Below are 143,884 nucleotides of genomic sequence, written 5' to 3'. Positions count from 1 at the left end.
GAGGGTTTTCCTTGGCAATTTCCTGGAAAATTTCCCAGGGGTTTCATGTCCTTGTCAAAATCCCTGGCAAATGGGCATTATTCTTGTAGTGGTCAACCCTTTGACAATTCTTCAGTAAGCTACAGCGTAGGCAAAAAACAGAAAAAAATTCATTTTCAAGCTAACAATTAGTATTAAAGGATGCATGAACTAGATGCAGTCACATTAATAGAAGAAATTAGTACAAAGGATAAAGTATAAACAATGCAAAGAATGATTAAGCGCCAATAATTACTGGGAAACAAATCATTACTACAATTAAGGTTAAAAATACAAAACCAATGACAAATAAATCCGCTCTTACCACCTGATTCAAACAAAACATAATTACTGCGCACATATATGATATGAAAACAAATCAAATGGTATAATAACAACTCTAGAATAAGAAACACATATAAACACCAAAAGCATTAGAAGAAAATTGAAACCAATATCATCAAGACACTATGAAGCACAGACTCAAACACAAACACCAGATATGTCGTAGACACGGATACATCGACACCAATAATAATTTAAAAAAAAAAAAAGACACAATTCAATTTAATCATATGTGTCGGTGTCAGACACGATACATGTCCGACACCGGGACACGTCTAATCCGAGGAGATGCGGTTTTAGACAGATAAAGAGAATGCTCCTACCGGAACACGCATAAACACAGACATTTATAGAAATGCTTTGTAGAAAAGATTAAAACGAAACCACTCAGGCGCGTTTGCTCTTACCTCCTAGAACGAAGGAGACGGTGGTTTTAGAGAGATAAAGAGAATGCAGTTGTGAGAATGAACGAGACGGTGGTTTTAGAGAGAGAAAGTGAGAGAAAGGTTGTTTCATACTAGTTTATGCTTAATTCTCTCTCTAGATTCTGAATTTAAACCCAGTTTTGTTTTCATTTGTTTTTGGAGAGTGAGTGATTATTATAATTAATTAAAGAAAGGTGATTATTATTAATAATTAATTAATGACTACGTGTATGAATGGATAGTTAGTCGTTAATCAGACCAAAATTGTATGACAGAGAAAGACAGGGTAAAGTATTGTTGAACGAACGATCAAGTTCATAATGAGTTTGATAACATAGGGTTTTTATGATTTAAACTTGGTAGTGTAATGCTCACTCCATGCAATGTTGTTTATGAGTGTGTGATGAGCAATTCGGCGATGAATTATATTGCATTCATGTAAACAGCATTCTCTGTCTAGAATGTTTTGTCCAAACACCAAAAGCAGCCTAGAAGAAAGTGATTCCACATGCATAAAATTGATTGACACATCATTATCAAAAAGGAAAGTAGTTATATACATAGCCAACATAGACTGGGTTCAACATAACAATCTATTAGAAGGAAAAACATAAAAAATTCATCCGACTCCTAATCATTTTTTCTTAATATCTTCTCAACTCAATTAATTTTGCATCAAGATTCTAACTTCCTATCAAAATAATGCCCTAATATTAAGATACATTTCACCTAGCTGCTGGTATGCCACATTGGAAGCTATACTGTCCATTTCGTTTATCTGCGTTATTGCCACTTCCCTATCCATGGGCTCCATTTCCTCTAGCTGCTCCCTTGCCATTTTGCAATCCATATCCATCAAGCGAAGATAGTGGATCAACTTGTGATATTCATCAAGATTGGTGTGGGAGACACCAAAATCCTTCATCTGAGTCAATAACTCGAGAGCACCATCAAATTTCTCTAGCTTGCAATATCCAACAATGAGTGTATGGTACAGCAAAGTAATGATTAACTTACAATCCTGCTTTTTGGCTTTTTCCAAGATCTTCTTGATATGTAGCATACCTTTTGAACGTGGGAAACCAAACATAAGAGGATTACAAATGTAAAAACCCATACTTTCCAATAGCATCACCATCTCCAAAACCTGTCCGATTTCCCCAGCTTTAACATAGGCAGTAATAATTATACTGATATCATATATTGAAGGATGTAGACTGTCTGCAATCATTTTAAGGATCAACTGCTTGGCTGTTTCGAAATCTTTAAACCCACACAAGGCTCCGAAAACATGTGTAAAGAGCATGAGTTTAAACAATTTTTCCCGGTCGTCCACCTCCTCGGGGATATCATTCAACATCTTGAAAGCCAAATGTACAGTTTCTTTTTTTAAACATAGCATTTGGATCATATTAAGTGGTAACAACATTCTTAACTTCAGCGGCCAGTTTGGGTTTGTTTTGCGTCTCTCATTTGCAGCCAGAAAGAGAGCATAGGCTTCTTTAATCATATTTCTTTTAAAAAAGCAATACAACACGTCCCCAAGTATCTCGCCGTCATCAGGAAGGATGGTTTCTGGATGAAGCAGCATCTTTTGACACATAGAAGCGGCTTGGTGGATCATATCAGTGGTACACTTTGTGGTCAAAAAAGCTTGCAGCGTATGGATATATGTATCTTGATTCGGCACGCATTGAAATGCCTCAAATTTATGAAAAACTTCGAGTCCGGTCTTTCCTTGGCACAACATCAATCCAAAGGAGTGTAGGAGTTGATTGAGAATCCTGGTGCTAAGAAGGTCAGTCTGATAGTGGCCAATATGCTTAAGCAATTCCCACAGAAAAAATATGTCGTTCTTCCTTAGATGAATATTATCATCGGTGGAACCACGACATATTTCTGAAACAAGGGATTCCAGAACAGGGGTAGTGATGAGATCTTGATAAGTGTTCCTCCTCATCCAAGCCCACTTTATAAAGTGGATAAGATTATGAGGCGAAACCTTTGGGGTTTCAATTAATTTAGTTTGTGAGGAGGTTTCAATAACTTTGAGTACAAAATGGTGCAGTTGCTGACGCATAGTGTTAAAGTCCGTCAAATTAACATTTGCGCACACACAACCATAGTAATGCGGACGAGGAATACCACCAAGAAATGTAAGCTGAGTCTGGAAATCTTTGGGTGAGGTGAAATCGTCGTCTATGTCTTCATCAGGACTAGGAGTAAGAAGGTGGGTGTAGTTCTGACAGATAGAAGCTGCTTCATCGTGATGATGAGGGAGGAACAGAAGCATCTTCTGACAGATAGAAGCTGCTTGATGGATCATATGAGTACTACAGGTCGTGGTCAAAAGAGCTTGCAGAGTAAAGTAATATGTATCGTGATTTGGCACACACTGAAAGGCCTCAAACATATGAAAAACTTCAAGTGCAGATTTACCTTCTCGCCCCATAATTGAGAAGGATTGTATGAGTGAATTGAGAATACGGGCATTAAGAACGCCGCCGGTATGGTGATGATGGCGGCCAATACGCTTAAGCAAGTCCCACAGAAAAAGTATGTCGTTCTTTCTAGGTGGTGTAGGAACAGTAGAGCATATTGATGAAACAAGGGATTCCAGAACAGGGGTAGTGATGAGGTCCTTGTTATTCTTCCAAACCAACTTTATAAAGTTGATAAGATTATGAGGTTGAACCTTTGGGGCTTCAACAAATTTAGTTTGACAAGAGGTTTCAATAACTTTAAGTGCAAAGTGTTGTTGTTGATGTTGTAGAGTAGTGAATTGAATTGAATTAAGATCTGAATAAATTTGGTGGCCACGCTCGTTAGGAGCAGCGTTACTAAGAAGACTCATCACTTTCTGGAAATCATCTTCGGAATTCGAATTACAATAAGTGGATGAAGATAATTGACCTATTCGCAAGTTAGATAAGTTAGAGAAAAAAACCTTTATTCCTGAGGAAGAAGAAGAAGATCTAATCATGCAATTCCTGCCATGTCTTGCAAACGCCATCATAAAGTGGTGAGTGAGAGAGAATCGAATGGGGACAAGCGGCTAGGTTTTGTTTTTGTTTGATGTTTGGCTTTCACATTCACAGTTACACTATCACCACTTTAGTAGTACTTGATCAGTTCGCTGGGGATGTTTGAGTCACGTGTAAAATCCAACTAAATCTCTAGTAGGTGGATTTGATTGGTTTTTTTATTTTTTATTTTTTAAATAAAAAATATATATATAAATTTTTAAGTTTGAGGGAATTTTTCATATAATTGCAAAACTTTAAGGGGTATTTGCAAAACGTGACTAACAGAAAAAATTTGACGGATGAGTTAAATTGATTAACGTTGTGCAATTTCAGGGGTAATTGAAGTTTTGTTAATGTCAGGGGGGTAATTGACGAAACTTACAATTTCAGGGATATTTGCCTATTTACTCAATATATTTATTATAACAATTTTAATTTATTTAAAAGTATTTTTTTGTCTTTAAAATGATAAATGTGATATATGAATTTAATTGAGATTATATTTTAATAAATTATTGGCTTACTCCCGATAATTGTTCATGTATCTGGTCTCCCCTTGAGATAATTATATGTACCTTTAGTCTGCTTAATGTTGCTGTGTAGTGTTGTTATCTCTTGTCTTGCTGTTGCATTTTGAAATTCTTGTTACTGAAATTCTTAATATTTAGCGATTGAGATTAATTATGCGAAAGTTTTGATTTCTCATTTAAAAATTGTGAATTGCATAAGCCTATGCTTTTAGAATTCTTTGGTATATGGTTAGTTTGCTTGACAGGCTGATGAGAATTGATGCCAATATAAAAACTTGCTCTTTAATTCTCATTTTCTATTCAACTGCAGAACTATCAAATATGAAGTTCATGGCAGGGTACTGTCAAGATAATGTATCGTTTATTTATTTTGTCCATAGTACTAATAAAATAGTACATTGCGTGTGAAGCAACATGCCTAAGAATAAGCCAAAATAAAGGAGATTTAAAAGAGGGGTTATCTTTCGAGATAAGACGGGAAATCCCCTTTAATATTAAGACGGGAAAAGTAATACTCTAACAAAATATAAGTCAAAAAACTCATCAGAAGAACACGGTGCTTCATCTGACACCCTTAAGTTATAAGTTTAACAACGGGGAAATAAATGAAAAGGCAGCATGTGGTGCTTCACTCAAACATAAACTTATCTACTTGATACTATGAATGTATTGCACAACCAAATAAGTTTAGTTCTCGATTTGATTACAAAAATATTAACAAACCTGAACCAACACAATCACATTATCTGCGTATTACAAATATCAACGGCCAGATGGATAAAATAAGACATAAAGCTACCTATGCAACCACAGACATTCAATGGAAAGCTGAAAGTTAGCACCATGTTAACCATCTTCCTTTGCATTGCTTCTTGGCCAATCTCTCTAAGCAGAGAACACAGATGTCTAGGTTAGATGCATACCAATTACTTGAATTCTTTTCTCGCCCTCAATCCATGACCAATATCAATAACCATTGTTGCCAGAACCTCGGTTACAATCTTGTAATCAATTGGAGAAAAAACGACATTGGTAATCTTGTAATCAATATGAAAGTTCACTCCTTATGCCTCTGCAATAGACTTATTATCACTGGGTGCTGCGTGTTAATCCTCCCCTTGACATATTTCTGAGAAAATGTAAGATTCCCCATCAGTCGAGTTGTTGGAAAAGCGGAAACGTGAAAAGTTAGAGAAAATAATCAAAAAGCAGTAACATATTTGAAATTTACTTTCTTCTTCTTCTTGATTGTGATATTCTCCTAATTGATCTTTTCTTTTTCCTCACTCCACCATATTCCATTTCTCTGAATTTCTCTTCATCCCCTTCATTTATCCGGTATTTTAACACAGGAACTACCATTCAAAGTAAAAAAAACAAGGCAATACATGCCTCTTGCAGAGCAAGGAGCTAGAATGGCCTCTATAGGAGGCATGTCATCATCCTTTTGAGCAGCATGGACCCTTCGAAGAGTAGCTTCAGCTGCAAATTGAGCTGCCATCAACACTTTCTTTTCATCATTGATTTTCTTTATTTCAAGATTCGGTGAGAAATACTCGGTTAAGTAAACGCATCACAACATTAAAGAGAAAAAAAATACTCATCCCTAAGGTTGATAGAGCCTCCAAGAAATACTTCGATTTCTAGAAGATTTTCTGTGAACTTCAGCTTTCCGTCAACCCTTTGACAATTCTTCAGTAAGCTATAGCGTAGGCAAAAAACAGAAAAAATTCATTTTCAAGCTAACAATTAGTATTAAAGGATGCATGAACTAGATGCAGTCACATTAATAGAAGAAATTAGTACAAAGGATAAAGTATAAACAATGCAAAGAATGATTAAGCGCCAATAATTACTGGGAAACAAATCATTACTACAATTAAGGTTAAAAATACAAAACCAATGACAAATAAATCCGCTCTTACCACCTGATTCAAACAAAACATAATTACTGCGCACATATATGATATGAAAACAAATCAAATGGTATAATAACAACTCTAGAATAAGAAACACATATAAACACCAAAAGCATTAGAAGAAAATTGAAACCAATATCATCAAGACACTATGAAGCACAGACTCAAACACAAACACCAGATATGTCGTAGACACGGATACATCGACACCAATAATAATTTAAAAAAAAAAAAAAAGACACAATTCAATTTAATCATATGTGTCGGTGTCAGACACGATACATGTCCGACACCGGGACACGTCTAATCCGAGGAGATGCGGTTTTAGACAGATAAAGAGAATGCTCCTACCGGAACACGCATAAACACAGACATTTATAGAAATGCTTTGTAGAAAAGATTAAAACGAAACCACTCAGGCGCGTTTGCTCTTACCTCCTAGAACGAAGGAGACGGTGGTTTTAGAGAGATAAAGAGAATGCAGTTGTGAGAATGAACGAGACGGTGGTTTTAGAGAGAGAAAGTGAGAGAAAGGTTGTTTCATACTAGTTTATGCTTAATTCTCTCTCTAGATTCTGAATTTAAACCCAGTTTTGTTTTCATTTGTTTTTGGAGAGTGAGTGATTATTATAATTAATTAAAGAAAGGTGATTATTATTAATAATTAATTAATGACTACGTGTATGAATGGATAGTTAGTCGTTAATCAGACCAAAATTGTATGACAGAGAAAGACAGGGTAAAGTATTGTTGAACGAACGATCAAGTTCATAATGAGTTTGATAACATAGGGTTTTTATGATTTAAACTTGGTAGTGTAATGCTCACTCCATGCAATGTTGTTTATGAGTGTGTGATGAGCAATTCGGCGATGAATTATATTGCATTCATGTAAACAGCATTCTCTGTCTAGAATGTTTTGTCCAAACACCAAAAGCAGCCTAGAAGAAAGTGATTCCACATGCATAAAATTGATTGACACATCATTATCAAAAAGGAAAGTAGTTATATACATAGCCAACATAGACTGGGTTCAACATAACAATCTATTAGAAGGAAAAACATAAAAAATTCATCCGACTCCTAATCATTTTTTCTTAATATCTTCTCAACTCAATTAATTTTGCATCAAGATTCTAACTTCCTATCAAAATAATGCCCTAATATTAAGATACATTTCACCTAGCTGCTGGTATGCCACATTGGAAGCTATACTGTCCATTTCGTTTATCTGCGTTATTGCCACTTCCCTATCCATGGGCTCCATTTCCTCTAGCTGCTCCCTTGCCATTTTGCAATCCATATCCATCAAGCGAAGATAGTGGATCAACTTGTGATATTCATCAAGATTGGTGTGGGAGACACCAAAATCCTTCATCTGAGTCAATAACTCGAGAGCACCATCAAATTTCTCTAGCTTGCAATATCCAACAATGAGTGTATGGTACAGCAAAGTAATGATTAACTTACAATCCTGCTTTTTGGCTTTTTCCAAGATCTTCTTGATATGTAGCATACCTTTTGAACGTGGGAAACCAAACATAAGAGGATTACAAATGTAAAAACCCATACTTTCCAATAGCATCACCATCTCCAAAACCTGTCCGATTTCCCCAGCTTTAACATAGGCAGTAATAATTATACTGATATCATATATTGAAGGATGTAGACTGTCTGCAATCATTTTAAGGATCAACTGCTTGGCTGTTTCGAAATCTTTAAACCCACACAAGGCTCCGAAAACATGTGTAAAGAGCATGAGTTTAAACAATTTTTCCCGGTCGTCCACCTCCTCGGGGATATCATTCAACATCTTGAAAGCCAAATGTACAGTTTCTTTTTTTAAACATAGCATTTGGATCATATTAAGTGGTAACAACATTCTTAACTTCAGCGGCCAGTTTGGGTTTGTTTTGCGTCTCTCATTTGCAGCCAGAAAGAGAGCATAGGCTTCTTTAATCATATTTCTTTTAAAAAAGCAATACAACACGTCCCCAAGTATCTCGCCGTCATCAGGAAGGATGGTTTCTGGATGAAGCAGCATCTTTTGACACATAGAAGCGGCTTGGTGGATCATATCAGTGGTACACTTTGTGGTCAAAAAAGCTTGCAGCGTATGGATATATGTATCTTGATTCGGCACGCATTGAAATGCCTCAAATTTATGAAAAACTTCGAGTCCGGTCTTTCCTTGGCACAACATCAATCCAAAGGAGTGTAGGAGTTGATTGAGAATCCTGGTGCTAAGAAGGTCAGTCTGATAGTGGCCAATATGCTTAAGCAATTCCCACAGAAAAAATATGTCGTTCTTCCTTAGATGAATATTATCATCGGTGGAACCACGACATATTTCTGAAACAAGGGATTCCAGAACAGGGGTAGTGATGAGATCTTGATAAGTGTTCCTCCTCATCCAAGCCCACTTTATAAAGTGGATAAGATTATGAGGCGAAACCTTTGGGGTTTCAATTAATTTAGTTTGTGAGGAGGTTTCAATAACTTTGAGTACAAAATGGTGCAGTTGCTGACGCATAGTGTTAAAGTCCGTCAAATTAACATTTGCGCACACACAACCATAGTAATGCGGACGAGGAATACCACCAAGAAATGTAAGCTGAGTCTGGAAATCTTTGGGTGAGGTGAAATCGTCGTCTATGTCTTCATCAGGACTAGGAGTAAGAAGGTGGGTGTAGTTCTGACAGATAGAAGCTGCTTCATCGTGATGATGAGGGAGGAACAGAAGCATCTTCTGACAGATAGAAGCTGCTTGATGGATCATATGAGTACTACAGGTCGTGGTCAAAAGAGCTTGCAGAGTAAAGTAATATGTATCGTGATTTGGCACACACTGAAAGGCCTCAAACATATGAAAAACTTCAAGTGCAGATTTACCTTCTCGCCCCATAATTGAGAAGGATTGTATGAGTGAATTGAGAATACGGGCATTAAGAACGCCGCCGGTATGGTGATGATGGCGGCCAATACGCTTAAGCAAGTCCCACAGAAAAAGTATGTCGTTCTTTCTAGGTGGTGTAGGAACAGTAGAGCATATTGATGAAACAAGGGATTCCAGAACAGGGGTAGTGATGAGGTCCTTGTTATTCTTCCAAACCAACTTTATAAAGTTGATAAGATTATGAGGTTGAACCTTTGGGGCTTCAACAAATTTAGTTTGACAAGAGGTTTCAATAACTTTAAGTGCAAAGTGTTGTTGTTGATGTTGTAGAGTAGTGAATTGAATTGAATTAAGATCTGAATAAATTTGGTGGCCACGCTCGTTAGGAGCAGCGTTACTAAGAAGACTCATCACTTTCTGGAAATCATCTTCGGAATTCGAATTACAATAAGTGGATGAAGATAATTGACCTATTCGCAAGTTAGATAAGTTAGAGAAAAAAACCTTTATTCCTGAGGAAGAAGAAGAAGATCTAATCATGCAATTCCTGCCATGTCTTGCAAACGCCATCATAAAGTGGTGAGTGAGAGAGAATCGAATGGGGACAAGCGGCTAGGTTTTGTTTTTGTTTGATGTTTGGCTTTCACATTCACAGTTACACTATCACCACTTTAGTAGTACTTGATCAGTTCGCTGGGGATGTTTGAGTCACGTGTAAAATCCAACTAAATCTCTAGTAGGTGGATTTGATTGGTTTTTTTATTTTTTATTTTTTAAATAAAAAATATATATATAAATTTTTAAGTTTGAGGGAATTTTTCATATAATTGCAAAACTTTAAGGGGTATTTGCAAAACGTGACTAACAGAAAAAATTTGACGGATGAGTTAAATTGATTAACGTTGTGCAATTTCAGGGGTAATTGAAGTTTTGTTAATGTCAGGGGGGTAATTGACGAAACTTACAATTTCAGGGATATTTGCCTATTTACTCAATATATTTATTATAACAATTTTAATTTATTTAAAAGTATTTTTTTGTCTTTAAAATGATAAATGTGATATATGAATTTAATTGAGATTATATTTTAATAAATTATTGGCTTACTCCCGATAATTGTTCATGTATCTGGTCTCCCCTTGAGATAATTATATGTACCTTTAGTCTGCTTAATGTTGCTGTGTAGTGTTGTTATCTCTTGTCTTGCTGTTGCATTTTGAAATTCTTGTTACTGAAATTCTTAATATTTAGCGATTGAGATTAATTATGCGAAAGTTTTGATTTCTCATTTAAAAATTGTGAATTGCATAAGCCTATGCTTTTAGAATTCTTTGGTATATGGTTAGTTTGCTTGACAGGCTGATGAGAATTGATGCCAATATAAAAACTTGCTCTTTAATTCTCATTTTCTATTCAACTGCAGAACTATCAAATATGAAGTTCATGGCAGGGTACTGTCAAGATAATGTATCGTTTATTTATTTTGTCCATAGTACTAATAAAATAGTACATTGCGTGTGAAGCAACATGCCTAAGAATAAGCCAAAATAAAGGAGATTTAAAAGAGGGGTTATCTTTCGAGATAAGACGGGAAATCCCCTTTAATATTAAGACGGGAAAAGTAATACTCTAACAAAATATAAGTCAAAAAACTCATCAGAAGAACACGGTGCTTCATCTGACACCCTTAAGTTATAAGTTTAACAACGGGGAAATAAATGAAAAGGCAGCATGTGGTGCTTCACTCAAACATAAACTTATCTACTTGATACTATGAATGTATTGCACAACCAAATAAGTTTAGTTCTCGATTTGATTACAAAAATATTAACAAACCTGAACCAACACAATCACATTATCTGCGTATTACAAATATCAACGGCCAGATGGATAAAATAAGACATAAAGCTACCTATGCAACCACAGACATTCAATGGAAAGCTGAAAGTTAGCACCATGTTAACCATCTTCCTTTGCATTGCTTCTTGGCCAATCTCTCTAAGCAGAGAACACAGATGTCTAGGTTAGATGCATACCAATTACTTGAATTCTTTTCTCGCCCTCAATCCATGACCAATATCAATAACCATTGTTGCCAGAACCTCGGTTACAATCTTGTAATCAATTGGAGAAAAAACGACATTGGTAATCTTGTAATCAATATGAAAGTTCACTCCTTATGCCTCTGCAATAGACTTATTATCACTGGGTGCTGCGTGTTAATCCTCCCCTTGACATATTTCTGAGAAAATGTAAGATTCCCCATCAGTCGAGTTGTTGGAAAAGCGGAAACGTGAAAAGCTAGAGAAAATAATCAAAAAGCAGTAACATATTTGAAATTTAAATATTAAGTCGGCAAAAAGGCTTAAAATAAATATATTTCACATCCTCAGTTTTTTTTATAGTTGTTTCATATATCTTAGTTGGACCTTGTATAACTGGTTAAGAAAAAGAAAACATAACCAATAGCAATAACAAACCTTAAAGGCAAATAGTAATACTAGGTTAAACTATCGGTTTGAAATCGGGATACAACAACATCCAAACCTTATCCCACTAAGTGGGGCCAGCTACATGGATAACTCAGATAAATAAAGATTACACAATAATGCATTATATGGGTTGTGCTGATAGGCTAATATAACAAAAATTATAGGGAAATGCCAATATGTAGGCTCTTTAGAAGATAAGAGGAAATCATGAGGGATAATTTGACTTGACCCAGAGGACCCATTGTTGCAACAATCAGATTCCAAGAGAACAAATCATATTGTTTAGTCCATAGTCGATAATAATAATAATAATAATTTCCCTTCAGCATATAATGTTCTACCACATTTTATGTACTAGTGTCTTGACGTGCACACCTACTCGTGTGCATGTTATTATGTTAACACACTTTTTAAAAGATAGTAGTATTTGCTTAATTGTATAATGTTGTTATTATTTAGTATAATATAAAAAGAAAACGGAAGCTTTGAAGTTTAAAATAACTATCCATTAAAAATACTATTTAAATAAAGAAAAGAGAAATGTAATATACTGTTTTGAAATAACTATCAACTACCTATAATATCCTATTGTTAAGGTCAGGATTTATCTGTTCTGAAGACACTAGAACACCCGTTTGAAACTTGGAACATATCCAGCAGGTTGAAGAATTATTGACAAAGCACCTAAAACTAAATCGTAAGCCTAATGGAATATAGAGACTTTGAATTAGATACAAATCTAGTTTGCGATAAATGATAAGAATGAACTAGATATGAAGGCAGATCAAAATCATACTACATTTGAAGGAAAAGATTCTCATCAAAGCGGACACCATAGAAATAAAAATCATAGTGTAGTAAATCATAACATCTAATTGATAACTTTCGTAAACAATACATGCAGTTGAATTACGGCTAAGTTAAGCTGTGTAAAAAAATGTAGCATAGATGCAAAGACTAGGCCTACAATCATACAAATTGCAACTCCTGTAATTTTATCTTACAAATACAAATTCATAGAATTGCAATTACTATAAACTAAATTCAGGAAATTGACATAGTTTATATCCTTCTACACAAACACGTATCAAATAATTTCTTGAAAGAAACGTTGGAATAAGGAAGAGAATGAATTTTTAAGTTAGTCAAAGCTCCTAGTCTCAGTCTCAGAAAACAAAAGCAAGCTATAGTACTTCATTGAATAAAAAGCACAACAAAGTGACCAAAAAAGAGAAATAGAAGTACCTCCCAGAAACAAGCTGTTGCTGAGCACTGTTCATAGGGCTCTTCACATTGCTGAAACGCTTGGCTTTTGTCTCTTGTTCTTTGTCCACGCGCATTGCAGCTACCTCTTTCTCCATGACAGCTACCTCCCTTCGCATCTTCTTTGCCTCAACTTCCATAGCTTTGGTCAATGTATCCACTTTCTTTGCTAGCATCTGGCAGATAATGACCATTGCAACAATTAGCTAAGATTGCAATGGTAAATAAGAAATGAAGATTAAAATCCAAACAAGTTTAAAAATATTACTCACCTCAATGGCATCGTCTTTATCTTTTAGGCTTTGATCTTTTTCATGACCAGCTTTTCTCAACCCTAGGACCTCTTTCTGCAGCAAATCATACAAAACTCCTGGAACATTATCCTTTGTATCTACTAATGGCAAGTCATTTGGCTTATCATCCAAACTTCCTTTCCAATTATTGTTTTCCTCTTTGTCTTTAGTTCTTTCAGAAGACTGGTTAAACGAGGAACTCGGAGGCTTTCCATTTAGAAGAATTTTACTCCTTTCTAGTGACCTAGAGCCACCGTCAAAAGACTTAGATGCACCTTTAGCATTCTTTAAAATTGAGCTGGAGGACACGGAGGACCTTATTTGAAAGGATGATGTTCTCTTAGTCAGAAACCCATTAGAGTTGGGTTTGGATATATTATCAGCTCCACCCAGGGATTGTCGTCGGGAAGGCCCATTGCTAACACATTTTCCCTCTGAAGTGCCGCGATTAATACTGTTAGAAGTTTCTCTCAAACTCTCTTGTAGCACTTTAAGCCGTAATTGATATTTTTCCTGAAAATTGTAAAAGGTTTACCTTGAGTAATGGCAGAACTTATCTCCTAAGTTAATACATGCAGGTTGTAAAACCAGATTATTACTTTTAACTGTGCTTCGTACTTTGCAGTGCGGTCAGATATAGCAAGCTTATCCCGAAGTTGCTGCATCTCTCCCTGTAAGAATGTAGTTCAATAAAATATGGAAACTGTTAAAGGTGAATTTAAAGGTAAACTTAAAGAAAAAGCAATAAAGGATTAAATACAAGGACCAAAGAAATCAAAAAATACCCACCTGCAAGAATCGTCGCTCTTCAAGCCATTGTTTGACAGGCATCACTTTGTCATTAGCATCTTTCCATTCATTGGCCACAACTACAGCTACTCTGTTTGCCGTTACCTTGGCACGAGCCAACTCCCGATCCAGAGTTTTTCTTTCTTCCTAGAATGTAAAACAGCCCAAGCAAAAACTCTTAACTAGAAGCAAAAAAAGAATCAAGAGCAAAGCAACTGGAATGGCAAACTGTGTGTATTTAACAAATTACATTCATTTCTTGAAATTTTCGCTGATAATCTCTCACAGCATTCGCAGCAGCACCCCCTGCAAGGACCGCCTCCTCTAGTTCTCTCACTGTTTGGGTGAGCTTTTCAACCTCTGCTACCTTCAGTCTATGCATTCTGTCCAAAATTTTGTTTTCCTCCTGGGAGAGGTGATGGTGATACCAAGTACAAAAAAGTTTCATCATTATGGTAACAACTTACTGTGTATTTTGAAAGAGAAAAACATAAAAGATTGCAATTACCTGGCAAATCTCAATCTGTTTCATTAGCTCCTGATTTTTATTTTGGAGATCATCCACCATGGAGGCCTTAGCCAAGGCAACCTGAACACTCCTCTCAACTTCAAGAAGTGCTGCTTCTTTGGATTTCGTAAGACGATCCAAAGCTCTGTTATCATCTTGAAGTTTAGCTATCTGCAAGAAACACAAACCAGATAAAACAATGACATGGATCACATGTAACAAGCCAACCTCAGTGCCCTTTAACCAGTATTTTCACACAGAAACTACCATTCAAAATAGAAAAAATAAGGCAATAAATACCTCTTGCCGAGCAAGCTTGAGTTCAGCCTCTAAAGGAGCTAGAATGGCTTCTATAGGAGGCATGTCATCATCCTTCTGAGCAGCATGGACCCTTCGAAGAGTAGCTTCAGCTGCAAACTGAGCTGCCATCGATGCTTTCTTTTCATCGTTGATTTTCTTTATTTCGAGATTCTGCAAGAAATACTCGGTTCAGTAAACACATCACAACATGAAGAAAAAAAATGCACATCTCTAAGGTTGATAGAGGCTCCAGGAAATACTTTGCTTTCTAGAAGATTTTCTGTAAACTTCAGCTTTCCGTCAACCTTCGACAATTCTTCAGTAAGCTACACACAAACAAAAAATAGAAAAAAGTTAATTTTCAAGCTTAGAAATTAAAGGATGCAGTAACATGGTTAAAAAAATTATGACAAAGGATCAAGTTTTCAAGTAACCATCTGATCTATAAACAATGCAAAAAATGATTATGCACCAATAATTAGTGGAAAACAAATCAATACAACAATTAAGGTTAAAAAAATAAATAAATAAATCTGCTGCCACCCCGTAATTCAACCGAAACATAATTACTGCGTACATATATACGATATTAAAACAAATCAAATGGTATAAGGACTCTAGATTAAGAAACATATATAATAAACACCAAAAGCATTAGAAGTAAAAAAATATCAAATTAATATCACCTAGACATAACCTCAGACATGTAAACAATGCCTTGTAAAAAAGAATAAAAACATTTTCTCTTAAATAAGTAAATAAATTATAATCAATCATAACAAAATTAAAAACTAAAAAGACCTCCAAAATTCGCATAATCCTAACAGTAACGGCATGATAATTTTGGAAATTCAAAATCGCTTCAAATACAAGGAAACTGAAAATCAGAAGCAACCTCTTCAACAGCTTTTTCTCTAAGTCTTTCAGAGTGTTTCAACGCTTTGATCTCTGCTTGTGCTTCTGATAATTCTCTATCCTTATCTGCAAACACATAGAACACACTGAAATCAACAAAAACGAAACGATATCAATTGAGAAAATCTTCAGATCGAACTACATTTTCACACCTCTAACATCATTCTCAAGTCGATTAAGCTCCAATTTCACTGGATCGGAACCATGAAGCAAGTTCATGAACTCATCCGCATCCAAACTAGGCCTCACCGAATGCGTACGTCTTCGTGACGAGTTTCTCCCTTCCTTAAACGATCCGGAAACTGTCAACGGCACCGGCGTCACCACCGTCGGTTCCATTCCCACGTCACCGGAAAATTCCGCCATCGCCGATCTCACTGATGCCAAAACGAAACCACTCAGACCAACATCCAAATGCTACGAATACACAATGATGAAGTGCAAGAGAGAGAATGAGAATGAAGTTTTAGAGAGAGAGATTGTTTCATACTAGTTAATGGTTGTTTTTGTTTCTCTCTCTAGATTCTGAATTTAAACACAGTTTTCGTTTTCGTTTGTTTATGGAGAGTGAGTGATTATGATTAAAGAAAAGTGATTATTAATTAATGAGTTTGTGTATGAATGAATGGATAGTTAGTTGTTAAGCAGACCAAAACTGTGTGACAGAGAAAGACAGAGTAAGTAAAGTATTGAACGTTGATATTGATTATGAATTTGATAACATGGGGTTTTTATCATTTAAACTTGGTAGCGTAATGCGCACTCCATGCAATGTTCAGCGTAGGATAGCAAATGGGGCCCTTCTTGTAGAGGTGTTGTAAGAAGGTACTTAGCTGGTAAACATGTTTGTGATTTGGGAGACCCCTACCCTTTAACACTAATCAAATGAAAATGAAGTTATAATAGGACAAAGAAAGGTAGATTCATTTTAGGTGTAATTTCGATAAAATGATGATTTTTAAAATAAATTGAGAAATCGGTAGAGAGAATAGTAGATCAATGAAAGTTTAGAGGATTCAAATCTAATTATAATCGTAAACCAACTTGTATTAATGGATTTTGTAATTTAAACTTAAAAGTGATTTGATTTTGATTACAAGAGGTATTAACATTTAATGTTTGATTCGGTGTAAGTGTGATTTATCTTCTATATAGACAATTTATGTAAAACAAAAAAAAAACGGATTTAGAATCAAATGTATTTTGTGATTTCCAAAAATGAATACCATGAAATCTAATTTCTTAAATCAATAGTATCACAAAAAGCGATGAAGTTCTCCCTCAAAAATTTTGAAGTCACTACACTATCGATCATTTATTTGAACCCAAAACATTTGATTCAACTAAAGAGATTCGAAACATCGCATCCAATCACTCTTAATAGAAGATTTGTAATTTTCATATAGGAGGTGGAATAGAAAACAACCAAATTTTCACAAATAGCAAAATATATTTGCGTAAGAATGATGCTAGTCATGCATTTACGTCGTCCTTTCATTTTTTGAGTAGTTTTGTATTGGCATGTGTTGCTAACTATGAGTTATGACCCCATATGCAAATGTTGGAAAGAAGGTTCGCTTGATAATCATCCAAGAAGTTTTGAATCTTCGTATGATTTTCCATAATAGTACTTTTATTTTATATTTCTTTAGACACTTGGCAATTGATTAGCTGATTATTGATCATGTCTCATGATTTCATTAAAGTAGTAGATAAAGTACATACAATAATTGATTTAAAAATCAATAATTTCATATAAATATCGATCTACATGAATATCAAACTATCAAGTCGTTTAAATCACAAGAGTTGATTTTATTTTTATCAATTGTTGTAATAAAACACTTTAAACACACTACTTGACAAAAAAAAAAGAGCACTACTCACTTTTATAACATGAAGATGTTTTTCATTAACAAGACTGCGGATTTTAACAAAGAGCAATTTGAAAACAACCCTACCAAGGGCTTTGAAACAACCAATTGTAGTAAGTCTCCTCCTTTTTTTTTTGGGTACTTTCCTCCCTGTGTTTAATCTTTTTTAACTGAATCGTAAAACTGAACCACTCTCATCACTATGGTGGACGGTGTAAAGCTAATAAAACGGCATCACAAAAAGGAAAAATCCAATACAATTCTTATACCAAATTGTTGGATTATGAACTGACACTTGACACACATCCCTCACTTATTCATTCATCTAGGTATGATCCCCTCAAATTGATGTTTTTTTTTATCCACATACACTTGCATTGTTTGCATATCATCAACAAGACCATTGATCTGATACCATTTGTTAAATCATAAGGAGGGCCGAGAAATTATCCCTTCAACTTTAAACAATCCCACAAGTGAATTGAACACTATGTTTTAATCTAAAATTTTAATGCAATAAGTATTTTAATCTAAATTTTTTAATCTTTATGCAACAATTGTATAGATAGATACTCTCACTGATATATAATATATTAGTCTACATTCACTTTTTCATTCAACGCGGAACTTTTAACATACACTTGATAGACCATCGCAAAGTAGAACAATGTGAGACTAAATTAAAGGTGGAGTGGTTAGTCTTGAGACTCAATTGATAACTTATTTGAATTAAGCGACTGTACATAAGAGTTATATTTTATTTGATTGAAATGTGAATACATCCATCCCGTCGTAGTACTCCCCTTTTGTGTGGTGGTATGTCAGAGTAAGACAAGTTTATAACCATTGGTTATGTTATAAGTCAAGTGTTGGTGGTTACTAATGGCAAAAGGATAGTGATAATGACAGTTGTGAGTGGAGTTTCTGTTTGGCAAGATCTAAGATGCAAAAGACAGGTGTTTACATTCATTGTGGATGGAACTTTTTATTTTATATATAGATTAACAAATAAAAATGCCTCAAAGCATGGCTATGAACTCAACGATTGTACCATGTCATAACCCACTACATGCCTACACCATTGCCTTACTTTTATCCAAGGCTTCCCTCCCTTGCCCAACTGCTAAGGATGCTTTCGATTTTTTTCATATACACTTTCCTTTGGTTACACTCAAGAATCCACTGTAGACGTTTGTCTTAGAAGGTTTCTTTCATCCCATTTACCCAAAATTCCATTTTAACACTGAAAGTTGTAAAACAATCTTTGCAACTTATATGACGTACACTGATTATCTTCATTTAACAACAATAATGCAAAATTAACTGGTATATTTAAGCATATAACTTGGGAAGTAATAGTATAATAAAAATGTATTAGAATAATCTAGTATTCACGTAGATTCGTGGATGTGAAACTAGGGAATCGATTGATGAGCTAAATTTGGGAAGAGATACGTGTATCGTAAAGATGACTTGATTCATTCACATGTTGGGGGTTGCCCTACTAATTTATCACATGGAGGGACCTTCCTGCCATGTTTGAAGTAGCACCGCATTACCAAGAGGTCACTGCTTTTCATTTGCAAAGCAAACATACTTTACTTGCACAGCATTAACCTCAATCAATCAATCACACTAATTTTTCATAATATAGCATGTTATGATTCCGTGTGTAATGTATAAACCAGTTTTTCTCCCATTAAATTCTTAAAAGAGTAAAAGGGATATACTTGTAATTTAGTACCCCAAATAAAGATTCATAATGTAGACATCAGAAATAAAACAAGGAACATGAGCAGAGGATTCGTGGTGTGATAGAATTAAGTAACCATATTTTGCAGAGGATTCGGTGTACTAGAATAATCAGCAATATTATGCAAAGGCTGACATGATGGATTATTATGCCACCGTCTTAAATGGTCAAATTGGCTACCAAGGCCAAGTAAAGATTGTAACAAGAGCAATTGAAAAGAAAGAAAGAAAAAAACTGAATTTCAAAATTGTCAAACGAGTATTATATTTGAATGTTTGGATTCGTGGCTAAAAACACGCACCAGCAATTACAAAACCCACTATGATTCCAACCATGAAGATTGACATTTTATAAAAAGCAACAACACCCTTGCTTATCTCTAGATTATCACGAAACAGAAAAACATTGCTTTGGCAAGGTGAGGACAAGATTGAAAAATTTGCTATTCAAAACCAAAGTGATTTGCATGTTTGGATTCATGGCGTACTAGAATACACATGATCAACCATATTTCGCAAAGGCTATGATGATTACAAACACCAGCAATTTGTCAAAGGCAAGCACATTCTTTTCTCTGAATTATTATGCCTTCTGAAATTGCCAAATGCCAATTAAAGATGGTCGCAAGGATAAAATGAAAGGACGAGAAAAACTAGATATGATTAATTTCAAAATAATTTCTTAAGGATTATTATATTTGCATGTTTGGATTCATGGTACCAAAACCACCGCAAGCCACATAATTACAAAACCCACTATGATTCCAAACATGCAGATTGACATTTTATTAAAAGCAGAAACACCCACCCTTGCAAGGTGAGGATTCTCTGGACTATCACGAAGCTGAAACTACTGGTTTCTTTGGCTAGGTGGATAAGGAAGAAAAATTTAGTAATCAAAACTGAGATAAATATCCAAACAACAAAGTTGAAAAACAAAATGCAGGAAACTATAAATTGTCCTTCGGTATGGAAGGAAACAACAAACGCAGCAAAAGTTATAATTACTAGTTCCTAGGATGTTTAAAACACACCATGATCATCCAACAAAACTAAAACTTCAACTTCAAGCCTCCACCCTTTCTTCCTCAAGGATCAAAGCCTTTGCAGTTGGCTTGGCCAACAGATCGGTATACTCTTGGAATGGAGATTTGGAGAACCTTGTCTCCTTCCAGAATTCGGGTGTCAGAAAACCGTAGGTTTTCATCAAACAGTCAAAAGTGGCCTGTAAAATGAAATGTCACAGCACAAATAAATCATAAATCACAACACAGATCAATCCAAATGCGGTTACGGTAAATGAAATGTCATTGTAATATACCGAGTCAAATGTAGCCTACAAAAAAAAAAAAAAAAACTGCATTTCTTAACAGACGAAACTTATGTCCATTGTATGGTTCTTCAAATAAAATACTCATAACTTGCAAAGATTTCTCAAATCCACAATTTTGCCAACGTTTGTTACCACAAAAATTTAAATTTATGTGAAGAAACATACAAAATGCAATAAGTTTGTCCTTAAAAATCAATTCACATTCACACAACCAACAGGGATAACATGAATAAATATGCAAATTTGGATTGATATTGACTTGTGTTCATGGCACTGTATGAAACATGGACACAAACATGATATTAATATGAGAAAATGGCACAACACAATATAAGCATTCATGTCAACATTGTTTCATAGACCACGGAATCAACAGTACAGTCTTATCAAACACACAATAATTCAATAGAAATTTCATTTAACCAACAGCAATAAACTTTCAATTTAGCAAACAATCAGAAAACAACTAACTAGTAATTATAAATAGATAAGAGAAATGGATCAAAACCTTGACGAAATTTCCAAGGGTTTTGGTGGATCCCCTAGAGGAAGTGAAAACATCATCAATACCAGCAAACTGCAAAACCTTCTTAGGAACTCTAGCAGCAACAATACCAGAACCACGAGGAGCAGGAACCATACGAACAGTAACAGAACCACACTTTCCAGTAACCTTACAAGGAACAGTGTGTGGCTTTCCGATCTTGTTACCCCAATAACCTCTTCTCACTGGAATAACACTCAGCTTAGCCAAGATAATAGCACCACGAATTGCAGTAGCTACTTCTTTGCTACACTTCACACCAAGACCAACGTGACCATTGTTATCACCAACCACAACAAAAGCCTTGAACCGGGTTCTCTGACCAGCACGGGTTTGTTTCTGAACCGGCATGATCTTCATCACCTCATCCTTGAGAGTGGGACCCACGAGGGTATCAATGATTTGGTGCTCCTTGATTGGGAGAGAATGAAGATAGATCTGTTCAAGGCTTCGGATCTTACCTTCCTTCACGAGACGACCTAGCTTGGTCACTGGAACCCATTTCTCTTCTTCTTCGCGTCTTCCTCCAGCTCTACGACGACCACCACGACCTCTGTCACCACGTCCACCACGACCACCTCTGTCACCACCACGACCACCAAAACCACTGCCAAAACCACCACGATCTCCACCACGTTCAGCCATGTTGTTGATAAATGTCAACCGAATGAGTTTGGCTACAAGGAGTGTATGCTCTACTCTGCAATTAGGGTTTGTGAAATTTAGAGAATTTATAGTAGGGTTTTCATTTTGGGTTTGGGTTATTCAGAAAGCCCATATATCATTCAACCCAATGAAGATTGCTTTTCAGGCCCCCCCAATATCTCTTTAGGCCCCCTAAAAATACAAAAATAACCTTTATAAACATCCGGTAGTTACATACCGGTAGTGCATTTTAAATTTTCACATTTTACACCTTCGGTATGTACATACCGGAGGCACATTTACAAATTTTCACGTTTATCGCATTCGGTAGTTATGTTCTGGAGGAACATTCATTTTGCGATTTCTCAATTACACCTCCGGTATATATATACCGTACTCCACCCACGTTGTTCCATACCTTGCGTTTTTTAAGAGTTATTTTCTAAGCTTCAATATTGTTCCATACCTTGCGTTTTTTGGCCAATTTTTGTTGTGTTTTCATCACAATTAATAGAACAAATGACGTCAATCTTTACTCAATTGCAATCATTTAGAAGGTAAACCTTGCTTCTTCCTCTCTCGTATTGTTTCTGCATAATTTTTTTAGAGTTCTGTCATATTCAATGAAAAGTTTGATCCTTTTATTTCTGTAAATTTTATGTACCCTACCAAAAGTTTGTGAATTTTCCAACATAGCAGAACATGTACATTTAAATAACATAATGCGATAAACGCGAAAATTTGTAAATGTGCCTCTGGTATGTACATACCGAAGGTGTAAAATGTGAAAATTTAAAATGCACTACCGGTATGTAACTACCGGATGTATTATAAAGGTTATTTTTGTATTTTTAGGGGGCCTAAAGAGATATTGGGGGGGCCTAAAAAGCAATCTTCCAACCCAATAGCTTTTGGGTTTGGCCCAGGATCATTTTTTGGTTTCTTTTATCACAATTCTTGTATCACTTCTTGCATTTTTTTTTTAACGCAATAATAATAATTTTTTCTCGATAAAAAATAATCTTATTAATTTAAAATTACTTCAATTATTATTTTATTAATTATTCATTCATTCTTTTATTTAAACAAAATTATAACTTAAGACATTGTTTATATGAAGGTATTATGCACTTCTATTAAACGTGGTAAATTTTGGTGGATTTTTTTTTTTGTTACATAAATTTTGGTGGCTTGAATAACGAGTAAATAGTCAATTTCTCTCCTGAAATTGTAAGTTTTGTCAATTACCCCCTTGAAATTAACAAAACGTCAATTACCCCCTGAAATTGCACAACGTTAATCAATTTACCCACTCCGTCAAATACTTCTGTCAGTGAACATGAAGTTTTGCAAATGCTCCCCTGAAGTTTTACACTTATGTGCAAAATGTCCCCGCAAACTTAAAAATTTATATGTTTTTTTTCTTATCTTGATTCAAAAGATATTAAAGACAAACAATTAACAGTTAACTTTAATATTTAAGCTTAAAATAAGAATATATCCTCTAAGAATAACGCATAATTAATAACTTCATATTACTTTAGCAAAATGCATGTTTAGTTCAATTTTTAAGATAGAATAATTTTATTCAAACTTATCTTAAGAAACTGTTAGAATTAATTATTCATGAGGAATGAGTGTCTCTAGCTTACTTTGTTGTGAATTGACGTGTCTCTAGCTAAATAAGTCATAATTTATGGAGAATTGAACAACCAAATGGCATAACATAAACAAAATAAAATAACATACCCCTTTAAGAATGAAAGAACCATGTAAAGTATTAAAGTTAACTGTTAATTGCTTGTCTTTAATATCTTTGAGTTAAGGATAAGAAAAAAAATATATAAATTTTCAAATTCGGGGGGCATTTTGTACATAAGTGTAAAACTTCAGGGGAGGTATTTGCAAAACGTCGTGTTTACTAACAAAAAAATTTGACGGATGGGGTAAATTGATTAACGTTATGCAATTTCTGGGGGTAATTGACATTTTGTTAATTTTATGGAGGTAATTGACGAAACTTACAATTTCAGGGGGTAATTGACTATTTACTCCTTGAATAACACATCAAAAGGTTTTAAATTTTGTTGAAAAATTAAGAATTTTTTAGAATATTAAATTTATGGATCTAAAATGAATCATTCTGACAACTTATCATCAGTAATCAATAAGTGTGTTGTTGTTTTTTTTTTTTTGGTCAAACACTCTAGTGGCTAAAACTCACACAATTAATTGTGGAGAAGTGGGGTGTCCGGGGTTCGAACCCCAGCCCCTGCATATAATATGCAATATCCCTACCAACTGAGTATGTTGTTTCTAATGCCTTTGATGTGATTCTTGTCCTTCATTCCCTTGCTTTTGTATCATTGTCGCTTCTTGCTCTCCTGTCTCTCTCCAATATTTTTTTTTTACATGAAGATATTTAAATTCTAATGGAGAGAGAGAAAAAAATCCTTTGATTGTAACCGCACAAAGAAGCATGTCATCAAATGAACTATTCTTGGATCGATTTTCATGGTTTGGGAAAATTTTCAAGAATTGTACTGTGAGCACTTTCGCAAAACTCGTTGAAAATGAGATCGCTAGTGCTGTTCTTTAATAGCTCAAAATCTTATGAATCATGTTCATGAATGTTCAAGTCTAGTAAAACTCATGCATTATTTGTGCCAGAGAGGTTTTTCCATGCAATGGCAATGGGAAGTATACCATGGCTAAGAACTGAAGGTTAGATTAGAGGGTATATAAGAAAGGTGTGATGAACAAGGGTTAGGGTATAAGAACAATGGTGAAGAAAGATGCAATACATAAAATTGGATCCAATTAGAATTGATGGAAAACTTAAAAAGTAAAATGGAAAAGAAAAATAGAAAAGCAAAGATAAATCAATAAAGCTTCATAAAAAAAATTGAGAAAGAAATATTCGAAATAATTATCCCTACCACAATATTTTAAAAACCAACTCGACAAGGTAAATAGGTCCCTTTCTTTAAAAATAAAAATAAAAAGGTAAATGGGTTACAAGATCAAATGATCTAACCACTAGATCAATGATCTAACTATTAGATCATTGGTTGAACTACGTGGCTAAACCGAATTAAACTGGATCACCCAGATGCGCAACTCATTCTATAACAAGTTTGTATAGGATTTAATTAGAGAAAATCGAATGACTCGGTCTCTAAAATTTTATATAAAAACAGTAAAAAAAAAATATGGAGAATAAATAAAAGGGAATGAATCATCCAATTATTACCAAAGTAAGTGGGTGACCACCAACCAGTATCAAGCATTTCAATTTGTTTCGGGTAGAAAATCAACAAAGAACCCATAAAATGTAATATGAAATAAGAATAAAGTTGGAATGCTACAATTTCCATTATTTTCTCCCATGACCATGTGAACAAATTCTGAGGGATGAAATCAATACATTTTTCGAAATAAACACTATCTCTATGACAAACTTTCCCTCTTTGCTATTTCTTACAGAAGCAACTAAGCACAACATTGACAGCTAGATCGAGCAAATTGACAGAAGGTCTATTGTTTCTAAGTTTGATATTATCTACATATATGCACATCAACATTTGACACACTGATTCTGTCACATGATTAAAATTGGATTGATATTTATATCTTGGATTTTCTTTACTATTCAGTCACACCTGTTCATTTCCCTTTAGAATATTGAACTTGCAAAGAGGACAAGTTGCATTCATCTTTAACCATTTCACTATGCACGTGGAATGGAAATGGTGGTTACAAGGAAGAGCATGAAGTTCTGCTTCATCCTCGTAGGGAGAGATGCATATACAACATTCCTGAAAAGGAAACAGGGATAAAAAAATATGAGCTTTTTTTATAAATCATTAATATTCTAATCTAGAAATTAGATTCGGCAACTATTTTCCTTTGGTACAACCAGAATTTCAAGCACAATAGTATATAAGGGATTACACATTTACAATTACAATAAAAAATATTCATAACCAGTGATCAAGATAGAAAATTGATGAACCATTGAATGATTAACATCATAAGACTGAAAGAAATTAATTATGTGTATAGTAAAGCATACCGCATCTTCAGGTGAAAGTACTCGTTCATTTGCACCACTACTATTTTCAATTGGAACCATTGATCCACCTTTCGGACTAGGTGTTTCCTCATTGCCTGGCACTTGAAACCTGTATTTTGGAAGTGTACTGAGATCTGATTCAGATGCACCCTCCTAAACAGAAAGTGAGAATTTTTTTTTTAAAAAAAAACAAGGCTAGCCAAGTAATTGAAATTTTTCTATCAGAATAAAAAAAACATACCTGTCCCGCAACGGCATAGAGAATACCAATAATACATGGTAAACAGCAGCAGAGGGCAATGCCAATTAAGCATGCCAAAGCAACACAAAAGACAGCAAAGAAGACATCAAAAGCTAGGAAGACAACAGCCAACCTGTACAAATTACATGGAGAAAAAAATATAAGGATACAGTTTTTTAATATTAGGAGAATTGCATAATTCATCATACAATTCTCAGAAAGAAAAAAAAAAAAAAAATGCAATCTCATAAATATAATTATTCATAAAAAAATCCCTTCCGTTCTTTGTAATGAAAATTTTAATTTAAAGAAGAAAGATCATGGATTTTATACTATAAAAATAAAAATCAATTTGCATTCTCCTTTTAACACTTTAAAAGTGGCATGCACAATTGGTTTGGTCCTGAAAAGTAAGAAAAATAAAAGTAAAAAGGCTAAGATGTGGATAACATCTATCGTAGGTTCGTCAAAAATATCTATATGTAAATCGAAAAGTTAGTTTCTGACTTTCTGTCTGCTAACATCAATGTGAGGATTTGGCTCATTAAGTCTCAAATATGATGCCACATGTCCTCTATGTGGGTGTCACATCACCACATACTAAAATGACTGTTTTATCTGACTGTGTACTAAGTATTCTTGATCGTTCAATTTGGTCCCAAAAACCCTAAACCCACTTCGAACCATCTCCCCCATTTTTTGTCCGCTTAGGCGTATGTGTAAAGCACTGTTTTTAAGTCAAGTATTTTTTTCTTTCAAATAAAAAAAAGGTCTGGTATTTTTTATCAAGTGACATGATCTTTCTTATCTGTAGCCAATTCTGAATAATTTAGCAACTGTGACCTGTGAATTGAATAGTGAGAATTGTTTTCACCGAATGATTATCAAATGCATCACTCACTACATCTGCCTAATCAGATGATTTTGGACTCGTTCCTTTTTAATAAGGGACGGTTTTCTTTCTGATCATCACAGTGTTTATTCCCTAGCGATCCTTCAATTTTTTTATAATTTATGCATTAATTTCATTAAAAAATTATAAGACATGTTTATCAAGAATGCAAGGTTTACATTTTTGCAAGGTCAATTGTATGAAAGACAAGGGAAAAGAGAACGCCGCAGGGAATATGAAGTGAATCAGAAATACAGGGGAAGAGGTAGAAGGATGACATAGCTATCAGATTTGTGATCAATTGATCTGACAATTTATTTTTAGTCAAGTAAACCTTCTATAATTAATGCATGGTGTCTTTGAACTTCTCATCATTAAGTGGAAAACTTCCTTTGGTTAAATGATATTTTCAAGGACAATTCATCTGACAACTTTAAAAGATATGTAAAACTTACTATTAGGTTTTTATTTTGGGACTACCTCATCCTTACAAAACCGACTTGTAAGGTGAGGAGTGTCACTCTTTATAAAGAGCTTTATCCTGCGTGAGACTTGAGTTTTTCCCAATACATCCCCTCACGCCCAACACTGTTGGCCTTAGTGTGGATATAAATGTTGGGTGGCTGGATCAATAGTCTCTGGTACCATATTAGCATTTTATATTAGGCCTAACTCATCCTTCCAAAATCGGCTTGTAAGGTGAGGGGTGTCACTCTTTATAAAGAGATTTATTCTATGTGGGACTTGGTTTTTTTCCAATAAAACTCATCAAGGGCTTTTATAATTAACGCTAGCAGATCTTGAATTCAAGTGTCTTGTTAATGTTATTTCATGAAGATTCACCCAAAACAACTTTTCGAGCAACTTCGCTTTTGTGTCAGGATTTCTAACTAATTTTTTTTTCTAGAGAGAAGAACCTTAATGATCATTGAAATGGACATGTGTTCATATTATCATTCTATATATTTAACTTACGCTTCTTGTGATTTGTATTATTGAGAATCACATTGTGGTTACGGGGAAGAAGTACCCCAATGTCATATGACTGGGTGAAACCTTGTAATGGTTTATCTAACTAACTTGTATACTGTATAGCATGAGTGAGCCTAATATGGTAACCCAAAACTTCAAATGTTGGTAATGAATTTTGGTTTTTGTTTCTAACAAATGATGCAGTACCCACATGGAGACTAACTTTTGGATTAACATGGATGAGGGCTTGCTAAAAAATCGATATTACCAGCATAGAAATTATTCTCAGAACTCAATTTAAATGAAGGCTTACCAGTACAACCGTGGAGCATCTTGAATTAGAATATCACCACCATTGACAACCCAGTAAAATCCCACCATCCACCAAAGCAATGAAAGCATGGTATTCAATGATGAACATCGTTTTGCAAATCTGAATTGGAGGTAATCAAAATCAGTATCTACAATTGTCAGTATATATTCTTTTACAAGATTGAACAGAAACAATAATGGAATGGAGAGATTGAACGCACCCGGAGCTAGAAGAATTCAGAAATTCAACATCATCATCCTCTTCACTATCATTAACATCATCAAGAGATTCTTCATCCCTTTCCCTTCCACCACCAATCACGTTCCTCCTCCTATACTCTAATAACACCAACGCCACGTGTACCAAACACTGTACCGCGTATCCAAAGATCCACAACCGGATCGGCGTATTCGGATTCTCATCAACACTGCAACCTAACATAACCGCTGCAACCACCACAAAGACCGTGTTCCACGTCACGTCCAGTAATACCACCGGCTTAGAATAACCCCAATCGGCGCGGCGTTCCTCAAGCTCACGCGCCGCTGTTTCGCGGACTAAGACGGAAGGACCGCGGCGGCCGAGAAGGAGGGCGAGGACCGGCGTGCGACCCACGCGGCGGGGGCGAAGGAGTGGTGCGTGGGCGTAGTTGGGTGTTGACATGGTTGGGTAGAGAGAGAAATAGTGGTCCTAGAACATAATTGGAAGTACAACAAAGGGAAAACGATTCTTCATTTTATCTCATTCTTCTTCTTCTTGTTTATCGACTACTAGTACTACTGTTTCTTCTTGTTGTTATTCATGTGGAGATGGATAATAAAGATTGATTAATTAATACATACATACAAAGACACGTCTGAGAGTAACACAGACACGTGAAGTCTCGATATAGAGGAAAAGATATTATGATTTTACAACATATACATATACAGCTCATATTGTTAATTTGTTTCACCCAAAAATATAATTATTTGTTTGTTTATTTATAATATAAATTTGGTGTAGGTTAAATATGATTTTAATCGTCAACATTTTGTTTTAATCTTTTTAAAAATATTCTTCAACTTTCAGTCTTCTAAAAAAAATTCATCTTTACTTTTGATTCTTCTTTAAAGTAAACTCATTTGTATAATTCATATTTTTCGAATAAAATTTTGCAAAAATAAATAAAAATTGAGTAATTTTAATATTATCGAATATATTATTTTTGTTTATGTGACTGAATATCGTTCAATAATTTATTAGTCATACTATTATCCAAATCACGAAAGAATGGAGTAGCCACGCAGACAACGAAAATCAGGGTTTGAATAACTCAACTAACTTGAGTCAAAAGTTAAAGGAGTTTGACGTTATTGGTTTAAACCTGGACAGATGAGAAAAAGGCAACGACCAGCGTGCAGGAGCTGATTATGTTGCCTATGATACATTGTCGGTTTTTTAACCAAGCTTACACTACATCTGCTTCTACAATATTTTATTTTCACCTCTTTCTTTTTCTTCTTCTTTCACCCTAAAATCGAAATGAAGACCAATTCCAACAAGATAAGCAAATGGGATAATCATTGACTTTTTCTAAACCAATCCATCAAGATAACCAAGCCAGTCTCGTAAAACCATGGATAATGACCGATGAACATTTTGATTAAAAGTTTAGAAAAAAGACATCATTTGCCTCCTAAAATGAGATGTGTATTTTTTTTTAAATATCATAACTTTTGATAGCAAACCCCACCTTTTGTATGAAATTCATTATTTTCAATTGAACTCTTCCATCAAAAGCCTCACGAGTCACCACCAGAGGACAAGAGTACTTGTCAAGTCATCATTTACGATCTTCACTTTTTTCTCGCAATTTAAAATTTGCAGACCTATATGAATCTATATAAATTAACACCAATATTATGTAACATACCTAAAATTGTAGTAAGCAAGGGTCAAAATACCGATCAATGCGAAAATAGACGACGTACTTTTCTTCATAAATGGGCTCATCGCCAAATTCTTCATCAGAAGTTAGTAAGACACCTAATTAACTATAAATACATCATTGTATTGTTATGTAAATCATAATGAAATAACATAAGAATCTCATTGATTAAACTCTCTAAGATTCTTTCAAAACTTTCCTTCACTTTCCATGCTTTTAGTTTTATTTAATAAAATTTAAGCCTACTTATCTTCCAAATTTATTTACTTTTTACAAACTTAACTCACAAACTTGAATTACAAGAATGTAGATATATACATTTTTCTAAGATTTGAAATTCACAATTTTGAGAGCTTGAATTTGACCTTTTTTATTATCTCCCAAACTTGAATCACAAGAATGTGTTTAGCCTGAAATGCTAATTGAAACATGTTTCCCACAAACAAAACAAATTTATTACCAAATAAGTATATAGGACACTCTAACCAATATACAATATACATAAATAGAGTGCAATTTGACTTTGATTAAGATCACCTCCAGTCACACATAGAATTATGTTATTTTGAATATTCCACATAGTCAAATAGAGAGTCTTCTAAATCTTTTTTCAGACTTCGTCGCCAACAAGACTTTAAAATTTAATCGCATGATCTCATTTATGGTAGTCAGAGTGTTGGGCAGAGACGCGTTTATGAACTATTCCAATTAAATAACTTCGATTAATTGAAAGGAGATGAAATCAAACATCCGTATAAGGATTAATAAACTTGTATTCGAGTATCCTCAGTAAAGAAACTTCATTGAATGGTATTGTGATCAACATATAGATTGGTTAAAATTCACATACCATCAAATTTACATGAAACTCACATAATTGGTGGACACATATGATTTTTCACTAATGAAAAAGAGTATGTCAAAAAATAAGTGTTAAAATGCATATTGTTAACATTCTTTACTTTATTGAGATCATATTTTATATCTTATGTTTAAAGTGTAATGATGTCATAATTATATATTGTTTGCTAAAGTGTAGTGTCTCAATACCGTGTCCCAATGCACCTGCACTGTGAAGCCAACATACCCAGCTTATGTGTTGCCGTGATTTTCGCGACTTTGTCCAAATTGACGTCATTCCAAACATATATTAATTATATATTTTTTTAAGAGAACATTCCTTTTTAAGAGAACATAACGATTTTGCTCAATCAATTGCTTATAAAAAAAGTATTGATGCTCGTTTTATACCGTTTTTGTAACGCCCCGGATTTTGATTGAAGACATTATACCTGATTCATTTTCATTTTTCTAAAAATGCTACCATTTTTTTTTATCATCAATAATAAATTATTAGAAAAACTTATACAAAATTCTTAACATAATTTAATTAAGATTCTCAAACTAAATATCCTTCAAAATTTCTTCTAAAGTTACAATTCAATCAAAAACCCAATTTGTCCCCCATACGCACTTCAAGCAAAAACTTCAAAGCATAGACCATCTCTTCTTTGGTACCTAAAATGTTAGTGTAAGGGTCGATTTCCTTATCCAAATTGATTCATACTCAAAGCACCAGAAACAATGTCATAAATAGATAATATCAAAACTTATCAATCAAAAAGAATTAAAAAAAATACATTCAAGTCATATGCTCCAAAGTAAGGTTCACACACATCTTATTTGCAATAAAATAGTTCTAAGTTAATAATCAATCACATGTATACAACAGACTCAATGCAATTATGCGTAAGATGCATGCTCTTATAACTGTATGATCCGGATATAACCCGCCACACAGACACCACATAAAAATAACCCGCCACACAGGCACCACACAGAAATATCCCGCCACACAGGCACCACACAGATGCATATGCCAAGCATGATCATGAAAATAGAGACTAAAACCCACCACTAAGGCACCACACAGAATATAATTATAACCCGCAACTAAGGCACCACACAGAATATAATTATAACCCGCAACTAAGGCACCACACAGAATATAATTATAACCCGCAACTAAGACACCACACGGATATATAATATTAACGCATCATCAAACACACAGGCAAAAGTCAATCATTTCACAATCTCACGTTTTCATCTTTCTTTTTTCTTTAATTCTTCAAACATCTAACATGTCTTTCTCAGTATCACACAACGTATAAAACATAATAAAATAATTATACAATTCAACATCACACAATTATCATATAAAACGTTATTAAATAATCACATTTAGAAAAGATTAATTTTACTTTAAAAATACATTTTAATTATTTTTCTTTTTAAAAGACAAGAATTGCTACCACTATTTAATAACACATCCTTAGCACTTAGTATTGACGTATGGAAAAAGCCCTTACCTCAAAAGCTTTCCTAGCATATCTCTCAAGACCCACGCGAAAATAAGAACAAGAGAATGTTAGAGATTATGCTTGTGGCCTTTGGAATTATATCGTTTGGATTGTACCAGCAGGGAGGCATGTGAATATATATATATGGTATGGAAATATATAGACTAAATGAGAGGGGCGTGAGTTTGCTCATAGAGGAGAGCTCTTAATGACAACTAGGCAGGACAAATAACCTAAATATTGCTCTTGATTATAGAAAACCCTAATCCATGGTAATTGAAGGGATTCAATGACTGTCTTGAGGCAAAGCGAGAGAGACTGGTTTGCGAGAGTTATATATAGGATTTCACGCAAATAATAATGAAATAAAAGAAAGGGTGCTTGGAAAGGATAGAGGATATCATTCAAAATAGGTAGTTGTTATCCAATATACAAGGGTCAATAAGCCTTATTTGCAACTCAGGCTACTACGGTTAGAGGGATTGAGGAAGAACTATAATCTTAGTAAACCACTTGGACTTTGCCACTCTCCCCACAACTAATTTTTCCTCACTTTATTTTAAGGTGCCACTCATATCATAACTATCAGAAGTAAGTGAAACATGGAAGGTGAATTCCTTATATTCAGCAAGCAATACTAGGTCAACAAAAGTGAACATTTCTAATGAGGGTGATGTGTCCTTGACTTAGCAAACAAAAGGGAAACTCATGGTAAAAAATGTAGGAATAATATGAGCAAAAATAGGTATGGATTAAGCCAAAATAACCCACGTTCTAATGAGGGTGATGATCCTCTTTGAACATTTAAAATCTCCAACTCAGATATATCAGCTAAAGGAAAGTATGAGTAACAAAACTAAAAGAACAGCGTAAAAAAAATATGCATGGCTGCTAGTGTATCAAAATTATTTGGCAGCTAAAATCTCTATTAATTACAATAGTCAAACTAATCAGGTAGATAATTTGAAATAAATAAATGTTATATTAATTTAACTAAAAGAAGGATTTATAATTTCTTAAATTCTTTACTCATAATTAAAATTGTTGAATAAATCATCAATCAAGAATATTATTACGAAGGATATATATACAATATATATTAAACATCGGGATGTTACAATTTTCTTTCTTTGACCAACATATTTTCACCGTGTTAATAAAGTGGATCTGAATCCTCCTAGATGGTAGAATGATCCACCGCAAATATTAATCGTTCAAACACCATTGACGGTATATGACAGCACAAACAAGCAATTTAGTTCAACATATGTCATCAGACAGCATGACAATAAAAAAATAAAAGATGATAAATGTTTTGTTCCATATATTCATGCGTTTTCATTTTTCAATGTTCCTACGTTTCAATGTTTTCTTTGTATAATAGGTTTTTGATCTGTGCTCCGTACGAGTTTATTGTAAAGCGATTGACATACGAATAATAAAATGCAAAATATAATTGGTAACGGTGAAAAAATAACACGTGATAATTCATAAAAGTATGAAATCTGAAAATATTATAAAAAAAAATTCGGTAATCCTATCAATAATTCGGTAAAAGAAATGTGAAATTTTTAGTACATTGGGATGTAGTTTCATCACACATTGCGAAATACTTCTTCATATACGACGTTAGATGTTACATTGATATCTTCATCATCTTCATCAGTGATCAATATCTTTATCCTTCTTTGGATGTAACTCTTGAAATAACAACATACAACTGTCCGTGAGAAAGTACAAGTGTTGATAGATATACACCAACATGTTTAAGCGACTGCCCTTGACTTTTGTTAATTTTCATTGCAAATGATACAGTCAAAGGAAATTGTCTTCGTTAGGTTAAATTACCACTAACCTAATACAACAAATGAGAGGGAAAATATTAGGTTAAGTTGCTGCAGATCTAACAAAATTAATAAATAAGGATAAGTGTAGAAAATATTGTCAAAAAAAAAGAAGCAAGAGGATAGGAATGAAATTGGTGCGAAGCATTTTTCAAGATGAAATTTTGTTGGGTTAAATTACTGCTTACCTAATAAAGCAAATGGGAGGGAAAGTATTAGGTTAAGTTGTTGCAGACCTAACAAAATTAATAAATAAGGATAAATGTAGAAAATATTGTAAAAAAAAGGGCAAGATGATAGGAATGAAATTGGTGCGAAGCATTTTTAAAGATGGAATTTTGTTGGGTTAAATTAATGCTTACCTAATAAAGCAAATGGGAGGGAAAATATTACGTTAAGTTGTTGCAGACCTAACAAAATTAATAAATAAGGATAAGTGTAGAAAATATTGTAAAAGAAAGGGCAAGAGGATAGGAATGAAATTGGTGCGATGCATTTTTTTAGATGAAATTTGTTAGGTTAAATTACTGCTAACATAATACAGCAAATGGGAGGGAAAATATTAAGTGAAGTTGCTGCAGACCTAACAAAATTGATAAATAAGGATAATTGGTAACGGTGAATAAAATAACATGTGATAATCCATAATAGACAAAATAAAACACTTCATAAAAATATGAAATCTAAAAATATTATAAAAGAAATTTCGGTAATCCTATCAATAATTCGGTAAAAGAAATATGAAATTTTTAGTACATTGACATGTAGTTTCATCACACATTGCAAAATATTTCTTCATACACGACATTAGACGTTACCTTGGTATCTTCACCTCTCCATCAATGATTAATATCTTTAGTCTGTTTTGGATGTAACTCTTGAAACAACAACATACAATTGTGCGTGAGAAAATACATGTAACGCCTCAATTTTATTTAATTATTTTTAGTTGATTTAAAGTCTTTTATATGATTTTTAAATGATTTATGTTGATTTTGTGGTGTGGTGTATTTTATTAAATGGCTATTTTTATTATTTAATAGAATAAGTGAGAATTAGGAATTATTTTGGAGTTTGGGGTTAAATTAGAATTAATAGAATTAAGAGGAGTTAAGGAATATTAGGAGGTTATATTTATTAAAGAATTAGAAAATAGAAGTTAGAAGCAGTTTTCACGTACAACAGAGAAAAGGGAGAAGAGTCAAGAAAAGGGAAGAGGACCTAGAAGGTCTGCGATTTCGAATATCTAAGGTAAGGGTGAGTTTTACTTTCAATAGTATAGATTGTAATTCTGATTTTGATTTAACATGTTTCTGGTAGAAATTGGGAAATTTGAGATTAGGTTTTGATTATTGATTTTTGAATGAAAAAGTATAGAAACCATAGAATTGAATGGTGAAAAGAGTGGTTAATCAAGTAAGTTAGTGATGGGTTAACGTTTTAATGATAGTGTAATCATATGGTGATGATTATGGATGATTTTGGAGAGTTTAGGGTTAAGAAATGGAGCCAAGGAGGCTCCCATGGTAGAAAATCGCAGAAAAATATGTGATTTCAGCATGTCTGATGCTGTCGAAATCATGAGGCGATCCCAGTGATCGTGAGGCGATTTTGACAGAAAATCTGTAATTTCAATATGTCTGATGCATACCCTGTTTCATGTTCTTGCGTCTTTTTCACACGTTTCTGTTTTGAATTGACCTTTGGTGTAAACATGAAAGTTGTAGATAATTTTGTTAGCTTTCCAGTGGCTTTGGTTTGACTTGAAAATGATTTTTTGGTTTTTGAGTTATGATGGAAATACTCTAGGGAGGTCTTAGTGAAACCTTATGAAAATTCAGCACAACCATTTCTAAGTTAATCCAAAACTTATGGGATAATTCCAAAGCTCAAAACTAGAAGTACTATGAGTTCAATTAAGGTGTTTAAGAGTATTTAATCCATGTTGTGAGTTGAACTTTGGGATAGCAATGAAAGTTGTATAGGATATTAAGGATGATCTGTGAAGCTGATTGTGATGAATTGAGGTTATTTTTAATATGATATAATTGCATACGCATTACTTGGATTATGTGGGAATGTTAGATAGTGTTGAATTGCAAAGATATTGTTATATCACGCTGTCTGTATATTGTTTGTGTTGTTGTTGATTGAGTATGATTGTTGCTGATTGATGGTTTATGTTTAACTACATTCCATTAGAATACACAAGGTGTAGGTTCGAGTTGTAAAAGTTGCAAGTTGTCGTTCTAAATAACGGAGTCATATGTTGTTGATGTTGACCAAGTTGGGGAGTAAGTCATAGTTATTATGCACAATTGTTGTCGTTGTCGTAGTTGAGTTGTATGCTGATATACACAAAGTCGAGTTTATTACATAAACATAAAGCGGTGAGGGCTCATGCCTTGGAACGCCTTGTCGTTCAAATTGGTGAGGGCTTATGCCCTGGAATGCTTTGTCATTCAATCTGTTGAGGGCTCATGCCCTGGAATGTTAATCATTCAACCATTGAGGGCTTATGCCCTGTAACGCCTTGTCATTCAAAGCGGTGAGGGCTTATGCCCTGGAATGCTTTGTCATTCAATCTGTTGAGGGCTCATGCCCTGAAATGTTAATCATTCAACCGTTGAGGGCTTATGCCCTGGAATGCCTTGTCATTCAATCTGTTGAGGGCTCATGCCCTGGAATGATCATCATTCAAATTGTTGAGGGCTTATGCCCCGGAATGCTTAGTCATTCATCACGTTGAAAATGGTACCATATGCATATTGTAGTTGTCGTCGTTGTTGTTGTTGATTTGAGTTGTTGTTGTTGTGTTGTTGATTTTGTAATTATCGTTGTTGTCGAATCTTATGGTTGTCGTCGTTGTTGGTTGAATTAGTAAGTGTTACTAAAGTTGAAGAAGTATGAATATTAATGTTGAACATATGTTGTTAATTATATTATTTAATTAAGTTGTTAAATGCAGTTGATGATTATATATATATATATATATATATATATATATATATATATATATATTATTATTGTTTGTGAATCTCACCCCTTCTGCTTGGAAATGTTGCCCTTCGTTTGGGTAACTTGCAGGTAATGAAGATTAGTAGGAGTGGTGGCTCAAAGTGTCTATGGGCTCTGATACATGGGATGAGATTGTATCGTTTAATTTCTTTCCTATGTATCAAATTTTGAATATTGCTGTTGTAGTCCTATTGTTGTTGAACTTATGTTGATAAGGCTTTTATGCCAAGATTTAGTTACGGAGGTTTAAACAGTTGTTGTTGTTTGATGCAAATATTCCGCTGCAAAATTAATGATGATCTTGAAGGATGTTTATTAAATAGATTTTATATTCTATTTAAGAAATTTTGAAAATGTAGTGTGACATGCCGTTTGGGAATTACTCTGATGCATGTTTATTTTTTATTAAATTGATTTTGGGAAACGGGGTGTTATAATACAGGTGTTGATAGATATACACCAACATGTTTAAGCGACCGCCCTTGACTTTTGTTAATTTTCATTGCAAATGATACAGTCAAAGGAAATTGTCTTCGTTAGGTTAAATTATGCTAACCTAATACAACAGATGAAAGGGAAAATATTAGGTTAAGTTGCTGCACTTCTAAAAAAATTAATAAATAAGGATAAGTGAAGAAAATATTGTAAAAAAAAAAAAGAGGATAGGAATGAAATTGGTGCGAAGCATTTTTCAAGATGAAATTTTGTTGGGTTAAATTACTGCTTACCTGATAAAGCAAATGAGAGGGAAAATAGTAGGTTAAGTTGCTGCAGATCTAACAAAATTAATAAATAAGGATAAGTGTAGAAAATATTGTCAAAAAAAAAAAAGCAAGAGGATAGGAATGAAATTGGTGCGAAGCATTTTTCAAGATGAAATTTTGTTGGGTTAAATTACTGCTTACCTAATAAAGTAAATGGGAGGAAAAATATTAGGTTAAGTTGTTGCAGACCTAACAAAATTAATAAATAAGAATAAGTGTAGAAAATATTGTAAAAAAAATGGCAAGAGGGTAGGAATGAAATTGGTGCGAAGCATTTTTAAAGATGGAATTTTGTTGGGTTAAATTAATGCTTACCTAATAAAGCAAATGGGAGGGAAAATATTACGTTAAGTTGTTGCAGACCTAACAAAATTAATAAATAAGGATAAGTGTAGAAAATATTGTAAAAGAAAGGGCAAGAGGATATGAATGAAATTGGTGCGATGCATTTTTTTAGATGAAATTTGTTAGGTTAAATTACTGCTAACATAATACAACAAATGGGAGGGAAAATATTAAGTGAAGTTGCTGCAGACCTAACAAAATTGATAAATAAGGATAATTGGTAACGGTGAATAAAATAACACGTGATAATCCATAATAGACAAAATAAAACACTTCATAAAAATATGAAATCTAAAAATATTATAAAAGAAATTTCGGTAATCCTATCAATAATTCAGTAAAAGAAATATGAAATTTTTAGTACCTTGGCATGTAGTTTCATCACACATTGCGAAATACTTCTTCATACACGACATTAGACGTTACATTGGTATCTTCACCATCTTTATCAATGATCAATATCTTTAGTCTTTTTTGGATGTAACTCTTGAAACAACAACATACAATTGTGCGTGAGAAAATACAAGTGTTGATAGATATATACCAACATGTTTAAGCGACCGCCCTTGACTTTTGTTAATTTTCATTGCAAATGATACAGTCAAAGGAATTTGTCTTCGTTAGGTTAAATTATGCTAACCTAATACAACAAACGAGAGGGAAAATATTAGGTTAAGTTGCTGCATTTCTAAAAAAATTAATAAATAAGGATAAGTGTAGAAAATATTGTAAAAAAAAAGCAAGATGATAGGAATGAAATTGATGCGAAGCATTTTTCAAGATGAAATTTTGTTGGGTTAAATTACTGCTTACCTAATAAAGCAAATGAGAGGAAAAATATTAGGTTAAGTTGTTGCAGACCTAACAAAATTAATAAATAAGGATAAATGTAGAAAATATTGTCAAAAAAAAAAGGTAAGAGGATAAGAATGAAATTGGTGCGATGCATTTTTTAGATGGAATTTGTTAGGTTAAATTATTGCTTACCTAATAAAGCAAATGAGAGGGAAAATATTAGGTTAAGTTGTTGGAGACCTAACAAAATTAATAAATAAGGAAGGATAAGGATTATGGTTAAGAATATGAGGATCTGTTTATTTTGCGATCTATTTATCTGTTTTTTAAAATTAAGTAGAAAAATTAGGAGTGATTTATTTATTTTGATGGAGCGATTTGTTTATTCTTATTTTCATAACAATTAACATTTTGTTTTTCCTAAAAAAAAATTAACATTTTTTTAAAATTAAATAGAATTAATATAGTAAAATTAAGCAGAGAAATTAAGGTAAATCTAAGACAAAATATTACTTACGGGTTAACTTTAAGTAATAAGAGAAGGGGAGGTAAGAAAATAGGATAATTTGTTAAGCAACGATTGGATTAATAGGAGCGATATGTTTTTTTAAAAAAGATAGCAGCGATTCATGATATTTAGTTTGGAAATGATTTTGTATTGTTTTTTTAATAAAAGGAAATAATAGGAGTGATCAACTGTTTTGGATAAGAACATGAGGATTTGTTTATTTGTTTAGTAAAATTAAGGAGAAAAATTAGGAACAATTTATTTATTTTGATTAAATTAAATATGGTTAATTAAATATGGTTAATATAGTAAAATTAAGCAAAGAAGTTAGGTAATCTAGGACAAAATCTTGCATTCGGGTTGACTTTAAAGAATAAAGGATTAAGATGAGAAATACTTGCATATAAACGAACATAACACGTGGCATTTAGAAACATCCTATGAAAACATGACATGTCATAAAAGCTTTAATAATTATTAAAAAGAAAAAATTAAATAAAAACACGGTTTTATTTCTTCTCTTTCCTTAAACCAGAGGAACAACAGTAGCACTATCAGTCACACAAAACTCCTCTTGTTCATATTAATCAATCTTAGATCAATCAAAGCGATTTATTTTTTTTAATTACAATTTATTTGATTTAATTGTGAAGATGGTTATGTCTCATCCACTACTCATTGCAGCCCCACACAATGCTTAATTACTTGAACCAAATATTGTAGAGACTAGAGATTGCTTCTATCTAAACCAGGATGCATTGGATGTTGTCGCAAATCCATTCAAACATTATCAAATCAATAATTAGTTTTAATATTTTTATGGTTGCATCTGGAATCCCATTTTTCTTGAAAGGTTGCAATTTTCTCTTCCATGGGTTCTCGAATTGGCTCTGATAACTTATCACAGATGTGGTATCGTGGAATATGGTGGTTGGAGGTTTCAAAAGGTTGTTGAACATGGTTTCTAGATTTTATGAAACAATATTAAAGTAATACCGTAAAACAAGAACATGGATTCAACATACTGTACCATGATGCAAAGGGATGACGACAATTTCTATGTTCTTAAATGACATTCATGTTTTTATTGGATGTTTCTAAATGCCACGTGTTATGTTCGTTTGTATGCAAGTATTTCTCGATTAAGATTTGTTTTTAATTTTTTTCTTGTTTTTTTTTAAAGTATAAAAATTGAAATTGAATAAATTTAAAATAAAACTTCAACAATATTTTTTTCTTGAAAGAGAAAATAATAATAATTTAACAGTACATTAAATATATATTAATACTAAGAACATAATTTAATAATTTTATTAGAATTAAAAATGCCTTTTTACATTATTTTACATTTATCTGATATTTGAACCGGTAATTTTATCAAACAGCTATAAGTTATGAATTTATCTATCAATCATTAGTGATTGGTTACAAGCTATCAACCATCAGTTATAAAAACATTTGAGGATAAATTTTTTGCTGAAACTTTTTAAATGATTAAAAATGAAATTCAAGATATTTATAGGTTAAAAAAAATACTTTGTCACAAAAAAGGATTTTTTTTTTTTTAAACCCCGTGAATCTCTTTATGTTTTGATCTCACGCTATTATTTGAAACGTGAATTTGAACGAGGAGGATTTGCAATAAATATTAGTTTTTATTTTTATTTTTATGACCGGAAATTTTGCCCGCCACTCTGAAATTTACGAAACCCACCCCAAAACCCTACATCGCCGTTTATTCTCTCACTCTTAAAACACACACACTCTCTCTCTCTCTAACTGTTTCTCTCTCTAGTTTCACGAAAGAGGGTTTGAACTTGATTCCACCGCTCTCTCTCTCTCTCTCTCATCGGTGGTGGAATGTCGTGGGAAGACGAGATTGTGATTCGTGATGTCACCAACGCCGGTCTTGTCGTCAGTGATCGAATTGGCCGTGAAATTTCTTCTCAGCTCGACCTCGAAGAATCTCTAGAAGCTTCCCGATATGCCAGTCATCCTTATTCAACTCACCCTAGAGAGGTACCTTTCATTCTTCACTCTCTCCAATTCCTGTTTTTTAGATTCAATTCTATTTTCCATGTGATTTTACTTTTGATTTATTCAATGTTCATAAGACAAAGTTCAAATATCCAATTCAATTTTAAGTTTAATGAAATTGCTACATGTAATCTGGGTACATTACAGGTTATAGGGTTTAAGAGAGTGATACAATAATATTAGGTCATGTTTGGGTAAACAACTTAATTTGCAGCTTATAGCATAAGTGCTTATGAAAATAAGCTGTTTCTATTACAAAAGACAAAATAAAGTTAATCCGTTTTTGTATAAGCTGTTTTCATAAGCTATTGTGGACAGCTTACGAAAATAAGCTTAAAGGAACTTATGAACACGTCGTAAGCTGTTTTTATAAGTTCTTCCAAATTGTCTAAAAATGCATAGATAAATTCAAATAAACCAATTCAAACAGCTCCTTAGTGAGCTTGTGGTTCAGTTTTCCACGTTTTCTCTGATTGATTGCATTTTGTTGTTGTTTCAGTGGCCCCCTTTGGTTGAGGTAGCAAATACATGGGAGTTGCCTCCTGTTCTTATTGAAAGATACAATGCGGCTGGTGGGGAAGGAACTGCTTTTTGTGGAATATTTCCTGAAATACGTAGGGCATGGGCGTCAGTTGACAATTCTTTGTTCCTCTGGCGTTTTGATAAGTGGTAAGTATGGTGATGATGATGAGTCTAACTTCATTTAGTTTAGAGGCTGAGACTGGACACGTCCTATGTTTTGTTTAAGTTGCCTCCTATATTTTCTTGTTAGGCAGTTCAAGAAGCTTATGTTTTTTAGTGAACTCTTTTCCCCCTCTTTATTAATACCCCATTTGTTAAGTTTCCGTATGTTTCCTTTTACGTTATCAATGGTCTGCATTTGTGACAATAGAGAACCCCATAGACTGTTTCATAAATTCTTACTAGGGTGTTTCTAGCCGGTCCTCTGTAACAGTTTAAGCTATTAGTCTGAGTAATTGTTGTACCATTGTTGCAGGGGAATTTCTGACTAAGCATTTAAGCATTTGGTTTAGAAAAAAGATTTAACCCCCCATAAAAATTTCTAGATAAAATTAAAAATACTATTTCTTTGAGTTCTGTTTTTTTGATTGTATAACTTATATTTCTGTTATATAAGTACTCTGGCTATTTGATCATTAGTGTAAATAATTAGGTGAAGGAATGTTTTAGGTGACTAAAATTTGTTTCGACTGTTGTATACTACTTTTATTCTTGTTTAGTTGAACCAATATTTTAAACGTGATAATGTACTTCTAATCTAACATTGCTGCTTCCTTAGGGATGGTCAGTGTCCTGAATATAGTGGCGAGGAACAAGCTATTTGTGCTGTTGGTCTGGCAAAATCAAAGCATGGTGTTTTTGTTGAAGCTATCCAGTATCTTTTAATCTTAGCAACCCCTGTTGAGGTATTGGCCATCTATTTTTTAATTCACTTCCAACGAATTGTGTTCTAAAATATTGTGCTTCTGAAGTTGTTCATTGTGTTTCGACAAGGTAAATTGCTTATTTTTTACCCGAGCAACATCATTTGTGTTAGTTTGAATTAGGAACATTGAAAAAAGATAAGATCTGAAAAGAGTTTATAAAAAGTGGCACCCCTTACCTTACAAGCCGGTTTTGTAAGGACAATTTATTCTCGATATAGAAATCTAATATGGTATTAGATCATCATATTGATTAGGGCTGTCCACCATATTACCCTAATATCAAGCCCAATAGTGTTGGGCATGAGACGTGTATTGGGAAAAACCCAAGTCTCACATTGAAAATAGTTAAAGTCTGAAAATAATTTATAAACAGCTGTATCCCTCACATTACAAGCTGATTTTGTAAGGAAGAGTTAAACTCAATATAGAAACCTAATAGGTTGCCATTTCTACTAAACAATGATAATTCTTTTGAACTGAACACTGTTCCTTTCATTGGTTGAAGTGCTATATCTTCTTGATTCTCAAGTCTTATAATTGAATGCTATCTGGAGTGTTGTATGAAATTGAATTGTGAGTGGTATAAAAGTCAACGAGAAATTAAACTTACTGTCACAGAAAATGTTACAATGGATAAGTGGACAGTGGTTACGCAAGACAAAATAGAATTAGAAATACAACCATCAGTGAAAAATTTGGTGTACTCTCTTATCACGAAGATGGTAAAAATGTAGAAGTTCGTCTTAGGTGGCTTGGTCATGTATGAAGAAGACATGTAGAAACACTTGTAAGAAAAGTATACAGATGTAGAATAGTCCAATAATTAGAGGTAGAGAGAGCACAATGAAATTTATAGACCAATCCAGTAAGAGAGATTTAAAGGTAATTAGTCTTTTTTGGACCAAATGCATCATAGGATTTTATGAGGTCAATTGATTCATGTAGCTGACTCCCTCTAGTGATAAAGGACCTGGTTGTTATTGTCTGAACTCTTGATAGAGAATATATCAACCTGTTTTATGTGGTTTTCTTTCTGTGGTTGAATATTACCTTGGTTGGAATTGAGCAAAAGATAGTTACTTTCCCTAAAGTTCTCCAATAGCATTGATAAAGATCATAAGTTATTTGTTAGTCTTCTTTCTGACTTATTCATGCCCTCATTTTTGTACGAGTCCACGGTGTTGCGTTAAAGGGTTAGACTTCGAGTACATGAGACCGATATTTGGTTCCTTTTACAAGTTAATAGAATCAATAGTATAGGCACCAAGTACACTTTAGAAAGGGAGGGTGATTTAGCTAATGTTAAGGCTACTATTTTCTCTGCGGGATTATTCAAGCTTGGCGGCAGCATTTAAATGGTTAACCATGATTTCCTTTATAAATGAATAAATTTATTAAAAAATCAGGGTAAATAGAAGGAAATAATTAGGATTTTGGTAAATCCTCCAGAAGATAAATAGAGTAGAGAAACTAATATTATCAAATTAACAAGGTCTTTGAGTCTTGTTTATGTCCTTTAGAGAGAATCACCTGAAATAGAAAATCCAACTGCATATTGGTATTCTTCTGTAGTTTCTTTCCCAAGATTTTTAATACTTGTGTGGTGATTTTGTTAGTTATTCACTACATGCTGCTAAGTTTTCCACGAGAACATCTTACAAGATCCTTTTATCCACCAATTAAAGGGTTTTAGGTAGCAAGTTTTCTTTAAACCAGTGCAGTATGTTCTTTTCAGACCTCCATGTGAGGGAAGTACCGTTACTTACCCCATTCTTTTTATCAGTTAATTTTAGTTGGAGTGTGCTGCTCTGGAGGAGCAGATGGCTCAGATCCATTTGCAGAAGTTTCGTTACAGCCATTGCCAGATTATACAATACCATCCGATGGGGTTACGATGACAAGTGTGGCATGTACTGATAAGGGCCGCATTTTCCTTGCTGGTCGTGATGGCCACATATATGAGCTTATTTATTCAACTGGCTCAGGATGGCAAAAGCGCTGCAGAAAAGTATGCGTCACTGCTGGTCTAGGAAGTGTAATTTCAAGGTACTTCCTGCTTTTTTAATCTTTTGTGTTATATTATTACTAACTGCACTGCTCATTTTCATTTTTATCTTAGAATAGTATGTTTATTTTGCAAATGATATATAAGCGCGCTCACTCACACATACACATGCAGTCACCTCATTTTTGCAGGTAAATGTTTATTTGCCAATTCCTTAGTAACTTGTCTTAGCTGTTATTTGCAGATGGGTCATACCAAATGTATTCAATTTTGGAGCTGTTGACCCTGTTGTTGAAATGGTTTTTGACAATGAGAGACAGATATTGTATGCACGGACTGAAGAGATGAAGCTTCAGGTTTATGTTCTTGGACCAATTGGTGATGGGCCACTAAAGAAAATTGCTGAAGAAAGGAATCTTGTCAATCACAAAGATGCACATCATGGAGGTAGACAATCAAGTGGATCAAGAGTATCAAGTCGATCACCAAAGCCATCTATTGTTTGCATCTCACCCTTATCTACCCTTGAATCGAAATCGCTACATCTTGTTGCTGTTTTATCAGATGGTAGAAGGATGTACCTATCCACCTCTCCTTCTAGCGGAAGCCTGAATGGATTCAACACCAGCCATCACAAGCCTAGCTGTTTAAAGGTTGTCACAACACGGCCTTCTCCTCCTTGGGGTGTTAGTGGCGGTCTCACCTTTGGAACCATGGCTCTTGCTGGTAGACCTCAAAATGAGGATCTCTCGTTGAAAGTCGAGGCAGCCTATTATTCTGCTGGAACTCTTATCCTTTCTGATGCATCACCTCCAACTATGCCTTCACTCCTTGTTTTAAACAGGGATTCGAGCACTCAGTCCTCACCATCAGGAAATCTAGGAACAGGTACGAGGAGTTCCCGGGCATTACGGGAAACTGTATCTTCTTTACCAGTTGAAGGACGAATGCTTTCTGTGGCCGATGTTTTACCTCTACCAGACACTTCAGCTACTGTTCAGTCTCTATACTCAGAAATTGAGTTTGGTGGTTACGAGAGCTCAATGGAATCATGTGAAAGGGCGTCTGGCAAACTGTGGGCAAGAGGAGATCTCTCAACCCAACATATACTGCCAAGGAGGAGGATTGTCATCTTCAGCACCATGGGCATGATGGAAATTGTTTTTAACAGGCCATTAGACATTTTAAGGCGGCTATTAGAGTCCAGTTCTCCGAGATCAGTTTTAGAAGATTTCTTCAATCGTTTTGGAGCCGGAGAGGCTTCTGCGATGTGTTTAATGCTAGCTTCGAGGATAGTACATTCTGAAAACTTTATCAGCAATGTTATTGCAGAGAAGGCAGCTGAAGCTTTTGAGGATCCAAGACTTGTTGGCATGCCACAACTTGAAGGCAGTAATGCATTATCAAACACAAGAACAGCTGCTGGTGGATTTAGCATGGGCCAGGTTGTTCAGGAGGCTGAGCCTGTTTTTTCAGGTGCACATGAAGGGCTCTGTTTGTGTTCATCTAGATTACTCTTTCCTCTATGGGAACTACCTGTAATGGTTATAAAAGGAAGTTTAAGTGCTTCAGGCACTTCATTTGAAAATGGGGTAGTTGTATGTAGACTATCCATCGAGGCTATGCAAGTCCTTGAACACAAACTTCGATCTTTAGAAAAATTCTTAAGATCTAGAAGGAACCAGAGGAGAGGACTCTATGGTTGTGTAGCAGGATTAGGAGATGTAAGTGGTTCCATTCTATATGGTGGTGGTTCTGCATTGGGTGCTGGTGACCGAAGTATGGTAAGAACCTTGTTCGGTGCATATTCCAAAAATATGGAGTCTAATGGCGGTGGAGCCGCAAATAAAAGGCAAAGGTTGCCGTACAGTCCTGCAGAATTAGCTGCCATGGAGGTGGGCCTATATTGCTAAATGGTTGCACTGATGTTATTTTTAAAGCTATTAGTTTAGTTTCTCACTTCTGTTTGTTGTGCCACAGGTGAGGGCAATGGAGTGCATTAGGCAGTTGCTCCTTAGATCTGGTGAAGCTCTCTTTTTGCTTCAACTTCTCTCACAGCATCATGTCACTCGTCTGATTCAAGGATTTGATGCTAACCTTCAACAAGCCCTAGTTCAGTTAACATTTCATCAACTAGTTTGTTCTGAAGAGGGTGACCATCTTGCTACAAGGCTTATATCTGCTCTAATGGAGGTAGAACATTGTTTAGGCAATCCATGAAATAATTTTTATCTTCAAAAGTTTACACGTCAATGGAAGTTCTTCTCTTGAATTAGCTTTATGAACTTATATGATAATAAGTTTTCTTAACACATTACATTGCTTCAGTATTACACTGGTACAGATGGTAGGGGAACTGTAGATGACATTAGTAAGAGATTAAGAGAGGGTTGCCCGAGCTACTATAAGGAATCTGATTACAAATTCTTCTTAGCCGTGGAAGCCCTGGAGAGAGCTGCTGTGACTATAGATGATGAGGAAAAGGAGACTCTCGCGCGGGAGGCATTGAATGCCTTAAGCAAAGTTCCAGAGTCTGCAGACTTACGTACTGTTTGCAAACGTTTTGAGGATTTAAGGTATATATTTTTGTTACCTGGCTCTTCTCCATTTCTGTGAAAACTGAATATTATATTTCAGAGATAAATGATATACAACCACTAATGTGTTTATATAGGCTATTCTAACCTTATGGGCCTGACCAATGACTAATGGGCCAATTACAAATTACTAATAATAATAGTAAAACTTCACTATTTATAACAATTTCCATGTCATGTATCATCGTTAGTTTTTATGGCCTATGATTAGCATGCCATCAATCTGAACGTCAAACACACTCTCCTATTGCAGGTTTTATGAAGCTGTAGTTTGCTTACCTCTTCAGAAGGCACAGGCTATCGACCCTGCAGGCGATGCTTATAATGATGAAATTGATGCCACGGTCAGAGAACAAGCACTTGCTCAGCGTGAGCAGTGTTATGAAATAATCATCAGTGCGCTGCGGTCTCTTAAAGGTGACCCCTCACGGAAGGAATTTGGTTCTCCCATTGGATCTGCTTCACAATCTGCACTTGATCCAGCCTCTCGGAAAAAGTATATAAGCCAAATTGTTCAGCTGGGTGTCCAATCACCCGACAGAATTTTCCATGAGTATCTTTATCAGGCTATGATAGACTTAGGTCTTGAGAATGAATTGTTGGAGTATGGAGGCCCTGACCTATTGCCCTTCTTGAAAAGTGCTGGTCGTACACCCATACATGAGGTCGCTTATTATTCCTTTCTCTCTAATAATTTGTTAATGGACTAATGTTCACTTGGTCAAAAGCACAAATATTGTGTTTTTGAAATAGTTGTATACATTTTGCATGCAGAAACTACATACTATTCATGTTTTTCATTACATTTCTTTGAAAAATTTGTATCTTGCTAATTATCTTCGCAATCTTTTGTTTTCCCTATCTGCTAGGTTCGTGCTGTGACTGCAACAACTTCTCCAATGGGCCAATCGGGAGCACCTATGTCGTCCAATCAAGTCAAGTACTTTGAACTTTTGGCACGGTATTATGTGTTGAAGCGGCAACACATGCTTGCTGCTCATGCATTGCTAAGACTGGCCGGAAGGCCTTCTACTGATGGAGTTCCTACTCTTGAGCAGAGGTCAATTTCTCAATTTCCTTGTCATTTCTTCTGTTTCTCTTTGGAAGCTTCTGGATTTCTAAATAGTTTGTCGCTTAATTGCTTCAAATCTCATCAGGATAGATCACATTAGTGAATATTGTCATCATAGTTGGATCTCATCTTTTTAATGTATTCACAGTTTATGATGTCAAGCTGAACTTTTTGCCAAATAACGAACGACATCACGCATAAAACTGTCAAGATCCCACATTGGCGGGTATTTGGCCAAAGTACACCCCTTATAATGGTTAGGACAATCCTACCCCGTTGAATTAGCTTTAGTGGATGAGTTAGACCCAGTGTGTTAATATACAATTATACATTTCATAGCGAAAAAGAGAACCTTGAAGTCTGTTATTTCAAGAATTCTTATGTCAATCAGAGTTGAAGTTGGAGCTTTTTCGCCACTTATATTTTAGATGGGTTTATGTGCTGTTATTCATCAACACTCATGAAAGACGGTAAAGCTGACACTTGATCTAACCATATAAAACATGAAAATTAATCCCCGAATCGCGAATCCTTATGTAAGTTTAGTTTTCAAATAAGCATTGTTTGTTATGTGTTTTGAATGACATAAGTCTGTCAACGTGTATAAATCTGTACTTGTTTTAGTTCAAGATTCTGCATTTTACACATATATCATTGATTCCCCTTTTCCACATCAGACCTCTACATGATTCTGTAATCTGTAGAACGTCAGATCGCCTGAATAGTTTCGGCTTGCTTGCACAGACATCTTATAGTTTTTTGTTTTGTAAAATTAGGTGTCAATACCTAAGCAATGCAGTTTTACAGGCAAAGAATGCAACAAATAGCGATGGGTTGGTTAGTTCTACTCGGAGTTCCAGCGACACTGGATTACTAGATATGCTTGAAGGGAAGCTTGCTGTTCTTCGGTTTCAGATAAAAATCAAAGAGGAACTAGAGCATATGGCTTCCAGTTCTGAGGTTTTACACAGCACATCCAATTCTGTTGAAAATGGTTTAGTCTCTGATGCCAGTCCAACTGTTGATGCCAATTTTGCAAATGCAACACGCGAGAAAGCCAAAGAGCTATCATCAGATTTGAAGAGCATAACACAGTTATATAATGAATATGCTGTTCCCTTTAAACTCTGGGAGGTACTTCTTTCTCTTTCTGGCTGTATGTGTGGGTGCACGTGCGTGTAGAATTATTCTGAGCTATTTATTTCCACGATTTCTAAGACATGTATTGTTTGGTTGAGGGAAAGGATAGGATACATTGTTTGATTAGTTTTTTAAGATAGAAAAATAGGAATTTGAGGTCTCTATACTTATAATAACTTTGCAACTCTCTTTACTCTTCTGTCCAACTATTTGCCATTTCTTTCTTTTTTGTGACATGATTTACCTTTTCTGTCTTGTCAAACCAACTGAAGCATCACGGTCTCGTGATTTGTGTTGTATCTGCCACTGTTCTGCTTGGCCAGTCTTGGTTGTGTATTATTCTTGTTGATAACATTGTCATAATTTTCTTTCAGACATGCCTGGAGATGCTGTACTTTGCTAACTATTCTGGTGATAGTGACAGTAGCATTGTCAGAGAGACATGGGCTCGACTTATAGATCAAGCTATTTCAGGAGGTGGCATTGCTGAAGCTTGCTCTGTGCTAAAGAGACTTGGGCCCCGCCTTTATCCTGGTGATGGAACTGTTTTTCAGCTTGACATTATTTGTCTTCACCTTGAGAAAGCTGCACTGGTATATTTTCTCACTTTTGTTGACAATTTATATTATCTGTAAACGCTTCTTTATAGTTTTTATATTTCCCTTGTACTCTCTAGAGTATCTTTCAGTTTGGGCAGGCAGGGTTTGGTGAATTTATAATACTCTTAACTTGTATATGAATACATGTCTTTTTGTAGGAGAGATTAAATACAGGGGTTGAATCCGTTGGAGATGAAGATGTTGCGAGAGCCCTTGTTTCTGCTTGTAAGGGTGCAGCAGAACCTGTATTGAACGCATATGATCAATTGTTATCAAATGGGGCAATTTTGCCATCCCCAAATCTTAGATTACGGATGCTGAGATCTGTTCTAGTGGTACTTCGTGAGTGGGCTATGTCTATATATTCACACAGGATGGGTACAGGTGCCACTGGTTCTTCCATAATAATAGGCGGTGGATTCTCATTGGAACGTACAGTTGCTAGCCAAGGAATTAGGGACAAAATCACAAGTGTAGCAAACAGGTTAACTTCTTTATACTTTTATATATTCATATTGTTAATTATTAATGGTTGACATTGTTGTTTTTACCAACAAAATTTTTTAGATGTGGATATTCCTCGATCCCAATATAACATTATATTAAATTTGCTGATTATTTCGTTCTTTAATTCCTGTTCACTCTGAAAAAATATTATTTTTTTTGTTTCATTTTTTAGAGTAAAATAGCGATTTTTTCGTCCTTAAGTGTGTGAATCATTGTCATTATAATCAAAATCATTGTCATTATTGATCTGAATAACATTTACTTACAGGTATATGACTGAAGTACGGAGGTTAGCCCTTCCACAGAGCCAAACAGAAGGGGTTTACTGCGGCTTTAAAGAACTTGAAGAGTCTCTCATAAGTCCTCATTCATTTGATCGATTTTGATCTTTGTTGCAATATATTTGTTGTATACTATCAATTGCTCTTGTCAAATAATTATTATTTTGAAATAAGTTTCTAATGTTCCATATTGGAGGTGATCTTCTTTTGCTTTCCTTTTTACCCCTTCTTCCAAAATTAGTCTCCATGGACGTGTCAACTATGCCGTCATTCGAGCCTAGTTCTCTGAAGTTTTCTACTGGCGTGAGAATTGATTTCAGTCCAAAGCATTGTATCAAATCAAATACTCCAGTTAAAAATATGTATACGCCTGTTATGCTTTATTTTTACTTCAATGTTGAAGAATGTTGTATAGTTTCCAAACATCATCATATTTTCTTACAACAACAGGTAAAAACAAATGAGCTCTTATAGTTAATGCTCGTGGTTGTTCTAACCGTAAGGTTCTATATTTTTTTTTTTATGGTGGTCGGGGTTTGAACTCCAAACCTCGTAAAGGTTCTGTATTAATAATACGAATACAATTTTCAATGCTATCGTAATAATACGAATAAATTTTTCAACAAGTTTTTGTGACAAAATATTAAAAGAATTTTTCACTAAGTGTATGCTGGACTTATTTAATTAGTCATTACATCAAAAGAAATTGAATTGGATTCCGCTTTTGACCTTTATTCACTTGATGCCCATACGACTTGATACCGTGATGGATTTGAATTTAATTTTAGAGAAGATTATTTGTCGGATGTAATGTAATAACTATTCACCACAAAATATATGTAATGTAATGAAGAGTATTGAAAATGTGTATGGGGTATTGGGGTTTTACGAGTATGCTTCATAGAAAAAGGGAAAGAAAGACACTTTGGGTGTAAAGTTTTTTTTAAAGAAAAGATTAGGCTCTTTCATAGCTTGCAATTGGATAATGAATTATTGTGACGAGAACTTAAAAAAAGTTAATTGATTCACCGTGTCCGTATGATCAAAAAGACATTCATCATGTCCGTTAAATTGATTAACATTTGCAGATGAATTACAAGAAAAGAAATGGAGATGCGGGGTATCGAACCCCGTACCTCTCGCATGCAAAGCGAGCGCTCTACCATGTGAGCTACATCCCCACATGATATTATGTTAGTTTCATTTATAATTATAATACAGTGTTTTCACATTTTTGTTAGAGTCCTATTATTTGAACATCAATTTTCATGACAACTTTTGAGACAACTAAAATTTTATGAAGAAAATTAAATATTGGTACAGAAACCAAAACAATAGAGAGAGAGAAAGTAAAAATATAATGTAAGTATGAGAGGGAAGTTGTCACAAAAATTAGTTGTTCAAATATCATTTTTCTTTTTGTTATTAACCCAAATAAATTGTATTTTGCAAGTAACTTTAACGATCAGTTCCGGTTCAGACATTTAGAACGTTGTTTTTTGGATATAACAACTTTTACGTTTTAACAAACAAGTGTCTTTGTGAGATTGACTCATTTGAAAGAGATATTGCATTATACATAAAGAAGTTGAAGTAGAAACCAAGATTTCCACTTATTCATTTGAATTTCTAACCACTATATTAGTTAAAAAAAATAATAATTAGTTTTCAAAGATGCACAAAGCACTTTTTTACAAAAGATTTTAATTTCTTCATTCATTATTTAAAGACTTGCATAAATAATGCAATATTTGATGTAAAATAATTATTTAATGATTATTTTACATTACTTAAATGATCTATGAAATTCTTAGTTTTAAATGTCCATTTGATGTAACAACAAAAAAAGCTCATTTGATGCTTATACGATTTAGAAACGTTTAACGGATCATACTCCAACAATGTAAAAAAAACTCATTTGATACTTATACGATTTAGAATAATTAGTTTTCATATATTATGAAATGTTCTACCAGCTGAGCTAAACCCATATATATAATTTTTTGTAAGGTTATTTAACAATAATTCGCTATAAAGTTCCTTAAATAAAACGATATAATGTCACTTCCTTATATTGTTTTTTAAAATATTTCAACAAACTTCTAAAAAAAAATCTTTCAGGACTACAAAAGTATATATAGGATTGGATAAAGTTTCTTAAAATTATTTGCATGTATTCGTTAAACTCATCTAATAATTATGCATATAAACGTTTCATAAATGTAGTTCAATTGATAATTAACAGAGATATTATTGGGGTTGAAGTTTAAATTCTAAAATCTCAATTACTCTATCGACAAAAAAAATATGCATGTAAAAAAAATAACACTTAAAAGACAAAATGCCTAATTGCCTGGTTGTAGAAATCATAATTTAATTTAACAAAATAATTGTTTCTTTTTTTTTTTTGAAGGAAAAATAATTGTTTCTTTAAAAAACGTTAAACAAAATTCAAACCCTTATTTCTTGTGTTTTAAGTACCTTCGTTAAGATTGAAGTTTTTTTTTTTATATATGTATCATAAAATATCCTTAATTTTGAAAAGATCTAATAATTTTGATTCAATGATTTTATATTTGGTTTGGTCAAAAAATACATAATCCATATTTGGTATGGAATAATTTTTTTCTTACATTCATCCATTCCCATCCACATTTAAATACTTTCTATTCATATATTTTTTTCTTCCATATCTATAATATCAAAAAATGGATAAAATTTATTAAGAATCAAAAGGAAAAAAAAAATAATCTGAAAATAATAAATGTTTACCAAAGATAATAAATGTAGAAAGAATTAACAAAAGTAATTTTACTCTTATCGGAAATGGATGGTTTTGGGTATTTTTTTTTTACCCGAAATCATATTGTTTTAAAACATTTTTTCACTTTTAATTTAAATAAGTGATTTTCACATAGATCAATTTTTTTACTTCATGTTTTGCTCTCTCATGATTTTGTCGTCTCAAAACAGCGTTGTTTTTTTCCTCATCTTAGTGCAACTTTGCTTGATTTCCCATTTTATTGCGGTGTATGTTTGGTTCAGACCGACATATCAACCTCGATTAATTACAAGTTCAATCAATGACTAGGTTGCCAACATTGTAAATCCGTAGGCATGAATAGTACATTGACTTTGATTTTATCAAATTATTTGCAACCATTTTTTATGTTTTATGCTATTAACTTATATGTTGTGAGTTTGTTCGAAGATCCATTCTTTATGTTTTTTAGTTTACGTATTCATTATGTACTCTATCAATTTAATTGAATGAATATCATATCTTTTAGTAAAAAAAAAACTTGCATATAATAATAATTATTTTCTACTGCTCTTAGTAATTTTCCATTATTATCTTAACACTTTACTCTTCGCATTACGACAAACCCTGTCAATTAAATAGCCGATTTGTGCGCTATAGCCTTAACGATTCATATTTTGGCTACAACCTTCTTCGTTACCATGCGTAAGAATATTCGTGTATCAAATTTTATTTTTTTATTTGTCGCTTCAGGGTTTACTTCGTAGCCCTAGTTAACTTCCTAACCTTGATTTGAAGACGTCTTATGCAATAATTTGCGCCTATGGGTAAGGAACTTCAGATGAAATAAAGATGCGTTATGATATTATATACGCGTGCGTCTCTCCTCACAGAGTAGATCCCGCATCCACATGTTATGATCTCACGCACTCGACTCCGAGGTACCCTCTATATACGGTATGTTTTTGCCTCATCTCGAGCTAATTGAAGAATATAAGAAATCATAAGTACCATTAAACTTTCTTCAAAGACGTATTGATTATGCCATTCCCGTAAAAGCCAACATGTTATCAAATTAAATGACGCAATCAATACATCTTTGAAGAATGCTTCCCCATGCTAACTATTTAATTTTCGAAGAAGATGAAATTCCGAGGAACAACCTAATTCCATTCCTTTTGATTTATGAGATTGGAGAAAACTCACTCCTACGAAACCCGAATACATAATATGGATGGGGTACAATACAATATGTGCATGCATATACACGAAATTTTAAAAATTTAGGATACAATACAATTAACAATTTTTTATAATAAAATTTGTATACATGTAAAATACGCTAGAGAAATATGCATCGGTTGCTTTTCATTGATATGTCATTATAAAAATCACAATTTACAAAAAATAATAGCTGTGATCAAAATAAAAAAATATATAGTTTTGATATAAATCATATTGTATTTTTATTATATCCCATGATATCGAGAAAACCACCATTAAAAAATTCAAAACAATTTTTGTGTAGTTTACGAGATTTCAAGGAACATCCTCTTTCCATTCTTCTTGATTTATGAGATTGGAGAAAACACACTACTTGCTATATCTAACAGTAAAACTGGTTGACGTATTTCTTGAGTCTACAACCAAATTTGGACATGCATAACATTATTTCTTCAAATCCACAAGAGGGTCATATGGAAGACATATCCACACGCCATCTATTTCTTCAATGGTTTGTCAAAATTCTCTTTTTGAACAACCAGCCATATTCACACTTGGATTAGCCAAAGTTCATTAGTGGAAGTTGAATGTGACTATTAGATATGTTTAAACAAAAAAAAACAATGTTTGGTCAAAAAACAAAAAAACAATGTAATTTATTATATTTCTTTTCAAAAATATCATTGCACTTGGATATAAGCGTTTGTCCGACCCTTCGCGAAGGTAATAGCATAGTGGTTAATAGTGGATAGAGCGTAGCGGCTGAATCCAAAAATGCTATAGCGGGATAGCGCATAGCACTATGATCGCTATTTCATAACCAATCTGAGGAACAACGACGCGAGAAACAATGGTGTTTTACTGTGCGACGACGGTGTTACAGCGAGCAGAGATGAACGGTGGTGTTTTACGGTGCGATGGCGGCGTTACGGCGAGCAAAGATGAACAACATATTTTTCAATTTTGGAGATAAACGTCGTCATGTGTTTTTCAGAAGAATGAAAGAGGAAGAGCGAATATTGAAATTTTAGGGTTTGAAGAAAATATCCAAAATACCCTTGTTTTATTTTTAAAACCAAGGACAATTGTGTATTTTCTCTTAAAATGTAATAGCGGTTTTAAAACGCAACCCGACTCGCAAAACCGCTACGCAGCGTTGCGCTGCTATAGCAGACGTCGCGGCCGCTATCTCACATGGCAACACTATGGCTTGTTGCGTGGCGGTTCGGCACCAAACCGCACCGCGCGGCCGCTATAGCAACACTATTGGCCGCTATTGACTATGGGTAATAGATATGCTAACTTTTCAGTTAAGTCTAGTCTTTTTCTTTGAAGATCATGGTTCACACATCTCCTCCGTTAACCCTATTAAACCTCACTTTTAATGAGATCTTAGTTTCGTAGATTATAGTGTTTTCTTTTTCCGTTTTGTTTCCTTCGCTCGTTGTTTCTCTTAGCTTTGTAACAAAAAGAATCTACGAGACCATGTATCAACAACAACAACAACAACAACAACAATAATAATAATAATAATAATAATAATAATTATTATTATTATTATTATAATAATAAGGGTCTTGTTAACGAGTGCCCTAAAGGCACTCTCTTTAAGGATTTCAAAAAAAGAAATTTCTCAAATGTACTCCCTCCGTCCTAAAATATAAGCTAAAAATTCTCATATTCTTTTTCTCAAAATATAAGCAAAAAAAGACCAACTTTTATGCTATTATTATATTTTTTCAAACAAATCATCTTTTTCAATGTAAAATTAAATGCAAATTGCATTCAATGTGTTCTCCTTTTTATTTTCTCCATAATTTTTAACCAATGAGAATTATTTTTACATCTTTCCATGAAACTTATTTCAAGGAGAATACAAAAAATTATACTTCAAATCACTAAGTGTTAGTTTTCTTAATAAGTGTGAATTAGTGTTTTTTGCTTATAAATTAGGACGGAAGGAGTATTTATTTAAAAAGTTAAACATTTCAATTTTCAATGTATTGAATGCACACATTTTGATAAAATATTACTATTTTAAACCCATAAAGAGTGCCCTAAGGGCACTCATTAACATTTTTCTAATAATAATAATAATAATAATAATCTAGCCATCGCTGTTTTTTTTTCTTCTTCTAGATATACCGAAGATGGATTGTTTAGAGATGTTTGACTCGAAATTACCTCTCTAAATTGTTTCTCTTTATTTTATTTTTGATAAATAAGTGATTTTAACATATTTTTAATTTTTGCGATTTTGTTATCTTAGCCTATCGTCGTTGTTTTTTGTTACAATAGCGCATCGTTGTTTGTTTTGATTTTTTCATTTTTGTGCAGTATTTTTTTTTTTATTTCCCATCTTATGCGTTGTTTATTTGATTCAGGTCGGAAGATTAACCTTGATCTAGTGGAGGTCTATTTGATGATATTGACGTCGTCAACGTTAAAAATTTAAAGACTTAGTATTTCAGACATTTGAATATAAGTCATATTTGTAGGTCTATGTACTTTGTCATTTTATGTTATTATCCTCATTTGTAGGTCCATGTACTTTATTATTTTATGCTATTATCATGAATGTTGTAAGTTTGTTTGCAAATTCATCTTTCTTGTTTCTAGCTATTTTAAATTTATATTGTATCCATGGACTGTATCAACTTAAAAAAATGAATATTGTTTTTTTCTTTTTTTGGAAAAAATAAAATAATAATAATAATAGAGGACAATCATGTAATTATAATCACCACTCAATTGCAACATTCAACTTTCAACCTAAGCTTAAGCTGGTTGGCACTAGTGGGAAAGCAAGGCACATAGTTGAAAGAAAAATTACCACCTTTTAATATTTACTGCTTTCACTCAGTCAAAAATTTACACTTTCAATAATTTCCATAACTTCATTTCAAATTAAAAAAAGAAAAGGGAAAAAATCCAATTAGGTTTCAATTGAATTTCAATTTTTGTTCTCAATTCAATCCCCCAAATTTTATCAGATCTTGATTGTCCCAAAATTCCAAATAATTTTCCAAATTCAGTCGCTTTCCACGTCAGTCATTATCCCCTCCAAAAGTAAATTTTCGAACTTTCGATTTTTTCAGTGAAAATAAGAACCCAAAATTGTAATGTTTCGTTTGGAGCAAGAAAAAATCCGAAAACGATTTTCATAACTCAAAATTTTCACTTTTCAACAATCCACTGTTTTCCACCTTGGCAGCTGTTGCTATGGCCGACGCTTTATCGGCAATTCCGGCAGCCGTTCTTCGTAATCTTGCTGATAAGCTCTATGAGAAGCGCAAAAATGCTGCTCTTGAGGTTTTTTCTTTGACCCTTTTGGTTTTTCTTTAAAAAGATTCAATTTTTTCAATTTGGGGTTTATGAATTATGATGAAATATGAATTGGGTTTTTGTGTAGATTGAGAATATAGTGAAGCAATTAGCCAGTAATGGTGATCATGATAAAATTGCGGCTGTTATCACTTTGATGACTAATGAATTCACTTATTCACCACATGCCAATCACAGGAAGGTATAAGTTTTAATTATTTTGCCTCCAAAAAAATTGAAAAAAATGTGATTTTATTCAATTTGGATTCAATACATTGATCATGTTATATGGTTGATGATTTTATTTAATTTGGATTCATACATTGATCATGATATATGGTTGATGATTTAATTTAATTTGGATTTAATACATTGATCATGTTATATGGTTGATGATTTTATTTAATTTGGATTCAATACATTGATCATGTTATATGGTTGACGATTTTATTTAACTTGGATTCAATACATTGATCATGTTATATGGTTGACGATTTTATTTAACTTGGATTCAATACATTGATCATGTTATATGGTTGACGATTTTATTTAACTTGGATTCAATACATTGATCATGTTATATGGTTGATGATTTTATTTAATTTGGATTCAATACATCGATCATGTTACATGGTTGATGATTTTATTTAACTTTGATTCAATACATTGATCATGCTATATGGTTGATGATTTTATTTAATTTGGATTCAATACATTGATCATGTTATATGGTTGATGATTTTATTTAATTTGGATTCAATACATTGATCATGTTACATGGTTGATGATTTTATTTTATTTGGATTCAATACATTGATCATGTTACATGGTTGATGATTTTATTTAACTTTGATTCAATACATTGATCATGTTACATGGTTGATGATTTTATTTGGATTCAATGCATTGGTCATGTTATATGGTTGATGATTTTCTTTTATTTGCTAAAAAAAAGTTTATTTTGAATGAAGGGAGGATTGATAGGATTAGCTGCTGCAACTGTTGGGTTGACTTCTGAAGCACCTCAGCATCTTGAGGTTAGGGTTTGCTCAGTAATTTACAATATACTCTTTGAAATTTTCCCTAGTTTTTTTTTTTTATCATGAGTTTATGCATTACAATGATGTCTGTTTCCACTTGAGAAATGGGTCTAATGGTACCTTACTTGGACACACTTGATAAATTTGGTTACATGAAACAATTATTGGCGCGCAATTTTCAAATCCTTTTCATGGACACCGAATATGCCAACTTTCTGATTAGGTAAAATCAGAAAGGAAAAAGTGGTAATACCTTATGTGATAGAATTGAAAATCTTTTGAATTTCGGCGAGCTAGATCATATCTACGCTCATGAGCAATTTATTCTTTGGAAAGATTTATTGCACGCGTGCATTAACCTTTACCTTGTTATTGAGCTTATTTTGACATGCTGAAACATATCTATGCTTTTCACCATCTGTCTTACCTAGATATAATCTTTGTACTCAACAGCAAATTGTGCCCCCTGTGCTAAGTTCTTTCTCCGACCAAGATAGCAGAGTTCGTTATTATGCTTGCGAAGCATTATATAACATAGCTAAGGTGATAAATTTATTGCGCAGATTTGTGTACAGATTTGATCCAATCATCTACTAATGTTAATGGCATCTTTTAATTTTTGTCAGGTTGTGAGAGGGGATTTTATTGTATTCTTCAACCAGATCTTTGATGCCTTATGCAAGCTTTCTGCAGATTCTGATCCAAACGTACAAAGTGCTGCTCACCTCTTAGATCGGCTTGTGAAGGTATACGTTTTTTCTGGACTCCATTAAAGCCTTTGTATGCTTATTAGGAATTTATTTTACAATAATTTTAGTTTTTGTTTCCTTTAGATCAACTGATGATTACACCTTTCTCTGTTGAAACAGGATATTGTGACTGAAAGTGATCAATTCAGGTGCATTATTCTCACGTATACATTATTTGTTTCTCTGTATCTAGTGTTTTTTGTTTTCTGAGGAACTGTAGGTGCAGAATCTCTTATGTGCAACTTTTGCACAGAGCTTCAATAGTCGTACTAAATGAAGCAACTTTCACTTTCCATTTCCAAAATGAAATGATGAAAGTCAAGTTATTCCTCTCTATTCCAGTTTACTCTGCCTCATTTCCTCCTTTTTTTCATTTCTGATATTTAGTATCGAAGAATTTATACCATTGCTGAGGGAGCGCATGAATGTATTGAATCCATTTGTCCGCCAGTTTTTGGTAGGATGGATTACTGTATTGGACAGCGTCCCAGACATTGATATGCTGGGTTTTCTTCCTGATTTTCTTGATGGTGAGCACATTGTTTGAAGAATGATCCTTTTTTCGTTTTCTACATTTTTTTATACAAAGTGGATGTCAACTGCCTAACTGAATGTGAACTTCTCAGGATTGTTTAATATGTTAAGTGATTCGAGTCATGAAATACGTCAACAAGCTGATTCAGCTCTTTCAGAGTTTCTTCAAGAAATCAAGAACTCACCAGTAAGCTTCTTTTTCCCTTTTTGATTGAACTATAAGGATTTGGCTTATTGATGTGTTTAGCCCTTGCAATTAGGCGGCATTTAAAAATTCATCCCTGTAATTGCTAATCCTAGCATTTTAACCCTGCAATTGTTAATCATTTAAAATTTCGTCCCTCTCCCCACTTAATCACTGCCACGCCACATGAAATTCCAAATTTACCCCTGGGTTTCCAATTCTTTCTTCAATATTTTGTCCTCTTCTTAAGGGCAAAATTGGAATTTCATGTGTGACAGTGATTGCCACGTCATCAAATTAGTGACGTGGCAGTGATTAATTTGGTCCAAGGACCAAATTTTAAACGATTAACAATTGCAGGGTTAAAATGCCAGGATTAGCAATTACAGGGACGAATTTTTAAATGCCGCCTAATTGCAAGGGCTAAACACATCAATAAACCTAAGGATTTTGTGACTTTTCAGAGTCCATTTCTTCTTTTTTGCCATTATCCCCTTTTTGGGTCCTTTATCATTTTCTGACTCGAACAGTGTTACTCTTGAAGTCTGTAGATTATGGTCGAATGGCTGAAATACTGGTACAGAGGGCAGGTTCTCCAGATGAGTTTACGAGGCTAACATCTATCACATGGGTAAGTATTATTGCAATTCTCTGACTTAATTGACAAGTATTTACTGTTACCATACTGTATGCTTAATCGTGGAAGTTTCTCAAACCAATCTTTCTTTTATAACTAAAGTAAAAATGTTACTGATGTGTTTCATTTGGATTTTATATAGCTTTATGTATGCGCCTTATTTTAACAGATAAACGAGTTTGTCAAACTTGGTGGAGACCAGCTTGTTCCATATTATGCAGACATTCTTGGAGCCATTTTGCCTTGTATATCAGATAAAGAAGAGAAAATTAGAGTTGTAGGTTCACTTGAGCCTCTCTTTATTTATTTTTTGCCTTCATGCTTTCTATTTTTCTTCTCCATGCAAAACAAAAATTTGAAGCTATATCTGGTATATGTGTAAGGTTGCCCGTGAAACCAATGAAGCGCTACGTGGTATCAAGGCTGATCCAGCTGAAGCATTTGATGTAGAATCCATCCTCTCTATTGCCAGGAGGTATAGTTTTTATATCATTGGAAAAGAGGCTAGGTCTTAGTTTTGTGATGCATGCAATTGAAATGTTTTGGATTTGCACGGTGGCTTGACCACCTTGGAAGATATTTGGAAATTATAGAGGATCTTTTGTGTATCCATTTCTATTTTTCACTGATTATTCTGTCGAATGATTCCGGGTTGGTTTGGCTGATCAGGCAGTTATCTAGTGAATGGGAAGCTACTCGAATTGAAGCTTTGCACTGGATAGCAACCCTTTTAAATAAATATCGCACTGAGGTAACTAGATTTTTCTTGAATCCAGCTTTTATTTTATCAATTTTTGAGGTCCCTGTACATCTGAGAGTTCATCTACTTTCTTCATATCCCCATCAGAGTTCTCTGTCATTACGGTTCAGTTGCAAGACGCTAAGACCCTTTTGGATAATTATGGGGTCAGTGGAAACCAGTTGTTGTTGTTTATGCCCTATGTCATAATAGGTTTTTGGTTAAAGTACATTGGGAGTGTGAACTCTCTAGTTGATGAGTGCTGCTTAGCAAATATACTCCGCTGTTTTTTATCTGCACCTTCTAGCTCTTCCTAAATATCAAATGAGATGAGGCAGCATGATTTTCTTTCCCGTAGTCCAAAAATTCGGACTCTAATATAATTTTTGACCTTATTTAATTATAGTAACTACTTTTACCAGTCTAGGCCACTTAGAAATAATAACGGCGTTTCATGGCTGTAAAATACTATACATTTATCTACCATCATTTCATGTCATTCTCGTCCTTTTTGTGCAGAATTTTCTTCATTTAACTTTCACTAGTCTAGGCCAAAGAAAAATGATTATGGTATTTCATGGCTGTCTAATAGTATTCATTTACCTACCAATATTTCATGTCATTCTCTTCTCTTTTGTGCAGAATTTTCTTTATTTATTAATGTCAACCCTTTCTTTAAGTAATCATTATACCCCTTTACCTGGAATGCTCTGTTAAAGTTTTTCGGTATCTCCTTTATGTCAATTAGATATTTTGGTGCTCATATTAAGCATTAACATTTACTTCTCATGTCTGAAACAGTGTTTGCAGTTTCTGAATGACATATTCGACACCCTGCTCAAGGCACTTTCAGATCCATCTGATGAGGTAGCCTTATATCCTGATACCGTTTTTTGATAAATATATTTCATCAAATCATTCATTTGTAAAAATTTTGTGCAAACATTGGTTTAATTGTATGTTATCTTAGTGTTATATTTCTGATAGTTAGGGGATTATTAATAAAAGTCCCCAAATTAGAAAAGCATATAAAGGATAAACAAGGAGGGGCTAGTGGTACACCGGTTGAAGATATTGTTAAATATAGTCATAATTGAAAGAATAATTCTGGATACTGCTATATATTATAATTAGGAGAGAAGAGTTGTGAAGAAATAGATATAATTAAATATACTCCTATTTAGGAGGAACTCCTATGCTCCCCCATTTATTCTCTCTCTCTCTCTCTCTCTCTCTCTCTATCTCACACACACACACACACACACACTGACAGACACTCACGCACACTCACAATCTAAATTTCCTTTTTTTCTTTGGAAAAACCGTAGTATAGGTTATGTTAGAAGTCTTTTTCTGAGATATTTTGTATATTCACTCTGATATTTTGTATATTGACTCTTGACTGCAGCTTGAATAAAATGATATTTTAAAGTGTCTCCTATCCTTTATTTACAATATTATTCACTCTGTACAAATAAGAAATTCACTTGAATTGTCCGTAATAGGTTGTTCTTCTAGTTCTTGATGTTCATGCATGCATCGCAAAAGATCCTCAGCACTTTCGTCAGCTTGTTGTTTTCCTGATGCACAATTTCCGGATAGACAATTCACTTTTGGAGAAGTAAGCTGTTTTCCTAGATCCAAATTTTCTTAAGTTATATGGTTTTGCTAAAATATGTTTTAGTTAGTAATTTCCACTTTTATATTTTAGTTTTAACTTTGTATTATATTCTAGGCGCGGGGCTTTAATAATCCGCAGGCTTTGTGTGCTTCTGAATGCTGAAAGAGTGTACCGTGAACTTTCTACAATACTAGAGGGGGAATCTGATTTGAATTTTGCATCAATTATGGTTCAGGTAGATCCTCTTTTTTCTGAGTTAAATAAAAAGCTGCAGTACACTTCTGATCTGTAGCCTCTCACCACCAAAACCAAATATTATTTAATCAATAGCTAGCTAACTTTGCTCTGTACACTTCTGACTTGCATGAAACTTTTACTTGATATATTTTATTTGCTTGCATTTATCAACACTATACAATGGATTTCATATGTCCCGTCAACTCCTAGCTAGCTAACTTGTTCCGTTTGTACTCATAGAAGTCCTATAGAGCCTTACTGTTGGATAATATGCATATATACCCGACTCCCACATTGGTTTAAGATTGTTTTTGTTGCTCGAAATTGCAAATAGCTGGCCTTATACTATTGTTGGGAAAGTTATATTGTTGCACTGCACTTAACAGTGCTGACTACTGAATGTTTCTTACAGTATTATGTGCAATTATTATTTCCCTTCAATGGTGAGATTGATAACACATGAGGGAAAATTGGGAGGAGCCATTCCCAGTATTAGTAGAGCCAAAGATCCAGCAGGGAGTTTCAATGAATTTCTGAGAAGTTGATGATATGTGTATAACTAACCAGATTATGTTGCAGTTGACTTACTATGTCCAAAATATATGCAATCTTTGAACACACACACACACACGTTCTTTTCACGTGCCTGACCTTAAGCCAATCTAATAACGTAGTGATGTTTTATTCATCTGCATTTGATTTTTTTTTTCTTCCCTTTTCAAAAAAATTGCAGGCTTTGAATTTGATCTTACTTACATCATCAGAACTATCTGAGATGAGAGTTCTTTTGAAGCAATCGCTGGTAAATCCTGCTGGGAAGGATTTATATGTTTCTTTGTATGCCTCATGGTGTCATTCTCCAATGGCGATTATAAGTCTTTGCTTCTTAGCTCAGGTACGTATCTATAATAATTTGGTTTTCATTGCAACGACAATAACCATGTTTTTTTTTCTCACTGGGTGGGGTTGGCTTGGTTTTGATATTAGTTTGAATTTAAAATGACACACACATGCACTTTTTGAATGTGTATTTGTGTATAAGTGCTAAGCTTTATTTGAATTATGTGCATATTTTTTGTAATATAAATTATCTTCTTTGACAGACTTACCAACATGCTAGTACGGTGATTGAATCTCTGGCAGAGGAGGATATCAATGTCAAATTCTTAGTACAGCTGGATAAATTGATTCGTTTGCTGGAAACTCCGGTCTTTGCTTATCTAAGATTGCAGGTGATTAATTAATTATAACATTCACACAGATTCCAGTGTTTTTGATATACTACATATAGTACATGTATACTCTAATATTTGTAATACATTATATATTTTACATTTAGTCTGGTTAGGTATTGTTATTGTGGAGGTGTTAGTTTTGCGTTTTAATGATCAGAATCTTTTCCCTGCTAAACTTTTATTTTATTTCCATTTCTTATTCCAGCATTTATCTTACATCATACAAGATACTAATATATATATATTTATTATTCCTATAACTAATTGAATAACAATAAAGATTTGAACAGTTAATGGGCTGAACTGTTAACGAGTTGAATGAAATCCTAGGGCCCAGGCTTGACTTGTATCTTTCATTTTGTATAACAGTCCAGTATGATAGCTTGGGAGAGGATCCTTATTAAGAAATTTGAGAGCTTATCTGGGAGCCTAACATATTTTGTATAGTTGTTTTTATATTTGTTTGTCTTATGAACCTAAATGGTTATTTAATTTTGCAGCTTCTGGAACCTGGAAGATATACATGGTTATTTAAAGCACTGTATGGTCTTCTGATGTTGCTTCCTCAGGTACGTGAAACTTTATTACTTTTTTTGTAACTTGAAATATTGTATCACCCTCTCTACTGGTGTATATCATTGCATTCGCTGTAAAACTATACTATTTATCACGTGATTCATATTTGTACAAATTAGTGCATCAAATTCTTCTTTTAATGTATCAACTCCAAGTAATATTGATGATAGACATGGACCCCGTTTGTATTGACTCCACATTTTATATCACTTATGCAGCAAAGTGCTGCCTTCAAGGTACTAAAAACTCGTTTAAAAGCGGTGCCATCATATTCTTTCAATGGTGACCACTTGAAGAAATCATCCAATGGGAACCCCTATCAATTTCTCCATCACATCTCTGGTGGATCTCACATCACAGAGGATGGTAATGTAGCTGTGGACAATGGGGACCCACACAATGGAATAAATTTTGTTGCAAGGCTACACCAGTTTCATCAAATGCAGCAACAGCATCGCGAGTTTTTTAGAAATCAGGCACAGACGCGCAAAACTTCCACCTCAGTATCAAAGGTTGTTTGCTTGTTCACTTTACATGTTAAATATAGGGTCTATTTGAATTGAGCTTATCTACTGGCATATACACTTGTGAGACTGTTTGGGATAGTTTATAGAAACAACTTAGACATGTTCATACATTGTTTTCAGCTTATTTCCATAAGTTCTCCAGGATGGCTTATATAAAAACAGGTTAATAGCTTATATGGAAACAATTCAACTTATTTTATCTTTTGTCCCTATATGCAGGAGGAGGTACAAAGGCTAGAAGAAGGAGAAGAGGAAACAAGGAGACCTCATTTGAGTGAGCTTAATGTTCCACCAAGATCATCCAAGAGAGCTAGCTAGAATGTTATTGAATCAGTCTTTATTATGCACTGATTCAATCCAAGTGTATGTGCATTTTGAACTTTGAATGGGATGGGGTATTGATTTGTACAATTGTAAATCATAATAGCAGCTGGTTTTATTCTACTGCTCCCACTTTTCATCATCATAGAAGAAAGTTGGGATGGTGAAAAGTGGGTTTTGGAATGAAGATCAAAAGCTTGGGCTGTGCTTTGCCAGGCCGGGCCGGGCTATTCTTTTGAACTTGTAAACTTGATAGATACCCACATGGTTATGTTGTTTTTTGCTGAAAACCGTGTGGGACAGAGGGGATACTTTATTTTTAGAGAAAAAGTTACTTATTGTTTAGTACTTGCTTTTCATGTGGCGTTTTGCATACATACTATACAATACATTAATAATATAATGAAATTAGATGCTTGCTTAGTGTCTAAGTTGGCGTAATACGAGACGCGTGATTTTGTTTTTTGTTTGATTTCGTTGTAAACTTCTGATAACTAGAAGGATGCAAACACATTTTTCTCTTTGATTTGTTTCCATCAATACTTTTAGATGTGGTAAGTATTTGAAACAACCTATTAAAATAGTTTGTAATATGTTTACAAATTTTAACCAAGTGCCCGTTTGTTATAGATTTAAAAAAAAAAAAATGGATTTTTCTTTGTATTTGTAAAATAGATTTTTTTTGTAATTTACTCAAAAATAGTAGAAGTCATTTCAAACTCATTTAACATAGATTAAAAATGAAATTTTGGCATTCACTAACTTAAATATTCACTGTTAGAGATTTTATATAATAAAAATCACATATTTTATGACATCTTTCAAAAATGATTTTTATGAAAAGCTATTTGAAATAGCCTTTTTTTAGAGATTTTTTTCAAAAATTTAGTATCCAAAAAATATTATAACAAAATGATGAAATACTTAGAATTATATTTTAAGATAAACTATTCAAGAATTTTTTTTTTTTGAAAATTTCCTTAAAAATTTCTGTTAAAAAACCTAAACAAACGGACCTAATTTTTTTTTTCTCCTTTCAACTTTTCATCCTCTAATTTTCTATCATAGCAGGCTTAGGGAGGAAGCACTTCTCTTGTACGTGTTGCTTGAAATACTTTACATAAATGCCTTTTCCTTTTATCACATATATACATACATCTACAAGTGCTGATTATTAATTATATAATCACAGACAATAGAAAATGCAAACCTAAAGAGTTTGCCAGGCACAACCTAAAACTTCAAGCTGATAACTAGAGAGATAAATCCAGGTAAGGAAACATCAAAGGCACTGAAGTGCCATCCGTAACTCCTCAGGTTTCAGTTAAAAGCTGGAAACAGGAAATTAGATCCTCTACATCTATACAATATGGTGCTATCAGGAAAGTTCTTGTCGATAATGGACTGACTTTTAACAACCACTGATATATTATAAAACTATAATCATTGATATTTTGATCCTCATCAGCATTTTTACCAAATCAAAATGATTATAACTTTATAAAGTATCGATAATTGTTAAAACTGATTTGGATTATACTATACATATTCAGTGTTATATTGCGTGGTAGCACTCAATCACCAGCTTACAAAGCATAGATCTTCTCAATGTCTGAAGTGTATTCGTCTATATCTGATATATTTGCAGAGTAAGACCATGAGAAGGATTTGCTTCCACTTGCTCTCTTGATGCGTCTCTGGGAATCACTTTGGAAAATGCCAAAATGTTGTCGAAAAACAAAGTAGCACATGCTTGCCAGAGTCCCAACTAGAATTGGTATCCCTAAACCAGTTATGGTAATAGCCATCCATTTTTTCTTTCCAACAACCTCAAAAGCTATCGCCAAAAAAGCACCGCACGTGCAAGCACAAGCAGCCCACATTAGCTTGTTAACAACAGACACGATCTGCTTTTGAGCCCTTGTGTCCCAAGCTACCAAAGTGATTTGAACAACAACAACTGCAAGAGAAATGAAAAGAGACGTCGAATTCAAGAGACAGAAAATTTGGAATCCAACATGATCCGCAATGTTAGATTCTCCTATATGTGATCCTTTCATAATATATTGACCCGGCAAATTGAATATAGCCAAGAATGCTATTGAGGCAAAAAGAACAGCAACCACTGTGACAGAGTTAATGGTGTTTTGAACGGCTTCTCTATGGAGTTTTTTCAATTCCTTAGCTATACCGGAAACTCGTCGGCGAGTTTTTTCGTTTTGTATGAGCTGTGACTGCACCTCATGCTTTATATCACTCACTGTTCGTTTAAGTTCCATGGCTTCATCTACTTTACCAACATGTCTTGCATATTTAGCACCATATTCTGAAAGTGCTTCTTGGATTTCTAAAGCTGACGATCCATATGGCAGTTTATCTGCCAAATCCAAGGCTGTTTCTTGTTGCTTATTGATGGCATTAACATCCACAGCTGCATAGCTTAGCAAATAGCTCACTATCTGACAAAAGAACCATTTGTCAGTAAAGACAACAAAAATACAAAATGAGAGGAAGAATTTATTGCAACAAAAGACAAGCAAATTATGAAAGGACACAAGCATTCATTTTGTTCCATTATGTATATAAATGAGCCTCAACTAATAAGGAATGAGGATAGTTTAGGACATATATAATTGCTTATAAACCATAGCTTAAATTTACCCAGCCTATGCTTTAAAATCCAAGACCAGTGATATGATGCTTCCAGTTGTAACTAACTAGTATTGAGAACTCGTGGAACGTACGAGGAGAAATTCATTGAAAGAATCTACGTTAGTTACGATATACAATTTGTTGTGTTAAATTATTGAAGACCAACGACATTTAACATGAAATTATTGCATCACATTAGACTTACATTAATGTTGTGTATCAACTGTTAAGTGCCTATAGGAAGAAGTTCAAGCATCTTTTCTATTTTCATAACAATCTGATAAATAATTTCACTTCCTTCCTATCATTCATTCCAGGAAATCTTGGATTTTTCCATCATCTCGGATAAACAACTTTGTTTAAGTTTAAAATAAAACTGAAATCAATATCTTATTAAAAAGAATCTACAACTATACATGGTTCAAGAGAATGAGTTTAACCTGTGACCGGCCTTTCCGCGTAGCCATGTGAAGAGCGGTATTACCCTTCTTATCTCGTTCGTTCAATATAGTAGGATCAGCTTGTAATATCTCCTCCACCACTGACGTACTCTGTCCTTTGACAGCCATATGTAGCGCAGTTTGACCTTTTTTATCTTTGATGCAAACTATTCCTGGATCACGGACAATAAGTGCTTTCACAATACGGTCGACGCCATACCTAACAGCATTATGTAGTGCAGTTTTCCCATTTTTTCTAACTATAAACATGGAGCTGACATCAACATCCAAAATAGCATTTACCACATCCAAGTGATCTTGAACAGCAGCAGCATATAGGGGACTGGTGTTTGTCGAGTCGCACAACTTACAGACCGCAGGCCAGGCACTCAAAATCTCCCTCACAATATCTGGAAAAAAGTTAGACGTTAACATCATGATTGAAAAACTTAATTATATATTCATTACAATCAAGATTGTAACATTTGCTACCAGTGTTTATCCATTACAATTATGCAATTCTATCACAGGAAGTAGATCTTCACAGAAATTTAACAAAATAATAATTCAATTAAAGTCTTTTGTATTCCAAATTCAAAATATGTGAAGCAAAACCATGCAAGAGAACAAAAGTTTCAATAGAATTTTACAAACTTCAATAATTAAATATAAAATAAACTTGATGTTTTTTGAAATTTGGAAGTTAAAGTAACCAAGTAAGTGATTGAACTAAAATGATTAATGAACTTTAGAGTTAAGGACGAATAGAAACCCTGAAACAATCTTAATCCAAACCTTACTTATCTCCGGATTATGGGTAATAGAATCAACAAAGTTCATCCAATAATAGAAATATCCAAACAAAGGTTCTTAGTATTAAAAAAAACCAACACAAAAGAAAAAAAGAAAAGTGAATAAGTAGAATACCAAGATGGCCACGCTTAGCTGCAACATGAAAAGCGTTCATATCAGACTTAGAACGAATCTTGAGAACCTCAAAGTCACATAATTTAATCAAAAAGGTGAAAACTTCCTTCAGATTATTGTGTGCAGCTATGTAAAGTGGTGTTTCACCATGATCATTTTGAAGAGACATAACATCAGAAACCGACATAGATGATGATGATGACCCATTACTTATATCACCATCTTCTTCCTTATTAAGTTTCTCTAACAGTTTCTTCAACCCATCAAGGTCTCCAGATCCAACCGTGGTGAATATTGATTGGTGGGTCATGAAACGCAGACCCTTCGACTCCATCACAAAAAAAAAAAAAAAAAAAAAAAAAAAAAGTAAAAATATGATTTTTATTAGTTTTTTGAGTTTATGTTTCACTTGAAGTCAAAGAATTTCACTATCATCATAATCATCATAGATAAAAAGAGTAGCAATGAAGAAGAAGAAGAAGAAGGAAAATAGAGAGAGAATGGAATAATGATAATGCTGATGCTATAAGTGGATGGTTGGGTGCAACAAGTGGTGTGGTGTGGTGATTCTCAATCACATTCAATTATTTTTTTATTACTAATTTCAATTCAATTATTGATTGATTGGTGTGTCAAGTCTTTTTTTTTTTTACACACAAAATCAAACTCAATTGACTTTCATAATGGGACAATAACAACACTACTAGTCCACAATGCTCTTTATTTTTTATTCTAATTGGTTAAGTAATCGGGCATTAATCTGCTGAAGATAGCATAAATAAAATATTATTTAATATAAATAACTTGATGTAAGTGTTATCTTTCTTTTTACTATCACCTATCAAAATTTTGTTAACATTTATAGTGAAAGTGACAATTGTTACCAGCTTCTGTGTATTTTAACAGTTTTTTTGTCTGTAACTGTAAAGATAAAAGGGAGGGAGAAAGAGGAAAACGCGGTTAAATATTGTTTCCTTGTTTTTATTTATGGTGGATATTTTATCACGCGTCTTTATAATGGTGCTAAGCTATTGTCTATACTTCCTTTCCTCCTCTCTACAAAATTATATGATATTAATTTTCCCAGAATTGTTCTTAATAAATTATATGAAAAAATAAATTAAAGAATTAAAAGTAGACATAGTAATAAAATAGTTAAGTGTGTCAATTTTTTTCAAAACGAAGTGAATATTATTTAAACAAATATTGAATGGTTATTTTTTTTTGATGATTACAGTATATCTCCAATTGTCAATCACTTATAGCAAGCTAATTAACCCGATGAATCTGTACACCATCTATACTCATAACAACACCTTGTTTGTTCATACATGAACAACATAGGTTAAGTTGCGATTGGACTCACTAGGGTAGGACAGTAATAACCAAATATAATTTTGAATTATTGAGTATAATATTAGCATAGATTTTAAAATATTTTCATTTTTTTTTTTATAAAAATATACATTCAATACTAATAATTTTACAATAATTCATCTCACGATAATAAGTCCATAAAAAGTGGAAAAGATAGTTGTAAAAAATAATTATCCGAAATAATCTTACACGTTGACTAAAAAAATAAAAAATTTATGGAAAATGTTAACAAGTGTCATGAGGGCATTGTTTAAACATTTAAAAGTAGCAACTTTTACATTGGAAATTGTACGTTTATAACTTCAACAAGTGTTTGACTTATAATTTCTTTTTATGGGTTCCTTAAACAATGCCCTTATGACACTTGTTAACAAGACGCAAAATTAATTTATACATACTCTTGGCGTAAAAACATGCATCCATTGATGTATGGTCATATAAGTATGTCGAATTATGTGTTTTTAATTCATTAAATGGTGTGATAACACATCATTAAATGCATGCGTAATTTTTGTTTAATAGAAAATGTAATGTGGCTAATAAAATCTTTTTAAATGTTCCTTATGATCTACCTCGCTAAAAAAATCTTTTTAAGTGTTCTTTATGATCTCCCTCTCAAGAATTTATAACAATAACACTAACGATTGTTATACGTTTCAACTGAGATTTGAACTGTGTCCAGCTATGAAATCAAACTCTTACCATGACACCATTTAGGACTTATGTAGACAATTTAAAGCTATCAAAACAATATGTCAAGCACCATTTAAAAAAAAATAAAAAAATCGGCTTAAATTTTTGATAAAACCAGGAATACATTGTTTTGACTTCAAAAAAACGAAATGAATTCAGAAAAAATTAAAAATATTAGGGGAACAGATTCATCCTTCGAGAGTCAAAAGACAAAGCATCCTTCAAATACGTCAAAGCTCATAAGTATGTCCAAAATCATGACGTTCGAGTACTGGATCCTTTCCTTTCTACTATTTCACCACAGTTTCTTGTCACCATTTTGTTTCCTACGTGTAAGTTGAGAAAGTCTAATTTATACACTCACATAGCATTAAAAAAAGAATTCTCATCGGCACAATAATTTTATTTCCGATTGGAAAACTTTGTGACCAACCTATAATTTGCTGATGCTAAGGTTGTCTGTCTCTCTGGCATTTGACTAGTTGTTCTCATTTATTCCATTATTGAGCAAAAAAAATGACCGCCAATAATTTTGGTTAATTTTCCTTCAATAAAGGTGCCAACTCCAAAACTGGAGGATGATTCCGTTCAACAGCTAGAAAGCTTGAAAAACTTTTTGAAAGTTAAAAAGTTAATTATTATCACCAAAGGTCTTTTTTTTTTTTTTTTTTTTTGCTCAATGGAACTCTGCATTTCGAGTTAATATCTTAGACTTCAGATTTACCAAATCTTTTTGAAACAAGAAGACAATAATGACCTGTTAACTTTCTAAAAGATGAAACTGCAAAAGGTTTCACTTTGGATCTCACATGAATTTGCTGCAAATAAAAAGGCCCTTTAAAATAAAGGATTGCATCCCTTTGCTCCACAGAAGAATATGCGTTGATTCACAAAGTAATAATAATTTAAGGTAAACGGGTTATTTTTTGTGGCTTCTACCGGTCTGTCTTTTGCTTATAATACAATAAACAAAAAAAGATACAAGTTTTGCAATAGACTTGGATCCACACACAGGCCAACGAAGTAACTTGTAATAAAAGTTTAAAAGTGTTTTAAGTTAATATATTAATCAACCCCTTAAAGAATACTTCTTCCCGGTGAAAGGCTGAAACTTATCTTCTTCTTTCTCTTTGGGTGGCTCTTGTTTTGCTTTTGCCTCAGTTGCCTACAAAGAGAGAAAATGGAAAACTTATAAGTCCCATCAATCACATAATCATATGAATTAAATGGTAAGAAGAAGAAGTGTTACCTTTCCAGTCTCTTTACCGCGATTTGGATTTGATCCAAACACAAGCTTGCCCTGAGTTTGAGGAGCATTACTTTGTGAACTAGAAGCTGTGGAAGGCTGTGAATTGACATTTTGAGCAGCAGGATTCTTGTCCTTGGACCCAGAAGAAGAAACTGGTGGAGGCTGATAATTCAAAGGCTTTCCGTCCAAGCGTCTCCCAGATCCGGTAAATGGGTTGAACTTTGGTTCAGTTTCAGCAGGGGCTTCTTTATCTGTAAGGTGGAACAAGAGTTTTGTCAGTCTTGATCATAGAAAAGTACTGATAATGACATTGAATAGCATCACTGCAGTACAGACGCGACCTTTAACTGAGCAATATTTTTAAATCTCAGTAAAAGGTCAAAAAAAATTAAATCTCAGTAAAGGGTAAAAAACCAGGTGATATTTTTCATAATTAGATTTTTCACAATCCAAAGCCTAAAAAATATTTATTTATTCTACAGCAATATAGTAGAACAAAGGGGACGGGGTAGCTCAACTGGTTTGAGCTAAGGTTTAAACCAATATAAGGAGTTAAAGGACCAGAGTCCAACCCTGTAAAGGAGACAATACCAACAGAACAACTAATATAGTAACATTTGTCTATCGGCAAAACTATCGTGGTACAAATCCATATTACCAGCTTGTACTTACAAAAACAAACATAAACATCATGCTTCTTAAAGATTGGATGTGTCCTTATTAAAATAAAAAGTCAACTAAAAAAATAAAAAAGCAGACCAAGCATATTGTCAAATGATCTTTGTCCTTTTAGCAGAAACACAAACCAATATTTATTAACAACATCGTTTAAGAATATCAAGTTCCAGAATGTAACTCCAATGAGGCATGACCAGCTTTGAGCATCCTCATCAACAATTATAGCAGCATGCAACACAGACATACAGAGACAAGAGACCAAAATGACAAAGATAAGTTGTTGGTGAACCATTACCAGCTTCTGGTGCCTTTCCAGCAGAACGTGGAGCAACGGGCCTTTCAGGTTCCTTGTAATCTAAGGGTGGGGCAAAGTCCACTTCACAGTCGGTCTCAATGATGCTTATAGCATTGGCAGGCTTGCTCTCTACAATATCAATATAATATTTCTTGTTATTGTAAGCCACCATAATGCTATCTCCAGTAGTCAAGCAGGAAAAATTCCTCAACGTAGTTTCTAAGCTGCATGAGAAAACATGGTCAATTATCTACACAGAGGTCCAACTCCAGTCAGTGTTTGGAAGTAAATACAGAACTAAGGGAGGATGCGATGATAGAATTAAAACAACCAAAACCATAAAAGAAATAAGAAGAAACAATTGCTTCCCTGAATCCATAGTGGACAGGAATTCATAGACTTGTAGCTGAATCTAGTTCTAAACCATGGTAAATATAGTTCTTACAACTTCTAATATTGCATAAAACATATCAAGGAGTATAGATGCAAAAAATGTCCAACATGCACCAACCTCTATACATCATTATGTGTGGGTATCTATGTATCATGTATCTTTCAAAAAAAAAAAAAAAGTATCATGTATCTAGTAGTGAGACAGCTAATTAAATGAGTGAGAAGAGTAAACATAGTCATAGGTCAAGTACAGTTAGTACAAATACATGGATGGTCAATTAAAAGTTTTTGGGTGGTCATGTGACTACTTATAAAACCAACATAACTATATTTTAATCATGAACATTCACGGTTAAATCTAATGGTGTAAGATTTTTTCCTTAGACTCACTTGATATGTCACAGAAACATATAAAACCAATGTGATAACAAACCAAGCTTTCAACCAAACCACATCCCTTAATTTAATGTGATTTATTGATGCAGTACGTGAATTCAATTGCCAATTTTCCATGTGATTGTTCTTCAGAGATGAGAGAAATGGCAGGATAATAGATGACAAGTCAGTAACATGAAAATATGAACAAATAAATGGGAAGCCTTGGCACAATGGTTTGATTTACAACTGCATGACTAGAAGGTCACGGGTTTAACACGTGAAACCAGCCTATAATATATTCTCAATGGATCCAACCCTTCCATGGACTCTACCATGGCAGGATTTTTGTAGTACCGGACTGCACTTTTTTTGTAAATAACAATAAAAAAACGTACACAAGTATACTAGTGTTTGGCTGGGGGTCAGATCCAACTCAATTTTCAAATTCGAAATATAGCACTGAACTAGTTAAACAATACCTACAAAATAACCAAAAGTGCACATTGGTTACAATAAAAACGGACCTATACACTTAAAGTTAGAATTTTGGGTGAAAGTGAGACACAATATCAATCACTAAACCAAACACGACATCAAACAACATGGCTATCACTGAAAGATGATATGAATGATGTTTCACATATAAAAATTGGAAGAAGAAACATATTTAAGCTACAGAGTTGCATCCTTGCAAGCGATATTCATAAGTTAGGATATATCACAGCTTTATTAAACTAAAATAACATAAAATCAACTTACATAGCCTTAGGATTGGAAATATCCAAGAAGTCTTTTGTGTGAGGCTGTAACTTAACATATGTTCCCTTTGGAAGTGTCACATTTTTCACTCTTACAACATCCCCCTCTTGTAAAAGCATGTTCTCCATCATCTGTATAAGAACCCATGAAGAGCATTTCAATTAACGTCAAAACTCAAAGAGAACCATATTAGTGAAACAAGTTTACAAGCATGTTAACAAACAAAAACTTTTGGATGCATACCCAGTATGGCATGTATATCATGCCTTCCTCAGCAATGAACTCCAGAACACCACAATGAGAAACCCGCTCAGCAGCAGCATTACGAAGTTCAAATAACATCGGATAATCAATATGCAGAGATGCTGCAAATCAAACTTAATATTAGTATTGAAAACCATAAATAAGATACATATTCAACAGGGAAAAGAATGCAAAATGGATAAAGGTCCAACAGTGACATAACTAACCTAGACGATCAAGGGCTGATGGAGGCATTATAACTGTATCACAACAATTTTCACATTAGACAGGAACACATAGAACGAGTAATTCCAAAAATTCAGAAGAAAAAAAAATTACATTGAAACTTACTTTTGTCACCACTTTCAAGTTGGGGCTGCAGGATTTAGATGCAAAAAACAATAAGACGGAAAAGTTAGTTTTTTTTCTTAAATAACCGATTTAAACTTTAAAAAATGTCAGAACTCCCATCTTAACTACTAGAGATTAAGAACGTGTCAATTGGATAGTTTTTTTCTTCATATTTGACTTTTTATGCTACAATATTGCTGATGATTTTATGAAATATTTGGTTAAAAACATTAAGAATGTCACAACCGTCATAAATAATCGACATGGAAATTAACTCAATAAACATTTTCAAATTCTATGAGCGTAATAGTAGAATCGGATGCTGAAAACCACGCTAACCTTTTCAATAAAAGAAGCAGGGTAACATCGATACGTCTGCTCAAACGATGTCCCGTGATATCCATATCCATCAAAAAACTGTGTCAAGCATAAAGGGAGCGGTTAAATCGTTATATGCAACAAATATCACGACAATCATAGCAGATATATTGCATATAACTAGCATTGTTATAAAAACATTAATGAATTAATTTACACAATGAAAGGGCGAAAAACATAACTAATGCTGATGGTGTGAAACGAAATAATTAGGTTGTGTTTGTTACCATCACAAGTTTTTACTTTTAGGTAAAAAAATATTATATTTTTTCACTTTGTTTCCTACTATCAAATACTTGCACAAAACATAATTCGAAAAGCACAAAATGAAAACCCTAAACTATTTGTTTCCATTACAAATTTTTACATTTAGGTAAAAAAAATATCACTTTGTTTCCTATTATCGAATTCTTGTACAAATAATGATTAAAAAAACATAATTTGAAATTCCCATTATCAAATACTTGTACAAATAATGATAAAAAAAAACATAATTTGAAAAACAGAAAACCAAAACCCTAAACATATATAGGAATCATACCATTTTGTATTGTGATGATTGAAACACTAAATATCAAGTCTTCAAGCTCCCTGTGAGAGTAAATTTGTACATATGAGTAACTTATAAAAACAGAAAATTATATAATAATATAATACAAAACAATAATAAACAAATTAAAATAGATTCCTGAACTAATCAACAAGCACTTTGAGTGAAGTGGTAAAATTGAAGCAGTTAAAAAAAAAAAGCAATTGAGGAAACCCTAAAAGATTGAGAAAGCATTGGAAAAATTGAAGAATAATTAGGATCGATAAGTAAAAGATTGATAAGATTTGAGAGAGAGAAAAAAACCTGATAATGGTTGATCTGAGAAGAGGAACACGAAACGAATATAAATAAAGATTGTTTAGTGAGAGAGAGTTGAAAGAAACTAAGATGAAGAAGAGAGAAGTGAATATATAAGAGAGAGAGAGAGAGTAAAGTGCACGCTCTGTTTGTTACGTGGCAGTAATATGGGTTGGGCTTTTAGTTCAGTCCACCTTCAACAACAAGCCCAAATTATTTACAATCTTTTTTAATTTTCCAAGTTTATTTTCAATACATTATGAAAAATAATTTCTGGAATTACTTACTATAATTCAAAATAAAATTATACTTTTTTTTTTTAGGAAAAAATATTTCTATGCTAGTATTTCACTTTTCCAAAAAATGATTGATTATATTATTATGTAACTGACGTGCAGGCACTTGCTTGTTTGTCGATTTTTTTTATATGAAGATCATGGTTGACTTCCATAAAAATTAATCTTCAAATTTTAGATGGAATTCTATCATCTAATATATATCGTAAGTTTTATTTAAATTACTATATTTTAATTTGTGATTGAGTTATTATTAAATTAGATTTCATTTGTTAATATTGGATTAAAGATTAGATTTGATTTTAAATTTTATAGTATAATTGGATCGAATTTAATTTGATTCAAATTTAAAATCAAGATAAAATTCAATTAGAAAATCCATGTCCCTTGAATTTACCATTTTTCCCTTATAAGGGGTAATTTGGTAATCTATTAATTGGTTGAGTTTTTTTTAACAATGGTCTATGAATTTTCATTTTTGCTCCCAACCAATTTTTTTTAATTATTTTCTAATTTTTATATTTTTACTAACTTTTAATTATTTTCCAATTTTTATATTTTTAACTATTTTTTCAATTTTTTCTCCCAAATTCAGTTGTTTCTACATTGTCGTTGTGGGAGATTAATGTATCGTTTGACCCGACTTTTTTCAAACTTCTCTACATTTTTAAGGAGAAGTTAGGCCGGACACAATATTAATTAAGTACTTACTAAAAAAAGATTTTTTTTTTAATGCATAAAATTGAATGGAATGAGCTTTGACCAGAAGCTGTTGAATGTTACTTTAAAAAACTACTCTTCGACAATTTATTTCACAAACACCTCTTTTCAACTCACGCTGGGAACCTTTTCTTTATTTTTTAATATTATATTTCAATATGTTTTTTTCTTCCATTTAACTTTATTTTTTTCAACCGTTCCATTTAATTTTTTAAGGAGGTTCCATTTAATTTTATCTTTTTTTCAAAGAAATTTTATTATCTTTTTATCACTTATATATTTAATTTCAATATCATTTAATCATCACAACCTCACAAATATTTTTATTCACGTTGTCATTTAATGATTCCAAATATTTTTATTTCCTTTCTTCAACCTCGGGAATACACACACACACATTAACGTTTAGAGTAATATTTTATGTCCGTCTGTCTGTTTTTTTGTTACGCTAATGCATATAATTTTTTTAGTGTTGCTTGGTTGAGTGTACCTCACCATTTTTTTTAACTATTTTTATATTTTTTTAAAACTTTTAACTATTTTACAATTTTTTATTTTTAACTATTTTCAAATTTTTTCTTCCAAATTCAGTTGCTTCTACACTGCCGTTGTGGGCGAATAAGATACCGTTTGACCCGATTTTTTTTTTCAACTTCTCTACATTTTTAAAGAGAAGTTAGGCCAAATACAATATCAATTAAGTACTTATTAAAAAATGTACTTTTTTTAAAGCATAAAATTGAATGGAATGAGCTTTGGCCAAAAGTTGTTGAATGCTACTTCAAAAAACTACTTCTCGACAATTTATTTCACAAGTATCTCTCTTCAATTCACGTTGGGAACCTTTTCTTTTATTTTTAATATTATATTTCAATACGTTTTTTTCTTCCATTTATTTTTTTTAAGGAGATCCCATTTAATTTTATTACCTTTTTTTCAAAGGAATTTTATTATCTTTTTATCATTTATATATTTAATTTCAATATCGTTTAATGATCACAACCTCAAAAATATTTTTATTCACGTTGTCATTTAATGATACCAAATATTTTTATTTTCTTTCTTCAACCTCACAGATACACACGCACACATTAGTGTTTAGAGTAATACTTTATGTGTGTCTGGTTTTTTGTTACGCTACTGCGTATAATTTTTTTTTTTGTTGCATAATGCGTATGATTATTTTTATAAAATTTTGATTTTAATTAAAAGTAAAATTGTAGATGTCTTTTCCTCAAAAAAGGTCTAGATGCCTAAAAAAATTATACTTATATATATATATATATATATATATATATATATATATATATATATATATATATATATATATAAAATTGAGAGAGAGGACATATCAAATGAGATGAGTGTTAAGAGTAAATTGCATAAGCCATAAGTGACTGCTCTTTTTACCTCTTCTATGTATTGTTCTTCCTTGATGTTTCTCTCTATGGAAAGGATCTCTTCAACGTTCTTCTGTTCCTTTCTTTCCTCTCCCTCAATTTAGGTTCAATAGAAAGAAAACATAATAAATTTGGCCAAAGAAAAGAAAGATTATGATAGCTTTGGGAGAAAAATTCCAATTAGTTAGAGTAATTTCGTAGAAGACTAACAAATAATCACAAGCTAATTTGGTTAAAAGTGAAATTATAGTTTAGTTCTACTATTGTTCAAATCCAACTTAAATTAACCCTTTTTAAAAAATTTAATCAATTGATAAGAAACGGGTCACGAAAATGAAAAATAGGAAGAAAAAAACATTCAATTGGGGTATGTATGATTTAGGTGGCCATAGAAATCTTCTAACAAAAGCAGTAAGCATCGTCATCGCCAGCTAAAGGGTTTTGTACAAGTTGCATTGAGAAGCGTGTGCAAAGGGAAAACGAAGAGCTGTGTTTTTTGTTTTAATTGACTGCATAGCTATTGATGAAGTAACATGATTAGTTTAGATCCAATGGTTATTATTAAGTCCTCTCATCTCTCATAATAACCACTTCTCTCATTTGAAATGCACTTTATACCGTAACAAACTATGCATATCTTTTTATTATTCAAAAAAACTAAACATATATGTTTCTGTAACACCCCGTTTTCCCAACATAAAAATTTCATAAAAATAATCAGAGTATTCACATAAACGGAATGTCACATTCTTTTCTTAAAATCATAAACTGAATAAATAACTATTTATCCTTTAAAATTCAATAACAAAATCTTTAATACTTCGCAGCGGAATTTATTCAATAATTAAAATCGTAAATCTTCTTAAGATAATACGTAAGGAATAGAAAGACAACAATAAAATTCTCATCCCGTTACGTATCAGAGCATCCTAAGACTCAGTGAGGAATAAGTCACTCACGACAGCAACACCAGCAACCTACTAACGATCACCTGCAAGTTACTCATACGAAGAGCAACATTTCCAAGCAGAAGGGGTGAGATTTCACAAAACAATAATATCAAACATATAATTCATTAATTATATTTAACAACATAAATAACTTCCTCTATTAGTAATAATAATCCTTCATGTAATAATTCTTAATAACTCAACCAACTTCTAATTATCATTTACTTCATATTCATCACATTATAAACATCATCATATAACCAACATAGATCATCACATCATAATCATAGTTCATATACAACATAACAAAATCTTAATCTTAATTCATATACAACATAACAACATCATTAATTCGTAATAACATTTCTCAACCAAGCATCTCATTAGCAACTCATGAATAGAAGACAACTCAGCAACTATACGTAACATCATCAAATAATAATTATTCATCAAACATCTCATTATCAATTCATGAATAAAAGACAACTTATCAAGTTAACATAATCATCATCAAGTACATTTAACAACTCATAGATAACATCATGTAATCATCATCACTAACAACTTAAACAACACAATATAATCATCATCTCATAATAATAATCATATACAATACAACATAATAATAATCATATACAATACAACATAATCATCACTTAATAATAATAATTATATACATCACAACATAAACATCATCTTATAATAATATAACAACAACATAACATAATCATCACTTAATGATAATAATCATATATAATACAACATAATAATAATCATATACAATACAACATAATCATCACTTAATAATAATAATTATATACATCACAACATAAACATCATCTTATAATAATATAACAACAACATAACATAATCATCACTTAATGATAATAATCATATAACAACATCGCAAACAACATCATAATTAACATTATAATCAATATCATAAACAACATAAAAACATCATAATCAATATCATAAACAACATAACAACATCATAAGCAACTTGACAACATCATGAACATCGTATAATCTTCATAGGTACTCCTTTAATAACACATGGGTAGAAGACAACTCAACAACACATAGATGATAATTCATTAACAACTTAACAACTCATGAATGATAATTCATCAACAACGACTTTGACTTGACAAATGCGACTCCAACTCGACTATGCAACTTAGACCTCTTATATGCATGTGGTACCAATTAAGGGCATGAGCCCCCATCGTTATTTGAGTATTAATATACTTCCAGGGCATAAGCCTCAATCGTTAATTTGAGCTAATGCTCCATCGTGGTGAGTACAAAGCTCCAGGGCATGAGCCCCCAACAAATGAATGCTAATGCATGGACTCGAATCTCTTAAACATCACAATCATCATCTCTTATATTAGTCCAATAATTTGGAACATCATCATCTTCAACAACTTAGACAACATCAACAGCTTAAGACTCCAATACTTTGGAACGACGACTTACAACTTTACAACTTAGACCAACACCTGCAACTTGATCAATATTCAACAGCAACAGAAACAGCACAAGCAATTCACAACAGAAACAGCAACTTAGATCCAATGATTATTATTAAGTCCTCTCATCTCTCATAATAACCACTTCTCTCATTTGAAATGCCCTATATATATTGCACCTTTATATTGTAACAAACTATGCATATCTTTTTATTATTCAAAAAAACTAACATATATGTTTCCATGACACCAACAAATATAATATCATATAATATAAATTCCAACATTTATAATAGTAATTTTTTTTTTAAGAAATCATCGGACTTCTTCATGAGACTGTCAAGACAATGCCAATTGGGACTAAAAAGAAACTATGTAAGAACATTGTGTTGAAAGATAAAAGGTATTATTTTCTAATTTGTCAGCATAAGATGATAGGATTTTGTATAAGTTTGATAATGACCTAAAAAATGTCTTTTCTTATGTAGTGAGGATATAGTTGATGTAACACTATGGAAAAAATATTTCGTAGCTTTGTCATTTACCATCTATTTACCTTGAGTTCTTTGCTTCCATTTTGCAGTTAATGACAACCCAAATATATGTAACAATTGGTCAGGTTCGAGGCTGCTCATCAACCTACATTATCCGGTTGTTGAGAAGTTTAAGACTTAGTAAGTTTGCATTATGATTTCACAATATAGTGTTAGAGTAAATTATTATTTCACAATCTGATTTGATTGTTTTTTGACCATGTTTATTGAATTGTTGTCGTGACCTTAATACTTTTCAAGCTCAAAGTCAAAGCATCAGTCAGAACTTAAGTCACAGTTCGACTTCTTCTGAATGTACTTCGTACATCGATTTTTCCAATTTGTCACAGGTTAGACCAATTGTTGAATTTATAAACTTAGTCAAGGTCAGCTTTTTTTATGCTCAAACATGCTTTGAATTTTTTTACGCTCAAATTAAAAATACATATTGCATTATTCTTTATTTCATGTGCATAATTTGTGTTAGGATACATATTGCATCACTGCTTGAAAAGCAACTAAATTCAATCATAACCAGTTTGGATGATATTGTGAGAGTTGCACCAAATGTTCGAAGACATCAATGTCAAATGGTGCTAGCTATAGATGCACATGCGGGAGCGATGCTTAATTTCCATTTGTTTCAACAATGTTAATTGGTCAACGGGGTTCATATAATGCACATGAATGCATTTATCTAGCCTTTTTAAGAAAAAAAAAAGAAGATAAATTAGAAGTCATGATACATGTTCTTTAACTTAAAATCAGTTATGCTACCTTTATTTTATAAATTATATGTAACTATATTCGCATACGTCTTATCCATGTTGATATGCATTAGACTAATATTGTTGTTATTTCCCTGTATAGCATTTCCCAAACGAGATGTCAAGAACAATTCTAAAAGGAAAGCGTAAGACAATCACTTTCATTGATGACCAGACACAGAGAAAAAATAAGTGTCGCTTCATTACCGCCGAAAGAGAAAGATATGAAAAATACTTGGGTGAACGGGGGTTCAATTTCTGCAAAAAACGTGTGATGGAAGAAGGTGGTAAGCTCATCCTCCAAAAATTTCTTTCAAACTTTAGTCCCTCTAAATATTTTAGTACCAATTTTAGTTCCTTCTTTTTAACAAAAGTTCATGTGGCATGTTCGAAATGACTTTTTTTAATAACATTTCAATGATAAAACCTTAAAATAACATTAGTTTATTAACTTAACTAGCTAATATCTAATCTTTATTAATTTATCTATAATGTCATATTTAACTAGTCTTAATGTCCCATATTTGATTTTCCTCGACTTTAATTTGAATGAATTAGTTTAACTTCTTCAACAAAAATTAGTCTTAAATGTTTAAAACGATATAAATATTTGAAAGCCACTTAACAAACTAGGATAAAAAAATATCTACTTTAGACAGCAATTGAAAACCAGTGAAATTCTACTGCTTATAGTTACAACAACAACCACAAAGATATGAAACCTATCAAGTTAATTATAATGGTGTTTTCCTAATCTCTTGAACAAAATAGAACATGTTCTTTTCCTACAACAAATCTTTATAATGCTTTGGTAAATGTTTTAGAAATGTACTTATATATATAACATCTAATTAACACTGCAATTTATTTTGTACCTATCACTTCCCAAATGAGATATCAATGACATTTCTAAAAGGAACAGGAAAAAAATCACACTCATCGACAAATAAACTCAAAAAAGGTATAAGTGTCGCTTGATAACGGCAAAGAGAGCAAGTTACGAAAAATACCTAGGCGGTCAATGGTTCAACTTTTGCCAAGAACATATGTTAGAGGTAGGTGATAAGCTAATTTTTGATCTATAGAAGCCACCTAAAAATATGCACGTTCAAGTCGTTACTAAATAAAGATTTGGTGTTCATGATCCGCACTTTCAACAGATCACCTTAACTCTAATCCTAGACAAGATTATATTCACTCACCGATGCTACTTCTTTACTTGATTTCATCTTATGTAAATATGGGTATCAATCATTTTTTGGTAACTCTACAACAACAACACTCTTTTTTATAATTTTGGATAATATGTAATCATAATTCACACATCATTGGTTCCTTTTTGGTTCCAATTGTTTTCATCCTAAATATTATGTCAATTCCTAATCTCATAAACTGATTATATGATCTCTAAATCAGCCCATACATATTTTATGATGAATCACAATGTTCCGTCGTTTTAATATCTTTTCTTTCGAAGAATTTTTTTTATGCCGTGATTATCTAAGGTTATTATTTTACCTTAGATAAACATTAAATGTAAAAGTGTGGAGGGAAAAATTAGGTTAAAATTAGAGCCGACATTTTGCATAAATTAAATCTAGGGTTAATATAGTAAAGTCACACAAAAAAAATAGGGTTAATATTGCGTCACGGGTTAATATTTAGACATAATAGATGACATTTTGCATAAATTAAATCTAGGGTTAATATAATAAAGTCACACGAAAAAATTAGGTTAAATCTAGGGTTAATATTGCGTCACGGGTTAACCTTTAGAAATGAGATGCCATTTTACATAAATTAAATATAGGGTTAATATAATTTGTTTAGTAAAATTAAGGAGAAAAATTAGGACCGATTTGTTTATTTTGATATCCCTAACAATTAACGTTAACATTTTGATTAAATTAAACAGGTTTAATTAAATAGGGTTAATACAGTAAAATTAAGCAAAGAAATTAGGTTAAATCTAAGGCAAAATTTTGCGTTCGGGTTAACTTTAAGAAATACAATAGGTTAAGTATAGTAAGACGGGTTAACATTTATAAGTAAGAGATTATGTTAAGTATAGCGAGACGGGTTAACGGTTATTCCTTTCCAAAAAAACAGCATATAATTGGGAACATAATTTTATTTTACTTTAGATAAACATTAAATGTAAAAGTGTGGAGGGAAAAATTAGGTTAAAATTAGAGATGATATTTTGCATAAATTAAATCTAGGGTTAATACTGCGTCACGGGTTAGCATTTAAAAATAAGAGATGACATTTTGCATAAATTAAATCTAGGGTTAATATAGTAAAGTCACACGAAAAAATTAGGTTAAATTTAGGTTTAATATTGCGTTACGGGTTAACATTTAAAAATAAGATATGACATTTTGCATAAATTAAATATAGGGTTAATATAGTAAAGTCATACGAAAAAATTAGGTTAAATATAGGGTTGATATTACGTCATGGGTTAACGTTTATAAATAAGAGATGACATTTTGAATAAATTAAATCTAGGGTTAATATAATTTGCTTAGTAAAATTAAGGAGAAAAATTAGGAGCGATTTGTTTAGTTTGATTTCCGTAACAATTAACATTAACATTTTGATTAAATTAAATAGGGTTAATACAGTAAAATTAAGCAAAAAAGTTAGGTTAAATCTAGAGCAAAATTTTGCGTTCGGGTTAACTTTAAGGAATAAGAGATTACAATAGTTGTTATGTTATTTTTTATGTAGTGTTTTAGGCTCTGTGTTGCAAAATTTTGGTTTACGCAGCTTTGATTTTCACATTTATAAAGGACAATAATTTTTCGTAATTTATAAGATTTCTCCTTCGGAGCTAAATTTTTAAAAAATACGTTATTTAACCTGTGCTTCACACGGGTTTGTAACTAGTTATAAAAAAAAAGTATTTTAAATAAAAGAGAAATGATATTTGTACAACCATTTTGTGACAACCTTTAAACAACTTTCTCTCTCATACTCACATTATATTCTGACTCTCTCTCTTACTTTTTCTCTCTCTATTGTTTTTGACCAATCAAAAAAGAGAAAAGAAAGGTTGTCAAAAAGGTTGTACTAAATAGTTGTTTAAATATCAGTGCTCTAAATAAAAAGGTTGGAAGAAATAAACTACACCAAATTTTGATATTTTCTTTGAATATAATAAAAGTGTAGATATGTTTTGTTTTTCTTTTCTTTTTGATAAAGAGTTGTCAAATATTGTAAGAATAAGAAGCCTTGCTATCTTTTTTTTTTTTTAATCATAATTGAAGTCTTGCTATCTTGTTGTCACTGGATTGCCTCTACTCATGGACATTGTGCTAAGGAACATCATGTGTCGGAGAGTTTCATTCATGTTCCTAAACTATATAGTCTGGATGCCAACACAATCGTTTTTGAGAGGCACTTTTTTTGTTTGTTTGAAAGATTTGTTAATTTTTGAGAGGCACTTATAAGTTATAATACAGCGGAGTTTAGACTTCACATGGGTTTTTCTATGTTTCAACTTAATAACATTGGCTTTAATAAAAATAAAAAACTAAAATTTATTTTTCTAGTACAGTGACCCGTATGTCACCTTGGCTTTAATTAAAGAATATTTGTAATTTTTCAGTTAAAAGTTAACCATCTGATTCTTTGAAAAAATCTGATGAATAATCGTTTTATCAAAAAATCCAATTCTTCCGAACAATTAGTCTTTAGTTAATTAAAATACAAATGAATTAATTATGGCAAAATTACACAATAATTAGTTCCTTAACTTAATTTTAGGTAACATTTTCGTTCTTTATCTTTTTTTTGTAACGATTTAGTCCTTTATGTTATAAAATAACAACATAGTTAGTTATCCTTTTTATGAAAAAAATAATCAAAAATTCCAAAAAAAAAATTCATCAAACTCATAGACAAACGCAAATCTTCATCATACTAGCCTAGAAAATCAAATTTCATTGAAAAAATCTCATACAAAAATGATAAAATAGTGTCATTTTATAACATAAAGGACTAAATCGTTACAAAAAAAAGATAAAGGACGAAAGTGTTACCTAAAATTAAGTTAAGGGATTAATTGTGTAATTTTGCCATTAATTATTTACATGTTGTTAATTAAATGACGTTATATACAATCTAACATGTAAAATACTTCAAATGAATTAATTATTTACATGTTGTTAATTAAAATAAAAACAATCAATCTCAACAACTTATGACAAAGTTCATAAAGTTAATCAACATTAACCTAAGGGCTATGTTATTTTAATATGTAACAGCAAAATTTTACAACAATTTAGATGATTAATGTCCATACCAAAGTGTCAGAACTCGTTAACCACGATTTTCATGTGCATTTTTTTAACATAAATTATAAATTCATACATATCTGGTATAATTTGGATGATTATAATGACTACTTTGATCAAATATACGACGACTAGACAACTTATAAAATAGATCGAAATTACATATAGTTAATAGGGTAGATCATCTCTTATATTCTCTATTGTCCATATTTTTCTAACCATAAATGTGAGTATCTAAATTGTTATCTTAGTTTTCTTCTTGCCATAACTTGAATTTTTAACTCTTCAACTCGTTAAATCTGTTATTCAAATAAGTAGAGCTACAATACTCAACCCTCCAAAAGCAAAATTAGAGTGTTTGTTGTACGAGCAATTCATTAGCGATATAGATGTTTATAGTGTTTTTTGAACTTGTTTCAAGCCTAATCTAACATAAGATCAAGTCATTCTAAAATGTCAATCCACTATGAACCATATAATTGACGTGCCCTAGAGGTGTATCCTAGTAAGCCCGAGGATCAAATAAGAGTTGTACCATGAAGATCATATATATATATATATATGAAATGTTTACAACTATCATCCAATACAACTATTCAATCAGGATTTTTGTCCTATATATCATAATCCTCCTCAACGACTAATATGCATGTACATAATTTTTAAACCATAAAACCGCACACTAACTTAATTATCAAAGTATTTGCAAGTACATATCATCATCTTTGAACAATTGTCATCTTCAACCTATGCGTATGTGGCCTATATATTAAAAATATAAAAAAAAAAAAAAAAAAAAAAAACTTGATGAAAATATGAAAAATAAGAGCGGGTGGATTAACTAATTTTTAACGAAGTAGCGATTGGCATGGTGCAACAACGCCTAAAATAAATTAATGGCTCTCTAAATATAGCCAAATCACACACAAACAATAGTTAGTACAAACTCAATACGTCATTTGATTAAACAAATAGTTATTCTTCTTTCAAATTCCAATTTCTCATTCGTTCATTCATCACAAAGAAGAAGAAGAAGAAGAAAAAACAAGTCATGCCCATGGGTTTGAAATCAATGTTCAACAAGCCATCTTCATCTTCAGACCCTCCTTCCCGATCTACCTCCCTCTCCGTACGTTCACGCACCCGTCTCGCCGGCGAACTCGAAGAAGTCTTCAAAAAATTCGACGTCAACGGCGATGGCAAGATCTCTGCATCAGAACTCGGTTCCATTATGGGAAGCTTAGGTCAACAAACATCAGAACAAGAACTCAACAACATGATCCGTGAAGTCGACGGAGACGGCGACGGTTGCATTAGTTTACAAGAATTCATCGAACTCAACACCAAAGGCGTTGATTCCGACGAGATCTTGGAGAATTTGAAGGATGCTTTTGCTGTTTTTGATATGGATGGGAATGGTTCGATTACGGCGGAAGAGCTTAATACGGTTATGAGAAGCCTTGGGGAAGAATGCTCGTTGGCGGAGTGCCGGAAAATGATCGGAGGTGTTGATAGCGACGGTGATGGAACAATTGATTTTGAAGAGTTTAGGATGATGATGATGATGGGTTCTCGTCATGATACGACGGATAGAGTCAAACCTGAACCTATGCCTACGGAATGAAGGAATTCTTTTATGCTTTGTTTCTTGTTACCATAAATCATTCTTTTTTATCTGTAGAATGGAAAATCATGCTAAAGTTTCATCATATTATATTATCTTTTTTTTTTTTTTTTTCCTTTCAGTTTTCTGTATATGAATTTTTCTCTTTTTTTTTGTGTTAGTTTTGGTGGATTCTAGGGTTAGGTCCCTCACCGGTGATTTGTTCAATTGTTTAGATTTGATTAAAATAAAAATAGACCATTTGAAACATTCCATATTCTATCTAGACCTTACTCATCTCTCTTACCGTGTAACTGCTTTCTTTCAAATGGTACTCCAATGATGAATTTTACCAAGTCCATGATCCATATCTTCTCCTTCGTCCAAACTACTTTTACTAAAGATGAAAAAACCGTATACAGTACACATTTGTATCATACACCCACAATCTTAAAGTTATAATAATGATGTTTCCATCGCTATCTTTTCTTTTGTTTGCCATCCATTTATTGCAAGCTTGAAACTATTATTAATGGAATATCCATTTTTTCAGATAACCGAATTTTTTCCTTTAACATAATAACAATAATACGAATGTATAATTATTAAAGAAGGATCAAATTAAGATCCGTCCAAATTATATTGCTCTTCTCAATTCACCAATGGTTGATCAATTGAATTTACTCCATAACAATGACTTTGAAGAAACGAAAAGAAAAAGTAGTTTCTTCTTTAAAAAAAATTATATCAAAGGAAAAATAAAGATTTCTGAAATTTCACCATTAAACATCAAATTTTTTAGTTTAGGATTCATAATTTGATCTCATATTTTTATGGTTTGAGTGCATGATCATTGGAAGTAAAGATAGTATCTCATTTTGATAGAAGAATTATAGTATAACATAAATGAAAGCCATTTGAGGATAATGTTGAATGTGAAAAGTTAAACATGTTCTCCTTTTAATTTGAATAAATCTGAACCATCTATTTAATTTATTGGTATTTTTTTCGTGGTCCACCGATGAGGGACGTAATTGGACCCTCGCCCTAGAATCCACCGTTATATTATTTATTTATTTTTACTTATACAAGGTGCAACTACTTAATATAATTTATATATAAAAAATGTATATTATGTTGATTAATAATTACGTATATAAGATAAGATTATGTTCTCTAAAAAGAAGAAAAGAGATAAGATTATGTATACATGCTAAAGTATTTTTTTTCCATTAAAGATGTCAATTTGCATCCGTAAATAAGATCAATATAAAGACAATGAAGATTTGTAATGACGACAAAGAGAGAGGACCCCAAAACACTGGATAACACTGGGAACCATTTTGGATTGCGGAGGGAAGAAAAGTAGTTTCTGTTTCGCTCCATTGAGATCCTTAATTTTCATAGATAATAATATAGGTGTCAAAATCGATTGCAAAACAATATACATTTTTAACAAAAAAGTTGAAAATTTAACTAGATATTTTTTTCCTTTTCTTTCTATACCATTAAAAAGGAAGAAAACTTATTATTTTGACAATGTTAATGTTTGCGCATAAAAACCCTAACGTTCTAAACTAAGCTAAATGATATTGAACTGAACCTGACAAACTGTTGCAAGCCCAAGCCAATTTGTGATCAACAACCAAAGTCTACCATAGAAATCACATCTTACAAACATATGCTCCTTGTCTTCATTCATACCACACATCCCTATGCGTATTTGATCAAAAGCTAGAACGCCTTACCAAATTGTCTTTATTAGGTAAACTATTATGAAGAAGACGTCAAACAAAAATCATAATTTTTAAAGGCACAAGTTTTAACCACAAAGACGAACTAGTATCTGGTTGAATATCCCCACCTATTAAGTAATTATAGGCGCTACAAAGAGTATAACAATGGGAGGAATGCAACAACCATTCCCATCGTTCCTCCTTTATTACCCAACAAAACCACCGAAGTTAAAAGTGTAATGATCGTATATTTAATCATGCATGTTTCGCCCGTTAAAATTGTAGGGGTCGTATATTTAATCCCGTGAAATTTGCTAATAGATAAAAACTACCTTTTTTTTGAATTAGGTCAATCAATTTGGTCTTAATTTTTTTTTACAAGCAATTTGGTCTTAATATTAGCTCGTATCTAATTTACTGTTAAATTATTTCATTTACTGATAAATTAGGCCCTAAATTACATCGCTTAGCAAATTACATAACTCAACTCTTCATACTACATTTCTTCTTCTTCTTCAAAAAAAAAAAAACTCTTCCTACTACATTGCGTCAAAAAAAGACTTCCTACTATACATATTTTGATGCACTACACTCGCAGAAACTAATCATGAACACACATGAACACGTAGCGACGCTTAATAAACAAAGAACATAGATGAACACATTAAAGTGGTAGAAATCACAAAAGCTCAACCATTTATGTACATGTACAATGTACTAAGTGAGAGAGATATTGTGCATTCAGTCATTCACATTAAGGTCACTACCATCTATGCCTATGCTTCAAATGCTTTTGTTTATAAAAGTTACATATTTATTTCCTCTAAACATATTGATTTTAGATGCTCCCACATGTTTTGAGAGTGTAGTGTCTAAGGAAGGAATAGATGGTTGAACTACAAGCACTTTACTCAACATATTGATTTTAGATGGCAATGCAGCTGCAGATGCTATGGCATCCAATGGACAAAATCTGCAGTCCTTTGCTTCTCATTGAACCTTTTTGTAGTAAAGGTTCACGCCTTCAATAAGAATCTGGTTGTTTTCTTGAACCTTTTTTGTTAAAGGATAGCCAAGGGCTTCATTTCTTTAGAACTCATTAGGTGTAAATAGGTTCACCTCTTAATCCTAGTTTTTTCTATTTCATTTGCTTTGATTTAAAATATATATGTTAGCAAAATAGATACAAAATAGAGAAAGAGATAATATGAACAACAAAGACGGCTAAATTTCATAGCATATCAATAGCTAAACATTAAAAAAGATTATAAAAGAATATATAATAAAACATAATAGACTCTAACTCACTAATATATATAAATACTTTATTATTAAGGTGCAAATTAGCAACCTTCACTAATTTACACCCACTTTCATCATTCCAAATATTATTTCCTTAAAAGTTTGTCTTTATTACATGTTTTGTACCTTAAACATGTCATTGTCTTTTTTGTTTCTTATTTTAAGGATCTTTTTTAAGCTAGTTACAAAATTGTATTTCTATTTAAAATTAATTAGAATATAAAAAAAAGAGTATTTTAGTAAATTATATAACTCCTTCTCACGTTTCACAACATCAATTTTTTAATAAAAATTGGAACCGCAGAAATGAAGAAGACAAGTGCAGATTCCTAATTTCTTGTGTCAAAAAAAAGAAAGTGCAGATTCCTAAATTCTTAATTTATATATATCCTCAGTAATCAACAACCCCAAACTTTATATAATTCCAAATTTCTTATTCCCTAATTCACGATTTTGCAATTCACGATTCTGCAAGTTCCTTATTCATGGTGAGTTATGAAAATAAGGAATAGGCATAAATTGAGAAATGAATTCAGCGGTAGTTAGCTACTGCTGGGGCCCAACGGTAGTTAATTGTTGCCGGATATATCAATGGTAGTTAACTACCGTTGGAGGTAATTTAGTCATTTACTTGTGTCATTGTGAAGTTATGAATGTCAGAAAAGCAATTTTCTAATGTTTTATCATAAATCATATTTTGGTTCAATTCAATAATCTCTAAGTCTTTCCTAATAGTTTCTCTTATAGTTTTCTTCATATGCCTCCAGGGATCTGACTATCCTCTATTTGATCTACTCTCTTTACTACAAAATCTATAGGTCTTTACTCTACATGCTCAAACCACTCAAGCCTATTTTCCACCATCTTTTCTACTTTAGGTGCTACTCCAACTCTCACTCTAATATTTTCATTTCTAATCCTATCCAATCTACTCTTATCACCAGCACAACATTATCATCTCCGCTACGCTGATTTCACTGCCCAACACCCTGTTCTATACAACATCGCCCGTCTTCCAGCTGTCCAATAAAATTTCCCCTCCAACTTGAGTGGTATTTTCATATTACATAGAACGCACAAGACTCTTCTCCATTTGAAATAAATACAGTACATCTTTTGAAAATCTGATGAAGGCCAAAAGCAAAGGCTTCAACATATCGTTTCATATGCTTAATCTTTCAAATGTAGAACATAGAAAGACTTATAAACATTCTATCAAAAAAAAAAAAAAGACTTAAACATGTTTCAGATGGCAAGGACTTACACAATCAAATGAAGGGTAATGAATTTAGCAAGTCTTTTATACGGATCAAGGTGGTTATACCTCAATAAATTCTACTTGATGTCTTATAATGTATGAAAAAAATAAGTGGTAAATTTAGATAGTCGTACAGGTTCACCAAAATACCAAAATAATAGTTGAAAAGTAAAAGAGTTGAGAAGTAATCGTGTTCTAGAAATAATCAATGAACATGACAGATTCAGGAAGAAGAATTTGAGTAAAAAGAAGGAACATAGAAGTTGCAAGAATAACAGACAAAATTTCACAAATACATGAATATTTTAAATCAAGTGAGGGTCAGCTCTTAAGCAGTTATTGCATTCAAGTAATGTTATTTGAAGTATAACTTTAAATAATATGTTAGTGCTACAAAATTCATATGATGATGATATTCACAACTTGATAATTAGCAGCATAAGGGGTGACTGAAAGCATACCCATAAATAACATGTGTTGCATCAAGTAATATTTGTTACGACTGATGGCGAGAAATGAGAATATCAAATAAATGAATTAATTTTCATTCAATTATTGCTCATGATTTGTGGGTGCAGCGGAAGATAAGGTTGAGGAACATAACCATGTTTTCTCAACTCAAGAAGAAGATTCTTAAGAATCAAATAGATCTCAACAGATTGTGGGTGACATCCATCGGCAGCAGAAAACATATGAGTGCCACCATTGACATCAATCCAGCTGTATCCAGGTATCTTCTGAACCCCTTTTTCCTTCATCAAACTTCTAACCTTAAGAACACTTTCCCACTCACCAGCACCAGCATGTACATTTGAAAGTAAAACATAGTATCCAGAATTGTTCGGGTCTAATTCAACAAGATGTTTTGAAGCAAGTTTAGCCAACTCAACATTGCCATGAAGCCGACAAGCTCCAAGAAGTGACCCCCAAGTACCTGCATCTGGGGTGAATGGCATGCTCTTTATGGTATCGAATGCTTCATGCAAACGACCAGCACGACCGTACAAATCTACCATGCATGCAAAGTGTTCCATCCTAGCACATATTCCGTATTCCTCAGTCATGCAACGGAAGTAGTATATACCTTCGTCGACTAAGCCTGCATGGCCACAAGCCGACATTATAACGAGAAAAGTAACATGATCAGGTTGAATCCCGGCTTCTACCATCTCATGGAATAGATCCAGGCATTCTCTAGGGCGACCGTGGTTTCCATAGGCAGCAATTATGCTATTCCATGAAACTTCATTCTTCCAATCCATCATGTCAAATACAGACCGAGCCAAAGCTAATTTTCCGCATTTGGAATACATGTCTATCAGTGTACTTGCAACAAATGTGTCAGAGATAAATGAGTTTCTTACCACAAAGCAATGCAACTCTTTCCCGTAATAGAGTGCTGGATAATTTGCACAAGCAGAGAGAGTAGCTGATAGGCTCACAGAATCAAACTTTGTTCCACTCGTTCCCATTTGACGAAAAAGATCGATGGCCAGTTCTGGTTTCCCATTCTGTGAGAAACTTACAATCATTAAGTTCCAACACACACTATCTTTTACAGGCATTCTTCTGAAAAATTGATATGCAAGATCCAATCTTCCAGATTTCGCATACATATATGTGATGGAAGATCCCACTTGACACACGTTCTCCAGTCCTTTTTTCAGAATGTCGCAGTGCAATTCCTTCCCTAATTTCAGAGACGCCAAAGCAGCACAAGCTGGTAAAACACTAGCCATAGTCAGACAATTAGGCACCATTCCCTCTTGAATTAACCACCTAAAAAGGTTTAAAGCTTCAACGTTCAGCCCGTTGAGTACATAGCCTGAGATCATAGCCGTGCAAACTGCAACATCAACTAAGGTATTCTGCTGGAAAGTCTTGCACGCCATCTCCACATCTCCACCCTTGAAATATATGTCAACAAGAGCGCTCTTCAAATAGACATCAAAAGGCACCCCATGCCGCACTATATAACTATGAACTTCCTTACAATATTTTAGACTCCCGGATTTAAGAACCGAAGGAAGGAAACTTGCAAATGTGATTGAATCTAGTTTGACTCCACTAGTCACCATTGCTTTAAACAAAGCTACAGCCTCGTCTGTAAATCCGTTCTGTACATATCCAGCAATCAAACCATTCCAAGTAACTGTATCAGTCTGTGGCATTATATCAAAAATCTTGCGAGCATCAAACAGATTCCCACATTTGGAGTACATTGTAATAATTGTGTTTGCCAACTGTGGATCAGACTCAAACCCACTCCTAATAACAAGACCATGAAGCTGAATACCTGCACGAACTATTCCTCTCGTAGCACACACCGACAAAAGACAAACAAACGAAACAGAATTAGGCTTAACACAAGAGTTTCTCATTTCCTGAAAAGTTCCTAATGCTGAGTTAAAATCCCCATTTTTCACATAACCATTAAGCATGACATTCCACAAAATGCAGTCTCTCACAGGCAATTCATCAAACAGATATTTAGCATCATGAATATAACCATTATCCGTATACAACTTAATCAAAGAACTACCAATAAACAAATCCATATGAAATCCCATAGACCGGGCCAATTCATGAACCATCTTACACAACGGCACATTATTCAAACCACCACAAGCTTTAATCACATAAGGAAATGTATACTTATCAGGTGCAACATTACTACCCAACATCCTAAAGAAAAACATCAATGCAAAATCAAAACAACCCAACATAGAAAAACCTCTTATTAACCAATTCCAAGGAAGACTATAACATAATTGAAGCCTGCAAAACAAGTTACCAACATCCTTGAAGCTTCTACAAAGAACATACATACCCAACATTCTTGAACCCAAAGTAAGACTACCATTCATGCCACAAACAAGTACCTTAGCATGAATTTGTCTAACTTGTTGTTTAACCAACGATGCATCTGAATTTGGAAAAGCTCTGAACATAGATTCCAATTGGGCTGCAAGAGATTCCTCGAAAAGACGTGATTTTGACAAGACATTGTTGGAAGTGGTTGCTGTGTTGGAAGTTGAAGTTTCTTGTTTTTGTTTGGGTTGTAAATAAGATAATTTTCGGGTTTGTTTAAATGCAACATTACTATCAAATGAGAGAACGTGTTTGACTTGATTTGTAGTTGTATATATTTTGTGGAAATTAGTTCCCAGTTTGTAGTTGTTCATGGCACAAAACAGAACAATTGCTTAGGCAGACGAACCCATTTATGTTTTGCTGAATGAAAGGAAACAAAAGAAGTAGAAATGAAACCTAAGCGAGGGTGAGAGTGTTATTTAGATAAATTTGAGGGGAGGTAAGTGTTATTTTCAGCATTAGAAAAGTTAAGGTTGATTACCTTTTTATCCTTAAACTTATTTCTGATGTTTAAGTTGTTGATCCATTGAAACCGTTAAAAATGTGGTTTCAATCCAATTTTTATTTTTGTGAGTGTTTTCATTCAACACTCTCAATGTTTTCAATTATAGATCCATTTATGATAAAAATCAGATCCACATTTGCATTGACATTGTCAATTCAAGAGACTAAAATGACAATTTAATAAATCAAGGGACCAATTTGCACATAAAAAATAAATACTAAGTTAAAGGATTAAAAAAGTGGTTAGCAAAATAAACTAAAAATAATAAGTTAAATGAATGTTTAACACTGAAGGGAGAAGGTAGCAGCAGTGAAGAAAGGGTATTGAACTTGGTTAATATGGTTATAGTTGGTGGTGGTAGTTGGAAAACGGCGATGTTAATGTCATCGTCGTTGAGTCACGTGCGTCCACTAACATGTTCATCTTCAACTTCATCTTCATCACGAATAGCTCCTCATCCACACGATCTCATCAAATGGGTAACAAGAGAAGGTGGATTCGTTCACCGTGCTGTGAAGATAGCACAACTAGATTCCTCAAATGGTTTAGGGTTAGTGGCTAAGGAAGATATCCCAATTGGTACTGACCTAATTGCTCTTCCTCAACACATTCCTTTGCACTTCAATCACGATGACAACTCTCACTCACTCCTCCTTCAATTAACCTCCCATGTTCCCGGTAAGTAAAATTTGTATCTGTATGATAAGAATTTATGTTATAAGTGTTTATCCAAACAAGACTCTAGAAAGAAATAACATAATTGTCGATGTTGAATAAATTGGCAGATGAATTGTGGTCAATGAAACTGGGTTTGAAGCTTCTTCTTGAAAGGGCAAAACTTGGATCTTTTTGGTGGCCATACATCAGTAATCTCCCACAAACTTACACTCTTCCTATTTTCTTTCCTGGGGAAGACATCAAGAATTTGCAGTATGCTCCTATTCTTCACCAGGTACACTTTACTTACTGTTAATCATTTTGGACTAAATGTTTATATGAAGAAAAATAAATAAATAGTATAATGCTTAGTGGCCTCTCTGCACTGCAGTGCAGATTGCTAATCAAGAAAAGAAAAATATGATTTTGTTCATCTTCATTTTGACTAGGGAAATGCATATAAGTATACCGCATATAATTAAGAATCTTTTGAACTATGGTTAATGCATCTATTTTCACTTTTCTATCGGGGATATGAGTCACTACTCACTTGGCTTAAGTTAAATGGAGATAGAGGAGAAGAGAAAAAACAATATTTTTTGTGTAAAAACCGGAGTAAATAATGTTGGTAGGTTTTTATTACTTCTCTCAGTCCTCACAAGAGCAATGTGCAACTTGTTCTCTTTGAAACATTTGAAATATTCTTAAGATATCCAGCATTTGTGACCAACACCAGAAGTTACAATTGTCTATCTCCCTGTCTACTAATTATGCGGCTTAATGCACTTTTGACTCCTAATTATCGCGATTTAGTTATTTTTGTCCCCCACTTTTGAAATGAGCAATTCGGGTCCGCATAGTATATCTGCTTAGTATATCTCCAATTGTATTTATGGGATGTCAAAAGTGCAATTAAGTCTAATTTTTTTAATGCCTTGCGGATTTGCAGTCTGGCAGCTAATTTTGTCAAATTCATGAATCACGAGACAGGTAAACAAAAGATGCCGGTTTCTTCTTGATTTTGAGCAAAAAGTCAAGCATGCATTAGTCGGTCTTACACCAGATAAGCATCCTTTTGGTGGCCAAGAAGTAGATGCTTCATCTCTTGGATGGGCGATGTCAGCAGTTTCATCTAGAGCATTCAAGTTACATGGTAACAAGCAATCAAATGGGATAAACTTTGACATCCCCATGATGCTCCCTCTAATTGACATGTGTAATCATAGTTTCAATCCAAATGCTAGAATTGTTCAAGAACAAGAAACTGGTAGCACAAAGATGTGGGTGAAGGCATGTTATTTCATACTCTTTCCTTCATGACTCCTCTCCCAGACACACACGCGCTCAAACGTCAAATTCTGCTTTTAGAAACAATTATTCTTTGGATTTTTCTTTGCTGAGGAATTCAATATTTGTCTTAGGTTGTGGCTGAGAAAGCAATCAAGGAAGACGATCCTTTATTACTTTGCTATGGATGTTTAAGCAATGATCTTTTCCTTCTTGATTATGGATTTGTGATACAGTCAAACCCTTATGACTGTATCGAGCTCAAATATGATGGTGCTCTTTTGGATGCTGCGAGCATGGCAGCTGGAGTTTCTTCACCAAATTTCTCCACACCTGCTCCATGGCAGGAACTTATTCTATCTCAGCTAAATCTAGCTGGAGAAACTCCAGATCTCAAGGTATCTTCCACAAAATTCTATAGCTGTATTTAGTTACTACTATTTAAATTTGAAAACTACTATTGGATGTTAAATAAGTGCTCCTACTCTTTCTATTAAAGAAATGACATTTTGACACACAAACTTGACATAAAAGTCTGACAAATATTTAGAATGTTAGCGCTGTTAAAGTATGTGGTTAATTACGTCCATTGAATCGTTAATAAATATAAATATAACAAGTTGTTGCAATTCATTAATCATCTACTCAACACCGTTAACAACCATTTTGAATGTCATTAACCTCGATGTTCATTTGAGTATGTGTGAACACAAATTGTGGTTAATGAATATCATATATAAATATTTGAACACCTTAAAATCATGTGTATTTGAATCCAGTTTGGATGATTAATATATGGATATATGAATATGTGTGCTTGTGTGTGTTGGAAAACCTGAAAAATAATGTATAATGACGTTCAAAATCGCAGTTAATTGTGTTTAGTGGATGGTTAATAACTTACAACACATTTTTATTTTCATCAATCATCTAATGAATGTAATTGACCATATATACTTAACGATCTAAATTGTTTAATTTTGATGTCAAGTTTGTATGTAAAAAAACACAACTCTTTCTATTATATAAGCTTACTGTACTTTGCAGAAAGGTTTAATCTCTTCTCTGTAGATGCATCAATACTACGTCCATAATCCATTATTTTTACGTATTATGTTTTCCCTCAGTTCATTAAGGCCTTCCTATAGAATAACTATGAACTTTCATAGTAATGTTTTTAAAGCAAATATTGGTAATTAGTTATATTAGTATTGTCTCTTTCACCGGGGTTTGAACCTGAATCCTCTTAACTTATTCAACCCTTGGCTAAAATCAGTTGTGCTACCCAACTTCTCAAAACTTTCATATCAATTGGTTGATGTTAGCACAAGAACAATAAGGTCCTAATTTGATTTACTTTTTTCATGTAACAGGTGAGCTTAGGTGGTCAAGAAATAATAGAAGGTCGTTTGTTGGCTGCACTAAGAGTACTCCTTGCAAGTGATATGGCGAGTGTACAAAAGCATGACCTCAACACACTTAAGTCTTTAAATGCCGAGGCTCCTCTTGGTGTTGCAAATGACCTTGCTGTATTTCGTACCTTGATTGCTCTGTGTGTCATTGCACTAGGACACTTTCCCACCAAATTAATGGATGATGAATCTTTATTGAAGCAGGGTGCTTCAGGTTCAACAGAATTAGCCATTCAGTTCAGAATCCAAAAGAAGTCTGTAATTATAGATGTAATGAAAAACCTCTCAAGGAAGGTAAAGCTTCTTTCATCAAAGGAAACGGTCACTGCTGAAGGCTAAGTGGCATTGAACACTTTCTGTCGTGAAACTCGTGTCTTTTGTTTTATTTAAGTGACATTGAATACTTTTTGTCATTTGATTTTTTTTTCTTCAGTATTTCACTTTAGAAATATCAAAATTAGTGAGACCATCTCAAAAGTTATTATTGATATTTATGAAGAAACATTCATACATAAAAATGACTTCATAGTGCAATCAATCATTGATTTTTTTTCCTGATACAGTCAATATCATTGATAAGACTAGTTAGTTTTCCACGGAAATCAAGCAGGATATCAAGATATGAAGACTGAAAAGGTGTAATAGTAATGATTAAATGGAATATTCTACCTTTGCTTTAGAGAAAAAATATTCTATTGTTTAATCCTCAATTAGTTTTTGATTTTATGGTTTGTATTTTAAGCAAAAAAAATATACGAGATTTAAGAGCAATGATTTAAAACTGTACAAAATAAAAACATACATTTGAGTGATTACTAATAATATTTTTTTCCTTTCGGGTTTTGAAGAAGTAACAAAGTATTATTATCACTATAGTACACAAAAGTGGAAGATTTCAATCAAAGTGGGTAAACTTATGGATGGTACGATATTGGTCAACTATAATGTCACAAGTGTATAAAATAACAAAATTCTTCTCTATCACTAACAAGCAATTTTTTGTTCTTTTGCACACCTATGACATTGTGGTTGGCCAAACATTGACACCTCAATATCAACAAAGTATTACCCCTTAATAACATTTGGCCTTTGGGGAAAAAATAATATGGCAAATCGAATGCCAACGGTCAGATTTCATATATAAATATAGACACGTGTACCCCAACTGGAAAAAATTAAGACTGTAGAAAATTACGTGTACATAGAGTATTTATTTGAATAATTCAGTGTCTGTCTCACATGAATAAGAAGAACCAGAGAATGTGTTTGAATACGTGGAGGCTATGATTTGTATCACGTGTTAGTGTATAATGAGTTTCCGTGTAGATCTAATAATCTAATTCCGGAACAAATCTCTTTGGCCTAGAAGAAGTGTAAACATCAAAAATCATACGTCACAATTACAACGCCTCAACAACAATTTTGATTGTTGGCTTGACACGCACAAACGTAATAAACAACACGTATGTCTTGTTGTTGGTCAAGGTTATAAACTGAACAAAATCCACACTCTGTGTTTGATCACAATAACATTGGACATTGCCGAACAAAAATATTCGTGAAAACACACATACGCTGCACATGAAAATATTGAAGCCAAATAGACATAATCATAACAACAGAATAAATAAAGCAGTAAGAAGAGAGAATTTAGAGAAACCATGTACCATGTACTATTTAATTAACCATACCCATCAAAACCATGTACAAAAAGTTCTCTAAGAAACATAAACTACTCAAATTGAAAGGAAGAAACAGACAGAACAAACAAAGTCTCACTATGGCTAACCCTAGGACTATGCCTGTCTGAATCTATGTATCTAGTTAATCTCTCTCTAAGAATGACTGAGAAGGATAGTCCTCTCTGCCAATCCAAGAGGTGAACGAGATTGAAGACGCTTCACATCTTTGAGTCTCCTCATATATAACTCTGCCTCCAATGATGGTTGTTTGATTTTCTCGATTTCTTCCTTGATTTTGATCACTTGGCTATGAACAGCAAGACCTGCATACACCTCCTCATCACTCTTGTTGTTGTTGCTCTTGAATTCCATCTTCTTTTCTCTTCTCTCTCTTCTAAACAATACTGAAAATCTAGTCAGATTTGTTTGTCTTGGTATAAGGTTATTCAAGGATACCATGTATATATATATATGCCACGCAGGGAAATAAAAAACAAATAAAATAAAATAATGCAATAAATCAAGTCAAATCAAATATTTATTTACATTGGAAATGAAAATAATCTCTATTAAGACTCCTCTTTTGAAGCCAAGTTTGAAAACACGTGTGGCTACTAAATGAGTATTTTATGATTTCCTACCAAAAGGACCATACGCAAAATCTCATCACTATGTTGTTTTCATGCAATTTTAATTCAAAACGCCAAAGTCATGCCACGGTAATAGCATTTGGATGATACAAAGATAAGATTTCTCTTTCAGTTTGAATTATGGTCATGTGTTACATCAATATTAAAATTTAACTCTTATATTGATATTCAACTCAAATGATTAATCTCAACAATTACGTCATCGTAACTTAAGCTCAATTGGTACAAATAATATATAATATATTTAAGATCCGGGGTTCGAACTTCGGCCACCATTAAAAAATCTCAACAGTTACATTCAGAGATATGTAATTCACACACAAAAATGCCACACCAAATTGTTGTAAACTTCAGTCGTATTTGTGACCAAAAAATATAACTCAAGTTATATTTTATAAGCATAATTCTAGATGGATTCATTTTATACAAGAGAGTTTGACTGTTTGAGAAAATAAAAACTTAAATTTCATGTTTTTAAAATTTATAAAAACTATAATAATTCTTTTATGACTTTTATGCATCAATCAATTATTATATTATTTTGTTTGGTCAAGAATTATTATTGTTTAGAATGACATAAATTTCGCAAAATTCATGTGATAAAAACATACAGGTGCAATAATTCTCTTTAATTTTTAATTATAAATTTAATTAATGAAATTATTTTTCAAGATTTTATTTTGAGCAATTATTTTTAAAGTTCTCAAATATTAAATCACGCCAACAAAATTGATCTTTTTTTTTTTGTGTTCGGGGTTAGAACCTTGCATATATTATGCATTGTCCTTTCCAACTTAAATATGCTCACGAGGACCAACAAAATTGGTCTCTTTCTATTAAAAAGTGTTCCGTCTTTTTTTTTTTTGGGTGCAAGAACTCATTATATTCTATATAGTAGCAGAGAGACAAACACTTTTTATTGCGCTAACGTTTGTAAATTATGATTTTTTTTATAAAAATTTAATTTTGATTAAAAGTATATATATAATTGTTTGTAACTTTTAAATTATAAATAAAAAAACTCAACCAATCATGTTTATTTTTTCAATGACACTAACAATATAGTAAATATAATAGAAATTAATTGTTTCTTAATAACATCGACAATATACATTATTCCTTTGAAAAAGTAACTTTATTATAGAAAAAAATTGTTTAAAAGTATAATAAGAACAATGAAAAAATCAGCTCAAAATCCTCTATTACCTTTATATATATATATATATATATATAGTACAAATATCAACCTTCACCTACATAATCACCTAATAAACGAATAGAAAATTTAGAGGTTTTGTTCGAGCCATCGTTTATATGGCAATCGATTTCTCTTTGTTGATGTTTTTTTTCCATCCGAACTTATTAGTGCTTCTTGCACAGGATTGTTGGTTAATAATAATTTTCCGTTTCAAAAAAAAAATTAAACATGAAAGGTGTCGTTCGAGTTAAGCCTTTTTTGAGTTCCAAAGTCTTCTCTACTTTGATCCCGATATCATTTTACCATAAAAAAATTCCTATAATAAAATAACTAAATGAAATAAAAAGTATTAATCAATTCCTCTAAACCAAATTAGGGGTAATAGTCACTTTGGTCTCTGAACGTGTAATGAGTAGTCAGAAAAGTTCATTGATGTGTTTAAATTTTAAAATAGTTTCTGATTGTGTAATTCGTTAGTCAAAATAGTCTATAATGTTAAAATATTTCATTAATACTGACATATTAGTCATTTATTATACTTACTTATTGTCCTTGTCAAAAAAAAAAACTTGGTTATTGTCATATCAGTTTTTATAAGTACTTACTTATTGTCATTTTAGTCCTTATATGAAAAAGCGTTACTGTAAGTATTAAGAGATTATTTTAGCGTAAGAGACTATTTAGTAACACAATCAAAAACTATTTTAAAATTTGGATATTGTTAACCAGGGCACTAGTTAAGGAACTAAAAGTAGAAAGAAATGTCAAATTTTGCATTGAATTTTTTAACTTTCAAAAAATAGAATACACAATTTTCAATACAATATTTCTTTTTATAATTCCTTAACCACTGCCCCGGAGACATTGGTTAACATTTCCCTTAAAATTTTGATACAATACTATCATGACTACTCATTACACGTTAAGGTTCCAAAGTGGTTAATATCCCAAAAAATTACTCCCTCCGTCCCTTAATACATGACAAAGTTGACTCCATTACGCATTCCAATGCATAATTTTGAGCTTAAATATCTTGAATAATATGTTAGAAAAAATCATGAAAATTTGATATTTTGAAAATACTCATCGAGACGAATCTAACGACGTCTTATATGATATTATTTATCTATGTATATTAGTAGAAATATATGGTCAAAGTAAACTAGCTCAAAATTGCAAATTTTCAAATAGGTCATCTATTGCGGGAATGAGGGAGTATCATCGGTCAATTACAATGATTGAGATTGATTTTTTTTTTTTGTAAGACTGAAGGGTGAACAAACACGTGGAAGAAACCCGCCAAATTAGAATAGGAATAGTGTGATACCGTTAATCCAAATCCATTAAATTAAATTAAATATTGAAATTGATTGATGATGATAGCGAAACGTCAGCAAATTTCACATATTTTTTCCTGGTGTGATAGTAATGGTTTCCACGACATAAAATTGCTTCAACTCAAAATTTCTGACACCTCTATCCATGGCCACGATATCTAAAACGACAACAGGAGAAGCCACGTGAGCCAATAGAAACTGACCAAGTCTGATTCATATTTTATGATATGCAATACCCACTTCACCATTCTTTCAAAAGAAAAATACCCACTTGATCTAATATTCAATTTTATTTTGGGTCAAATCTGTTTATAAAAATTTAATGTGGTTGCTCCAATTTTCTCTTATTCTGTGATTTCAAAATCTTAGGCTGCCTAACTAGTTCCGGTGTATTCCCAAAATTTTACTGTGTAAATTGTGAGGATTAAATTACCGTGAATTGTATGTGGTCTATTTGCAACGCATCAAATTATTTTGCCAATGATTCATAAATTATAAACGTGTGAAAGGTTCAGTTCATTTAGAAGAACGGCCAGTCAACTAGAAGAACTTTGAAAAAGAAAAACAAATATAAAAGCAGTTGACCTATATAATCCAATCACTAATACTATGCTTGAGAATCATAGTTATTTTAGTCTTTTAGAACTTTCAGTTTCAGATTAGGATTAGCAACAGCGTTAGGGTCGTTTGATGATTATGACAAGAGAGACATATTTTATGATAAACAATCATTATATATGTAAATCTTGTTTTGGGGCGAGGATTGATTCGGTTAGACATAGTTCAGTTGGTAGGACAATGCATTATATGCAGGGGTTGGGGTTCGAACCCCGATCATCCCACTTATCCACCTTATAAGGTGAATTCTAGCCACTAGACTATCTGACCAAAAAAAAAAAAAGAAGTTAACCGGTGCCGTAAAACAGAAGAATTGATTAAATTTAAAACGTCAAATTTAAATTAAAAACAGAATAATTAATTGGTCCATGTAACATGAGAGGGAGGGATATCAATGAGTATGATCTTTACTCAAAAAAAAAAAAAAAATAGTATGATCTAGGTAGGATTAGGATACTACATCTCCATGTTTTAGAAAAAAAATATTCATATTCAGATTAGTGTGGATAGTAACTTCAATATCCCATATTCTTTGAGAATCTTCAAGCATGAGGGAGTTTGAAAACATGATGTTTTTGTCAAAAAAGGTAAGTTTTATTTGATGAATAATATTTTTGATCTATAGTTTATTTGCACTTTACTATATTTTTCTCTTGTTTTTAAAGAAATAGATAGTTCAAGAGGAATATGAAGAAATAGTACAAAAATGTTGGAATCACTTCAAAATATGAATTTTGATGACCAAGTAGTGGTAAATAAATTGAAAACACTTTATAATTCGTGGCTATTAGTTCAAAAAACGTTAACAAAGAAGCAAGGAAGTCATAATCAAAACTTTGAATTCAGTAGCCGTTATGACCACTCGTAACCCGGTTACGACCGTAAAAACCTAAATACTTTAATTTATTGGTTTTTCTCTGTAGTATCTGGATGATCGCTTGTAAACGTCGAAGTAAAGCCTTGCAAAAGGGAAAACCTTAACATGATTTCTCACCACTATACAACATAGAATCTAAACTCTTGTACTTTGTTAATATTTTCAATAAAATCTTGTTATTTTATTTTTTTTGTCTTTATTTTTATTTAGCGAACTAATCATTGCGATGAGTGAGTAGTTCTCCCATGTTTTGTGATCTTGGAAAGTAATCTTATGATGAACTTTCTATGATCCGAGATAGATGAGGGAAAGTTATAATTTGATCCACCATGAACTGTCTGGATCCCTTTGACGTGTCATTATTCTGGTGCGGACTATGACGAGTCCATGTTGTGCTCCACCTGCGTATTAGTTGTGAAAGGTGTCCAGGTTCACTCATGGGTTGAGCCCTGGCCCATTTCGAAACACTTAAAGATACCAAGATAAATAAAAATTAATAGCCCCCGCATTTTTTAGAATATAAAATTTTGAACTTAATAATACAAAAGTTACATAAAAATTTAGAGCCCAGTGTTGTTCAAGAATATAACTTTTTTGGATTCAATGATACAAAGACAACATAAAACTCTATAGTCTTCGTATCTCCGAAGAAGATAAAATTGCAGACTTATTGATACCAAAACCACCTAAGACTCCATACTGGGGCGTTTGTTAAAGGTTACAAAAAATTATATCCAGGATTGGATTTTCCTTGGAATATCACACGTCAATTTTATTCTAAGGAATGTTTAACAATTGTGTTTGGTTGATAATTTATTTTCCTAGGAATACTTATTTAAAGAAATTATATAATTATCAAAACATCCTTATCATATAAGACAAATGTGGCACATTTATTGGTTAATATGTGTAGTGAACATGCGGTCATTTAAAGGATATAAATGGCCTTTAAAAAAGAGAGAGAGTTAACCGCTGGGAATTACTTATTCCCATCCTTTTTTTTGCTGGGAATGAAAATGGGGTAGTGTAGTTGAAAAAAAAGTTCCTTAGAATAATTAATTCCTTGAAATTATTTTTTTTTTGCATGTCTACCAAACATGGGAATAAATCATTCCCATCCTAAATTTCTGGGAATTAAATTTTTGGAGGTGAAACAAACACCTGTATTTTTGTGGAATGTAAAAATTTGAGCTTAATGATAACAATGCAGAAACGTACTTTTTTATTGAAATCCTCACATCAACACATCTCGCGCTTGCACGGCACTACATGCATGTTGCATAGTTGTGCAACATTGTTTCTCATGTTTTGATCAAGGGCGCCCATTTGCATGACCATATATATATATGTATGTATATGGGCACTGTAATGCACCTATTAAAATTTGTGATTTTTGGTGCAAATTTTGACATAATATCATAGCTCGCAATGCGAGCCATTCTCTTCATAATGCGATAATGTATAGATTTGAATGTACTTTTTTGGACTCAATGACTGAAAAGAAAGAAAAAAACCGCAGCTAAGACTATTTCCATCATAGATGATGATGCCTTGACAACAACTCCATAACCTACTCCCTCCGTCTTAAGATATAAGCAAAAAAGATCAACTTTTATGTTATTATTACGTTTTTTCAAACAAATCATCTTTTCCAATGTAAAATTAAATGCAAATTGCATTCAATTTGTTCTCCTTTTTATTTTCTCCATAATTTTTAATTAATGAGAATTATTTTTACATATTTTCATAAAACTTATTCTAAGGAGAACACAAAAAATTATACCTAAAATCACTAAGTATAAGGTAAACAAGTAAGGTAAAAAAATAATCAACTTCGGAGATAAGTGTTCTCCTTAGAATAAGTTTTCTAAGGTAAAAATAATCAACTTATTCTAAGATAAACAAGTAAAGTCGGAAACCGGTGCGAAAGCAAAAAAAATAAAATTAAAATGAGTTCATATATAGTGATTTTGTAAGGTAAACAAGCCGTCGTGCCCTTTGTGCGAAAAAAGTCTCGTAAAGTATAACATCACTATAATAATAAACGCATCTAAATGAATCAATATAACGTTGGTTTATCAAGTGTCAGTAACATGTCTCACATCAGATAAAAAAGTGAATGTTGACCATTTTATAAGTGAGATGACTCATAAACTTACTTTATGGTTTTGGGTTAAAGTGCGGTGTCTCTCTCAATTGTATAATTATTCAATACCCGATGTGATATCTTCCAAACCCCTCATCAACCAACAATGGTATTAGAGAGGACACATAAATCTAACGTCTTTAGGTCTTTAGAGTCGAGGTTTGACAAGAGTTCATTTTGGAACCAATAGTGATATTGTGTTTAACCATATAATAAAGAATTGACGGTCAATACGGTGTCAAAATAACATTTTTCTATATGTGCTACCTTGTTTTGGGACCTATTTTACAGTCCATCGTTGATGCAAGTATCTACAGATGCCTTATCCAATTTTCATTCAAAAATGCCTATACAATGCTAGTTAAAATGGCTTACTATTTTACATGATAGTACATACATATACTTGTATAAAATATTTGGTCATGTGAAAGTGTGTATTTGATTCTCGATGTGCACGTTTGGTGTTAGATTAAGGTTAAGATTGGGAGAAAAGGCTTAACCCATAAATTATAATCTTGTAGATTGGGTTAAAGTTACTTGGAGGATTCTCACATCGAGAATTGAATTTGTGGGTCTCATCATGAATTGGGTCAATGGATTCAATTGAGGCGAAGGCTTTTAAGACGGTGGGTCTTGTAAAGGAGTAGCGAGCGGAGGATCGTGGAGCAATCCGAGAACTTGGTTTTCGGTTAAGATTGAGGTAAGAGGAATATCCATCCCATCTTACTCGACAAAGGACAAATTTTGTGAACAAACAATTTGCAAAAACAATTTATACCTCAATTCTAATTTTGGAATTTTGTGAACTTAGGGGCAGACGTACTCAAAGCGAAGATGAATGAGAAAATGCCTAAATAAATCTTTGTGGTTATCTTCTTCTCTCCATCTCTTTTAATTTTGCTTTGTAATTGTTGTACATAAACACTTTTTTTTTCTTTTAGATACATAAAAATAAATGAAAATCGAGTCAAAAATTGACTACTTGCAAAGGGGGGATAATTAGGTATCACTTAAGTGAATTATTTTTTTGAACTTAATTGTTTAATTTATTCGATCATAAACCCTACAATAGGAACCTTTCTCCACCGTCATGTATCGTTTATCGTACAAGTGGTTATGTATGTTGCAAAGAAAACTAAAGTGCGCGTATTTTACAGAATGAATGCATAAATTTAAAAAACTTGAATATAAAAGATCATTAATTTTAAAAAAAAAAATAGAGAAAAGGAGGTTATCTTCAGAACATACTTTTTTTTTTAAAAGAATCTTTACAAAATACATGTTTTCTAAAAAATGTGACATTTGTCCTCGTGAGATATGCAAGGTCCGGGGTTCGAACCCCAGCCACCACAAAAAAAGTAAATGTGAGATATTTCCATTTTTTTTATATATATTTCCCACCTTCTAAAGTTCTCTTTTCCCTTCCCCTACACTCCCAAACAAAACCTAAATGACTTAGCACTTGGTTGGCTACGTGGCTAAACAATGAAAATTACCGCCATAATTTACATTAATGCAGAAGCTAAGTTTTAAGGCTTCTCAAAATCGCAACAGTATTTATTAGCCATTGTGGTAGAAGATGTGAGAATTGTTAGGAGTCCCACATCGGATAGGTGAGGGCCTACAATGTGTTTATAAAGAGGGGGCAAGCCTCTACCTTTCATGGTCTGCCCTCTTCATGGTTCAAGCACGTGTTCATAATGTGCTTGATCACATCATCCCCCTAAACGTTGCGAAGGCTATGCAGATCGCCGCTGATGTCAAAACCAATGATCCTGATCTTAGGAGCAGGCTCGATGCGGTCGTTCTTCAATGGATGTACGCCACTGTATCACAAGACATTCTCAACTCTGTTCTTGTGATCAATGACTCAGCTGAAGAATGTTGGAAAAGAATTCCTTCGTTGTTTCACGACAACAAACACTCGAGGGTTGTCCACCTTGACAATCAATTCACCAACACCAATCTTGAAGACTTCCCATCCACCAAAGCATATTGCACTCGCCTGAAGCTTTTAGCCGGTCAGTTAGCAAATGTTGACTCTCCCGTCACTAACACCAAATTGGTCCTAAAAATGATCTTCTGGCTCACAGGCTCGTATGCCGGTTTTGTTACTTATATTCAACAACATGACCCACCTGCTACCTACTTTCGCAATCGCGAGATCGCGATTGGAACTTGAGGAGTCAACTATGATTCAACGAGTTGCTCGTGAATCCGGCTCATCACCAGGAGCTTTTTTTGCCAAAACCCAAACCACTCCTGATGAAATGATTACCCAACCCTCATCCCCAGGTAACCAGAATCAGTATCCGCGATACAACAACAACAACAACAATAACAACCCACGCAACAACTGTGGAAAGAAATATCAGAAAAACTCTGTTGGCCGGAACTCCGGCAGAAGTGGCCAGAATGGTACTGGTAATTCTGGCGACGGCAGAGGTCAATTTTTCTCCGGGAATGGTGGTCTTGGTCAAAACCTACCTTGGCAACAATTCAACCCATGGCAACAGTGGACTCCATGGAACATGCCTCCATGCCCTTATCCTTCATATAATTGGGCAAGGCCCAATGTTGCAAACAACACTCAGCAACCGGGCCGTCTTGGCTCAAGACCTCAACAAGCTGCCTTCACAGTCGCGACGCCCCCTAGTCCAACAGACATAGAACATGTGATGCACACTTTGAGTATGGCTCAACCAGATCCGTCTTGGTACATGGACACTGGAGCAACATCTCATAGTCATATGACATCCACCAATGGTAATCTCTCATCTTATTTTAATTTGAGCAAAAATAATGGTATAATTGTTGGCAATGGCCATTCTATTCCTATTTGTGGCTTTGGTAGTGCTAAATTACCCCTCCCTCATCCACCATTAGTGTTAGACCATGTTCTACATGCTCCTAAATTAATTAAAAACCTTATTTATGTTCGTAAATTCACTATAGATAACCATGTTTCTGTTGAATTTGACCCGTTTAGTTTTTCTGTGAAGGACTTTCAGACGGCTATAATGAGATGTGAGAGTCAAGGCGAGCTATATCCTATCACCACCACCAATAAAGTTGTGTCTCCAGTTTCCTTTGCAACATTGTCTTCTTCTATTTGCATGATCGATCGATTAGGTCATCCGCTGTTTTAGACTCCATTAGGCAAAATAAATTAATCAAATGTAATAAAATTCTGCATTGGAATTCATCTTTTTGTCATTCTTGTCGTCTTGGTAAACATGTTAAATTGCCATTTATTAATTCTTATAATTCTACAAATATGCCATTTGATATTTTGCATAGTGATGTATGGACTTCTCCCGTTATGAGCTCTTTGGGTCACAAATATTATGCTCTTTTTCTGGATGATCACTCAAATTTTTTATGGACATTTCCGATTTCAAACAAATCTTAAGTCTATTCAACATTTCAAAAATTAAGAGCATATATTAAAACTCAAATTCAACGGGAAATCAAAAACATTCAATGTGATAATGGTGGAGAATATGTAAATGGTAAATTTCAAAAACTTTGTGAAGCAAAAGAAATTTCTTTTCGCTTATTGTGTCCTCATACGTCGCCACAAAATGGTAAAGCTGAAAGAAAAATCTGATCTATAATATCATTAGAACATTATTAGTACATGATTCACTACCACCGTCTTTTTGGCATCATGCTTTGCAAATGGCCACATACCTTTTAAACATTTTACCAAGTAAAAATCTTCATTACCAATCACCTCTTAAAATCCTATATCAAAAAGACCTAGCTTACTCTCACTTACGTGTTTTTGGTTACTTATGTTATCCCTTATTCCCGTCCACCACCATACATAGGCTTCAACCTCGTTCGGCCCCATGTGTCTTTTTAGGATATCCATCAAATCACCGTGGATACAAATATTATGATATATCCTCAAATAAAATTATCATTTGTCGTCATGTCTTGTTTAATGAAAATGAATTTCCATTCTCAAAGTTGCATCTTCCATCTTACAACTTTCTTGACATTGGTTTATCATCATATATGATTAACCATTTGTTAGAAGAGACTGATACACACATACATGCTCCCTCACCGTCTCAGCCTATTTATAAACACATTGCAGGCCATCACCTATCCGATGTGGGACTCCTAACAAGAATGACCAATAAGAAGGTCGGAGATCGATCTCCACTCTAAATAAAATACTCTCTCCATCCTATAATAACTGAACCATTTATAAAAAAAAAAATAGGGGGAGAGATTGATCTTTTCAATCCACTATCAATGAGTTCTTACAAAGAGATACAAATGTGTTACAAGAAATTAGCTTCAACAAGTTCACAAAGAACAACCCTAATTTCTACCCATTTTCCCAATCTCACAAATGAACAAGATACTCAATGATTTTTACTCACCCAATGTGTTTACAATTGTTTCCCAACTCTAGAATCTAACCCCCAAAAGAGAACCAACCCTTAGCCTTTGATTTCACTAAGAATCTTTTCTTTTGGTTTCACAAGACTCACCCAAGTTGCTCACCGATGACTCTCCACTCATGTGTTTTCCAACCCCATGAATCTTCTCCAAAAGGCACCAACCCTCTTCACAAGAGCCCCCTCTTTTAGTTCTCCAAGATTCTCTTGAAGTTTTAAACCTCACCCAAAGACCCTCAACCTTTAGTATCTAAAACCCTAAAAGTTCCCTCCTTTGGTTTCCATGAGATTCACCAAGCTTACCCAACAAATGAGTCATGGATTGCTTAAAACGTGTTTCAGAGCTGTCAAAATCGTGTCATGTTTTCCCAAATCATGTCACAATTTGGCTTCCAGAGCACACCCATTCACGCACGGCCTTGAAATTCGTGTCACGGTTCCAACATTTTCCAAACACCAAATTTTGAGTCATCCTCAAACAATCCCCTTATCCAATACCCCAAGAGCAATGATTAACATTTCCTTAAAAAAATATTGTCTCAAAAATATTCACCGATTTCACTTTTCAATCTAGCATTAATTTCACTTTGGGGTGAACGGATTGGTCATTCTGTCTCCCCCCAAAACATGATGGATTTCAACACCCGTTTGAGCTCTACTACACATTCAACTATACCTCAAAATTTCAACACCACCATCCATAACCATAACCTCATGATGGATTTTCCTCTTCCACACATTACAACCACATGAAGAGAACAACATCCACCATCATCTCCTATCTTACAACACATTCCCTTTCTTCATCATTCTCCTCCGCCGCTAAAAACTTCTCAACAACCCCTCGCCCATTTCCCGACTATTCCCCACGAAATCCTTCTATCTCCGACACCGACCTCGTCCGCCGCGTAACCACTACCCTCAAACGCCGCCATCTCGAACCCTTCCGCCGCGTTCTTAAACCCTACGAATCTCGCTTTAAACCGTCCCATCTCATTTGGGTTCTCATCAACCTCAAAAACGATTACCCACTTGTCTTAAACCTCTTCAACTGGGCAAAATCACAATCTCAACAACAATTTCACCCAACTCTAGAATCACTCTGCATTGTTGTTCACCTCTCCGTTGCTTCAAACGACATTCAAACTGCTAAAAGACTTGTTTTTGAGTTCTGTGCTAAGCCCAAAATCGATGTTTCAAAGTCTTTTCACCTTTTTACTGAGATGTTGATTTATACTTATAAAGATTGGGGTTCACACCCTCTTGTGTTTGATTTGTATTTTCAAGTGCTTGTGGAAAATGGGTTTGTTTTAGAAGCTCAGAAACTTTTTCATAAGTTGTTACGGTATGGTGTTGTTGTTTCTGTAGATTCTTGTAATTTGTTTTTGTCTAGGTTGTCTTGTAATTTTGAGGGGATTAAGATTGCGGTTAAGGTGTTCGAGGAATTTCCTGAATTGGGTGTTTGTTGGAATACAGTTTCGTGTAATATTGTTCTTCATTGTCTTTGTCAATTGGGGAAGGTGAGAGAAGCACATAACCTGCTTGTACAAATGACGGATAGAGGAAATTTTCCCGATGTTGTAAGTTATGGTGTTGTTGTTAGCGGATATTGTAGAATTGGTGAGTTGGATAAGGTTTTGAAGCTTGTCGATGAGTTAAAAGGAAAGGGGTTGAAACCAGATGAATACATTTACAATAACATAATTTTACTTCTTTGTAAGAATGGTGAAGTAGTTGAAGCGGAGCAACTGTTGAGGGGGATGAGGAAATGGGGTGTTTTTCCTGATAATGTAGTGTATACGACTGTCATTAGCGGTTTCTGCAAGTTGGGGAATGTTTCGGCTGCGTGCAAACTGTTTGATGAAATGAGGCGTAAGAAAATAGTTCCCGACATTGTCACTTATACTTCTGTGATTCATGGGATTTGTAAGAGTGGGAAAATGGTAGAAGCGCGTGAAATGTTTAATGAAATGTTGGTGAAAGGGTTGGAGCCGGATGAAGTTACTTATACTGCACTTATTGATGGGTATTGCAAGGCTGGTGAAATGAAAGAAGCTTTCTCTGTTCACAATCAGATGGTTCAGAAGGGTCTGACTCCTAATGTTGTCACTTATACTGCATTGGCTGACGGTCTATGTAAGAACGGAGAGATCGACGTAGCGAATGAGCTTCTTCATGAGATGTCTAGAAAAGGACTTCAACCGAATGTCTACACGTATAATACGATCGTTAATGGTCTTTGTAAGATAGGAAATATAGAACAAACAGTTAAACTTATGGAAGAAATGGATCTGGCAGGGTTTTATCCCGACACTATTACATACACTACACTCATGGATGCATATTGTAAGATGGGGGAAATGGCCAAGGCTCACGAGTTGCTGCGGATTATGCTCAATAAAAGACTTCAACCTACACTTGTTACATTCAATGTGCTAATGAATGGATTTTGCATGTCTGGGATGTTGGAAGATGGTGAAAGGTTAATCGAATGGATGTTGGAGAAAGGTATAATGCCAAATGCCACGACATTTAATTCTCTTATGAAGCAGTACTGCATTAAAAATAACATGCGAGCAACTACCGAGATTTACAAGGCTATGCACGATCGAGGAGTGATGCCTGACAGTAACACTTATAATATTTTGATCAAAGGGCATTGTAAAGCTAGAAATATGAAAGAAGCATGGTTCCTGCATAAAGAAATGGTTGAAAAAGGATATAGTGTCACTGCGGCTACCTATGATGCACTTATAAGAGGTTTTTATAAGAGGAAGAAATTTGTGGAAGCTAGGAAGTTGTTTGAGGAGATGAGAAAACATGGTTTGGTTGCTGAGAAAGATATATATGATATTTTTGTCGATGTGAACTATGAAGAAGGGAACTGGGAAATAACTCTCGAGCTTTGTGATGAAGCAATAGAGAAATGTCTTGTTAAGGAAACATAGTTGATTTTTTTCTGCAGTTTATGACAGAATTATCAGGGACAATATTTGTTGTCTATATATGCTTCTTTATTGGTGGTTCAGTTGAAAGTAACTTCGACATCATAACATTTGAAGCACATGCACGGACACCGTTCACACAAAAGTTCTTGTTCATATCACAAGACACAAGTTCAGTTGCATGCTCCCTTCCTATCATGTATCAAACTTGTTATATATTTTCTAACATGACATAACATATATGATGAAACCTTAACAATTCTCATCACATGAACTTTTAACCATGTCTTCTTCTTCATGGCTAACTTCTCCTTCATGCACCCTTTTACCTACAGATCCATCTTCCTCTACACCACAACTCATACTTCAATGGTTAACCTTTCTTTTCCTATCTGAAATGTCCTCAAAGACTTCTCCTTTCTGCTCTTGATTCCCTCTCCCTCTTAGCTTTTGCAGCTCACAAACTCTATTCAAGAATCAACTCAAATTCCAACAATAACTCTTCAATCACAAAACCACTTCTGAAAGAGAAAGACTCTAACTATAGAGTCACTCTTTGGTTCAAACTACCCTTGTTGGTAACTACCATTTTGGCTATAACTTAAACTGTTCTAGGAATATTGGCTTTTACTCAAACCAATAACCTTTCTTCATGGAAACAAATAGAAGCACCTTTTCGGTTGTTTCAAGCTGTAGTCAACATAGTAATAGTGATTCTAATGTTACACGAGGAAAAGTTCAAATCTTCCAAACACCCTTTATCCCTAAGAATCTATTGGATAGTAAACTTTGTGATTGCTTCTTTGTTTGCTATTTCAGCTGTTTTCCGAATTGTAAATACCAGTGAGGAAAAAATGGAACTTAGTTTGAGAATAGATGATATATTCTCATTGGTTAATCTTCCATTATCTGCGTTCTTTTTTGTCATATCCATTAGAGGGTCATCAGGGATTCTTGTGATAAGAATATCCGATGTAGTAGCGACATATACATCAGTTCCGACTGATGGAAATTTGAGTCCTTATGCTGGTTCTTCATTTTTGTCCAAAACAGTTTGGTTTTGGATGAACCCTTTGATTAATAACGGTTACAAAACTCCCCTTAAACTAGAAGATATTCCTTCACTTCCTCTTGAATTTAGAGCAGAAAAAATGTCAGAAAATTTTATAAACAATTGGCCAAAACCAGAGGAAAACAGTAAGCATCCAGTTATGGTAGCCTTATTTAGGTGTTTTTGGAAACACATAGCTATCACTGGCTTCCTTGCAGTGATTAGGCTTTGTGTTATGTATATTGGTCCACTGTTGATTCAGAGTTTTGTTGATTTTACATCAAGGAAAGATAGTACTACTAGTGAAGATATTATTTTGATATTGATCCTTTTTGCAGCAAAATCAGTTGAAGTACTGAGTGTCATCAATACAACTTCCACTCGCAGAAAATCGGTATGCTTATTCGTTCGAGCATAATCACTTTGGTTTACAAAAAGGGTCTAAGATTGTCAAGTTCTTCAAGACAAGCTCATGGAACAGGACAGATAGTGAATCACATGTCTGTTGATGCTCAACAACTCTCAGATATGATGATGCAGCTTCACCCTATATGGTTGATGCCATTGCAAGTAGCTGTGGCATTGGATATCCAATTTCAATGGCAATGAGTGATGTGAAGCTTATTGGCAAATGGTCAAGTCCTTATGTGACAAGGGTGAAGATTGCCCTTAACATCAAATCCCTTGAATATGAAAACTTTGAAGAGAATGAAACCTTTAACCCCAAAAGTGATATTCTTCTTCAATCCAACCCTATTTATGGCAAAGTCCCAGTGCTTATTCACCAAGATAGACCAATCTGCGAGTCTCTCATCATTGTTGAATATATAGATGAAACATGGTCCAGTGCTCCTTCTATTCTCCCTTCTGATACTTATGATAGAGCACTTGCAAGATTCTGGGCTGCTTATATAGATCAAAAGGTAGCTTCTCTTTGCTTTTTTGTTTTTATTTTCTTGTTTGAAATGAATTCATTTGATTTAATTTAGAAGTTCAAGATTATGTTTGGAGCTTATTATTGTAACATAAAAAAGTAAAGGCCTAACTGAATCATGAAAAAATAAAGTTATCTGATCATGAGATATTAAAAGCATCAATTTAATCGGTTCTCAGAAGTATCAATTGTTAGTCACAATTGGACCTCTTTGGATCAACTTATTTGAGTTTATGACATAAGCACTTGTAAGACTATCGAATAGCTTATGGAAACAACTTATGACTTGTCTATGAACTCTCTATAATAGTTTATAAAAACATTGACAGCTTATATGAAAATATTTTGACTTTATTACATCTTTTGTTATAGAAATAGCTTATGTACAAGTCCTTTAAAAAATAGCTTAGATGTAAGCACTTAGGCTATAAGCTTTTAAATAAGTTATTTATCGAAACATGGCTAAACAAAGCTGTAGTGCTAATGACAAACAAACATCTTTCTAAAAATCGTCTTAAAAATGACTGAACATTTGAGAATTTTCAGAACCAAACCATCGTATTCATGTCTTATGAAGTTTAACTTTTTGATTTTATTATTGTGTGGAAATGGAACAGTGGTTTCCTCCTATGCAAAGCATAATTACTGTTGAAGGAGAGGATGAAAGAAAGCCATATTTTGAGGTATTGGAAGAAGTGGTCGAGAGGATGGAGGAAGCTTTTGACAAATGCAGCAAAGGAAAGCCCTTTTTCGGTGGTGATAGGATTGGTTAACTTGATATTGCATTTGGTAGCTTTTTGGGATGGCTTAGTGTGATTGAGCATGAGTATGAAAGGAAAGTGTTGGTTGAAGAAAAGGCTCCTAGTTTGGTGAAATGGGCTGAGTTTTGCTTCTGACCCTGCTGTGAAGGGGCTTATACCTGAGACTGGGACTTGTTAAGCTTTCCAAAGCTCTTCAGATCAAGTGGAGAGCTGCTATTGGCAAGAAATAGAGTTTGGGACTTGGAAAGGCTTGTTCAAATGTTGTTGTATGATGAACTTGATGAAAGAATAATATTTAATATGTGGAATTGGTTTCTTCTACTATCTTTAGTCCTTATAGGTTGCACTCTGTTCTATATTAAGCAGCTATTGTTTTGCTTTGATAGTTTTGTATCGTGAAAATGGATTCTATACAATCAACGGTCACTACAATCAATGATCTCAGCCGTTGATGGGGATTAGATAATTGAAATTTTTTAGTTTTAGTTTAGCCGAAGTCAACAATCTGAATCATAGAATCTGTATTGGACGATCGAGATGACTGATTGCAGTGGCTACAAACATTATTGAAGAAACTGATTCCCTATAGTCAAATAACTGCAGAGTATTTTTGATTTATTTCCTGAGCTTTAAATTTTAATTGTTCAATTTCAATCAGAAGGTCTCCGATGCGATGACTATAGAACTGCAAGATTATCCGACTAAATAGAATTTGGTTCATTATTGATTGTAGAGAATTTGAGTTCATGTCTGTGCAGCACACCCCTATCTGTGCTCAATGACTTCTCCCCTTCACTTTAGGTTTCATGATTTGATTACATCTCTGACCAGTATTATGGGATTCTAAGCTAGGATTGACCAAAGCAAAAGCGAACATTTTCACGACATATTAATTGCTTCATTTTGTGAGAGCAGCAAGATGTTAGTAAATTGTTAACAATGATTAATATTTTCAATGTGAAGTTATGAAATGAACAACAGTGTTCAAACTGCAGCAGCTTCTTCCTAGAAGAGGAGAGAAGCTGGCAGGCAAGTGATGTAAAATTAAGAAATCTAAGTTTCAGTCACTGTATGGATATATTTGTCATTAAACACTCAAATTCCCATTCCCATTGTTCCATTTCATTAGGCACTCCATCACCATTACATACTTCTAGATGTTTTATTCTAAATCACAGTGAACTCTATCACCAATTTCCCAACAAATCTCAATATAAGCCTATTAACAATAAATAAAATAGGAAAAGTACTTTCAAACCATCTCAATTCTGCAAATGGAGGTGAATAACTTTAGAATGTGTTTGGATGGGGGAATGTTTTGAGGGAATGTATTGTTTTAAGGGAATTCAAATACTTTGGGGTGAATTCCATTGTTTGGATAATAATTTGAAGCATTTTCAAAATGATGGAAATTTATGAAGTATTTTGTTGAAGTTAAATTTAGAGAATTTCAAATGACACCTAAAAGCAAAGAATTTCAAATTTCTTCATTGTTGTTATTTTTCATATTTTGCATTTTGGTCCTCAAATTTTCCAAAAATTTAAAATTGACCCCAAAAATTGCAAATTGGTCCCTCATATTTTTTCGAAAATTATAATTTGACCCCTCAATTTTTTGAAATTTACATTTTGACCCCTAATTTCAATTTTCAAATTTGGCCCAAAAAAAATTAAAATTTATAAAAGTTGCCCAAAAATGATGACAATGAATTTTTTTATTACTTCATCCAAACAAAAGAATTGAGAAATGAAAGTAATTTAATTGAATCATTTAAATTGCCTAGAATTCTAAATTCTTTAAAATTTCTCAATTACCTCATCCAAACACACTCTTAGATTACTAGACCGCCATTTCAAAATGGCTGGTTCAATACTTCTTTCTCAGGCTTTACAAAAATCAGAACACCATCCTCGGTGAAATAATCAAACAGGGATGTGAAAATATAGCTTCAAACATAATTGCTAAGGTTTGAATTGTATTTGACCAATTACAAACTAAAATTGTCCACAAAAAACCCTAAGATGAGGTGGCATTTAGGGTGGGTGAGATGAATCCTTTCCCATGATGCACAACTTGCCTTTTTCCTGGCAGCTGGCTGTTGCAACTTGTTGGTAAAAAAATGGGTTTTTTTGTTATCAAATGACATAACAATATTTTAATGGTTATCAATTATTTCTAATACACCTTTTTGCCAAAAATTATTTCTAATGCACCTCCTCATTAGCTTAGCAGTCAGAAAAAATCTGCACCGCTATTATCATATCACACTAGTCCGCCGCTGGCCACCTCCCTTTGCCTCACCATCATAGTCACACAAATTTCAATCCCTAAGTGGGTTCAATTTTTTTTGTTAAAAAATAAAAAGATAGGTTCAATTTTCTCTTCAAAACCGAATTTAGCATTTACTTGTTATTAACTAACTAAAAACCAGTGTTCCCGGCGCATTAAGCGAAAGACAATTAAGTTTATGGAATTTTCAGTCCAGATGAGGTAGGGAGAGAGTATACGGGTCGGGTTGCGACCCGGTTCTGAGGACGTGTGAGAAGACCTGGATTCCGAGAGAGAGAGAGAGAGAGAGAGAGAGAGAGAGAGAGAGAGAGAGAGAGAGAGAGAGAGAGAGAGAGAGAGAGAGAGAGAGAGAGAGAGAGAGAGAGAGAGAGAGAGAGAGAGAGAGAGAGAGAGAGAGAGAGAGAGAGAGAGAGAGAGAGAGAGAGGGCACATGATTTGTGAGAATGACAGGGAAGGTGAGTGTGGTCGGAAGAATGATGAACCGGGCATGTGACGGTACAAGGTTGTTAGATCTTGGTATTTTCCTTATGTTTTGTTTGGATAGTTATTTTAGGCAACATTTCCATGCCTGTTGTTGGGTTATGTTTTGACTCATCGGAATTACGTGGCGGCATTGTGAAGGGACGACGGTGCTCAATGGCATCATTATATGCGGTAGCAATTTGATTGCTGCAAATGAACAACATTCATATGGTCCATTGGTGAATTATCACCCGATAAAACAGCCAATACACAGTATAAACAAAAGCATTTATATGTATAAACAATTAAGTGTAGGGTCTTTTTTTTTATTTTGTGAGCAATGCCAAAAAGTTGTTAGCAGGTAACCAGTTCTAAATCTAGACCATTGAATAAATAAAATAATATATCAATGGTGTAAAATAAACTGCACCATCATGGGAAAGGATTCACCTCACCCACCTTAAATGCCACCCTAAGATGAACCTTATATATAGTATATATAGGTTCAAAACTATACAAAAATGGAAATTTTACCCGATACCCCTACATTTATACCCTCACCCCAACATTTTAAAAAAACTACCAATTTTACCATTTATTTTTTTCATTGTTCCACACATTTGTTTTCAAGCTTCCCTGTTCATAATAAGAGGGAGAAGTTGGGGTGTGGATCTTCAGCGGATAAAACCAAAATCAATTTCTATGCTACAAATACATCACCGTTTGAAATTGAATTAGTCCAATTTCTATGTCAAAAGTTTTGATGCTTCTTCTGTTCCCAATCAAACACATATAATCAAAGTTCTTTTATTTATTGACTGATCATGCTTGCATTCATAGCTTGTGGGAGGTAATTCCAAAAAAAATACGAAGTGGTGAATATGATTTGGTTAAGAAATTTTGGGGCAAACCACAACAAAATAAATTTGAAAAGTATAATCGAAACAAATTTGAGAAAGTGTTTTAATCCAGAGATAAACAAAAAGCAGAAAATTCAAAACTTAAATTCAAAGTTCAACACCAATTTGGAAAATTAGAAGTAGTTTCTAGGGTTTGTCACCCTTCTCTTAGGGGCATACATACTTAGGGGTTTGTAGGGGTATAGGGTAAAATCTTCTACAAAAACGCATTAAAGAAACTTGAATTCATAAACCCTAAATCATTCCAAAATACTACTAAACCATCAAATTCATAACCCTAAGCACGTTCACCACGGATACAGCTGAATATCCTTGGGCATAATCGTCACCCTCTTAGCATGAATAGCACACAAATTGGTATCCTCAAACAATCCCACGAGATAAGCCTCAGCTGCTTCCTGAAGTACTGCAAGAACAGCATGACTCTGGAAGGGAAGCTTACGGATCAAAAGTTTGGTACTCTTCTGATACTTACAGATCTCTCACGAAGAGCAACGGTTCCAGGACGATAATGATGAGGCTTCTTCGCTAGCAGCTTTGGGAAGAAGATTGATTAGGTTTTGGAAGCGAAGAAAGAAGAAACAGTGATGAAGATAGTGTGAGAGAGGGAGTGTTAAGGATAGTTAGATCGTTGATGAGACCAACTTATACACAGACAGCACGCAGATTCCTAATATATATTCGGATGTCTGTCCCCAATCTACTACAAGAATCCGAGTAGGCCTAAGAGGATTAGGAACATGTTTGAAAGTATAACCATGCATGCAACCCAAACTAATAAATAATAAAGACAGACACCAACGGTCCTTTAATTTCAAAAAAGAAAATAAAGAGACCAATGAATGATTCTTGTATGCTCTTGCCCAGCCTACTATCATTTCCTTGAACCGGAAAGATTATCAGGTAATAATAATAATACATTATCAAATTTGATATTTGAAGCAGGGATGTTGAGTTTTGAACTCAAACATCCTCCACCCACCAGTATATATATATATTCAAACTATGATGTGCGACTAAAAATCTATCTAACCCTATTTAAATACTCTAAATCCAAAATTGTTGATTTTATTAGTAGTCCAACTTGACATCATATATAGTGCTGCTGTAATCCAAGTTCCGATAGGCTTGGAAGATGATTTTAAGGGACTTCCTGCAATTAAAGGCCTACTCTTGAAATTACAGAATTGTTTCTTATTAATTATAGAGAAAAGGTTGTCATTGGTGTTCGAAAAAAGGCATATGAGCTCATACAAGTTGTGTCAAAGGTAGATGATAAACTTGCTCAAGCTTTTTGCACCAACATGCCCATATCAGCAGCTGGTGTGGGTAACCAGTTGTTACTTCTTCGTCACCTCCAGCTCTTATTTTGTAAATAAGTTTTTTATTAGATAATTGAGATTTATTTATTTATAGAAGAAAAAAAAAGTCGTTGGTATATACTTCATCCGTATTAAAATAAGTCAGTTTCCAATATAATAATAACTTTTTCTTTTCAATTGTACCCTTTAATTAATGAAAATAATAGGATAATGAATGTATTTCGACATTCATTTTTAATCTAGCTGACGCAATTATTATGCATATATCATAAACATCGGCTAGAAGCATTGCATATGGGCCAAACGTGTTGTTTCTGAGTCAACTTGGAATCATGAGTCTATTTTTTCTATATTAAGCCGTGTCGACTGTACTACTTTTGCTAATTAGTATATAATTTTGACCTTACAAAATGGCAATTGAAAATATTTGCGAAACGACACAGAAGGCTCAATCTAAACATCGTTTCATTATTATATTCCATATAATGACATGTTAGAAATCAGCATTATTATTATTTTAATATTCCATGTGATGTGAAGATAGATAGATACTTAATAAGCACAAGGAACGCGACAATAACGCGTTTGGTATGTGTCTGGTTAGAATTAGATTTATATATACCTTTCCTCTTGCCCACTCTTTCTATATATCCATCCTTCATTCTTAATATTCTCTCTAGTTAACATATCATCACTTGATCTCTTTTCTATATATATATATTCATCAATCAATTTGTTAGTTGAAATAAAGATATGGTTTGTTTGGTATCTCGCTCTGGAAGGGAGTTGCAGAGATATAACAACATGGGTGGCCGCCAAGTTGTTGGGTGAGTAGTACTTACTTTTTCAATTTCTCACTATTCACTTCATTTTTCACGTTTCAAAAATATTTGGTAGGTGACATGCCTCATTGTTAATATTAATATTTAATCATGTCTTTAGCTCGATTCACTATTAAAAAACATAAATTAGTGACAAAATAATTTAAATAATTAACTCATAATATTGATATTTATAATTGATCATGTTTGTGCAGATGCATACCTTATAGATATAAAGAAGACATAGATGGTAATAGGAGCAACGAATTGGAAGTACTAGTGGTTAGTTCGCAGAAAAGTCAGAGACTAATGTTTCCTAAGGTATCCACATTTTTTAAATTAATTAATTTCAGTGTTACTCGCACATTATATTAGTTTGCTTTTGGAACCCCATTCCATTAATTGGAATATTAATTAACATATCCTATATATTTGATTGATCTCAACAGGGAGGATGGGAACTTGATGAATCTGTAGAAGAAGCAGCTTGCAGAGAATCCCTTGAAGAAGCAGGAGTCACAGGATTAGTTGAGGTATTAATTGGACACTTCATATAATTATGAAAATATTTGTTTTTTCTTCTTCTTCTAGTGAAACTGAATTATTTAATTTGATATTCATATGACAGTGTGAATTGGGGCAGTGGAATTTCATTAGCAAAAGATATGGCATATACTATGAAGGTTACATGTTCCCCTTGTTTGTTAAGGAGCAACTTGATCAGTGGCCTGAGAAAAATGTTAGGAGAAGAATATGGGTATGTTTATATATACTCAATTATTTAATTTGCATGTTATTTAATATAAGTAATTAGATTAAAAACATTTTTATCTGAAAACTTCTCTAATTTTTCTTTGTAATATTTTTTTGTTAATTAGATGACTGTTGCTCAAGCAAGAGAAGTTTGTCAGCATTGGTGGATGAAGGAAGCATTAGATATATTGGTTCAAAGACTCGTTTCTTCACAAACAACAAAATAAAAAGATGTAGCATGGGACGATTCTTTATTTCTTAAAAAGCAAAAGTTTACAATTTCAATCTAAAGTTAGGAAACTGTCATTGAAGATTATAGAGGGGATCGATTAGGGAGAAACGGAATTAGACAGAGTTAACAATCTTTTAACTATAATTTTGATTATGATGTATAAGTTTTAACTGTACGTACATTCTTGACTTTTAAAAAAATCTACAATTCAATTCACTTCAAGTCAAGTATAAATATGATATAAAAAAGTATCTTAATGTATTTAGAAAAGAATGCAAATATTTTACTTCCATTGAGATTGCTAACATTTTATTTTTGACAGAAATTGAGATTGCTAACATGACAAGTTGACAACTCATACTTGCATTTTCTACATTGTATTTATATGTGAATGGTGAAAAATTGATAAAATATTAAAAATAAATCATAAATAAGTATTCATTTGTCTTTTGATTCAATACCTCATTAGTTAACGTAAAAGAATTACACTATTTTATTTGATTTTACTTATGTGAATTTCTTTTCCACCCTAACGATTTCTCACACATTCTCTGAATTGATTGTTTTACCCTCGTTTAAATTTTATAATTTGAAGTGTGTTTGATGTGTTTTGGATTATATAATTTCAATTATGTTTAACCAAGTTTGATAAAACTCAACTCAATTTATCAAAATGACATAATATAAATTGACAACAAAATTTAATAATTCATCACGTTTTATTCATTAAACATAATTATAATACATTCTTTCAAAAAATAATAATTATAATACATTCTTTAAAAAAAAAAAAACTAACTATAATACATTTACATCTATACCTATTAATAAAGACATCCCCGTGAGCTTAGCTCAGTTGGTAGGGATATTGCATATTATAAACAGGAGTCGGGATTCGAACCCCGGACACTCCACTTCTCCACAATTAAATTGTGTGAGCTATAGTCACTAGGCTACTTGACCAAAAAAAAGAAGACAAAACATGAGTTTGGTGTAGCCTTTTTTTGTAAATCCCAAAATGCCCTTGATGGCAGTTATTAAAAAAAAAGTCCGCCTTACCCACTAATGATCACACTCACGATGGCAATTATTAAAGAAAAAAATCACTAAAGAAATGGAAGGAGGTTACCATATTTTAAAAATCATAATGCAACTGCTCCTTCAACAAAGTCGGTTACCATTTGATCCCCTAGAAAAATATCAATTGATGGAATAACTCTCTCATTTCTAAACAAATTCCAGAAATAGGGGGACGATGCAGAAACCATCCATGAGAGAAAGAGAGTGAGATGAATTAAGTTTTTCTACTTTGCAGGTTTACAATTTTTGTTTCATCTTCAATTTGTTCCTTTTTTTTTTTATAAGAAGTTGCCTTCATTATCTTATCATCACGTGAACATATTTGACCGTCAAAAAGTATGGTTTTTAGGCTTGGAGTAGATAGGATTTATGAAATTATGATTATGATCACTTGAATTTATAAAACTAAATGCCATGTGTCCTGTATTTGCATAGCAACTTTTTTTTCCATGTTTTAAAATCAATATAAATAATATATTCAATTAAATCACTCCAGCACCAACATTTTATGCTGTCTTCTACATGATATGTGAATCAGATGGATATTTGCAAAAACTACTTACAGTTTGAGAATAAGAAAGATAAACAATTGTACTAAAAAAGCTTCTTTGTGATTAAATGCTTCTTTCATGCAATAGAGACACTTTGATATCAAACATATATATCACGAGTTTAGAAGACTCAAGACTACACTCATCATTGAGTTATAATATGACCAATTATAATTCAAAGTATAAAATTAGCAGTTTTTATTCTTCATGATATTTCTTTTTTTAGATTTGACAATTATATATTTTCTAATTTACGATGGATATTTATCGTTCCCTTCCAATGTGTTTTTCATAGTTTATGTTTTTGAGAGAATTAGTTTTTCATATTAAGTAATTTTAATCTATATCTTTATCTATACACTATAACAAAAGGATGTGGACCTTTGATTTCGATTTTTATCATTCCAATTTCATCCTTACCAAGTGATCTGTTTTACACTTGGTTTTGTAGAGACAGAGAAAAGATGAAGAAATAGGAAAGGAGGGGAGAATCAAGGCCACATTTTTCATCAGCAACTTTATTGATAGAGAAGTCGAGACATTTCGGTGGCTTTGAAGAAGTCACAAAGTAGTCGATGCAGTGGGGGACAAGTTTTTAACCAGGAGATGGCGGTGGACGTGCTATGCTAACGTAGAGATGAGAAAACTAATTTACTGTTCTTTCTTCTCTATTTCAAGAAAGGTATATACTGCTCTTCTTTCAATATGTAAATATTTTTATTTGGGTTACATTTGTTTATGTTCTTATTTGTTTTATTTGTGTATGTTAATTTTTTTTATATAAAAAGTTTTTACTAAACATGTCTCATCCTATCAAAAACAAGTTTATAAGCTAGCTTATTTGTGTTACCAAACACAACATTAGTCTTGAAGAGGTCAAGGTTGGGATCACATGGGGCATTAAAGATATTATCATGTCGTCCTTCATGTTAGTTGAAGTGAATGTAATTTTCATTTGGTGAATTGCAATGCTAATTTATGTAGCATCAATGCTTATTATCATATGTGTGTCTAGCGTGTCCGAAACGTCCCAATATTCGAGATCGACATGATATAGATACATATGATTATATTTAATTGTGTTATTTCTCAAATAATTGTCTTTGTTCACATGTTAATGTCTCTGGGTATATGTCGACGTTTTATACATGCTAATACATTTAATAGCCATTTCCTAACCATGTTTCATTGACTAACTTGGTGTGCGCAAATATACCTTTAAATTAGTCAACTAATTTAAGGAGCCATATGGCCTTTCTGAACTGCAGTGATCATTACATCTCTTGATCACATTTGTTTTTTTGGTTACAAAGTCACGTTGATTTAATTTATTATTGCTTTCAGAAATAAAACTTTATTTTATCAATTACCTACTTTTTACCCTACTTCATGTTCATATTGCCTTCTCTTTGATTTCTTGCTTTGCAAGGGTTGTTCATTTATTCATTTCCGTATATATATTGATCCTTATGAACATTGATTACTATTCATAGTTAACTTCTTCATTGTGAATAGGGATCAACTTTGGGTTTTCAACAACAACATTGAAGAGAGAGAGAGAGAGAGAGAGAGAGAGAGAGAGAGAGAGAGAGACCATGGTGGCCAACCCTTGGCACAGCGACACCGATCATTTATATTTTGTGAGATGAAGAGAGCAATTGGAAGATGGTGAAAATGATTTCTAACGATGATCATACATAAATTATGGTGAGATACATCTGACCTCCATTCTTTATTTTTTTAAGTGTGAAAAAATGATGTAATTTATATTGGTATTCAATCTTTTATTTCATTCTTTTTCTTCATTTTTCAGAGAGTAAAGGGCTATATAGAGATTTTCAGATGAGTCTAGAAGTTAAAACACTTGGGAACTTATCTAAACCATTGTTAGTTTGGTTTTCTGAATTACAAATATATTTCAAAAAATTTAATGATACACTATTATTAGAACAGAAAAGTGAGGGAATCCAAGAAACTATGTTCAACTGAAGATAGAAAGAGATATAATTAGTATTGCATATTGTTGGATTTAGGTTTCACGGGCTATCCATATACTTCGTAAAAGGGTAGCGAACATGGGGAATGTTCAAAGCCAACTTGATCGTGGTATGGCTACTAAGGGCTTTTCCAATACATTTGCTCTGATTCAAGTTACGCACCTTCTTGAATTTGGTTCGGATCACACTGCTATCTCACTAGATTTAATTCATGCTACTATTAACTGTTCATATCTTTACAATTATTGTGAAGTAGTTATGCATTATAAACAAATATGTGGTTAATTATTGTATGCGCAATAGAAAAAGCGGACAGACGGGCACAAAACAATATTAAATCTAAGTCATACTTTTTGGTTTTGCCATCCAAAAAGGTCCAGCGGCCAGCTTGTTGCTCGCTTGCCTCCTATTCATGTGTAAGTAATATTGATAATCTAAGTCACCTAGACAGATACTCGTAGAAACTCAATCAAAACTTTTATAAAATGACAATTTTTTTACTCTTGTTAAGTTTCTTCTTTTCTTTTTATGTCAAAAAGTATTTATACGCTACTTGAACTTTTAAAGAATGATAAAATCTTAGTATTTAATTTTTGTCCACGTTTTTTAATTTGGTTTATGTTGTTTGGTGAAAATGAGAATGTAATGTGGAATGAAATTAAAAATATTGTCGAAAACATTGTTGAAAATATGTTGTGTTTTACCTTTTTGATGTTGGAAACAATTTTTTTTTATTGTCTAGAAAAAACCGCACCAATTGATCCAACCAAACCACATAGGTTTGGTTTGGTTTGGTTCGGATTGTATTTTAAAAGTCAACCGAACCAAACCAAACCGCATGTTTTTTTTATCTTGCGGTTCGGATGACTTTTAAACTCAAAACCGAACCAAACCGCACCGCGAACACTCCTAATTGCAATTAGCTTGGTGTTTATATCTATTGGATATTTGCTCATGATTTTGTAGTGTGATTTACAAATGAACTAAACATGTCAATTTATAGAAGTTTATCAGTGTTGTGGCCTATAAAAATGGTCAGTTCAATGTGGACCACAAAAAAATTATGTACTTGATTGATTTAGATTGTACAGTCTAAATTGTATTAAACTCTCCAAAGTTCATGTTTTTACACTATCTTGGCAGGTTTCATGTTATATACTTCGAACCAATATTGGGTGCATAATTTGGAGGATGGTTTGGTTAGCAAGTATTTGGAAGGTCAAATGATTTGTGGGTCGAAATGTGTTGTTTTAGAAGTTTTATTTACAGGTGATACACTCTACGTGGGTATTTTGCCTATAACAACACACACTCATTGCCATCAAGGGCATTTTGGAATTTACAAAAAAAGGCTACACCAAACTCATGTTTTGCCTTTATTAATAGGTTAACCTTGACCTCTTCAAGACTAATGTTGTGTTTGGTAACACAAATAAGCTAACTTATAAACTTGTTTTTGATAGGATGAGACATGTTTAGTAAAAACTTTTTATATATAAAAAATTAACAAGCACTAATAAAACAAATAAAAACATAAACAAAATGTAACCCAAACAAAAATATTTACATATTGAAAGAAGAGCAGAATATACCTTTCCTGAAATAGAGAAGAAAGAATAGTAAATTAGTTTTCTCATCTCTACGTTAGCATAGCACGTCCACCATCATCTCCTGGTTAAAAACTTGTCCCCCATCGCACCGACTACTTTGTGACTTCTTCAAAGTTACCGAAATGTCTCGACTTCTCTATCAATAAAGTTGCTGATGAAAAATGTGGCCTTGATGCTCCCCTCCTTTCCTATTTCTTCATCTTTTCTCCGTCTCTACAAAACCAAGTGTAAAACAGATCACTTGGTAAGGATGAAATTGGAATGATAAAAATCAAAATCAAAGGTCCACATCCTTTTGTTATAGTGTATGGATAAAGATATAGATTAAAATTCCTTAATATGAAAAATTAATTCTCTCAAAAACATAAAATATGAAAAACATACTCGAAGGGAACGATAAATATCCATCGTAAATTAGAAAATATATAATTGTCAAATCTAAAAAAAGAAATATCATGAAGAATAAAAACTGCTAATTTTATACTTTGAATTATAACTGGTAATATTATAACTCAATAGTCAATGATGAGTATAGTCTTGAGTCTTCTAAACTCGTGATATATATGTTTGACATCAAAGTGTCTCTATTGCATGAAAGAAGCATTTAATCACAAAGAAGCTTTTTTAGTACAATTGTTTATCTTTCTTATTCTCAAACTGTAAGTAGTTTTTGCAAATATTCATCTGATTCACATATCATGCATAAGACATCATAAAATGTAGGTGCTGGAGTGATTTAATTGAATATATTATTTATATTGATTTTAAAACACACGGGAAAAAATGTTGCTATGCAAATAGAGGACACATAACATTTAGTTTTATAAATTCAAGTGATCATAATCATAATTTCATAAATCCTATCTACTCCAAACCTAAAAACCATACTTTTTGGCGGTCAAATATGTTCACGTGATGATAAGATAATGAAGGCAACTTCTTATGAAAAAAAAAGGAACAAATTGAAGTTGAAACAAAAATTGTAAACCTGCAAAGTAGAAAAACTTAAATTCATCTCACTCTCTTTCTCTCATAGATGGTTTCTGAGTCGTCCCCCTGTTTCTGGAATTTGTTTAGAAATGAGAGAGTTATTCAATCAATTGATATTTTTTTAGGGGATCAAAAGGTAACCGACTTTGTTGAAGGAGCAGGTGCATTTTGATTTTTAAAATATGGTAACCTCCTTCCATTTCTTTAGTAATTTTTTTTTTTAATAATCACCATTGTGAGTGTGATCATTAGTGTGTAAGGCGGACTTTTTTTTTTAATAACTGCCATCAGGGGCATTTTGGGATTTAAAAGAAAGGCAACACCAAACTCATGTTTTGCCTTTATTAATAGGTATAGATTATATTGCGGTTTGGTATGGTTTGCTACGATTGGTAAAATGAAAACCGCAAACCAAACCAAATCATACGGTTGAGTAAAAAAGTGATATGAATACATTCAAATCAATAAAGATTTTTGCAGTTTCAGCTTGGGTTGGTTCGATTTGCGATTTTTCTATTAAATTGGTTCGATTTTGAACACCACTGGTTGCAATGTACCAAAAAGATAATTGAATCAGTTGAGGTCCATGTTGATGTCACATTTGTGACTTACCCGTAAAGACGGTGACCCGGTTTTTTCCTTCTAAATATCTGTCTTTTTTTTTTATCATTCTGTCATTTTTAAAGAAAAGATTTGAAAAACCCGAGGAGAAAAAAAAATCAAATCTGAAAGCATCGAACCCTAACTCTCTCCCTACGCGCTCCCGCCCTCGGCTGCCGTCGTTCTCGGTTCACAGAATCGCAGGTAACAATTGTTTTGAATCTTTTTCCAACGATGTCTTTACAATTGAATATGTGTTTGTTTGTTACTGAAGATAAACAACTTGTTGCTATCAGAGGATCCTTTTTGTTTTCGACCTTTGGTTATGTGAAGTAGTAGTAACGGTTCTGTAGTTTTTGCATTTTATCGTGGTGAAATTGTATTATTGTTTTTGATAAAAATTGTGTTCTATTTCTTGTTTGTTATATATAAATATTAATCATGTTTTCATTTGACGGGGATATCAAGTGTATGGAGCATCAAGCTTCAAATCACAAATATAATATTCAGCTATTAGTTGTTTTGAGTAGGAATAGTGCGCCATAAGAACAAACATCTTGATAGGATCACCACAGTAACACAGCAAAAGAATGAAGATGAAACAGATGGTAGTTAAACAAAATTTATTGACATGAATGAAAATAGTTGTTGACAGGTTTCTCTACCTACATCTATAACAAATCTCCAACACATATCAGAGAGGAATCCTGCTCTGGCCCTAAGCAGAAACTTATTCTGTCAACTTCTAAGAGTTCCCCTTTAGTATTTAACCCTAATGGACCTCTTATTATTTAATCCTAATGGGCCACTTAGTAATACTCTACTTAATCCTAATGAACTACCTACTAATTACTTACAACACTCTCTCATATTGGATCCTAATACATCTGGTGTTGGAGTATGACAAAAATGTCAATTTCTTAACGAATTGTATGTGTGTACTACTTTGAGCAGTTTATATAATGTATGTTGCTAAGCTTATGGAATGGACTAAATAACTGTAACCAGGCTATTCAATCAGGGATTAAACTACATGTGTCTAGTGGTCTCTATTTTTTTTTTTTACACAATTCGGTAGTTTTAATAGACATAATTTCTGCAATTTAGTGATTGATAGTACTAAATTATGTACTAATTATTAAATCAGACACCCTAAGCAACATATTGAAATTTTTTATTCCCACTCCCATATCTGAAATTTAGCAAACCCAAACAGTTTTGTGAAGGAGAAAAGTAGAAAACTCCAAAATTAAGTTAAATCCCCTAAATTGCTAAACACACACGCAAAAACCTTAACTCAATTGAAGTTAAGGATTTTAGATATCTACATCTACTTGCCGTGTCTGGTCTGGAATCTGAACACATGCTTGTCCTTTTGGGCTTTTTGGCCAAGATCCATACGGGCCAAGGTTGAATTGGGGGGACAAGCCCATATTTACAGTTGAAATACTCATAATCCTTCTTCACAATCACAGACAGCAGGTTGCATATTTTTTATCTGAAGAGAAAAAGAGAGCAAGGGAGATGTCGGGTATGGGAGATGGATATGTGGGCACCGCCCAAGATGCAGTTCGGATCCGACGGCTAGAGAAACAGAGAGAAGCTGAACGTCGGAAAATCCAAGAGCTGAAAAGCAAGTCTGCCACCTCCAATGGCCAACCGGGTCTCCTCCAATTCGGCTCCAGCACTTCCGAGGTTACATACCACATTCTTTTTTTCTTTTTCTTTCTTTCTTTCAATTTTCTTTATCACAATCCTAACTAACTAATCTCCTTATTCAATTTCGTCGTTTCAGATTCTTGAAACTGCTTTTAAGAAAGAAACTGTTGGACTTGTCACCCGTGAAGAGTATGTTGAGAAGGTATCTATATATTATTATCATTATCCCTAACCTATTCAATTCATTCATATGTCCATACTAATAGGAATTATGAATTTGAATATGCAGAGGGTTAATATTCAGAGTAAAATAGAGGAGGAAGAGAAGGAGAAGCTTCAGAAGCAAATACAAGAGGAGGAGGAGCTTCAATTACAAAAACGAAAAAAGAGGAAGATTAAGGGAAATTCGAGACTATCATTTTCCGAGGATATAGACAATGACGCTCAGGAAGAGGAGGAGCCACATCAAAGTAATAATATAGAAACAAATGGAGGAGTACGGTGTGGCAAGCTTGGTAAAGACCCCACTGTTGAAACTAGTTTTCTACCTGACAGGTGCGTCACCCTTTCTTCTATCTTCAATACATTGTCCCCTTTACCTTTATTTGCTGTTTTGTCTGCGTGTCTAACGTTTGGGCATAGGAGTGCTGAGGATTTTGTTCAGTGAGCGAGAGGCTGAGGAGCAAGCTGAACGTGAAAGGCTGCGCAAACAGTGGCTCCGTGAGCAGGACCAAATTCGAAGTAAGTCTGCCTGCTGTATAATGGTAGTTTATAATTTCTTTCGAAAAAGGATAAAAGGTTGAAAAGCATAGCTTGTGGAATATGTTTTCTTAGGGAAGGAATTAGGTGTAATTGCTTCTTCTGCACGCTTAATTGATTCTTAACTCTTGTTTATTCATTAATATATTGTTCCTGGGCTTCAGATGAGCCTCTTCAAATCACATACAGCTATTGGGATGGAACTGGCCATAGGCGTGTCATCCAGGTAAGTGAAGGCCATGTGCTTCAACTTACATTTGATTCCTAAGTAAGTTTATGTTTGCTATATAATATTACATCCTCGTGTCTTTATCATTTTGTAATTCAGGTACGCAAGGGTGACACCATCGGAGAGTTTCTTCGAGCAATCCAACAGCAACTTGCTCCTGAGTTCCGAGAGATTCGAACAACCTCGGTAGAAAATTTGCTTTATGTGAAAGAAGACCTTATCATTCCTCATGTACGAAGACCAGATTTGTTTTTAGTTTCAGCTAATCTATGCACATCTGTGTTTGTGTGGGCGTGTGCCCATTTCGTTTTTTGATTCATTCATATCTGTTATTTACCTGTTTCCGTGCATATTACAGCAACACAGCTTCTATGATCTAATTGTGAACAAAGCGAGGGGCAAAAGTGGACCGGTAGGTTTCTTTTATCTTGAAATTATTATGTTTATTTTATTTCCGAAGTTGTGCATCCAAAATTTTCTGAAAACAATACATTCACACGTATAACGTATTATATTCCTTTTGAATGAGAACATATATAACTCCCTCACAACCTAATTAACATGCTTTGTTTTTTGGCTACACTACAAAAAAATCTCTAGTTCTTCCCTTGTAAGTGGTTCTTAAATTGAGAAAAGAGAACAGTAGAACTATATTTCTATTTGAGATATGTTATTTGAATAAACATTTTTTGGACAACTTAGAAAACCAATGATATACAACGAAATGTACGTATCGGCACGAAAACCAAAGCAATAGAGACAAAGAGAGTAAGAGCACAATGAGAGAGAGACAGAGAGAGAGAGAGAGTTGTCATAAAATTGTTGTACAAATATCACATCTCTTTTATTTTCTGCTGTTAGGGTTAATTTCTTTGTACATTACGCACAATTCAAAACTGTAAACACATGAAAAAGAGGTTATCAACTACAGAAATGAGTGAACGAATAAGAGAGCTGTGACAAATCATATATAAATTACTCTTAAAAAAAAATCATATATAAATTAGTGGAAGGTACGATGCAGAGTTGAGATTTGAAGTAGTGCCTATCTTAGTTAATAAACTAATTTTTCTACTTCCAAGGGTTTATGAATTCTAGGTAAGGGAGGAATAGTTAAATGATAATAATTCATCGCAGTAATGAATTAATTCTTCTTGGTCTAAATGACTATTTCAGTTCTTTTAACCAAGCTGTTATTCCTTCGCTGATAACCACAGCAATGTTTTAGTGTTAAAGACACTTCTACAAGATGTAGAAGTGTCTTCAACACTAATTTTTTTGGGTGAAAACTCGTGGTTTTACTTTTAGTATGTAATCTCTATTGTGTTGATGTTGCCAACGGTGTTTACATGGCTGCTGCTAAAACATTAAATTCCATCTCCACCGCAGTATCTCAGACATAAAATATCATTCACAGGCCATCATGAACTTTGATGTGTTTGCTGATTATCCTTTAATGATTTGCGGTGAATTAACCTTACTATTTGTTATGTCTATACAGCTTTTTCATTTTGATGTGCATGAAGATGTACGTACAATTGCTGATGCCACTATAGAGAAGGACGAGGTACATTTTCTACCGAGTCATTGCGATCACTTTTTTGAAATTCAAGTTTGTAAGATAGTGAAAACAAGACAAATTCATGTTTGTCTCTGCGTGTTTTTGTAAACTTGTTTGAAGTCATTTTGCTATTAACTATCTTAGTATGTTATTTGTATCTCAATCAACAGTCTCATGCTGGAAAAGTTGTAGAAAGACACTGGTATGAGAAGAACAAGCATATATTTCCCGCTTCAAGATGGGAGGTACTTAGTTTCTCTCTTCCCCTCTTCTGTTTGCATAGTTCATATGCTGACCTTCATCTTAGTTGTAATGTTGTGCTGTATTTGTACAGATTTTTTATCCGTAATTATTATGACAATATGCTCAGATTCGATGTAGTAGCAGCTAAATACACAGCTTTTGATTCTGACTACAATTGTTTTCATTGTCTATCACAGATTTATGATCCAACAAAGAAATGGGAACGTTATACAATCCATGGGGATTAAACTTTTGCTGCCAAGTAATACAACTTGGATTTTGCTGCTTCTGAGTTTCAATCTGATCATCAGCTGAGCTGATTATGCCTCCATTCCCATCTTGACAGTGTTGGTTTAATATAATTAGTAATAGTCATTCCAGTGTTAGAATGAGTGGTCTTTATTGCTACAATTCATTGTACAAACTTGTACAATTAGTCAGATTTATTTTTACATCTTTGGAAATCTGACAGACCGAGCATCTAAAATTTTCAGACTTTTAGATGCACTGACAAGGTTAAGGGATACCTGCTGGGAATTTTTTTTTTTTTTTTTTGTTCTGATTGCGTTGTAGATTTTATCTTATTTCCTCTAAATTATAGAATTTGTTCCATCTTTAGTGTGAGCTTTGATGGTTCATCCTATTCCACCCACTTCTAGAAACAAGCAAAATACTCCCTCCAGTCATATTTATAAGCAAAAAAACAACTTTTTAGGTACATCCAATAATTAATGTATCTAACCCATAAATGTGACCAAATACATTAATTATTCAATGTATTTAAAAAATCATTTTTTGCTTATAATTGTGACTGGAGGGAGTATTCATTGAGCAAACAACAAAGATAAAGTAAAATTACGATTTTGTATATTGTATCAGGGCGACTCATAAAATTATAGCACAAATGAGTTTTAACTAGACTCTTTCGGCTTTTCTAATCTTAATTTGGTTTGTGTTTCAATACTAGGAGTTGTTTTTTCCATCTTTGATTCTAGTTGAGTTGGGATTCAGGATTTTGTTTGAAGGGCGACGAACACAAAATTAGAGTGCTTATGTTCCACCATCATTATGTTTTTAAAAAATAATCAGTTCTCTGTTTTTATTCTCTATTCAATCTAATGGACTCATTGATTTCTTTAAGAAATAGAGTAATAATGAATATTACAAGGACAAATTGAAGAATGAGGGCAAAATTAATTGTGACTAAGGCGGTTTTTTTTTGGGACTTGGAAAAATTGCTTTCAGGAATATAGATGTTACAAGTATAGATTTCTACGTTTTTTAAAAAATTAAATACTTTTTTGAGGAAATAAAATTAAGGATCATGTTAACTTGTGCCATAAGGGCACAAGTTAAGCCCTAAGGGTACAAGTTAAGGAGTTTAAAATGGAAATTAAAAATAAATTTTATATTAAAAGTATAACTTTTGCAATTTTTAAGACATTGAATGCACAAGTTCCAAGAAAAACCTTCTACATTTGTCTTCTTAACTTATGCTTCAAGACCATAAATTAACATTTCCTTCAAATTAAATACTTAACTGCTAGGAATTAAACGACATTCACATTTATTTATCTTGACTAAAAATAATAATTCACATTTATGAAAAAGAAAAAAAAGGTCCAACATTCTAAGTAATCAAATAACTTTCATTTTTATAAAAAAAAAAAAAAAAAAACTTTCATTTACACACGATTTTATCCTCAAGGTGAATATATAATATCCCTGAGAATAATACTAATATGATTGAAACAACTCATATACCTATCCTTACAAATAATTCTCAAGAATGTGAAAATTATTAGCCAAACACATTTTTAAAAAAACACCCCAAGAATAGATATCCATTATTTTTTGCATAAAATATTCAATCGTGAAACAAACGACCTTTAAGTTTATTGAAGTTGTGGCTAAGCTCTGGACTTTAAAGTGTGGAAAATAAAAAACTTAAGTTGGGAGCTTCTAGAGAATTTAAAAAGAAGTATACTAATCCTGAAAGAGGAGAGGACCACTGAAAAAGGAATCCATCATATGCGAATCCTATTTGGTCAAGAAGTCAGCACATTTATTAACCTCGCGAATCCATCATGAGACAGAGAATAGAAAACCTAAGTATTTATTGATTTTATGAGAATATATTTGACGATGGTGATATTGATTGATTGATTTGTTTTTTTATGGTAACTATTGGGTTAAAATGTCTAAAGAGAAAAATTTATCTTGAAAATGATGCAATCAACATACTGAATGTTTAAAAAGTAATATTTTTTTTTTTTACATAAAAAGTAACTTTTTTTTACGTAAAAGTAACTTGTTAACAAAATCCTATATTTTTTGATCAAATTATTTTTTGTGAAAAAAGAAGAATGTTGTTCACACATAATGTTTGGTTGAAAAACACAAGTAATTTATCAATATAACCTCATTGGCAGTTAGTTAACTGTCAATGAACATATTTTTCTGGTGCGTTTCAGCCTTGTTAGAAGCGTATAATTTTAGTAAAAAAAAATGATAGTTGGGCTTATACCAAAAACCCAATAGACTTAGAAATGGAAACACGAAAGGCCCAGGGTTACATCATCAACTTTAATAAACCCTACATATAAATACGAAAGAAACATCGTGACAAATTAATCGTAAAAACCCTAGCAAGCACCGGCGAAGCAGCAACAATGGTGAGTCGATTTCCTATAGAATCTAACATCCATTTCCGATTGAATTTGATTTTGATTTTGAATTTGGAATTGAATTTTGCAGGCAGACGTTGAGGTAGATGCAGCAGCAGCCGCCGCCGGAGTACCGAAGAAGAGAACATTCAAGAAGTTCAGTTTCAGAGGAGTTGATTTGGATGCACTTCTTGACATGTCCACTGATGAGCTTGTTAAGCTCTTCAGTGCTCGTGCTCGTAGAAGGTTCCAGAGAGGTCTCACTCGTAAGCCCATGGCTCTCATCAAAAAGCTTCGCAAAGCGGTACAATACTACTTTTCTTTCTTTCTTTCTTTTATTTTATCTGAAAAATTAAATATCAAACAACAATTTTCGTGTAGATCAGCATTTTAGGCGTGTTCAATTTAGTCCATTTTATTTGCAAAATACTAACAATTTGGTACCAAAAATTGGACAATGTCAAGTCAGTCATTAGCATTTTTGCGATTTTGTCCAAATTTAGTGCCCCCATTTTAATGGTTTCATGTCCTGATGCAATAATTGCATCTAGAGCATAAGTTAGCATTCAAGTCTTTTGTTGATTATTGATTTTGGTGAGTTCGGTCTAAAGATATATTTTGATTGCGGGACTAAATTGTTATTGAGGGATTAAATTGCTCAAACTTTACAACATACCAATTTAGTTCCTTTAATTTGTAAAATAGTAATTTAGTCCCTTAAATTGATCATCAATGACAGCCACCTTTTTTTTTTTGCAAAGTTGCCACTACCATTTTCAACGTTATATGCTTATTCAAGTTAATATGGAAGTCTTATATTGATTTTAGTGGATCTTTACTAAAGTAACATTTTGCTTGAAGAACTTAATTAATTTGTTATTCTTTAATTTTAGTGATTACTCGAATTTTCAAAATTTCACTGTAGGCCTTTATATTTGCAAATTAGCACTTAAGTACCTTAATTTGAACAATATGAGTCACTTTTTTTTGCTCTAAATTTAGCACTACCATTTTAAAGGTTTTATATGCGTCTAATGCACCAAGAGACTAGTTAAGTTAATATCTAAGCATTTATTGATTTTGATGAATGTTAACTGAATAGAGATATATAGATACAGGGACTAAATTGATTGGTGGTTTTTTTATTTTAAAGGACTACTTTGTGAATTTGAGGGACTTAATTGCTCGACCCTTACTATCTTTTGTACTGGAATGCTGGCTGAGTCATATTGTTATAATTTTGTGAATTGGTTGTAGAAAAGGGAGGCACCACCTGGTGAGAAGCCAGAACCTGTTAGGACCCATCTTCGTAACATGATCATTGTACCTGAGATGATTGGGAGCATTATTGGAGTGTACAATGGGAAGACCTTTAACCAGGTTGAAATCAAACCTGAGATGATCGGTCATTACCTTGCTGAATTCTCAATTTCATACAAGCCTGTTAAGCACGGTAGACCTGGTATTGGTGCTACTCACTCCTCCAGGTTCATTCCTCTCAAGTGAATTACCTTGTTTGGGAGATCAGACATGTACTTTGCAGTTTATTTTGAAGGAAAAACCCAAGATGATTTTGTTTCTTATGTTATGTTTAGTGCAATTTTATTTTGATTTCATGGTAGTTGTATAACAATGTTTTGCCATTGACTTAATTACATAATGACCGAAGTATGCTTTGGTTTGTTTGAGTTTATTATCTTCTCTTAACTGCTTAATGTAAGATGTTTAAGGTTTTATGCAAGGATGTCTAAATAGTTATTTTACAAATTTGATGTATCGAGAGAAACACACATTTGTTGGGTTTGGTAAGCTGTTAGTGGTTTAACAACTATTTAACAAATAGTTATTAACTTGGTTCATGTCCATACCCTGTCTAATATTAGTCATGTTTGGATCATTCTGTGAGGTATCTATTGAACTTCTAGTTGGAATCATAACATGATCCTAACTTACACACTTAAAAATGATTTTACTAGCTTCATGTAGTTGTTTTTATACATGCTCGGGGTATTGTTTGAAAGCTGTTTCAGCAGTTTTGTTTCATGGGACATTCTTGGGAAGGTTGTCCATTTTGCTGTGTTCTTAAAGATTTAGACACAACAAATAGTAATCTGTTACTTGTGAATTGTGATAAAAAGTAAACATAGTTCTGGACAAAATTCGTTTCATTTGACTATTATGTTTTTAGACGATTAGATAAACACAGTTCTATCATTGACCCTTAACACTAGATTTTTTCCACACTAACTTTGATCACCGTTCTCCCCCAATTCCGCTTAAAACGAGTTGTATATAACATCATCCATTCACACGTCGTACATTCATGGGCCAACACAAAGACTGATCCTGCAATTTCCAAATTGGGCTATGTTTATGTACCGATTCATTAATTTGGAGCTGGGAATTTCATTTAGAATCACCCGAGAATGAAGAGTTAGCGAGCATAAGTATTAGACCTTGTTTGCTT

At 33.2% G+C, this 143,884-nt stretch overlaps 14 protein-coding genes, 1 non-coding gene and 1 pseudogene across 15 annotated transcripts; 9 read left to right on the top strand and 7 right to left on the bottom strand.

The window, feature by feature from the left end:
* Positions 1-10,874: 10,874 nt before the first annotated feature.
* On the bottom strand, positions 10,875-16,422 carry LOC11417022 (microtubule-associated protein 70-2). Its single transcript, XM_003630902.4, has 11 exons — positions 15,872-16,422; positions 15,700-15,785; positions 15,065-15,130; positions 14,805-14,975; positions 14,505-14,675; positions 14,247-14,402; positions 13,997-14,143; positions 13,807-13,878; positions 13,187-13,720; positions 12,897-13,090; positions 10,875-11,401 (listed from the first exon to the last, which is right to left on the bottom strand). Exons 1-11 carry the CDS (start codon positions 16,083-16,085, stop codon positions 11,362-11,364), a joined length of 1,851 nt encoding a protein of 616 aa, XP_003630950.2. The 5' UTR covers positions 16,086-16,422; the 3' UTR covers positions 10,875-11,361.
* A 3,794-nt stretch (positions 16,423-20,216) lies between these two features.
* Positions 20,217-21,920, bottom strand: LOC11417021 (40S ribosomal protein S2-3). The gene is made up of 2 exons (XM_003630901.4): positions 21,187-21,920; positions 20,217-20,570 (listed from the first exon to the last, which is right to left on the bottom strand). The coding sequence occupies exons 1-2, from the start codon at positions 21,865-21,867 to the stop codon at positions 20,412-20,414; spliced, it is 840 nt and encodes a 279-aa protein (XP_003630949.1). The 5' UTR covers positions 21,868-21,920; the 3' UTR covers positions 20,217-20,411.
* Positions 21,921-25,178: 3,258 nt separating this feature from the next.
* Positions 25,179-29,239, bottom strand: LOC11417020 (E3 ubiquitin protein ligase RIE1). Its single transcript, XM_003630900.4, has 5 exons — positions 28,581-29,239; positions 28,361-28,480; positions 26,184-26,316; positions 25,943-26,095; positions 25,179-25,685 (listed from the first exon to the last, which is right to left on the bottom strand). Exons 1-5 carry the CDS (start codon positions 29,021-29,023, stop codon positions 25,524-25,526), a joined length of 1,011 nt encoding a protein of 336 aa, XP_003630948.1. The 5' UTR covers positions 29,024-29,239; the 3' UTR covers positions 25,179-25,523.
* Positions 29,240-41,787: 12,548 nt separating this feature from the next.
* On the top strand, positions 41,788-52,036 carry LOC11416753 (nuclear pore complex protein NUP155). The gene is made up of 13 exons (XM_003630896.4): positions 41,788-41,946; positions 42,464-42,633; positions 43,265-43,391; positions 45,196-45,458; positions 45,662-47,312; positions 47,398-47,610; positions 47,746-47,993; positions 48,268-48,679; positions 48,884-49,074; positions 49,863-50,220; positions 50,601-50,819; positions 50,984-51,309; positions 51,601-52,036. The coding sequence occupies exons 1-13, from the start codon at positions 41,788-41,790 to the stop codon at positions 51,716-51,718; spliced, it is 4,455 nt and encodes a 1,484-aa protein (XP_003630944.1). The 3' UTR covers positions 51,719-52,036.
* Positions 52,037-52,721: 685 nt separating this feature from the next.
* Positions 52,722-52,794, bottom strand: TRNAA-UGC (transfer RNA alanine (anticodon UGC)). The gene has a single exon. It is a non-coding gene; the product is annotated as a tRNA-Ala (tRNA).
* Positions 52,795-58,479: 5,685 nt separating this feature from the next.
* LOC11407584 (protein VAC14 homolog) lies at positions 58,480-67,763 on the top strand. Its single transcript, XM_003630894.4, has 20 exons — positions 58,480-58,910; positions 59,011-59,124; positions 59,894-59,959; positions 60,416-60,505; positions 60,589-60,708; positions 60,832-60,860; positions 61,099-61,241; positions 61,338-61,432; positions 61,974-62,060; positions 62,236-62,343; positions 62,450-62,541; positions 62,736-62,817; positions 63,607-63,672; positions 64,311-64,426; positions 64,541-64,661; positions 65,397-65,558; positions 65,767-65,895; positions 66,399-66,467; positions 66,693-66,986; positions 67,221-67,763. The coding sequence occupies exons 1-20, from the start codon at positions 58,821-58,823 to the stop codon at positions 67,317-67,319; spliced, it is 2,172 nt and encodes a 723-aa protein (XP_003630942.3). The 5' UTR covers positions 58,480-58,820; the 3' UTR covers positions 67,320-67,763.
* Positions 67,764-68,437: 674 nt separating this feature from the next.
* Positions 68,438-71,716, bottom strand: LOC11406566 (ankyrin repeat-containing protein At2g01680). Its single transcript, XM_003630893.4, has 3 exons — positions 71,342-71,716; positions 70,415-70,824; positions 68,438-69,781 (listed from the first exon to the last, which is right to left on the bottom strand). The coding sequence occupies exons 1-3, from the start codon at positions 71,673-71,675 to the stop codon at positions 68,909-68,911; spliced, it is 1,617 nt and encodes a 538-aa protein (XP_003630941.1). The 5' UTR covers positions 71,676-71,716; the 3' UTR covers positions 68,438-68,908.
* A 2,531-nt stretch (positions 71,717-74,247) lies between these two features.
* On the bottom strand, positions 74,248-79,104 carry LOC11406565 (ubiquitin fusion degradation protein 1 homolog). The gene is made up of 10 exons (XM_003630892.4): positions 78,989-79,104; positions 78,677-78,726; positions 78,097-78,174; positions 77,758-77,782; positions 77,634-77,666; positions 77,407-77,528; positions 77,164-77,294; positions 75,634-75,857; positions 74,661-74,911; positions 74,248-74,576 (listed from the first exon to the last, which is right to left on the bottom strand). The coding sequence occupies exons 2-10, from the start codon at positions 78,677-78,679 to the stop codon at positions 74,481-74,483; spliced, it is 963 nt and encodes a 320-aa protein (XP_003630940.1). The 5' UTR covers positions 78,680-78,726; positions 78,989-79,104; the 3' UTR covers positions 74,248-74,480.
* Positions 79,105-90,280: 11,176 nt separating this feature from the next.
* LOC11413696 (probable calcium-binding protein CML25) lies at positions 90,281-91,302 on the top strand. The gene has a single exon (XM_003630890.4). The coding sequence runs from the start codon at positions 90,476-90,478 to the stop codon at positions 91,046-91,048; it is 573 nt and encodes a 190-aa protein (XP_003630938.2). The 5' UTR covers positions 90,281-90,475; the 3' UTR covers positions 91,049-91,302.
* A 4,392-nt stretch (positions 91,303-95,694) lies between these two features.
* Positions 95,695-98,676, bottom strand: LOC11411158 (pentatricopeptide repeat-containing protein At4g21300). Its single transcript, XM_024773429.2, has one exon. It carries the CDS (start codon positions 98,506-98,508, stop codon positions 95,872-95,874), a length of 2,637 nt encoding a protein of 878 aa, XP_024629197.2. The 5' UTR covers positions 98,509-98,676; the 3' UTR covers positions 95,695-95,871.
* Positions 98,677-98,968: 292 nt separating this feature from the next.
* LOC11416744 (actin-histidine N-methyltransferase) lies at positions 98,969-102,616 on the top strand. Its single transcript, XM_003630887.4, has 5 exons — positions 98,969-99,380; positions 99,488-99,654; positions 100,350-100,649; positions 100,781-101,044; positions 102,020-102,616. Exons 1-5 carry the CDS (start codon positions 99,041-99,043, stop codon positions 102,395-102,397), a joined length of 1,449 nt encoding a protein of 482 aa, XP_003630935.1. The 5' UTR covers positions 98,969-99,040; the 3' UTR covers positions 102,398-102,616.
* A 12,969-nt stretch (positions 102,617-115,585) lies between these two features.
* Positions 115,586-121,269, top strand: LOC11417019 (pentatricopeptide repeat-containing protein At1g05670, mitochondrial). The gene is made up of 2 exons (XM_024773589.2): positions 115,586-119,900; positions 120,529-121,269. Exon 1 carries the CDS (start codon positions 115,731-115,733, stop codon positions 117,927-117,929), a length of 2,199 nt encoding a protein of 732 aa, XP_024629357.1. The 5' UTR covers positions 115,586-115,730; the 3' UTR covers positions 117,930-119,900; positions 120,529-121,269.
* LOC112417513 (glutathione S-transferase U17-like) lies at positions 119,492-121,269 on the top strand (annotated as a pseudogene).
* Positions 121,270-126,306: 5,037 nt separating this feature from the next.
* LOC11412895 (nudix hydrolase 18, mitochondrial) lies at positions 126,307-127,777 on the top strand. Its single transcript, XM_003630882.4, has 5 exons — positions 126,307-126,493; positions 126,703-126,808; positions 126,937-127,020; positions 127,116-127,244; positions 127,366-127,777. The coding sequence occupies exons 1-5, from the start codon at positions 126,420-126,422 to the stop codon at positions 127,465-127,467; spliced, it is 495 nt and encodes a 164-aa protein (XP_003630930.1). The 5' UTR covers positions 126,307-126,419; the 3' UTR covers positions 127,468-127,777.
* Positions 127,778-134,348: 6,571 nt separating this feature from the next.
* On the top strand, positions 134,349-139,394 carry LOC11410133 (protein XAP5 CIRCADIAN TIMEKEEPER). Its single transcript, XM_003630880.4, has 11 exons — positions 134,349-134,504; positions 135,776-135,995; positions 136,096-136,161; positions 136,249-136,514; positions 136,624-136,700; positions 136,883-136,944; positions 137,047-137,178; positions 137,306-137,359; positions 138,449-138,514; positions 138,679-138,753; positions 138,949-139,394. Exons 2-11 carry the CDS (start codon positions 135,825-135,827, stop codon positions 138,997-138,999), a joined length of 1,020 nt encoding a protein of 339 aa, XP_003630928.1. The 5' UTR covers positions 134,349-134,504; positions 135,776-135,824; the 3' UTR covers positions 139,000-139,394.
* Positions 139,395-141,304: 1,910 nt separating this feature from the next.
* LOC11411156 (40S ribosomal protein S15-4) lies at positions 141,305-143,184 on the top strand. The gene is made up of 3 exons (XM_003630879.4): positions 141,305-141,426; positions 141,509-141,721; positions 142,675-143,184. The coding sequence occupies exons 1-3, from the start codon at positions 141,424-141,426 to the stop codon at positions 142,921-142,923; spliced, it is 465 nt and encodes a 154-aa protein (XP_003630927.1). The 5' UTR covers positions 141,305-141,423; the 3' UTR covers positions 142,924-143,184.
* Positions 143,185-143,884: the final 700 nt, after the last annotated feature.

This window comes from Medicago truncatula, chromosome 8 (genome assembly GCF_003473485.1).
Source record: "Medicago truncatula cultivar Jemalong A17 chromosome 8, MtrunA17r5.0-ANR, whole genome shotgun sequence".
Taxonomy (NCBI): Eukaryota; Viridiplantae; Streptophyta; class Magnoliopsida; order Fabales; family Fabaceae; genus Medicago; species Medicago truncatula.
The sequence above is the reverse complement of the archived record's forward strand: the minus strand, read 5'-3'. Positions and strand labels throughout refer to the sequence as shown.

Excerpts from the sequence above, each read along its gene's own strand:
- LOC11417021 (XM_003630901.4), bottom strand. The coding sequence starts at position 21,867 with ATGGCTGAACGTGGTGGAGATCGTGGTGGTTTTGGCAGTGGTTTTGGT. Across the intron at positions 20,571-21,186 it reads CCCTTGGAAATTTCGTCAAG|GCCACTTTTGACTGTTTGAT; the intron begins GTTTTGATCCAT and ends TTCATTTTACAG.
- LOC11417019 (XM_024773589.2), top strand. The coding sequence starts at position 115,731 with ATGAAGAGAACAACATCCACCATCATCTCCTATCTTACAACACATTCC.
- LOC11411158 (XM_024773429.2), bottom strand. The coding sequence starts at position 98,508 with ATGAACAACTACAAACTGGGAACTAATTTCCACAAAATATATACAACT.
- LOC11411156 (XM_003630879.4), top strand. Across the intron at positions 141,722-142,674 it reads TCAAAAAGCTTCGCAAAGCG|AAAAGGGAGGCACCACCTGG; the intron begins GTACAATACTAC and ends AATTGGTTGTAG.
- LOC11406566 (XM_003630893.4), bottom strand. The coding sequence starts at position 71,675 with ATGGAGTCGAAGGGTCTGCGTTTCATGACCCACCAATCAATATTCACC. Across the intron at positions 70,825-71,341 it reads AGCTAAGCGTGGCCATCTTG|ATATTGTGAGGGAGATTTTG; the intron begins GTATTCTACTTA and ends ACTTTTTTCCAG. Across the intron at positions 69,782-70,414 it reads CGCGGAAAGGCCGGTCACAG|ATAGTGAGCTATTTGCTAAG; the intron begins GTTAAACTCATT and ends TTCTTTTGTCAG.
- LOC11410133 (XM_003630880.4), top strand. The coding sequence starts at position 135,825 with ATGTCGGGTATGGGAGATGGATATGTGGGCACCGCCCAAGATGCAGTT. Across the intron at positions 135,996-136,095 it reads TCGGCTCCAGCACTTCCGAG|ATTCTTGAAACTGCTTTTAA; the intron begins GTTACATACCAC and ends TCGTCGTTTCAG. Across the intron at positions 136,945-137,046 it reads GCCATAGGCGTGTCATCCAG|GTACGCAAGGGTGACACCAT; the intron begins GTAAGTGAAGGC and ends TTTGTAATTCAG.
- LOC11412895 (XM_003630882.4), top strand. The coding sequence starts at position 126,420 with ATGGTTTGTTTGGTATCTCGCTCTGGAAGGGAGTTGCAGAGATATAAC. Across the intron at positions 126,494-126,702 it reads GGTGGCCGCCAAGTTGTTGG|ATGCATACCTTATAGATATA; the intron begins GTGAGTAGTACT and ends ATGTTTGTGCAG. Across the intron at positions 127,245-127,365 it reads ATGTTAGGAGAAGAATATGG|ATGACTGTTGCTCAAGCAAG; the intron begins GTATGTTTATAT and ends TTTGTTAATTAG.
- LOC11406565 (XM_003630892.4), bottom strand. Across the intron at positions 77,783-78,096 it reads CTGCTTCTTTTATTGAAAAG|CCCCAACTTGAAAGTGGTGA; the intron begins GTTAGCGTGGTT and ends TAAATCCTGCAG. Across the intron at positions 77,529-77,633 it reads ATCAGCCCTTGATCGTCTAG|CATCTCTGCATATTGATTAT; the intron begins GTTAGTTATGTC and ends TTTGATTTGCAG.
- LOC11416753 (XM_003630896.4), top strand. The coding sequence starts at position 41,788 with ATGTCGTGGGAAGACGAGATTGTGATTCGTGATGTCACCAACGCCGGT. Across the intron at positions 47,313-47,397 it reads CAGAATTAGCTGCCATGGAG|GTGAGGGCAATGGAGTGCAT; the intron begins GTGGGCCTATAT and ends GTTGTGCCACAG. Across the intron at positions 50,820-50,983 it reads ACCTTGAGAAAGCTGCACTG|GAGAGATTAAATACAGGGGT; the intron begins GTATATTTTCTC and ends GTCTTTTTGTAG.
- LOC11407584 (XM_003630894.4), top strand. The coding sequence starts at position 58,821 with ATGGCCGACGCTTTATCGGCAATTCCGGCAGCCGTTCTTCGTAATCTT. Across the intron at positions 59,960-60,415 it reads AAGCACCTCAGCATCTTGAG|CAAATTGTGCCCCCTGTGCT; the intron begins GTTAGGGTTTGC and ends TGTACTCAACAG. Across the intron at positions 62,542-62,735 it reads ATCCTCTCTATTGCCAGGAG|GCAGTTATCTAGTGAATGGG; the intron begins GTATAGTTTTTA and ends TTGGCTGATCAG.
- LOC11413696 (XM_003630890.4), top strand. The coding sequence starts at position 90,476 with ATGCCCATGGGTTTGAAATCAATGTTCAACAAGCCATCTTCATCTTCA.
- LOC11416744 (XM_003630887.4), top strand. The coding sequence starts at position 99,041 with ATGGTTATAGTTGGTGGTGGTAGTTGGAAAACGGCGATGTTAATGTCA. Across the intron at positions 99,655-100,349 it reads ATGCTCCTATTCTTCACCAG|GTAAACAAAAGATGCCGGTT; the intron begins GTACACTTTACT and ends ATCACGAGACAG. Across the intron at positions 101,045-102,019 it reads GAGAAACTCCAGATCTCAAG|GTGAGCTTAGGTGGTCAAGA; the intron begins GTATCTTCCACA and ends TTCATGTAACAG.
- LOC11417022 (XM_003630902.4), bottom strand. The coding sequence starts at position 16,085 with ATGGCGGAATTTTCCGGTGACGTGGGAATGGAACCGACGGTGGTGACG. Across the intron at positions 14,403-14,504 it reads AACAGATTGAGATTTGCCAG|GAGGAAAACAAAATTTTGGA; the intron begins GTAATTGCAATC and ends CACCTCTCCCAG. Across the intron at positions 13,091-13,186 it reads ATAAAGACGATGCCATTGAG|ATGCTAGCAAAGAAAGTGGA; the intron begins GTGAGTAATATT and ends ATTATCTGCCAG.
- LOC11417020 (XM_003630900.4), bottom strand. The coding sequence starts at position 29,023 with ATGTCAACACCCAACTACGCCCACGCACCACTCCTTCGCCCCCGCCGC. Across the intron at positions 26,096-26,183 it reads TCTATGCCGTTGCGGGACAG|GAGGGTGCATCTGAATCAGA; the intron begins GTATGTTTTTTT and ends CTTTCTGTTTAG. Across the intron at positions 25,686-25,942 it reads TACTTTCACCTGAAGATGCG|GAATGTTGTATATGCATCTC; the intron begins GTATGCTTTACT and ends TTTCCTTTTCAG.